Source organism: Sciurus vulgaris (genome assembly GCF_902686455.1).
Source record: "Sciurus vulgaris genome assembly, chromosome: 5".
In the NCBI taxonomy this organism is placed as follows: domain Eukaryota; kingdom Metazoa; phylum Chordata; class Mammalia; order Rodentia; family Sciuridae; genus Sciurus; species Sciurus vulgaris.
The window spans coordinates 90,643,144-90,787,322 of record NC_136465.1 but is presented as its reverse complement, the minus strand read 5'-3'; the positions used below and the strand labels follow the sequence as shown (position 1 = coordinate 90,787,322).

The window sequence follows — 144,179 nt, the reverse complement described above, 5'->3', positions numbered from 1 at the left end:
TTTCGTTTTTTCGATCAATCTTGCCAAAGATTTGTGTGCTTTATTGACCACTTCATAGAAAAATCTTTGGGTTTGGTTAATCTCTCTTTGTTGTCATCTATTTCATTGATTTGGACCTTTATGCATTTTGTTTTCTTCTATTTCCCTGTGTCTTCTCTATTAGTATTTTTAAATACTTGAGTGATTAGCTTAATGTTTTTGATAAAACTATTCTAAAAGGACTTTTAAATGGTGCTGTACATGATTTATGATATGCATTTTTCTTATCTTTTAATTCTAATTATTTTTCAATTATCTTAATATTTTATATTTACTCTAATAGTTTTTACGGTACTGTTGGGTTCTGGTTTTTTAGGGATTTTAAAAGTTATCCTTTTATTATTGACTGACAGACTAACAAAGTGTCAGTAGTACGATCTTCAGTTTTTGAAATTTATTAGAATTGCCTTTAAGAGTACAGTTTTTGTTTATGTTCTTTGCATTCTTTTCAAGAATGTGTATTTCCTGCTTATTGAAGAAATCTATGTAATACTATAGATTTATGACATCTATAAAACCATGTCCATCAATATATTTTTTATTTATATATTCAAATATTCAAATTTTTATACATATAGGTACAAATTTTGAATATAAACATATGATTTTTTAAATATGTATAAACTTACACATTCTATTTTCCAATCAAATTTTTATTGTCTCTTTAATTATTGTTGCTTTCTGAGAAAAATGAATTAAAATTTCCAACTATGATTTTTGAGTCATCTGTCTAACCTCCTAAGTCTGTCAGTTAATATTTTATATATTTTGAATCAATACTGTTAATGATATTTGACATTTATCATCATATCTTTTTATCTGTTTTTATTTTTTGCCATGTACAATGTCTCTTTTCATCCTTTAGTGACTTTGGCCTTGAATTCTATTTATATGACATTAAAATTCTTTCTAGTTGAATTTTACCTAGCAAATATTTTCATTTCTTTAAAATTTCTGTACTTCATAGTCAATATGTAATTGTATTTTTAATATAATCAGATATATTTATGTCATCTCATTTCATAGTTTCCATTCATTTTTTTTATACTTTTCTGTCTTCTATTCAGTACTTCAAAATTTATTTTGCTAAAGAAAATGTCATGAATTTTCTTTGTCTTCTCTGGGGGATACCCCTATCTTGATAAGACCTATATTTGTGATCATTTATCTCCATCAGTTTACTAAGCTTCTAATATTTAATATTTTCCTATAAAAGGAAAAGTTATTTTATCACACTCTGTTTAGTCTGTTTGGGCTACTATAACAAAGTAGCCTGGACTGAGGTTTATAATTCATTATTTGTAGTGCTAGAGGCTGGAAGTGCAAGAACAAGGTACCAGCAGGGTTGGGTTCTTGGTAAGGGCCTCCTCAGGTGGCAGACCGACAACTTCTTATCCTCACAGGGCAAAAAGTGAGTTAGCTTTCTGGCCTCTTCTTTTGAGGTCACTAATCCCATTCCTGAGAGCTCCATCCTTATGACCCACTCACCTCCCAAAGGCTCCACCACCAGCTTCATCAAATCCAAGGTTAGATTTCAACATATAAATTTTGCAGAGACACAAATATTCAGTCCAAGTTGAATGGTTGCTGTACCGTGCCTCCCAGCCTTGGTCATGCTGGAATATCCCAGAATTTAGTTCTGAATTATGATAGACATCTGTCTTTATGGGAAGATCTTTCTTGTCTGAATCATAATAAGCTTTCTTATGCTATTTATAAACCACACCTCACATACATCAAGCGAAGACTCACGGATTTCTTTCTCTTCTTCCAGGAGCACATCTTCCAGGAGAGTTTTCAAATGTGGACTTTATATGTTAAAATTTCTGAGACTGTGTCATGACCCAAAATATCTTTGCTGTGACCTTCCCTTTAAGAGATAGTTTAAGTTGTATGTAGTGGTGTATGTCTGTAATCCCAACTACTTGAGAGACTGAAGCAGGAAGATCACAGTTCAAGACCAGCCTGGGGGAACTTGTGAGACTCTGTCTCAAAACAAAAAACAATGAGGATTGGCAATATAGCACAGTGTTAGAGTGCCCCAGGTTCAATCCCAAGTACAGGGGGGGAAAGGATAATTTAGCTGAACATAAAAGTAAAGTTTGAACAGACTTTCAAATTAGATAGATCTGGATTTAAATTCCCATTCTACTACTTTGTTACCTTGCACAAATTTGTTTAACATTTGTGAGTCTCATTTTCTCATTTGTAATGAAAGAAGGCTAATATCTAATTTGCAGCATTGTCAGGGCAATTGATAATGTATGCAAACTAATTGGAATGTGGCATGTACTTAATAGCTATTAAAGACAAAAACATATATACTCTATAGTTTGGAACTGTTTTCCTTAAGCACATTAGCACATTGACACTATTATTTGACAGCCTTCTGGAATCAAGTATTACCAATAAGTACTTTCATTTCAATCTGATTTTGTTAATTTTGTGGGTTATCTCCTCTCTGTCTCTAGGGGTGCTTTTAATATTTTCCCTTTGAATCTAATGTTCTTAAATTTCATATCACTAGGCATGAAGTTTTCCTTGTTTATTTTATTTGGTTTCCCATATACCTTTCCATGTTAGTATTGTTCATCTTTCTTTAATTCTAAAAAATCCTGGATAGTTACTTGTTAATTGTTTCCTCACCTCTATTAATTTTTTTTCTTTTTGAGACTGCACTATAGATAGATACACAGGCACTTCTTATTTATCCCCTTTATTATTACTTTTTCCTTCATATTTTCCTTTTTTATTATTATTGTAATTTCCCTGCCATCTTCTGGGAGATATTCTTGGGCTGATCATACAGTTTACTAATTAGTTTTTTGTTGTGTAGGACACCTTTCAGGTTAGTGGGGCAGTGTCTTTGATCTCTGATCTCCATATCCAGACACATTTCAGACCTCCTAAAAACGGGGTTCCTTTAACTGATCTATTGTTCCACTATTTTAGCACAGGGCGATGGTACCCACTGGTGCTGGTGGCAGGAGCTCTGGGAATTTCTTCTTTAATTTGTTATATCCAACGTCCTGAGTCCCTGATCTGTTTTACATGTCCAGAGTTAATTCCCAAAAAAGTTTCCCTTTCTCACCTTGCTGAGAAGCTGCGTGTCTGAATTCTTGGTTTCACCCAGGAAACCAACTTTCTCTAATCTACCATTTGGAGTCCCCCTCCTGGTTTGTTTGTTTGTTTGTTTTTGTTTTTTGTTTTTTGTTTTCTTTTTTTGCCTGTAACCTTCATGCTACTTATTACTCATTGAAATTCCCTGATTTCAATTGTTATAGTTTTACACTCAGTGTTTCCACTTGGCTTTTCATTGTAACTGCCCCATGCTTCATGTAACCAATATTCTCTCATCTCTTTGAGGACATTAACTCATATGTATTGTAAATTCCTAATCTGTCTGTTGGGTTAATTCTGATCTACCTATTATAGATAGTCCAGGTAGTTGTCTTTCTTACGCAGGTTGTGCTTCTCACCTCTCTCTCTCTCAGTAAGAGCTTATTTTCCCCTTAAAGAATGGCCATTCCTAGCTGAAATGTGAGCGGCAGAGCTCCATTTATTATTTTGTAGTTTCTATGATTCAGGAACTTAGTAGTGGCTTAGTTGAGTGCTATGGTTCAAGTACTCTGATGAAGTTACAGAAAAGGTGTCATTAGGGACTGCAGTTATCCATAAGCTTGACTAAAATTGGAAGTTCTGCTTCAGAAGACTCATTTGCAGGTCTATTGGTCAGAAGCCTCTTCTCTGCTGGCTCTTGGCATGGGCCTCAGTTCCCCACCGCCCCACTTAGGTTGCTTGAGTGTCCTGACAACATGGCCTCTGCCTTCTCCCAGAACAAATCATTTGAAACAGAGAAAGGAAAAAGTCAGATGCCTCTATGACCTTGTCTCATTGGTTCTGTGTGATGCTTTCCACTATACTCAATTTGATATAAGCAACTCATGAAATCCAGACCACCCACAAGGGAAAAGGAATGAACCTCCCCCTCTTGAAGCAAAGAATGGAGTCCCAAACAACTTGTGAGATTTTTAAAAAATCACCATTGAAATTTTGAATACTACAAATAAATGATAGATCTCCCTTTACCAACTTAAGGCCTAACAAATTAAATGCCACATCAAATTTCGAGATTTTCTTCATTAAATTAATTAAAGTATTTCAAGAACTTAAATGCAATATGTCATGATATAGAAAACAAATGTTATTTGAACAAGTCTCTAGGTCTTTGTGATACTAAGAAATGCTGTCTAATGTTATAAAAAATATTAGAGTTGTTTAGAAAAAAAAGAGAATCAAAAACTTGGAAATAAGGTCAAAAATGCCAGAATTACTTTTCAATATCATATTGTAATATGGTCTAACAGGTCAACTCAAACTTTATTTAAATTTCTAGGGAAATATTTCTGTTTGATGTATTCTTTACCATTCATCACAGCCCTAAACTCTATGAAGATACAAATTAATTTGTGAATTTTTGTCTAAAGAGATGATTTCTCTCCAATAGAAAAAAATAATCCTAGATTTTTATGATTTTATTGCTCTGTAAAACATAACCTGTTTTTCCTCAATTTAGCAAGTTTATTTTATCATGCCTTTCATGAATGTTTTTCCTCTAATTTTTCTTAAACCAGCTTTGCCTTCCAGGTAGGTCTCTCATTCACTAGTTAAATCTTTTTAATAGTTTTTCCGTGTGTTTGTTTGTGTGCTTGTTTAGCACCCAGGGTCTTACAAATGCTAGGTCAGCACCCTACCACTGAGTGATACCCTCGGTCCTTTTCATTTTATTTTAAGACAGGGTCTCTCTAAATTGCTTAAGCTAGCCTTGAACTTGCAATCCTCTTACCTTAGCCTCCCAAGTAACTGGGATTACAGCGGTGTGCCACTGTGCATAGCATGAATTAAATCTTTCCATTTGAAGACCCTCTACTTTATATTTGCATAAGTCATATTTTTAACTTTCTGAAAAGTATACTCTAAGATTTTGTGAGTTTTTTTTTTCCCCCCACTAAGACAGGCTCATCCCTGAATCCTGTTGCACTATATTGTCCAAGATGTTCACGTTTATGAGCTGTTTCCTCCTGGGAACATCTTCTTTTGGGTCTCATCTCTTTTTGCCCTGGAGAGAATAAAACTTTTATTTCATTGGTTCTCTGAATTCACTCTTATGATTTTTTTTTTATTTTTGTTTCTGGTCAAGTCTGTTTTTCTGCCTATATTTGGTTTAATTTTTCTACCCTTCAGCTCAGAGATTAGTAGACAATGACCATTAGGTAGTATAATGATCACCTTGTGTAGGCACAAGACTGATCTACACATGACTGATAAGTTAATCCTTACTGGAATAAGGTATGACCATCTGGTCATTTCTGTCAATATAATAGGGACCTTTCTTTATCATGTAAGAGATGACAGCTAATCTAGATTGTTCAATGTTTTAGTTGGTCATTTTTTATGTTTATGAGTTCAACTCATTTAGGAAATTCTATGCCTTCTGGAAAGGAGAAAGTCTCTGTTTGAGATCTGGACTGGTAGGTTTTTGTGTCTGTTTTCTTCAGACCTGTGTCTATAGGTATAAAATTGAAGCTGCAGGCTTTCTGTGTGTCTCTGTGTCAGTAATTGAAAAAGAAAAATATTTTTCTTTCATTGTGTGAGCATGAAATATTTTTATACCACTGGAGGATATTAATACATTAGGCTATAAAAACTCTTAAATTAAAGAGGCTCTGTTCTGCTTGGTTTATGGAGACCAATAAGGGCCTGCACAAATTTAATATTTCCAAAGTTCTTATAAAAAAAGAAACTAAACTTCAAATGCTCTGAATATGCTACCCTTTAAAAAAAGGTATTGAAAAACAATACCCTTTAAAAAAAGGTATTGAAAAATCTTCAACAGAAATTGCTAACTCAGAAACATTTTTATAAAAGTGAATATCATTGAACAAATAAGAATGTACTTTCATAACTTTGCTTAAAAAGTGTTTTGTATTTTTTCTCTAATTTTCTCAATTTGGAGCATCATGAAAGCATAGTTTTTTAAAGATTTATATTTGCTTCTCACAAAGAAACTAAGAATCTGGATTTCCTAGTCTTTTTATACTGGTTCATGAAAATCATAAAAGCTACTATAGTTTTAATTCATTTTTTAATTGAGAAAATAAAAAATTATATGTTCAACTAGATAAATTATAATTCTAATAAACATTTCATATCAACAGTAATCATGTCCTTGCAGTGCATCAGCTAAGATTGTATTTTTAAAATTGTTTTTTTAATATTTAGATATGAAATTAATTCAAATTGAGTTAAAAATGGATAATTCTTGGGCATTTTTTTTAATTTCTAAGAAATTGTAATTTTAATATACATACTTTTGTGTGAGTCATGGTGTCTTACTATGTTGCTCAGGTTGGTCCAAAACTTGTGGGTTCAAAAGACTCTCCCACCTCAGCAGTGGGACTACTGCAGTCAGCTTTGCACTTCTGTGCTTGTTTTACACAAGCAAGAGAGGCTATGTCTCTAAGTTTTGTTAAATATGATCATTTTTGCTACCTTAAGAGAATATAAACTGGCCTGGGGAAACATGTCCATCATGCCACAGGTTCAGGAAGCAGAGGATCATGGATTTGAGGCTGACCTGGGCAACTTAGTGAGGCTCTTTCTCAAAATAAAAAGAAAAAAAGGACTATAGGTATAGCTCAGTGGTTGAATGCCCCTGGGTTCAATCCTCAGTACCCAAAATAAGAGAAAATATCAAAGGGCATGTGTGACTATAGAGGTTGCTTGTGCTTGTGAGTTTCACAGTCTGATAAAATGCTTGTGAATGATAGTTCACAATTGCCTACCTCCAAATTTTCTCAGATTAATGATGATTTTTATGTTGGTTAATGAAAAGTTGTCAAAGCTGCACTTAAAACAATATGACAGAGAAATTCTTATGTATGCAAGAAAATGGGAGCTGTGTAAGATTTTTTCCAAAGAAAATGAAGAATGGTTAGATTTCAAAGTGTTTTCAGAATTTACAAAGGAATGATGAAAGACAAAACAAATGGATATAGAAAGTTGTAGAAGGTTATAGAAAGTAAACATTATTTGCTGTGGTCTTGAATACCTGAATGAGAAAAGAAAATATAAAATGTAAAAAGAAAATCATTAAGGTATACTTTATTTGATGTGTTAATTCAAAATGTAATGCTTTGATGAAAGACTAAGAATGAGGTTACTCTCTGTTAAAATTAAAAATTGTTCTTTGGAGTAATCTTCCCTTAATAAGAAACAATAAAAGAGTTATTCTTCATATTTTCTGTTGTCTGCCCAGGTAACAGAAATTCTATATCTCAGTAGAATAACTTCTGCTTTGTGCTGAATTGTTGTAAACTAATTACTTTGTAAAGCAAACAGAATTGGAAAATTTGGAAGGTAGACAATAGAAATTATACAATCTGAAGAAGAGAGAGGATAAAAGAGTAGAGAAAATATAAACAAAGCCTTAAAGACTTGTAGAAAAATACCCAAAATAGCTAAATATGTGTAATTGAAGACCCAGACAAAAACTAGGTAGAAGTTAATTTTCTGGTTTTATAGATGTTCAACATCACTTTGTTCTGTATTTCTTGACTATGTGGCAAAGAAGCCTATTCATGGTAATAAACATACCTTGATATTAACAAACAGGAGTAAAATACAATGTAAGCTTTTTATTGACATAATCTTTGTATATATTTATGAGATATGATGTAATGTTTTGATTCATGTATCCATTGGGTAGTGATCTATTCTGTGCAATTAGCACATTCAGCATCTTAAACTTTTTCAGTTCTTTATGATGACTAAATTCCTTGTCTTCTAACTATTTTGAGAGATACAATGCATTATTGTTAATTATATTTATCCCATACTGCCATTGAACAACAGAACATATTCCTTCCACCCTTTTAGTGGTCAAGAATAATATTTGGAAATTATTTATAATTGGAGTAAGAGTAGGAAAATTATTCAAAACTTCAAAATAAATCTAAAAAAGGAGACAATTTGCCTTTTCAGTGTCATATTATGATGTTCTCTAATATATTTGCCAAAAGTTCACTTAATCCCTATAAGAATGTACTTTTTCTTCGCTTACTGTTAACCATTGATCATAACCCAGACTCAGAGGTTACATGTTAACTTGTACATTTTAATTCCACAGAGGCATAAATGATTTCTCTTGGTACATGCTTTATATTTGTACAAATTATATTTTTATTTTTTTAAATATGTAATTTTTGACAGAATGAAATTACTAAAATTCAATTTTCAAAAAGTCAAACAGCCACATATGAATCTTTGATTATAAGTAGAGACTGGTAGAGAATTTTCTCCAGTTATTGTGTGCATGTGTCTTTAGAGGATGACCAATGCTGCTTGAGACAATTTCACATAGTAGCTGATTTCATAAGGCAAACAAAGCCTAGATGTATAGGATTAAATGCTACTTTAGAAATCATTAAAACCATCCAAAAATCAATTCAAAAATTGACCAGAAACAACTGCACTTTGCTCCCAAGAGAAATAACATGCTGAGTAAGCAACTTAAATGCTACTCACTCCTCTCCAGACCAGGCACCCCGCTGGGTCAGCACAGTGACTGCTAAGACTCCAGCAGACAAAGGTAGTGAAAGTCTAAAACAGCAAAACCTACTGAAAGGAAGCCAAAATGCTGGAAATTCCATTTCATTTAGAGAAAAAAAAAAATTCTTTTGAAATATGCACTAGAACACTTTCTTAAAACAGAGAAATGACGTGGATTCCTGTAAGAAAATCGGGTGTTTCACATCATCTGATACTGACTGAAAGACCTAACCTGTCATCAAATAGATTTTGACCTCCAGGGGACAGCAGGGACAATAGCTGTCTTCCCAAGGAGAAGTTAGCTCCTTTGTACTCCTCTCCAGCACTTTACCTGAAGTCACCAGAGTCATTTCTTCTAAGCTCATGAAAATACACTAAGATCCTCATGTACTGCTATCCTTGGGGCTCACATCCTATTATACAATTATGGACTATATTTTCAAGCATCTTTTTGGTATTTCCCAAAAATAACGGAAACAAGGAAAATTCCAGAATATGCCTTGTAATAATGAGAGAAGCATTGCCTATAGAAGATGAGATGCCTATGTAGAAAATCATCTAAAAAATGGAAAAGTAAATACTCTCCTAATCTTTTTTTTTTTTAAGAATTTGCCTATTAATTTTTCCATTTGGAACTGAGAACACCATTCCCAGAAGCTTATGCTGGCAAAGTAAAAAACAGCTATGAAATGGGGAGAGAGGAGGAGTTGAAAGAGGATAACGTTTTAAGTTTTAGATGTTTTTCTCACAGAGTTCATGGATTTGGGGTGGGGGAATTGAAAGATGTGAATAGAAAAATAAAGAATTAATTAAGAGGGCATAGTCTTAGACAATCTGGAAATAAAATCTTACTGTTTTATTTTGTTGTTTTGCTTTGTTTTGTTGTGTTTCTATAATCCTGCTGTTCTGTAGCACTAGCTCCTGTATCTCCAACTCCTAGCACATGGGGCACCTAGAATCTAGTAGGTACTCAATATCTGTTGAAGACATGATAAAATTAGTTGACCAATGAGCTGTTTAAAAGTGCTGTGACATTTACCAATATTTATAAATCAGATTTCAATTAGGGCTAGATACAGAAAAGTGTTTTAGACCAGAGCATCTCAAACTTCAATGTTTATACAAATCACAAACCATCTGAATGTCCTGTCAGAAGATTCTGACTCAAGTCATTTCAGATGGGGTCAAAGGGTCTGCATTTCAAAACAAATTCGTAAGTGATGCTAATGCTGCTGGCTCAGAGACCATGAACCAAGATTCTGGGCAACCCAATGATTTGCAGCAATAGGGGAGGCTCAGGGGAGGCTCATGAGAGGCTCCTGAGTGGCGAATCCACAAGAAGTGTTGGGGCCATTGACTAGCAAGGAAAGAGGAAGCCTTGGACCATGAGGACATGGCATGGAGGAGGAAGGTAGATGCCAACCTGAGAAATATGCATACTGTCCCTTTCTGTTTCTGCTGTAAAATTAAAGACGATCTTCTGTTTAAAGAAAACATTTCAACTATCAGCAAACAGGGCAAAATACGTAAGAAATAGAGGCCATCCCCTCTATTAATGGTATAAAGTCCTATTATGGTCATCCATGGCTTTATCAAGCTGGGCTACAGGGATTGTGAAAGATCAGTCTCCTCCCCTTCTAGCACCTTCACAGGATCCTAATTTTCTGGAAGAGAGACCTTGGCTACAATCCAGGAGGCCCATTCCTCAAGAACTCTGGAATCTGAGGGAAAATATTCTGGCACAGTGGGGCCTCACACAGATTGCGGCAATCAGTCGCCCCCCTCTCTGCTTCCTCCTTTTACTCACTCGTAACTTTAACCCTTCCCCGTTTCCCGTTCTGCTCCAAGTCTAGTAAGTACTGAAGATACAAAAATGACTCATACTGCCTGCTCCCCAGCCCTGATGGGTGGCTCACCCTACTTCTCCATCCCAGGATCAAGGATACGATAAAGGATATGATGCACTCAAATTGTCTCTCTTTTGAAACGATCATTAAGGATCAGAGTGACTGAATGTATTAAAATATGTTACTGCCCCAGAGTCTAGAATCTACCATATTAATTCTTTTTTTAAAAAAATATGCCTCCATTTTATTTATTCATTATATATGGTGCTGAGAATAGAACCCAGTGCCCCACACATGCCAGGCAAGTACTCTACAACTGAGTTACAACCCCAGCCCCTCTTTTCTTTAAAAAAAAAATATATATATATATATATTTTTAGTTCTATATGGAAACAATGTCTTTATTTATTTATTTTTATGTGGTGTTGAGGCTTGAACCCAGTGCCTCCCACATGCGAGGCAAGCGCTCTACCACTAAGCTACAGCCCCAGCATTATCTCCTGAGCTTGAGTTTTATACAATTGCACACATAAAAACGCTTAAAAAGCACAGAGATCAAGGTCTGAAAAGTTATGGTCATTTCCTGTTTCTTGCTCTTAACCAAAGATGTGATGGGTAATTGCTTGGTGCCTCCCCTATAATTACAGTAGCTCAGGTTGGCAGTGACAGTCAGGGGCCATGCCACAAGCCTCACAGTGCCAATCTAGAGGCTGGTAGAAACATGTAAAGTTGGAGGCAGTTGCTGCCGGGGCTCCTTTCTCAGGCAAGCCTAGCCCCAGAGAGCATAATTCACTCAAGGACAAGGCGAAAGGCTCCCACCACCCCAGAGCTGTGCATTTCCACAGTCTAGGAAGGGACCCCTGGGAGAAGAGGACTGAAAGCAAAAATAACCAAACCGGGGACCAAACCTGAACGGATCAGCAAGCTTTCTGTATTAAGTAGCAGAATAGCCCATTTTCAGGAGAGAAAATGGCAACTGATTGCAGGAGGGGTCTGATTTTTTATAGGGCTTGAGTGAGATTTGATTCATAACAAGATTCAAATTATTTGTAAAATGTGTCGGTTGGGTAGTCAGGGGGAACAGTTGTGCAAGTTCAAAGCCTAAATCAGGAAACAGTTGCAAAAATTCAAAACCCATTGTTGTTGGGACAGGGTGAATGAACATCCAGAGTTCAGAGCTCACTGTTTGCCTCCCGCACCCTTCTGTCACACTGTCCTCTTTTCTCCCTGGGGGTTGTTCTTCCCTTTTTTTCTTGGGGGTTGTTATTTTTCATATCCCTCAAGGATCACAGGAGAGGACTGTGGACGGTGGTGTGTTTGAGGACCAAGGAGAGAAAATGAATTCCAGCTCAGTCTCATCCAGAATACTTCTCTGTACGTCTATGTGGACAGCTATACGAGAACAAGGATGATTAAGTGGAGCTTGCCTCAGGAAACTATGGGTGCCATTTGTCAACTGCAAGAGAGCTAGGGAGGTTACCTCCCTGCTCTGGAAAGCAGCACAAATTGTTCTCTCTCATGTAAACTAGCAAGCATTTGTCCCTAATTACCATGCTTTTTAATAAAAACTATGCATAATATCAAATGAGTCAGGATACCTTGTTGGAGTCTTGTTTTATTACAACAACTTATAGACTTTGTAATTAGTACGTCCCTGTTTAAAAAAAAAAAAAAAAAAAAAAACTTTTTTGATTGGGAGGCCATTAGTCTGAGATGGCTCCAGAGCTCTAACTTCCTACATAAGCAAACCGTAACCCAATATAAACAGCAAAACAAAACTTAAGCTTAACCAATCAGAAACTGCCAACTAATCTCTAACTAGGAACTTTCCATTTTAACCAATAAATATATTTTCTTTGCACTGGCTCTGCAAACACCTTATAAATGTTTCCTTTTCTGGAGCACTGAACTATTTGTGGTCTGGTGCTGCCTGATTCATGAATCACTGAATGCTCAAATAAACTCAATAAAATTTTAATGTACCTACATTTATTTTTTAATATCTCCATACCTGAATTTAACAAATCTAGAGGGAAATTTCTATTTCATTATCAACATAAAATGCATAACAAGATGGAAAGGTCACATATAAAATAATTGTCCAAAGATAAAAACTATAAATGACTAGTTGAGTTTTGAGAGAAACAAAAGACTGCAATCATCTTAATGAAATAAGCAAAGTTAAATGCATACTCAATGCCACTGTGCTCAATCTCATTTAGTCCTCACAACAAAACTATAAAATTGGTACAGTTATTTTCCCGACTTCCCCCTAAGCAAAATAAAGCATAAAGGTGAGAAGTAACTTGCCTATGGCCATATACTTACAATGACAGAACTGAGCTTCAAGTCCAAGCTTTGACTACAGAGCCCCCGTTTTTGCCACTAAGATGAAAAGATTCCCTAGCACCCATAACAAACATTTATTTCTCTGTACCTGACAATTGGTTGAGTGTTTTACATACATTATCTAAAGTATTAAAATAAATCCATCATTTTACTCCAGCCAGCCTGAAAAAAATAAAATACAAAATAAGAAACATCAAGAAGTCTAGAAAATATGAGTCCAAAGAGAAAGACTTTCTTAGGGTTTATCAAGCATAGCCCAGGGAAGGCAACACTCTGGTCAAATGGTGTTAGCAGTCCAAATAACTTGGGCTTAGATAGGGATATTTCAGATCAAGGCTATTTAACCAAACTCTCTTGCTCTGATACCATAATTGCCAAACTTTCTTATGCCTTATGCCTTATTTTATCTTATGCCTTATTTTTACCCTTACAAGGAGAGAATTTTTTTTTAAATTGGCTTTCTCTGAATAAATTAATGAATTGGCATCAGTATTTTGTAAGTTGGGATAAATCAAGTTTGCCCATATGACTAAACTGTCAAAGCTGAGTTTGATCTAAAACATGGTGACTACACCAAAGTACTGTCATTCTGAGACTGTTGTTAAGTGTGCTGACCTGCTCACTTTTCAAGATGTCACCCCTACTATGTGTCTAACTAAATAAATATATACAAGCTCATTTTCTTTATGCATTGCTTCTTCAGGTCTATACAATGTTTAAGTGTAGGGGAAACATCTCTTGAGTGCAAGAGAATTGCCATTAATTCAAACATACACAATTCAACAAAAAAGATGGGCCAGACATGTGAAAGTGAAGAAGTTGTCATGCATTAATTACCTGAGGGAGCGCAACTTGGGAAGAATAACTTTGAGCCAAAATGATTCATGTTCCCAAAAGAGGAAGTAGAATAGAAGTTGCACAAAATCAAGATTAAATAAACACCTTTAAGAAAAAGTCAGAGTTCTGTGGTCCCTTCCTAATTTCCAGAAAATGCTTTTACAAATGGTCAGGCAACTGAACATCTGAGATCTAATTGTGTCACGTCTAACAAACTAGCTTGATGTTCCCCTTTTAGAAGAGCAGATGGAGTCGTCTAAAGACTATGAGAAGCCCCTTAAGAATGATGTGACAGTCTGAGGGACAGACTTAAACTAATGTGCTTTTTAAAAAAATAATGAATGCTTTGATAAATTAGCAGAGCTTTTCAACCCATAGAGATTTTCATTATTCTTTAAACAATGCCAAAGTCATTTTCTGATTTTAAAGAAGAAAACAAAGAGCAAGAATTTAGGATGTTAAATAAAAAACAATCAACAAAAATTCAGTAGAAATGGAACATCAAGGGATGTAGTTCAAATCATTTTTCTACTGAAAATGTCATAAAAATACAAGAAACTACAAAGAATAATATTATAAACATATCTGAGTCTACAAGACAGTTTTAACAAATGCTAATATTTTTGTCATATTTTTCTTCTAAAGAGATAAAACCTTACATACACAGCTGATGTTTTCTATTCTCCTCCCCAGTCTAACTCTGCTCCCTTCTCCCCAGAAGAAAGCATTATTATGAGCTTAGTGTGTACTACATCAACAATTCTATATATTTGTAGGACAAAATTACATAGCATTATATATACATAGTATATTTATGAAGTACATGTAATATTAAAATAGGGACTGAAAATGCACCAAACATATATCTGAGATAACCTTTCAAATGCATTCTTAAGATTGTTACTGACCATGAGAAATTTTAGAGGACAAATTTTGGACCAAAAAACAGCTGTCACTTCTTCCTGAAAAATATTTAGGATACAAACAAAATTCAGAAAAAAAAAAAAAAAAAAAAAACTTTTTATAGTGAATTTTGAAAACTGTATGGTAAATTTCAAAAAAGATATTGAGAATGGGAAAGAATTTCTAAGATCTTAATTTCTATGATTTTAAATGCTACCAAGAAGTTCACACTTGATGAATTTAAAATCAGATATAGAAAACAAGTCCAAAATAGATTTCAAAGGCAAACTCGGATACTGCAAAAGGCTATGATGGTTCATTGAATTTCTTTACGTGCATGCCAAGCTACTCTCTGGGAGTAACTCACAGCTTCAGAAGTTAGATTAACTCTTCAAACCCCCAGGGTACTGTTCACTGATTATCTGATGCACGGAGAAATTATTCTCACAACTCCAGCTATTCCTTAGGCTTTGGTTTTATCCCATGTTAACCATATAGTTTTCTGATCATGTAAGAGTTCACGTGACTTTCAAAAGTGCTCCACTCATTCACAGAAGTAATTTGGGCCACCTACAAAGTCCAGCTAACCAAGCAGGATTCACTCTGATGTCACTATGTCCATGTCACTTCCAGACCACAGAGTGGAAAAGGTCAATCTGATATACTTAAACCGATTAAAGATACACTCTATTGACTACAGTCAGTCCAAATGGCCATTATGATTGGCAAGCAAAGCCAATTAAGTAAAGGATGGCTCACTTACAGGTTTTATGCAGTCAGAGCTTTAGTAAGTAATAAATGCTCCAAAAGTCTGCTCTTGGTCAGACTTCCTGTGATCATTAACAATCCCTTGGTAATTTTGTTAAAAAGAGAGGTATCGATCCTGGTATTCCAGCCAAATTCTAACTTACAGAATTATAGTCTACCCTTCCTACATTCCTTTAGATAATAAGTGGTATATTTCATAAAACAACCACCTGAACTTTTAGTTTGCTTTTCCCAACCACAAGCTTTCCTGGGAGGCCAAAATAGACTCCTTCTGGCCCTACCCAATACAAAGACAACAGTTTTGCAGAAGAATCTCCCAGCATATAATCAACAACAAAAATGTACATTTTTTAATCCTTCTCAGCAATAGATGTGCCTTTTGTCATTCCATGGGCAGGATCAACTGGATGGGACTTTGACAGATATTTATTTGCAATGGTTTCATTTCTCCCCAGATCACCCCAAGAGGGAAAGAAGGAAGTGAAGTATAAGGAGCAAAACTGAGTTTCAACTCCTGCTGGGAAGAAGAGAAAATGAATAATTCACCTTACTGTTACTCTCCTTGTAAACCATTAGCCCTGCTGCTTCCGAAATGAAGACCGGAAGACAGACCAGATTATTTTAGCTAATTCGGAAGTATATTCATTTTTTTCTCTAAAAGAAAATATTCTTTGCAGGGTTGCAAACTAACATGGCATCAAGTGGCTGGCCAGGTGAGGTCAACAAGTGCAGTAGCCACAGTCGGCAGTATAGTTGGAATGAGAAATCTTGTACTAAAGGATTTTTCAAGTCATCCTGTTTTATAATTTTGTCAAAAGGGAACTAAATAGATGAGTATTTGTTTGATTTTATTTGCAAAATCCATCTATTCAGGGAGGAAAAAATGAGTTGAGGTTCTGGTTTGACATCACATTAGTTTAATAGGCATCACATACACACTAATAGGTTGACAGAGGTTTAGTTTTTCATCTGCTTGCTTTGGTACAGTGTATGTAGCTCAAGCTCCAACAAACTCTAGGGAGAGATTTGCTTGTTAATAAGGTTCTAGAAACTGTTATCATGGAAAACAATAAAAATGACCACAGCTCAAAAGCATAAATGCCATCTCTATGCATTTAAACTACAGCAAAATTGGCTGCAAAAAATACATCTAGTTAACACATAAGCACATATTGAGGTCTAAAAAATCATCTTTTCTCTTTTTAAGCAATACTGACACTCATTAGCACCTTTGATGTAATTTAATGCAATTTAACTTTTTTATTTATAAAACTGTTTCCAGGTGTGATTATCATTCATCCATCACAAGATATATTTTTAAAAATAAAAAATGACAGCATTCAGTTCCAAAATTTATGCATGCTAGTAGAATACTCTAATTATACAACAAAGTAATTTTGTTAATGTAATTTTTTTGGTATTAAGTTATATCCTCTAAAGAAGTTTGCAAGATTTAAAAAATATTTTAAAAAAAAAACATATTTCAGTGCTTTCCATCAGCACTCTTCACTATTTCCTTGTGGATTTTAACTATGAAGCCTAAGGTGATGTTTGGTAATTCTTTCTCAAGTTCGTTTTACAAATCTGCATAACCAGAAACTCCAAGGATAAGAAAAAATATCCTTTCTGGTTCATTGTTACCAGAAAAAACTGTGGCAGCAGAGTATGAAGGAAGTAGGGTCCTCAAGTTGAGAAACCTGAGGAAAATTAGAGACAGATTTCCTGTACTTGGGAATCCTGGCAAGGAAAGGACAAGTTACCCCCAATACTAAAGAACCTCAGGAAAATATTCCATTTTATATAGGTATACATTAGGTAGAGATACAATCACAATTGTTCAATCATTCCATGTTTTTTGAGCACCAACTAGGTAATGTAGATAGGTGGTGCAGATTGACTGATGAAAAGGATGGGTCTTTGCTCCAGCCTGGTAGGGCAGACAGATACATAAGGGATTTGCCTGTGGTAATTAAGACTGAGCGTGGAAGATGAGCTTCTCCAGGGAATGAATGATGTACTAGGAAAACAACAGTCAAGCCAGCTCCGTAGGAAGATGATCATGTCCAAAAAGCAGAAGTCCTGGTCTCAGAGATCCTCAGCAGCAGTCTGACGGAGACTGAGATTCTATTCACAGCCACCCAGTGGTTTCCAGCTTTAACTGTACCCCACCCCTTGCACTGTGCCCACAGATAATATGATCTATGGGACACTCCCCGCTGTGGGACTTTCTGCCTACTACTTTGTTTATTTTTCCTTTCTTATAATTAAACCTTTTTCTAATCCTATAAGGTAGTAATATTTGCAAATGGATAACACCTGGCTATCCAACATGATGAATTTTCCAAGCTTCTGGGGAAAGAGTTATTCAAGCCAAAAGAAATCTAACACACCCCCAGAAGTAACTTGAGCCCTTCATAATATGAATACATGAGCACAGAGGTTAAATGTATATTCAACACAGACAAATCATGAATATTTTGTCCCTGTGTGTGTGTGTGTGTGTATGTGTAATCAAATGATTCTAAGCTTGTAGGGTGTGCTTTATATCTATATCATATGTTATCCAGATACCAGTTGTATATTATAAGCTGCATATGCAATACCATATGGACAATATAAAATATCACATGTGTTGTCAGAATAATTTTACGTTTAGCACATGATTAAAATTTCCTGTATTATATACCTATCTTTTCTGTGCATACATTGGATTTGTCTAACAAACTGCCTTCATTATCAAATTCAGATAAAAATCAAAGTTAAAGCTTCTTTACTTAAATTTAATAAAAAGCAATATGGAAACGTGAATACAGTTTGTTTTTTCTTCACTAGATTTTTCTGCCACGCAGCATTTAACACTGGTGCAGCTGTCAATACCCATTCATCTGCTATCGGGCAGCTTTTTCCTTTCACTCACTGTGACATTTTTAAAGTGGCAAAAAAAAGCTTAAAACAGCATATTTGTCACTTTTTTCTCTCTGGTGACCTTTTAAGCACTAGAGAAAATTACTCTATATGTACTAAACCCTTTAATCATTATACATACATTTCACAATAGTGCTTTATATAGGGGTACCATTTAATTAAGTTTAAGAAATTTACATTGTACATACTGCTGTTCATTTAATTATTCAAAAATTTAAATATTAAAAAACCTCATAACTCTAGCTATGGCAACCATATAATGCAACTGTGATTCATATTAAAAATCATTTTTATAAGTGAAATTTTAAAAATAAATAATTATACACCCTTAACTTCCAACTTTTAAACTTGAATAAACAGTTACATCAAATATGTCTCTTCAATAAATAAAAAAGATATGTTGATGGTGAGGTATGACAGGGAAGGTTTTGAGAAGAAAGATGTAAGATTGCATCTCACCTCTATTTTGGATTAGCTGTGTGACCTTGAGGTCACTAAGTAGCTCTAATTTACACCTAGTATCTCATCATGTGTAAAATAAGATACTTCACACCGTGACTGCAAGGGTCTTATTAGCAAATATTTGTGCATGTGCTCTGAAATCTATAAAAATGAATAGTAACAGGACTTCTAGTTCAAAAGTATACTCTGTATTTTCTAGAAATGATGAAGAACTTTTAAATTCTTTTAATACACCAAAAAGAAATCAAAATTTTAAAACAAGCTGAAATATCAACATTAGCAACACATTATTTAAAATTACTGTGCTTTCTATATTGGGCATGGTGGCGCACACCTGTAATCCCAGCTGCTCAGGAAGCTGAGGCAGGAGAATCACAAGTCTGAGGTCAACCTGGGCAATTTGGTGAAACACTGTCTTAAAAGAAAAAGGGAAAAAAAGTACTCAGATATGGTTCAGTGGTGGAGCATTTGCCTAGCATGCTTGAGGTCCTGGGTTTGACCCCCAACTCTGCAAAAAATTATTTTTACATGTCCTTTCTAGAAACAGAAACACCGCTGCGCCTGCTATGAAATGGCTTTAAAAATTACCAAGGATAATAGCCCACTTAGTCTCATATTTATTTTCATCACCTTTAATATAATTGTCATATCTTTAAAAACAACCAGGTCTTTTTGATTCTGCCCTCTCTATACTGTGGCCTGGCATGGTGGAAAGAGAATGGGTATCAGGTTAGCAGGACAAAATATGTACTTCAACATTTACAAGTTGGTCACCAAGAATAACTTAGCTTCTCAAAGTGTCAGCTTCCTTGTCTTTACAAAAGAGAACACAATACCTACCCCAGAAGGGTCTTCGTGGGTCATTAATACTGTGTAGTCCTGGTATGTAATGAGGGAAATCCCTCACCACACTTTGCCATGACAGCAACTTGGTGACCTTATAGATTCTGCAGTTCAGCAAGAATCCAGGCAGGACTCAAGAGGCAGGCGTCTTTACCTTTCATGTAATCTTGTTGGAGCCCTCCTCATCTGGCTCTCACATTCTGATGGAGCAGGACCTGGGAGGGGCAACACTGCCCTCAAGGCCAAAAATCATTTTGTCTTTCTCTCCTTGCTCAGTCTTCTCACACTGATTGGGTAGTAAAGAAGAATCGGGGGTGCCTGTTATACTAACATCATATAAAGATGAGTAGTAGGATCATTTGAAACCATTTACATCAGAGAGATTTAGAATAGAAATTTGGACTCGTCACAAAGAATGAATAAAATTCTCCAGACTGACAGGAGTGAGGAGAAAGATTCCTTACAAAGACATTAAATAGTATGTCCAAATACTCAGAGAAATGGAATGCACCAATGGTCTGGTCACTGTACTTGAAGCCCTGTTTGAGAGGGTGGAGACTGTCAGTGTCTTAATGGCACCATCCCAAGATTGGATTTTGTCTTCTATTCAGTTAGGACCTAGTGAAGTTTTCAGCAAGGAAATAACATTCCCAGATTTGTGTTTTGGGAAGATCATTTTAACATTTATGAGTTATGAGGAATGGGCTGGAGAGGGAAAGAACGCACAATGAGAAAGATCTCCGTAACCTTTGGAAGAGTCTAGGCAAGGAGTGTGAGTCTGAACTCAGGGAAGTACTGATGTAAGGTGGGAAGGGCAACTAGGAGGTCGAGCCAGCACATTTTAATGAATGAACGTGAGGAGCAGGAGAAGAGGGAACCTGGGAATTATGCCTTGTTTCATGCCTAGTTTGACTACATGGATAGGGAAAAAGATAAATAAAATATTATTTCAATTTAAAAATGCTCAAAACAATTTACCAGAAGATAAAATGAAACAGTCACATGTTTGCACTTAGTGGCCATAAATATCTGTATTTAAAGAGATACCTTTTGTTTATATTTGACATATTAAAATAAAGAGCAAATAACTATATTCCTAGACACTTAAAATCACCTTGAAGCTGGGGGCCATGTTGTATTCCTGTAATGCCAGAAAGTTGGAAACTGAGGCAGGAGGATCTCAAGTTCACAAGTTCAAGGCCAGCCTAGACAACGTAATCAGAACTTGTCTTAAAACAAAATTTTTAAAAGGCTGATGTAGGTCAGTGGTAGAGCAACACTGGGTTCAATCCCCAGTAACACCGCCACAAAAAAAAAAAAAAAAAAAAAAAAATCACCCTGAATGTGTAACAGCCACTAGTGCTAGGTCATCTTATTGGCAACAATACTCTTCCAAACTGGGGAATAACTCTCAGTAACATTGTATTGTGCTTGATAAAGTTCTCAGCAAAACGTATTATAATTTCTCCTTAGCTTGAATGACAGTTGCATTCTTAGAAAATTCTCCTTATGTTTAAATGGTACAAATTTACTTTGTGTTCATAGGTATAATTGTTAGATCTGGCTCAGAAATGTATAAGCAGCTTTTGTCCACCTACATGTATGACCCATGGGAATATTTAAAGGACACAGACTACAGGACAATTCTTTGTGTGGACAATTCTTTGTCCTGTGTAAGATGTTCGGCATCTCTACCTCTGTGTGCCACTGTAATTCCTGAGTCATTGTGACACCCAAATCATTGAAATGATTAAAAATCTTCCCTGCAAATTTCTAACTGTTCCCAGGAGATGATGTCACTCTGACCCCACTGAGAACTAGCATGTTTGAGGTAGGGATCATTTCAGTTCAGAATTTTTTTAAAAATCAACTTACTTAAAAGGAACTTTTCTCCTCCTGAGAAATTCCCTCCAGTGTGATTCAAATCAGGCAATACATACTGATGGCCCATCAGTAAGGATGAGAAGGAAAAAGAGAACGTCATATCCACTCTCGTTTCTAGGAAAAGTCTCCTCTGTGCCTGAGTGTTTGTGTGACCTTCATCAATTCCTGAACTGTCATAGGCATTTGTCCCTGCCCTGTAAGTTGAGCTGGGGGTGAGGAAGGAAGAATGGTCACGTCTCTAAGGGGCAAATCATACCCACAGGTTTGTTGGATCCAGTGTTGGGCAGTAGCTGGTTCATATCACCTTCTGAGAGCCAATCTAAATTTTTGGGAATTTTGTAAGCCAACTGACAATATGTTGGAAACTTGAAATGGACTATGGCGATAATCTTTAAACCACAGAAATTGGCAAACACTAAAAATCAGACTCTCCCCACATCCTAGAGTCAGTTATTAAACATTTACCAGCACTCCATTGGTTAAAGCTTTCCTCATTCTGAAGTGAAAGGGAGAGGTGGTCAGTAGACAGGATTTTACAAACACCCATCATCCTCATAGGATGTTTTATCTGGCCTTGTAGGTTGCACACAACAAACTTAATGCTTGTCATAATGCCAATGTTGTTGATGGTGGACATGCTGATGCTCTACTTCTGAGGCACCCATGCAACTATTTCATTGGTGGAGTAGTCCCTGTGTTTGACAGTGATATAGACAGCTAAATTGGCTCACCTTAAACAACAGTCCGTTCTAGAAAATTCAAGCACCCCCTTCTGTCAAGGAATGCATTTCATCCTCTAATCACTGTTACTAGATTTTTCTCAGATTCAACTTGGACATAAACACTGATTTGCTCACTCTTCAATCAATCTTCTACCTCTATAAAACCAAGCATGGGGAAAACCCACCATAGCCTCAAAAGCAACCTGAAACAAATCCCTGAGGCTCAGCTTCTGGCCAAAAGGAGTTAAGAGTTTGTCAGTTTCAAGTCACTAGAGACTTCAAAAGTCAGTCAAATCTGCTGACTCAACACATTTTACTTTGAATCAGAAAGATGCCAACTGAAGCTGAATGGTAAGAGAGATTTCCAGGGACTGGTAATGCTAAGGAGAAGGCAGAAAAAGGGAATATATAGTAATAGTAGCAATTCCTATTTCAAACAATCTGACAGCACTCTTTCTAAATATTCTGTCTCCTTTCTCCACTTGTCCTCCAAGTTAGGTATTGTTTTAGCTATTTACAAGTGGAAAAATAAAGATGGATAAATAAATCAGCTAGTTCCAAGACATTTGGAGAAATGAAAACTAAAAACCTGGTCTCCTGATATCTTCCTCTCAACCATTTGTATTCTAGATACACAATTCCCATTTGGTATCATGAAGATAACACAACTAAATCATCCCTCAAACAACATCTATGCTTATGTTTTTGTGCACATGAGCTTATTTTGTTTTTTGAAGTTCGAATAGTCAAATATCCATTCAGTTCAACATAAGTTCAGCATTTAAAAAAATCAATATAATCTACAATAACTCCATATGCTATCACTCTTTATATTCTTTCTTCCCCCTTTTTTAATAGCTTTCTTGAAGTATAATAGGCATATAATTAATACAGCAAATATATAATATCATAAATTTTAATATACCTATTCACCATGAAACCATTACCACATTCAAGACAGTGATCATATCCTCACCTCCAAAATTTCCTCACGCCCTTTGTGACCGCTCTCACTCCCACCCAACCTTCAGGCAACCATGCTTCCTGTCAACATAGATAAGTTCTCATTTTCAAAATTTCATAAAAATGAACTCATGTGCTCATGTACTCTACGTCTGGCCTCTTCCCTCAGCATAAGATTTTGAAATATATCCATGTTGTTGCATCTACCAATAGTATCTTCTATTTTGTGGCTGAATACCAATCCATTATATGAATATGCCACAATTTGTTCATCCATTCATCTATTTTTTCCAGTTCAGGAGTATCATAAATCATGCCTGTATGAACACTCATATAAGTCTTAGATTGGACCTATGATTTATTTTCTCTTGGGTTCATATCTCAAAGTGGAATGTTAAGATCATATGATAAGATGTGCTTAACTTAAGAAACTGCTATACTTTTCCAGACCAGCTGTACTATTTTACATTCCCCACATCATAGTATGAGAATTCCTTTCTTCCACATTCTGGTCAATATTTGATACACTGGTCTTTTCAATTTTAGCCATTCTAATGTACATGTAGTAGTATTTCATTATGATCTTAATTTGTATTGAATGCGTTTAACTTGCATTTTTAAATTTTTAACCAATACATTGAAGTTGTACATTTTTAGGGGGTATAGTACAGTATTGTTATCTAGAGTCACCCTTTTGTGCAACAGAACCCAAGACTTCTTCCTCTTATCTAACGTTAACATAGTACCTGTGAATCAATATTCCCCTTCCTTCCCTTCCCCTAGTCCCTCAGTCTCTGGTAACCACCACTGTGCTCTCAACTTCTAAGAGATCAACTTTGTATATTCCACACATGAGTGAGATTATGTGGCACTTGTCTTTCTTTTCCTGGCTTACTTCACTTAACACTTATTTCACCTCCAGGTCTAGAGGTATAGCTTAGTGCAAAATGAATGCTTAGCATGTGCGAGACTCTGGGTTCAGCACCACAAAAAAAAAAAAAAAAATATATATATATATATATATATATATATTTAGTGACATGCACTTCTATTCTTGTCACAAATGACAGAATTTCATTCTTCTTATGCTTGAAGAGTGTTCCATTATGTACATGTACTACATTTTCTTTTTCCATTCATCAGCTGATAGACACTTAGGTTGATTCCATTTCTTGGCTATTTTGAATAGTGCTGTAATAAACATGGAAATGCAGATGTCTCTTCTACATGCTGATTTCATTTCCTTTGGATATTCACCCAATAGTGGAATTGCTGGTTCATGTTGTATCTTATTTTTAATTTTTTGGAGAATCTCCATCCAGTTTTCTACAATGGTTATACTAATTTACATTCCCACCAACACTGTGCAAGAGTTCCCTTTTCTCCACATCTTCTCCAGCACTCATCTTTTGTCATCTTGATTATAATAATTCTAATTGGAGTGGGACAATATCTTCTTGTGGTTGTAATTTGCATTTTCCTGATGATTGGTGATAATAACATTTTCTCATATATTTTTTGCCCATTTCTATGTATTCTTTTGAGAAATGTCTATTTAGGTCTGTTCTTTTTTTGGGGGGAGGGGGGTTTACTGAGATTGAACTCTGGGGCACTCGATACTGAGCCACATCCCCAGCCCTATTTTGTATTTTATTTATAGACAGGGTCTCACTGAGTTGCTTAGTGCCTCACTTTTTCTGAGGCTGGCTTTGAACTTGTGATTCTCCTGCCTCAGCCTCCCCAGATGCTGGGATTACAGGTATGTGCCACCACACCCAGCTGTTGTTCATTTTTAAATCAGATTATTTGATTTGGTTTGCCACTGAGTTGTTTGAATTCCTTATATAGTCCAGATATTAAACCTAGAATGATAATGTTAAGCATCTGTTCATGTACGTATTTGCCATCCATATATCTTTTTAGTGAAGTTCTATAAGCCTGCTACCTTTTTTCTTGGATTATTTCCATATTATATTTATATTGTGAATCTGTATCCTTTAGTAGATATGTGCTTTGCAAATGTTTCCTCCCTAGCTTGTAGTTTATCTTTTCATTCTTTTAACAGTGTCCTTATAGAAAGGACCAGTTTTAACATTGATGAGGTCTAATTTATCAATAATTTATAGATCATGATTTTGGTGTCATACCTATGAAATAGTCACCTCACCAAGGTCACAATGATTTTTACTTTTTTTCTTCTAGAAGTATTATAGTTTTGGGTTTTACATTTAGATTTGTGATTCAAGTTGAGTCAACTTGGAATTAATTTTTGTATGTGGGTCAAGGCTTAATGTTTGTTTGTTCCTCGTTTTGCATATAAATATTCAATTGTTTCAGCACAATGATGATTCCATTTCTTGGCTATTTTGAATAGTGCTGTAATAAACATGCTGAGTTTGTTCTGCATCTTTGTCAAAATCCCTGTTTACATAAGCCTATTTCTGGACTCTATTCTATTTCATTGATCAATTTATCTATCCTGATGTCTTTACTTGTTTTATTCAGCTTGGGTTGCTCTATCAAAGTGCCATAGACTGGGTACCTTAGACCCAGAAAGTTATTTTCTTACAGTTCTGGAGGCAGACGTCTGAGATTCAGGTACCAGCATGGTCAGTCTCTGGCAAAATCTGTTGTGACCAGCAGACAGCTGCCGTCTCACCCTCTTCACATGGCAAGGAAAGAGAACAAGCACTCCGTCCGATGTCTTTCTTACAAAGGCACTAGTCCATGACAAGGACCCCATAGTCAGACCACATCTCATTTCAGTTAGCTCCCAAAGGCCCCATCTCCAAATACCATCATATTGGGAGTAAGGGCTGCAACATAGGAATTTAGGGCAACACAAATATTCAGTTTATAGTAATCGTACTATTGATAACAGTAGCATTTTATTAAGTCTTAAAATCAGGTAGTAGGGCTGGGGTTGTGGCTCAGTAGTAGTGCACTTGCCTAGCATGTGTGAGGTACAGGTTTGATCCTCAGCACTGCATGTAAATAAATAAAACAAAAGTCCATCAACTATAAAATAATTTTAAAAAATCAGGTAGTATTAGCCTTCCAAATTTTTTTCTTCATTTTCAAAGATATTTTAGCTATTCTGGGTCCTTGGCATTTCCACGTGAATTTTAGAATGAATTTGTCAATTTCTACCAAGAGAAAAAAAAAAGACTGCTAGATTCTTATTGGATTTGTATTATTTCTATAGGTCAATTTGTAAAGAAATGACCATTGAATTGTATTTCTATATATCTGCAACAAACACTCAAAATTTAAAATACTATTTAATAAAATAACATCAAAATATAAAATACTTAAAAATAAGCCTGATAAGATGTAAAAGATCTACATACTCTATGTACTGAAAACTACAAAAAACTGTGGAGAGAATTACAGAAGTCTTAAGTAACTGGAAAGATATGTCTATTCATAGGTCAAAAGACTCAATATGAAATGGTTTTTCTCTCTCTCTCTCTCTCTTTTTTAGCTTTGGGGATTGAACCCAGGGCCACTCTACCACTGAGTTACATCACTACATTCTCAGATCTTTTTATTTTTAATTTGGAGACAAGATCTTGCTAAGTTGCCCACAGTGACCTGGGGAAGTTGTGTTTCTCCTGCCTCAACCTCCCAAGTAGCTGGGATTACAGGCCTATGCCACTGTGCCCAGCTTGATTTCTCCTTCCATTAGAAAATAAAAGCTACTACATTTCAGTTTCTCTTGGGTTTAGGTGAGACCATTTAACTCTGCTCTGCCTAAAATAATCTCAGCAAAAGAAACATGTGTCTTTGGATGGAATCTTTTTCACTTTCCATTTTACTCTCCCTGTGAGCTAGTGAGATGACAGCATCTGGAGTGGCACGTCTTCAAGGGCAGCACCAGTGCTGTTGGGAACTTGTTAGAAATGAACATTGTTGGACCCCATCCCTTATTAGTGAATCAGGAACTCTGGAGTTGGGGCCCAGCACTCTGTGTTTTAAAAAAACCTTCCAGGTGCTGGGTGAGGTGGTGCACGCTTGTAATTCCCGCAGTTTGGGAGGCTGAGGCAGGAGGATCACAAGCTTAAAGCCAGCCTCAGCAACTTGAGTGAGGCCCTAAGCAATAGTGAGACCCTGTCTCAAAATAAAAAATAAAAAGGGCTGGGGATATGGTTCAGTGGTTAAGCACCCCAGGGTTCAATCCCTGGTACCAAAAAAGAAAAAAAAAAAGAAATAAAAAAAGAAAAACCTCCAGTGATTTTGATACTTGCTAACACTTAAAAATAGTTGCCCTGAGGACTCAAATCATTAGTTCCAACCTAGTTGGCTGACTATGCTTGGGAGGAGTCACCCATTGCTCCCAGGACCACCTACCTAACTCCATCCACTACTGTGATGGAGAAATAAACTCTTTGCTTGAGATTTTGTATCCTTTGCTTCTTTGTTTCACCAGCTTAACCTACCACCAGGGTACCTCTACTATACTGACCTCTGGTCAGAGAAGATTCTTTTCACTGAGGTTTCTCAAAAATGCTATCAAGATCATCACTTCATATTAAGTTTTATTTGCTTGCACTGAGGGTACATCATAACAACAGGTAGTACCTTACCTACATAAACTTTGATATTTTAAAAAGTTGGGTAAGTAATAAAGTCATATAATATGCTACATCGAAAGATATAAATTCATAAATTATCATATATGTTTTAGTCAGCTTTTTTGCCACTGTGACTAAAAGACCCAACCAGAAAAACTGTAGAGGAGGAAAAATTTATTTGGGGGCTCACAGTTTCAGAGGCGTCAGTCCATACACAGCAGGCTCCAGTCCTCAGGGCCCAAGGTGAGGCAGGATATCACGGTGGAAGAGTGTGGTGGAGGGAAGCAGCTCACATGATGATCAGGAAGCAGAGAGATCTCCACTTGCCAGATACAACTGTATACCCCAAAGTCACCCCTCCAATTCCAATCTCCTCCAGCCACACCCCACCTGCCTTCAGTTACCATTCAATTAATCCCATCAGATGATTAATTCACTGATTGGGTTAAGGTTTCTCCTCTAAACCTTCTTGCATGAGCTTTTGGGGGACACCTCACATCGAAACCATAACAATATATGTCGGTGTTAAAAAATTATAAAACACATTTTCTGCCATTTTCCCATTTTTCTAGCTTTAAAGAAAAAAAATATGAAATTTACTTTTCCCTCCAAACTATTCACTTTTACAATCTATTTCATCATGTGGGTCCTTCAGTTGTCAATAGATGCAAGAATTACCCTAAGAATTACCCTAAAGATTTGTTCAAAGGAACTGAAAAGGAATGAGCAGCCCTAACTGCTGAAACTAAAAGAAAGAATGTTTTAAATAATATTCACCATTGATTATTCTTCACACAGGAAAAAAGAGAATTATGACCCAGAAAAAAAATTGTAGATTTTATGGTCATGTACCAAGATAGATCTATCTAAGTGGCCTAAAATACATATATGGATGTATTTTACATGTGTGCATGTGTGTAATGACTCTGGGTGGAAATTTTTCAATGGCTCACCACGAAGGACGTCTTAGGGTGTTTAAATGAGCCTGTCAAACTTGACTTGAGCTCTTCCTAGTCACAGGACGACTCAAGTGATTCCAGCTCATTCAATATTCTACTTATTTGTTAAGTACCTACTCTGTGTCAGGCAGCCTCATCATTTCTGAGCAGCTGTAATTGTTAAAAAGTTGTAACTCCTATTAAGATGAACCCTGCCACCCATAAGTAACCTCATCATGGTTCCATTGCAGATACACAGTGTGCTGGGGTTATAGACATGACAGCATTTAGGGAACCTACAGTGTCATGGGCGTGGGGACTGGCATTAATAAGTGCCAGGGTGTGGATGTACAGAACTGTAAGAAACAAAGAGGAAGCCTTCAGCTAACTCTGCTAAGGGATGTCAGAGAGGGTCTCAGAGATAACGTGGTATCAGAGAGTCCTAAAAGAAGAGAAATCAAGAGGAGGAACATTCCAGGCACCAGGGGACACATGGATACAAGCACAGAAGCACTGAAGAGTGTGGCAGAGTTAGAAAACTTTGAGTAGCTTAGTATGTCTAAAATAAAAAGTTGTGAGATTGGGTTCTTTGTGTTTTGGGTGTAAAGTTTTGTAAGTTCTTTATAGATTTTGGAGATTAGCGCTCTATCTGAAGTGCATGTGGAAAAGAGCCAAGGAACTGGACAATTTACAGAAGAAGATATACAGGCAATTAATAAATATATGAAAAAGTTTTCAACATCTCTATTAATTAGAGAAATTCAAATTAAAACAACTCTAAGATTTTATCTTACTCCAATTAGAATGGCTATTATCAAGAACACAAACAATAATAGATGTTCGTGTGGATGTGGGGAAAAGGGCACACTTTTACATTGCTGGTGGAGTTGCAAATTGGTGCTGCAGCCACTCTGGAAAGTAGTGTGGAGAATCCTCAGAAAACTTGGAATGGACCCACCTTTTGACCCACTTATCCCACTCCTAGATTTATATCCAAAGGACTTAAAATTAGTATACTACAATAACGCAGTCACATCAATGTTTATAGCAGATCAATTCACAATAGCTAGATTGTGGAACCAACCTAGATGCCCTTCAATAGATGAATGGATAAAGAAACTGTGGTATATATACACAATGGAATATTAATGAGCCATAAAGAAGAATAATATTATGGTATTTGTAGATAAATGGATGGAATTGGAAAATATCATGCTAAGTGAAATAAGCCAATCCAAAAAAAAACCAAAGGTCGAATGTTTACCCTGATAAGTGGATGATGATATATAATGGGGGTTGAGGGACAGCGGGTGAGAAAAGAATGGAGGAACTTGAGATTACGTAGAGAGAAATGGGGGGTTGTGAGAAAAATGGTGGAAAGAGACATACATGATTACAAAAATGGTATGAATCTACATCGTTCACACCATAGAAATGAAAAGATGTGCCCCATTTATGTATGATGAATCAAAATGCAGTCTGTAAAAATTAAAAAATAATTTTAAAAAAAGTTGTGAGAAAGAAGCAAAACTACTGAACATCGGTAAGAAGCAGATTAAGAAAAGATTTGTACACCACAAGAAGGAGTTCAGACTTAAGTATCTGGGCAGTAGGGAAGCAGCAAAGAACATTACATGAGAGAGTATCATGATTACTTTTCTGATTTGAAAGATTTCTCTGACTGAAGTATAGTCTCCAACTTAAACAGTTGTTTGGCTTAAGATTTTTTTACTTTACAATGATGCAAAAGTGATATGCATTTAGTAGAAGGCTTTGAATTTTGAATTCTGGTTTTCCTAGGCTACCCACAAGCAATATGATTCTCTTGCACAATGCTGGGTTGTGCCAATGAGAGCAGCTCCCAGTTAGCCACACCATCACAGGGGGCAAGTACAATGTACTGTGCTACTGAATTATGATGCTTGGTCAAGAACATGTATTGAATGTATTTCCAACTTACAATGGGTTTATCAGGAAGTAACCCCATCTGAGGTTGAAGAGCATTGGTATAGAGAATGAATCAGAGGAAAAGAGAAAGGAAACCTTAAACATCTGTTAGTTTCTTCCTTATCCTTTCTCCTATCCTCTCTCTGTTTCTTCTTCCCGTAATAGAAAATGTAGCTAAGCTAAGCCAGTAGAAGTGAGGATATTGCCAAGCGTGGTGGTGTATGACTATAATCTCAGAGACTCAGGAGACTGAGGTGGAAGGATTGCAAGTGTGAGACCAGTCTCAGAAACTAACTGAGACTAACTAACTGAAATAAAAAGTGATAAGGTATAGCTCAGTGGTTAAGTAACTCTGGGTTCAATCCCCAGTACCAAAAAAAATTTAAAATGAGGATATAGATGAATTGGCAGATATGGGAGATAAGGAATACAATCGTCACCAGTGTTCATGACAAATTCAGTATGGGCAGTGAGGGCAATATCCAGTATGGGCAGTATGCTGCCATGTGGATGCAAGACCCTATGACAACCCTTCAGACATTTAATAATAATCACTTTCTTTCCCTCACCATTCCAAAAAAAAAAAAAAATACCAACTCTCATCTCTTCAATCCATGCACAATAAAAGACCATTTCTTAGGCCTCTTATTCTCTTATTTTCCAGAGTTATTTAGGTATAGGGGTATCTGATCTAAAATTTCTCAACTCGTCAATTTACTCCAAAATCAGTAAATAGATAAATGCATTCCACTTCAGTATATAGGTATTTACACCAGGCAAGAGATCTCCCTCACTGCTCAGTTGTCAAGAAAATACATTAATGCTTCTAATTCAAGAACAAAAATAAAATCACTCAGAAATAAAGTTTAACATTTCATATTTTTGGCACTTAAAATATTCTTCTATTTGTGCTATCCTAACATGAGCATATGACTTGCAAAGTGAAGTAGCCATAAATCAGGCTACTATAACACCCTCCTTACAGACATTTGTCAGGAAAAATAATTAGTATACTGGCTAAGAGAACACTAATAGAACATGCATTTCATTTGGTCCTTATTCAACAACTGCAAAGAGTTCCAAAGAAATAGACAAAGAAAATTAGAATTATCATGATCCTATCCCCAACCCTAATGATGAAGCACATTTCTTGATGCTGGCAAACCTGGATGCTGGACGTGATCCTTATTTTTTAACCTACTGATCCTTATCCATCAGCAGCAGACTTGTTCTGCTGCAAGGGATGGGTTTCCAAATTGGCCTGAGGGAGGCATGTGGGTTAGAAACAATATTGTCATTGGCCTAATTTTGGCAGGATTGGTGGAAAGTCAGACAACTGTTATGTTTTGGAGTTGTGGGTTAATAGTGCCCTCTGTTTTCCATTTTTGCTCCCAGCAACAGAATTACCAGATGGCCAAGAAGCCACTAGAACAGAAGCGAAGTCCCAATACAATGGAAAAAGACCAACCCAGTAAACGCTCTAACATCTATCTAGTGGCTTAAAATAACACTCTGAATGTTCTAAAGATGTAAGGGGGGGAAGAGAAAAATATATAGCAGAAACTAAGCCTAACTGCTCACATTCAAATACTTGGTCTTTTTAGGGAATAAATTTATCACAGTTTCTAGCACCCTCAAAATATACCCTCTGACCTCCCAAATACCAAAGCTTAGAGCCCCCTGGACCACAAGTCCCTGGAAGACTTCAAAGATTCTCCCCAACTTCCCTGAGGATCTGTCAGCAGACAGGGTGGAGCTTAGGACCAAAATTCGTAAACATTTTTGTAATCTTCTTCTTCTTGTAAGCAGCCTGAGATGATCTGTGAAAATGGCCCACTACTCTCTTGACCCAGAAAACCCCACAAAATCATCCAAATAAAGAGGTTCAAATCTTCATGATCACTTTAAGAATATCCTGAAACTGCATAAGCCATCAAGGGTATGCATATCTGAGAAGCCACCAGGTACCCAAAAGACGTCACTTTAAAGAAGCGATGTTTGCCATTCCTGTGTTAAAATGGTAGAGTAGGAGGTGTGTCCAGTGTCACTGGACACAGGGACAGTGGCCCAAAAAGAGTGCTGAATTTTTGCTGCACATGCTAAAAAATGCAGACAGTAATACTAAGCTTAAGAGTTTAGATGTAGATTCTCTGGACATTGAACATATCCAGGTGAACGAAGCACCCAAGATGTGCCACTGTACTTAGAGCTCATGTTTGGATTAACCCATACATGAGTTCCCCCTGCCATATTTAGATGATCCTCGCTGAAAAGGAACAAATTGTTCCTAAACCAGAAGAGGAGGTTGCACAGAAGAAAAAGATATCCCAGAAGAAACTAAAGAAACAAAAATTTATTGCATGGGCATAAATTCAGTGTAAAATAAATGCAAATAAAAGTAAAAAAAAAATTTACAGATGATTGTGTTGGTGATCATAAATAAGACTAGGGTCTATCTGTGGGAAGAATTTTAAGATGAGGTCCTGGATGTGGAACTAATCAGTTGGGTAGCTTTTGAGTCTACATAGGTCTTCTGTACCCCCTCCAAGTTTCTTATATGCCTCTTGGTGGATAGAGGTTACAGTACAGCTATGGTTTGGATGTAATTTGTTCCCAAGAAGTTCATGTTGGAATATTGGACAATGATGTGGCAATGACAAAGTGATGGAAACTTTAAGAGGTGGGATGTAGTGCAAGGTAATTAAGTCATAGGAACTCCACCATCATGAATGGATAGATGAATGACGTGGAGTATATGAAGTCTCATGTGAGAGAACTTTGTATTATAAAGGATACCCTATGTACTAGGCCCTTCAGCTACAGCTGGTTCCCTTTTAATTTCTTTGCCATGTTGTAAAACAAGTAGAAAATCCCTCACCAGGATGCTTGCCCCATGATGTTTGGATCTTGTAGCCATCAAAATCATGAGTCGAATATATCATTTTTCTTTATTACATATCCAGTCTTGAATATTTGGATATAGCAATACAAAACAGATAGGACAAATACCTAGGTGAGTAGAAGACTCAAAATGAGAATCAGTGTTCTTTGGAATGAAGTCAGGAAACTCCCTACAGGGGAAAAAAGAATCCTCCCTCTGATTATGTGAACATGCAGAACTAGTGGGGTATAATTATAAGCCAGTTGTCTTCACCATTCATCTCAACTCTGGTTCATTCTCTAGAGCAAGTTCTTTCTCTGTTCCTGGTGGAAATTCTGGGTAGGTGAAACTGGTTTTTCCAGGCATTCTCTGATGAATAAAGTCATTTTATCTGAACAAAAGTCTTATGATATAGCTAAAAGTCAAGTCAAATTATAGAGTGTAAAGTTTCCGTTTGCCCACGGGAGACCCATTCTCTCAGTTTGGCTTTGTATTTTCAACCCGTTCTCAGTTTTTCTCTTGCTTCTCCCCTTTCTCCATCTCACTCAATCAGCTCCTCTCCCCAGTACAAGATTTTAAGTGGAACTGGAGGCTGGGGTAGGCAAAGGAGAAGAGGTAAGGGTACAGAGAGAAAGGTCTTGCCTGACCAACACTGATGCAATCTGACACAGGTTCCCTCTAACTAGCTGATGTATAAAGTTGACTCTTGCTCGTGAGATGCCTCAAGAGTTCCTTGAAGGCTGGGGTTGTAGCTCAGTGGTACAGCACTTGCCTAGCACCTGTAAGGCACAGGGTTCAAATCTCAGCACCACATAGAAAATAAATAAATCAAATAAAGGTATTGTGTCCATCTACAACTAAAAAGACTTTTTAAAAAAGTTCCTTCAAGTGCTCCTGCTATCACTGGAGATTTCTCACCTGAAGAACCTGGTGATTTGCTTACCGTTCCTCCCTCACTGCCTTACATCCGCCATATACCTGCAGCCTTCTCTGATGAGATCTCCTCACCCTCTCTGCCCACTGCAGGACCTGAAGCAGTTAAAGACAGCTTTCTCCCTCATATGTGTCCCACATTTTATCCATGTAAAAGACTCCAAGTCATTTCCTTTTCCACCAGCGAAAGAGGAAGCTCTAACCAGAGCTTCTAGCTATTAGGTGCTTCAAGCATGTGTCAATACCAGTTCACTGTGTTCCCAAACAGCAGGGAACCATGTTAGAATTTTCAATTTATCCCTGTAGACCTATTTTCCCCAAACTGAGGTGAAGAGAAAGCCACCTCCAACTCACTTTCATAAGTGATAGGTAAGAGCAGCATATTAAAAACTCTAAAACTTTTTTTTTCTTTACTCTCCAATCAACATCTCTTTATTACATTATAGGTAAATGAGCTGCAAAATCAGTTCATCTACCATCTTCTCAAAATGGTATGTGGTGTATCTATTGTCTTGAGGCTCTTGAAGAAACCAGGGTTTGAAATGACCCGTTTTACAATTCAGTGGCTAAAATCCTGGTCATTTGGACTGCCACATTGAGTGGGTCAATGGAGTCCCATTAGAGGACCTGAACATGCCATGCATTCAGTTGGCTCTTTGACATCTGAAGTCTGGGCAGTCCAGCAGGTCCTATTTGCCAAGGAGCAATTACTTCTGTAGTAATTAGGTCTGAAATCATGTTGCCTGTTTGAATCAAAAGCAGTTATCTGCACAAAATAACATCAGACCAGTGCAGACACTGAAAAGTAAATAAACAACCCATGTTTCTTCAACCAAGAGCAGTACTGAATTTAATAGTAGTAGTTAAAGGTTCTGAGAGTATTAAAGATTACAAGTCAATAGTCCTAAGAATGCCAAAGTGATTTGTTAATGGAAGCCAAAGTTAGGAAACAAACTGAAGTTATTGTCATTGATACTATAATAGAAAAAGAACAATAAGATACTATAATAGAAAAAGAACAGTAACATAGAAGGGGAATAAGAGAAGAAATCTTAAATGGTGAAATGGAAAGAAAAATCATGGAAATTTAGATATAACAAGGATTATAAAATCAACTTATAATATCTTCATTTTAAATAAAAGAGCAGCAACAGTACCCTGCCACTCTATTGAGCATTTACTATGTCTTAAGCACTATATATGTGTTATTTCATGTAATTATCATATATGGCTGTAGTGTGTTACAGTTCTTTGGTCTTCTTTCATTTCCTTCCTGTGTTTATGTAACCTATAGTGCACAGTACTGGGTCCTTCCTCAGTCCACTGATGTTGGGCCTGACCATGTGACCTGCTTGGACCAACAGGATGTTAGCACATGTAACAAACAGAGGTGCTGGTTTTGAGTTCCCCCCACCTTTTGCTTTGTTTTGTTTTGTAACTTCTTAAATCACATAATTTGACTTTTCATCTTTCATTCTTGAGATTGGTGCTGGCCCAAAGAGCACAAGAACTGTATAGAGTAGACCTAAACTCAACCTGAAGCCTAGAGCCAAGGGTAACAAACCAACGAGCCTCCTGAAGCAAGTCTGTCCCAACAGACTTGCAGGCCCATGAGCCAGGAAAACCAGTGCTTGTGGTAAGCCACTAAGTTTTGGACATTTTGGCATACAGCATTATTTTAGCAACAACTGATTAATAGAGAGACCAAGACAAAGAGACAGAATTGCTGCTCATCACTGAATTAAATTCCAAAATATTCCCAGTTTTCCCATACTGTTTGTCTCAAGTATTGAGACTGTTGTCACTGAAGAAAGTTAACAATTTTATTCAAAATGAGTTCTACAAAGAACTATAAATATTCTTAATTACTCTTTGTGGTGTTTGCTTTGTCTGAACTATAAAGACCCAAATTGACAGCTATAACTTTACTCAAAAAATATATTTACTTTAGGATGAACAAGAATAAGCAGATTGCAAAATGGACCATCAACTCACAGGACTAGAAGCATTTAAAAAGCTTGGCCTTAATCGATGTGTGTTTATTGAGTGTTTACACAATATTAGGCTAAGGATCAGTGTGGCAAATGGGGACAAGAGCATGAGGAATGGCTAAAAAAATAAATAAATGAAGTATGAAAGAAAGAACTTTCCATAAGAAACTTTATCCCATCCTAAAAGAAACTAATAGGTTCATATTTATGATTTCAAACACCAAAACATTCAGAATTGCACAAAGTCATAATTTACTTTAAAAATAAATGATAAATTTGCTAACAAACAAAACTATCCAACCCTACTCCAAAATAAAATGTACAGCAAGTATTATTCAGTGGTGCAAAAATTAAGAGATTAACTTTAAAATTAGATACAAAAGAAATTTCTTTTTGTACCAGAGATTGAACCAAGGGGCACTTAACCACAGAGCCACATCCCCGGCCCTTTTAATTTTATTTCTTTTTTAATTTTAAGAAAGCATCTCACTAAGTGACTTAAGGCCTCACTAAGTTGCTGAGGCTAACTTTGAACTTCAAATCCTCCTGCCTCAATCTCCCAAGCAGCTGGGATTATAGGTGTATGCCACCATGCCCGGCTAAAATAAAATTTTTTAAATGCCTCATATCACATTTATGTTCATATTACAGAGGAAATAAGAAGGAAAAAAAGTAGTCAAAAACATGAAGATTGAAAAAGAAAAAATAATTATTATTCATGTGATATATGATTAGTTATATGTAGAGAAAGCTCAAAAGAATATATAGGAAAGTGCTAGAATTATAAAAATACTTTTAACAAGGTAGTTGGATATAAGATTATTAGTCTGGGGATATAGCTCACTGGTAGAGAGCTTGCCTAGCATGCACAAGGCCCTGGATTTGATTTCAGCACAACACACACACACCAAAAAAAAATTTACTAGAATTAAAATAAATATTGTCAAAATGGCCATACTACCAAAAGTACTATACAGATTCAATGCAATTCCAATTAAAATCCCAATGATGTACCTTACAGAAATAGAGCAAGCAATTATGAAATTCATCTGGAAGAATAAGAAACCCAGAATAGCTAAAGCAATCCTCAGTAGAAAGAGCGAAGCAGGGGGTATCGCAATACCAGATCTTCAACTCTATTACAAAGCAACAGTAACAAAAACGGCATGGTATTGGTACCAAAATAGACAGGTAGATCAATGGTACAGAATAGAGGACATGGACACAAACCCAAATAAATACAATTTTCTCATACTAGACAAAGGGGCCAAAAATATGCAATGGAGAAATGATAGCCTCTTCAACAAATGGTGCTGGAAAAACTGGAAATCCATATGCAACAGAATGAAACTAAATCCCTATCTCTTACCCTGCACAAAACTCAACTCTAAATGGATCAAGGACCTCAGAATCAGACCAGAGACCCTGCATCCTATAGAAGAAAAAGTAGGTCCAAACCTTCAACTTGTTGGCTTAGGATCAGACTTCCTTAACAGGACTCCCATAGCACAAGAAATAAAAGCTAGAATCAACCACTGGGATAGATTCAAACTAAAAAGCTTTCTCTCAGCAAAGGAAACTATCAGTAATGTGAAGAGAGAGCCTACAGAGTGGGAGAATATCTTTGCCACTCATACTTCAGATAGAGTGCTAATTTCCAGAATCTATAAAGAACTCAAAAAACTCTACACCAAGAATACAAATAATCCAATCAACAAATGAACTAAGGAAATGAACAGACACTTCACAGAAGAAGATGTACAAGCAATCAACAGATATATGAAAAAATGTTCAACATCTCTAGTAATGAGAAATGCAAATCAAAACTACCCTAAGATTCCATCTCACCCCAATTAGAATGGCGATTATCAAGAACACAAGCAACAATAGGTGTTGGAGAGGATGTGGGGAAAAAGGTACACTCATACATTGCTGGTGGGGTTGCAAATTAGTGCAGCCACTCTGGAAAGCAGTATGGAGATTCCTCAGAAAGTTGGGAATGGACCCACCATTTGACCCAGCTATCCCACTCCTTGGCCTATACCCAAAGGACTTAAAATCAGCATACTACAGAGACACAGCCACATCAATGTTCATAGCTGCTCAATTCACTATAGCCAGATTGTGGAACCAACCTAGATGCCCTTCAGTTGATGAATGGATAAAGAAACTGTGGCATATATATATATATAAAATGGAATATTACTCTGCCATGAAGAATGATAAAATTATGGCATTTGCAGGCAAATGGATGAAATTGGAGAATATCATGCTAAGTGAGATTAGCCAATCTCAAAAAACTAAAGGACGAATCATCTCGCTGATAAGCGGATGAGGACATATAAGGGGAAGTAGGAGGGGTTAGGGTTAGGGTTAGGGTTAGGTTTAGAGTTAGGGATAAGGAGGGTGGTAAGAATGGAGGAAGGAAGGACTGTATAGAGGGAAAAGAGGGGTGGGAGGGATGGGGGGAAGGGAAAAATAACAGAATGAATCAAACAATATTGCCCTATGTAAATTTATGATTTTTAATTAAAATAAATAAATAATAAAAAATTCAATTATATTTTTACTACTTTAGATTATGTAACTTTTTAAAAATACAAGTTTAGGGGCTGGGGTTGTGGTTTAGTGGTAGAATGCTTGCCTAGCACATGTGAGGCACTGGGTTCAATTCTCAGCACCACATTAAAAAATAAAGATATCAATGACCATACTACCAAAAGTGCTATGCAGATTCAATGCAATTCCAATTAAAATCCCAAAGATGTACCTTACAGAAATAGAGCAAGCAATTATGAAATTCATCTGGAAGAATAAGAAACCCAGAATAGCTAAAGCAATCCTTAGCAGGAAGAGTGAAGCAGGATATATCGCAATACCAGAAATTCAACTATACTACAAAGCAATAGTAACAAAAACGGCATGGTATTGGTACCAAAATAGACAGGTAGATCAATGGTACAGAATAGAGGACACAGACACAAACCCAAATAAATACAATTTTCTCATACTAGACAAAGGGGCCAAAATATGCAATGGAGAAATGATAGCCTCTTCAACAAATGGTACTGGAAAAACTGGAAATCCACATGTGGCAGAATGAAACTAAACCCCTATCTCTTACCCTGCACAAAACTCAACTCTAAATGGATCAAGGACCTCAGAATCAGACCAGAGACCCTGCATCCTATAGAAGAAAAAGTAGGCCCAAATCTTCAACATGTCAGCTTAGGATCAGACTTCCTTAACAGGACTCCCATAGCACAAGAAATAAAAGCTAGAATCAACCACTGGGATAGATTCAAATTAAAAAGCTTTCTCTCAGCAAAGAAAACTATCAGCAATGTGAAGAGAGAACCTACAAAGTGGGAGAATATCTTTGCCACTCATACTTCAGAGAGAGCGCTAATTTCCAGAATCTATAAAGAACTCAAAAAACCTTACACCAAGAATACAAATAATCCAATCAACAAATGAGCTAAGGAAATGAACAGACACTTCACAGAAGAAGATGTACAAGCAATCAACGGATATATGAAAAAATGTTCAACATCTCTAGTAATGAGAAATGCAAATCAAAACTACCCTAAGATTCCATCTCACCCCAATTAGAATGGCAATTATCAAGAATACAAGCAACAATAGGTGTTGGAGAGGATGTGGGGAAAAAGGTACACTCATACATTGCTGGTGGGGTTGCAAATTAGTGCAGCCACTCTGGAAAGCAGTATGGAGATTTCTCAGAAAGCTTGGAATGGACCCACCATTTGACCCAGCTATTCCACTTCTTGGCCTATACCCAAAGGACTTAAAATCAGCATAATACAGAGATGAATATTCATAGCTGCTCAATTCACTATAGCCAGATTGTGGAACCAACCTAGATGTCCTGCAATTGATGAATGGATAAAGAAACTGTGATATACATATACACAATGGAATATTATTCAGCCATAAAGAGAATAAAATTATGGCATTTGCAGGCAAATGGATGAAACTGGAGACTATCATGCTAAGTGAGATAAGCCAATCTCAAAAAAACCAAAGGATGAATGATCTCACTGATAAGCAAATGATGACACATAATGGGAGGTGGGAGGGGGGCAAGAATGGAGGAAGGAGGGACTCTATAGAGGGAAAAGAGGGGTGGGAGGGGTGGGGGAAGGAAAAAATAACAGAATGAATCAAACACCATTACCCTATGTAAATGTATGATTACACAAATAGTATGCCTTTACTCCATGTACAAACAGAAAAACAACATGTATCCCATTTGTTTACAATAACAATAAATTTTTAAAAATAAAGATATCATGTCCATCTACAACTAAAATGCAATTAGATAAATAAATAAAAATACCAGTTTAAAAAAAATAAAAATAATGAGAATAAATTTAATACAAGCTTTGCAAAATCTCTGTTGAGAAAAATATAATATCTTATTAGAAGGCATAAAAGGTGACTTAAATAAACAAGACATATCATGTTCATGGATTGTACAAATGCATATTTATCAGAACAATGTCAGTTATCTCCAACTCATTCTATAGTCAAACCCAGTCCAATAAGGGTTGTGTGGGACATTAATAGCTGATTTTTTTTTTAAATCCCACATATATTAGTGAATGGATAAAGACATAGATATGTTACACAGAAATGTAATAAAATATGAATTGGTGTAACAATTTTGAAAACAATATGGCATTACTTTATAAAATGAATTATGCATATGCTTTGTGACCAAGCAAACCCTTTAGTAAGCATACATGCTAGAAAAATTTTCCTTCTTTCTTTCTTTTTTTTGTTTGGTGTGCGTGTGTGTGTGTGTGTGTGTGTGTGTGTGTGTGTAGTACTGGGGATTGAACCCAGGGGTGCTCTACCTCTGAACTACATCCCTAGTCCTTCTTAACTTTTATTTTGACACAGAGTCTTGCTAAGTTGCCAGGGCCAGTCTCAAACTTCAGATCCTCCTGCCTCAGCCTCCAGAGTATCTAGGATTACAGGTGCATGCCGCTCTGCCTGGCTTAGAAAAACTCTTATTTGTGACAAGTGCATATGAATTTCATAGCAGAATTGCTTGAAATAATAAAAATGTTAAAAAAGTGTCAAACCAAAAAACAATCCCAATGTCTGCTATAGTAGAATAGGTAAAATTTTGATTTATTTATATGTCATGCATTATTTTAAAAGAGGATGTGTTCTGAGAACTGTGTATTTAGGCAATTTTGTCATTGTGCAAACTTCCTAGAGTATATTTACATAAACCTAGATGGTAGACCCTACTGCATACCTAGTCTAGATTATATACATGTATACATACACATTCTGTGTGTCATGAGGAACAAAATAACATGAGGTTAAATTAATCACAAGAGAAGATGTAATCAAGAAACACAGTAAACATGAGATGTATGAGGCAGCTGCACACATAACATGACATAATTTTTCTATTTTTTTCTGGGGGAAGGTTACTGGGGATTGAACCCAGGAGCATTTTACTACTGAGCTACATCCCTAGTCATTTTCATGATTTATTTTGAGACAGGACCTCACTAAAGTTGCTGAGGCTGACCTCAAACTTGGGATCCTCCTGCCTCAGCTTCTAGAGTTTCTGAGATTACAAGTATGCACCACCATGCCCAGCATGTTTCTAAATTTGTTATAAGTAAAAGTAAAATAATATTTTAAAGAACATCATTACAAATACAAAAATCATGAACATAGTCATTTATTACCAAGTAATATGTACTGTGTATAATTACATGTGCTACACTTTTACAAACTGGCAGTGCAGTATAGGTTTGTTTACATCAGCCTCACCACAAACATGTAGGTAGTGCATTGTACTAGGACAGTATGATAGCTACAGTGTCAGTAGGCAACAGGAATCCTTCAGCTCTTTATAATCTTATGGGAACACAGTCATATGTGCAGGCTGTCACTGACTGAAAGGTTATGCCACACATGATGGTAACTGAATAAAATATAACTGGAGTGTATAAACTATGACCCCATGTATTTCAAGAAATGTAATGTTGAGCCAACAATAAAGCAAGGCACAGAAAAATAGGTAGTATGAGACAGAACAGTATATGTCATTGCAGGTACAGATAAATCACAACAAATCCCACTGTTGTGTATAATTATAATACACCAATGAAGTATATATAGTGAAAAATTTACTGTAAATGTTCATAAGAGATAAGATCAAATAATATATTATTTAGTGATATATGGAAATGTAAAAATTAAGTAAGATATTATTAACACAGAAATTATGGGGTAAAGGTTCAGGGTACAATCTGGAATGAGCAAACAGGGAGATGTAGGGGTTGTGACACTGATCAATTTTTTATAATTGTTGATCTGTATCTAAATGTTCATTTTACTAATATCTTTAAAACTAGACATGCATACCATTTTATATATGATATAACTTACTCATTAAAACAAAAATTTTAAGGCAAGTACAGAAGGATGTTGAAAAGCCCAATACAGAAGTAAAAATCTAAAGTTTATCAGAATGGAAAGGAATAAGCTAATTCCTTTAGAAACCTTAATTTTTTAGAGCTTCTCAACTTTAAAAGAAATAAGCCAAAGAAAGGTAGCACACTTAAACTATTTAGTAAATTTGCTAAACCCATAAAGTACAAGGTAGAAACTTTAAAACCACATAGGATTTCATGGAGACTTGCTTATTACTCTCTCAAAGACGTACAAATTACAAATTATGTTTTCTGTCCAAGGAAACAGAACAAAGAAGTAGAAATTAGGACCAAAAATCCTTTATTCCTCCCTCCCTTCCTTCGTCTTCTCTTTCGTTTTCTTTCTCTCCTTCCTTCCTTCAATCCTTCCTCTTTATTCACAGAATACTTCAATCCTGTTCTCTGTATTGGTTTTCTATTACTGCATAACAAATTACAAAAAATTCAAAGGCTTAAAACAAAACAATTTATTTTTCCACAGTTTCCATGGGTCAGGGTCCTAGGAACAGACTAATCTGATCCTCTGTCCAGGGTTTCACCAGGCTAACCACAAGGTGTTGGCCAGGGGTCTGATATCAGAGTTCTCATCCAAGCTCTTTCAGGTTTTTGGCAGAATTTGGTTCCTTGTGATTGTGGGACTAAGCTACAGTCTACAAACTGAGTTCTGGCTGAGGGTTGCTCTCAGCTCCTAAAGGCTGCTCTCAGACCTGGCTACAGACTTGGGAGCCCTCTTACAATTTGCAACTTGCTTCTTCAAAGCCAACAGGAGAGTCTCTCTCATGCTTCAGATTTTCTCACGTCATGTAAAGCCTTCAATTAGGTCAAGCCCTCCTTCAATAGTCTCCCTTTTGATAACACAAATTCAACAGACTAGGGACCAGAAGCCACAAATTATTTTAAATGCCTGATGTATAGCGTGACAGGTGGCATCGAGTGGGAGAAAGCTAGAGAAATAAAGGCCATCACATAGGACTCTGTAAGCCACATATGGCATGTGACCTTTATCCTAGCAACAGCTAGAAACCATGGAAGGATTGAAGGTTCTTAAGAACAAGGACAAATGTTAGAATCAAATGTTTGAATCTGCAATTTACAACAATGACTCCAGGGGGCAGTAAGAAAGAGAAAGAAAAATGGGGCAATTTACTCAAGCCTCTACCTGTGGGCTGAAAGGAGAGAGTGTGATATAATGACTCTAGAAACCACCCATCCAATATACTGGCATGTTCTCAGAATATTTTAAATTTGAACAACATTACTGAATATCTATTGTATGTGTAGAAATACAGCTTGGGAACAGAAAACAAGTAGCCTGGTCCTTCTCTTCCAGCCTGCCACAAATATACACCCGTGACTTTTTTAATAATATAATTAAGGAAGAGCAGAAATCAAAATATAGAAGAGAATAAAATACAGCACACCAAAATCCATACCACTTCCTCTGTTGTTTTTGGTGATCATAAAACATCATTCTTAAATTTCTTTGAAATCAAAGGGATGAAAGAAACTTGGTCAGTTACAAAGTCATTATATTCAAGGATAAATTCTTCAAGAGAAGAAAAAACATGCCTGACAGTGAGATTGAGCAAACCTTTTCCCTTGGATCCTCTGTGTTATTTTAAGCAGTCCACTAAGAGCTAGAAGAGGTCAAAACAGAGTGGCCAGCGCATAGTAGGGTTTGCCAAAAAAGGTCTCCTAATGAAGGGAAGGCAGAAGACATGTCTGCAGAGAGGAGGGGCAAATACTAGTCATACATTTCTCTCTGCATATGGTGTTTGATTACTATTCATTCAATTCATCAAAGGGCTTAAAGGGGTTTTTTTGGGATTGGATCATCCCACATGTGTAATAAATTTCTAACTTCATCTCTTGACTGACTTGTAAATCTTGGACCTTTTCAGGGATTAAGTACTTGCTAAATTCATTTATCAAAATTAAAACTAGGTTTTCAGAATGCTGCCCTACAAATCCCGAGAAACTACGAAAGATTAACCTTTTGCAGATTCTTCCAGGCTGAACACCAGTGGGTGACATCAACACCCATGATTAATAGTGGGTATCTAAGGTCTGGGGGAGAGGCTGACAGACGTTTGCCCCACATGAAGGCATAAATCAGCTGCTAATCAACCTAAGAGAACACACACCCTGATACTCTCCATACTAATGAAACATTTCCAAGTAAAATTTAGAGCATCCATAGGAATTCTCTTTTGCCCCAGTACCAGTGGATCAGACCTCCAAATGTAAAACAGAATTCACCAATCCAGCCTTTTTTTTTTTTTTTTTTTTTTTTTTAAATCCTCCTGGAAAGCAGCAGCAGTAGTCACAAAATTAAACCTGAAGTCCAGAGTGAATCAGTCATAGTTGTTCTGTGATGCTGTTCAGGGAAAAGGACTTTAGCTAACATTTTTATGCCAGGGACCCTTGCACTGTTGGAGTTGCACACAGTCTTGATACTTCTAGAGAAGCATCCTGCTCTTCTGTCTCCTTTCTCCCTTGGCTATTTACAGCCTGTGGTGCTATCTTGGGGCTTTAGAGGCATTTCATCCAAATATCCACATTCACACAAAATGTTCCAGCACCTTCCCAGTACAATCCTTGACATTTTCTCTTCCCTCCCTGAGAGACACATGCTGTGAACCTGCTCCTTCTTGCATCTGAAATGGCAGCTGGGCTCGTTAATGGTCCCCTCAGATCCTCTACCTCCACTATTCCTCCAAAACAAACTCTGCCTCAGTTCATAACAGGCCCGATGAAGCCCTAAATAAAGTGCCACTGAGACTTCGCTTCCCACTAAAGGGTACAGGTTGGACCCAGATGGAGACATAAAACAGCAAGTGCCCCATTGAAGTACTCCCAGGTTCCCTTGATTATACTTTATGGAACTGTTCCCTTCAAATTCTCCAAAACAGTAGTGAATGAGCTTTTCTTTTTCCCTTGGGGGGCCACTTTCTGACTGTACAATCATTTAACCGGGGAATCATAAGAATATGGGTCATATCAATTGCGTTCAGTTTTTCAGCCTCTGGTAGAGTTAGCATGACTGAGCCTTTCTGGTTACCAAGAACTGTCAGAGGCAATGTATTTGCATCATTATCAACAATCTTTACTACAAGTCTCTGAGAAATGCTAAGTTACTAATGTACACTTAAACCTGAGGAGACTAAGCGCGGGAATGTAATTTGCCCCAAGCTATTGACCAGAAGTCAGACCCTGGTCAGTCTGGTTCCAGAGCCTGGGCCAAACTCACAGATGGCTGCCTTCTGCTTCACGGGTGAAGCCCTGTGCTGGGTCCTAAAGGCAAGTGGATGACTTGGTTGTGTTAGACAACCTTTCTGCCCACCCTTACCTGGGGCTTCAAGTCCAAGAAAAACACATTAAAGACTATTACAGGGCGGGTTGTAGCTCAGTGGTAGAGCACTCACCTAGCACATATGAGGCTCTGGGTTCAATCCTCAGCACCACATAAAAATAAATAAAATTGTGTCCATCTACAAATAAAAAATATTTTTAAAAAACTATTATAGAGCCAAGAGACGAGTGGTGATTCAACACAGGAGATGGGATAGCTAACTCTGTCGAGAGGGTTGAATGAAGGCTCCCCAGAGGAGTGACATCCAAGCCTGAACATGATGGAGAGTCAAGACAGCCGCACAGGAAATGTACTAAAGCATAGTGTTAGAAGAAGTCATGGAGCAGGAAAAGCTTGACATGACACTGACAGGGGCCAGGAGAGTGGAAGGAGAAAGGGGAGGAGGGTGACAGGAGACAAAAGAGACGAAGAGAAGCCTTAACTGCAATGCTCACAAATCTAGATACTACTTTTTTGGTAAGGGAGTCTATTGCTTTTGAGCAAAACTATTGCACTACTAGGGTTGACTTCAGAGGTTTTTTAGAAATATTAGCCAAGTAGAGGTATGGATAATGGAGTGCAGTGAGGACAGACCCGAGGCAAGAGCGCCTGTTAGCCTGCCAGGGCAACAATGGAAGCATCACATAGGTACAGAGGGCCTGAGCCAGCCAACCAGCGGCAGTGCAAATGGAAAGGAGAGGCCAGACAAGAACATGTGAAAATTTCTCCATGCCGCTTATCACCATGTATGTGCTCATTAATTTGTTTATCTTCAGTCTCCCACTAGATCACAAGTTCTTCGAGGTCGGGGGTTTTGCTGAATCCCTAGTGCCAAGAACATTACCTATAAAACCCCCAGAAACATATTTAGAATGAATGAAGTAAACACAAAGGAATTTAGGATTGATTGGATTTAATAAATTAGAGAATGGGATACTTGAAAGAACTAAAATTTCTAACTTTGAAAAGTGAATGGGGCTGAGGTTATGGCTCAGTGGTAGACTTGAATATGGGAGGCACTGGGTTCAATCCTCAGCACCACATAAAAATAAATAAACAAAATAAAGGTGTTGTGCCTATCTATGACTAAAAAACATTTTTTTTTAAAAAAGTGAATGGATGGTGACAGAGATCAGGAATGTAACACAGAGAAGAGTTGTGAAGTATCTGCAGGTTCTAGACTGACATATGCATAAGGCTGTTCAAAGTTTGGGACTGGAGCACAAGTGTTGAGACTGGTTTCAAAGATTCTGAATTCACCAGTATAGAGTTAAAGATGGCACTACAGTCAGGGAAACCACAAAGCCTAGGAGGGGAGAAGAGAGAAGCCATGAGCAAATCAAATCATACCAGAGAAGAGTGAACAAAAATAAATAAATAAATAAAATAAAAGAAAGGAAAGGAAAGGAAAGAAACAAGGAAGAAACTAAGAAAGCTAAGAGAACCGGGAACAAAGGGTGAAAGGGTGTTCCTGGAAACACCAAAGGAAGAGTCTGGAAAAAGACATCCTGGTGCATTTGGGGATGACAACAAGTCATCAACCACTTACAGGTAAAAGAAAATGAAGACAAAATAAAGTCCATTTGTTTGAACTTGGAAACTAAACTATCACTGGAATCTGTAATTCCAAAGAATACCAGAGCATGAAAGGGGAACTGAATGCAAGTTGTTGAAACTTACAGAGGAATAATAGGACCTACCACCAGCTTGCTAACCCTTTGTGAGGCACCCAGGCACAGGGTCTGGCAGGTAGAGCACCCCTCCCCTTGAGCTGGCCTGTCTGTGCAGGTGTAACCAGCCCAGCATCTGTGATGGCCCTTGCTAGGAATTAAGAAAGGGATTATTTCAGGAAGGGAGACTGGAATGCAAGGACCAGTGGAGAAGTCAACTTAAAATAAAGGAGATGAGATAGTAAATGGATTACAGTGCAAGGAGAGAAAAAAAAACACCCCTTGGAATTTGAAGTATGGTAGACCTTTGAAACAGGGAAAATGAAACTTATGCAGGAAAAATGATGATCTGACTCATACTGATAATTCACTTGAGATTGGAGAAGCCCAACAAGACAGCGGATGGTTAGATTCATCTTAAAATATTTTAATATTTTTAGAAAATGAAGAAACACTTCACTCTCCATTTTGAGAGTTGACAGAAATCAGAAAAATCTACACTGCAGGAAATTATAGAAAAATAACTAGTTCCCTTAACAAATAAATTGCAAATTGAAGAGAAGAGAGAACGAGAAAGCAGAAACATGTAGAATTAACACTATTAAGAAAAGAATCAACCAATCACAGTAAGTGAAATTTACCTGACTTTGGAGAGAAAATTATAAAATAAATTTTAATTGACACTAAAGGACCATTGGAAATTTGAATATTAACTGGATTTTGTAATAATAGGGAACTGTTTATGTTTACAGAGGAACTTGTAACAGAACTGGAACTTGCTTCCAAATAATAGAGCCTAGGAAGTAGAAAGGTGGGTTATATACAGGTAAAATAAGACGGTCATGAACTGATTACTCTGAAGCTGGATTGGTGGTACGAAGGGATTCATTATATCCTATTCTGTTCATTTTCACATAGATTTCAGTTTTTCTATGATAAATTTTGTTTAATGAATGACAAAAGGAAATTTCACTCAGTGAAGAATGGGAAAATTGCATTAGTTCTAATGAACGGTTAAGGAAATGGAGGAAAACATTTTGAAAGGAGGATACATAAATCAGAAAAAGGCAGAAAAATTAAAAAGACTAAAACACAGAGACATAAAGCATAAATACAAACAGAAGCAGCAACTAGAGAGAAAGTAACACAGATTCAAAGACAGACTTGTGAAATTACATTACCACCTTGTGGTCTTTTAGGATATTGCCCCTAAATGCTCACACCATGATGTTTTTTCACACCCGTAGGCATCTGCGGGGGCATGGTGCCCATGCTTGCACCAGCTGTAACCGCATTAAAGGTCATACCTAAGCTTCTATCTGAGGTATTTTATTTATGACATGAACTTTCTTAGCTCTCCTAATATTTTCAGATCCTACCTCTACTTGTTGTCACAGGACTCAGTATTTACTAATTGTTGCCCCAGGATTCCCACTTTATATATTCAGGGTTAATTCTTAAATTGTTATTTCAGGGTTTTATGAACAAATCCTTGTTTTGCTTTGTACAGACCCTTATTGACCTCTTGTCTTCGGTTTTATCATATCTTCTTTTCACCACTTTTTTCTCCAGTCTAATCTTCACTTTTTACTTATTCTTTGAGACGTTCTCTTACCTCCTCCAACTCCACAGATGTTCTTTCTTGCAGTACGTGACTAAGCAGCATGATGTATTCACAGAGTATGGCACCATGAGACAGGATAGGATGGCAGAATGTAGAACCAAAGGCAATCTGTGGCTCATGGTCCCACTATGCAGCCAGATAACCCAGTCTTGAACATTCCATTTCTCATATGTAACAAGTCCAGATACTATTATTAATACCATTATAGTTCTTTCTTTTTCTTTTCGTCTTTTTTTTTTTTTTTTTTTTTTTTTTTTTTTTTTTTTTTTGAGGAGGAGGAGGAGGAGGAAAATTTTAAGAGGAGTGTCTCATGGGTTCAGAAGTCTCAGTCCTTAAATGGTCAACTCCATTGCTCTGGACACACAGTGAGGCAGAATATCATAAGAGGGGCATGCACTCTATTGTCTTTTAAATTCTCCCTCATCTTCATCCACAAACCTGTGTGAGTTCCTGCTGTGTTGATCTCTAGTAGGGCTTATGCAGTAGACTCCTAGCTCACCTCTCTGCTTCCAATTGACCCTCCACACAGAATCCAGTTACTTTTTCAAAATGTGCAACTGTTCATATGATGATCAGCCAACCTCTTCATAACACAATTCCTTACAGCTTTCTAGTCGCATTTACTATTGCTCCCTCAACTTACACCCCCAGCTTCAGCCATACCATGCTACTTGCTATCCCAACAGGATCACTGTGTGTACACACTTCCTTATCTTTGTGCAGTTGATATCCATGTCTGAAAACCCACTTTTATGCCAGCTAACTCCTAATCTTGGTGTGTCTTAATTCAGACTTAACATGTGGCTGCCTCACTCCCCAAATGAGTGTTCCCCTAGTACTTTCACACCATTGCATTCAAGTCCCTATATATTAATAATGTATTCACTAGGTTCTCTCTAATCACCTGTCTGCAGTCCCCTTAAATTCAATCATAAGGTAGGCTGGACTGTGTCATATTTATTTCAACATTCTCAGAGTTTCACTCATTGGGTATGCAATGGATATTAGCTGCCTTCTGCTCTGCAGTTGTCATGGGGATCTGACCTCCAAAAGATAAAGTGCATGGTCAGAGCTTTAATGAAGAAAAGAAGATACCACTTGGGACAAGTATTTTTAATGATAATTCACCAGTATTAGCAAGAATTTTCACTTAACCTTCATGTGAGAATAAAACATTTTTCAAGTCTTCTGAAAGAAAACACATCAAAACGTACCAAAAATATATACCTTATTAGAACCAGAATTCCATTTGTAGGAATTGAAACTGAAAAAAAAATTTAGATATAAGAATGTTTGTCACCATAGTATTAATATGGTTTTAAAAGAAGACTAGGAATCAAAAATATCCAGAATAAAAACTCCAAAGTGAATTCCAATAAAATCTATAATGGAATTCTTGGCAGCCATTAAGAAAGAAATTTAAAATTATTCCGAGAGCTTGGAAAGTAGCTCAGTAGTACTGTGCTTACCTACCAACTGTGAGACCCTGGGTTCCATCCTTGGCACTGGGGGAAAAAAAAAAAACTCAATTGCATGTATAAAACAACTGTGGTCAATTTCACAATAGCGTGTGTGTTAATTCCTATCATAGACTGATGCAATGACTTATGTACATATATAACTAGTACAGAGGTTGAAAGATTGAAAAAATATGTATGTATATACATACAAATATATAGTAAAACTAAAGTACAGTTATAATTTAATCTTTGGCTTCTCTTTAGCTTTTGATTTTCCTCTACTGAACAGGTATTGCCTTTAAATAATAAGGAAAATTAAAGGGTATATTTTTAAAGAAGAGGAAGAAGAAAAGAAAGGAGGCTGAGTCCCTGAGGCAATAGAGAAAGGAGAGCATTTAAAAGAGCACCAGAATCTTAATAACAGAAGGACCCATGGAGTTATACAGAAGGTTAAGCCAACTGGTCACATGTGCCTTAGTGTCAAGTAGTCAGATCAATATGTACTCGAGGTCAGTGTCAGTGAACGGAAATTATTTGGAGAGGAGGGAGGTGGGAGAAAAAGGTGATATCTGTCAATATCGTGGGTCAGACTATTCACATAACCCTTTTTTCCTTTGTTGCCCCATCCCTACCACCATGTCTTACTACAGGGACTCAGAGAATTTTTAAAAACTTTCCTTATTTGTGCAGAATAGAAAGTATATCTGTGAAAGTAGTACAAAAAGAATGTCTATGCCACACGCTTGCCCAGTCTAGCTGCATTATTAGACCTGGGCTCCCATCCCTAACCAGAAGACAGACTGATTTTTTTCCAAGATCTTGGGAATTTATTAAAGTTTAGAGTACCTAGAAATTTCCCACTGACTAATTTCCCCCCCTTCCACCCCGTGAAAACAATACTCAATAAAAATAATCTCTGGTATCATTAGAATGAATATAAAATATTTGTTTTGAAATTTCTTTTTGTTTAGACAAAAAAGAACATTAAACCCATAATGGATCAAAGAGGAAGTTGAGGCTGGGCCCAGAAACTTGGGAGGCTGAAGCAGGAGGATCGGGAGTTCAAAGCCAAGCTCAGCAACTCAGGGAGACCCTGTCTCAAAATAAAATATAAAAAGGGCCTGGGGATTTGGATCAGTGCTTAAGCACCCCTGTGTTCAATCCCCGGTACCAAAAAGAAAGAAAAGAAAGAGGAAGCTGAAGGTGAGCAAACAGAGACAGCAAGAGTACACTAGTGTTTCAAAAACTTCAGAGTAGAAGAGAAGGGTGCAGGTAAGGGGTACGATTTAATGAATATTCGTTTTAAGGAAAGAAGAAACTTTAGCATCTTTATATCTTATGAGAAACTTATTAAAAGGGATATTTGAATACTTTAAGACGAGACACAGAGAGGCACTGGTAATGCATGGAATAAAGAGCATCTTGACTTCACAAGCTCCAGGAAAGTAGATGATGAGAATGATGTGCAGCATTGGTAGAATGCTAATTCTCCAAATTCTAGGATGGGTGGGACTGTGGGGGGAATTCTTTTAGATTATTAAATGAGAGGCAAGATCAATTGTTAGAGGGGTGGATATGGGAGATAGCAGTTTGGGGAGCATCAGATATTTTTGGAAAGGTCACAGTAGATAACGTCTTTTGGGGAAAGGTATAGTCACAGGTGGTGTTCTCTGGGAAGCAGCCACTGGGACCGAGTAGAGGGCACAGCAGTTCATCATGGAATACAACCCGTGAGTAAGCAAGTATCCTCTGAGGACCTCAGCGCTGTTTTCTGCTCTTGACTTGCCAGACATTCAGAAGCAGCAGATCCAACTGAGTGTGTAGGAGTTCATGCTATCGATCCCATCCACAGCCTCCACCACTGCTAATGTGGCCACTTCATTCAAACACTCATCACCAGCCCTGGCATGGCCACTGATAAAGGCTGTGTTGCATCAAATGGCCATCATTTATCTTCCGTGGTAGAAGAGGTAACAGACCTTCAGACTTTGTGTTCCTTCCCATATGTCCAACTATATGCTTCTATCCTAGATCATGTTTGCTGATCTTTAAATCATTTTTCCTTCAATCTCTGGCCAGCTCATCCTTGCCCCTGAGTCCTTATCTAGTGTAACCTCCTTCCCCAAAGTGGACAGCCTAGTATACCAACCCAACTGTCCATGGGAACTGTTTTCCTTCACAACTGTCTTTCAAGACCACTCGGAGTGAAGTGGTAATTCAGCTGCCATTCTTATGCAACTTACATCTTCTTTATAAACCAACGCCCACACATTTTACCAAACCACATAATCTAAGCGGCAAGGCTACTTGTACCACCACAGGCTCAACTTGTTGCAGATGTCTTAACAGCTCCAAGCCCTGCTCAGAGCTGTTGGTCTTCCAAACCATCCACTGCAGTGCCCCAGAAGTATTCCTCAATATGGAATGTTTTGCCTCTGGAACTCAGAGACCTACTAGTAGGCACTGTGAGCACCTTAGTCAATATGCACAATGTAACATTTTGTTTTACTTTATAGATGTGCCAAATTGTTCCTTACCACTGGATTCCCCTAAATATGTAAGTCATAGGTCCACAAATCTTATGGATTAACATGTTTTTTACCAATGTGTCTAGTATGTTGCCTACCTCTTTTTCATCTTGCTTGATCAATAGGATGTCATTGAAATATTGGGTTAGTATGGCATTTTGTGGAATGTCTAGCTGGTTTAGATCTATTTGGACTATGTTATGGCAGAGCATGAGAAACATAACAAAGTCTTGGAATAAAATTACATCTATTGTCCCTTCTGTGTGAAAGAATATAGTTTCTGATCCTTTTTTGGGACTCGGTTAAAAGGAACATTTTTTTTCTGTCAGATCATTTCTTCTTTTATTGGTTCTTTTTAATTATACATGCTAGCAGAATCCATTTTGATATAATTATACAAGCATGGAATATATCTTATTCTTGTTAGGACCCATTCTTGTGGATGTACATGGTGGTGGGATTCACTGTGATGGATTTCATATATCTACATGGGGAAATTACGTCAGATTCTACTCTCCTTTTCCTATCCCTCCTCCCTACCCTTCACTCCCCATTGTCTAATCTACTGAACTTCTATTCTTCCCCTCCCCTCCTTATTGTGGGTTAGCTTCCACAAATCAGATAAAACATTCAACCTTTGGCTTTTGGGGACTAGTGTATTTCACTTAGCATGGTAGTTTCCAGATCCAGTCATTACTGGCAAATGTCATAACATTAATCTTCTTTATGGCTGAGTAATATTCCATTATTCCATTTTTTGTGTGTATATATATTTTGTGTGTATATATATATACATATATATGTATATATATATACATATATATATGTATATATATGTGTATATATATATATATATATATATATATGGTACCAACCTATACACACACACACACACACACACACACATTTTCATCATCAGTTCTGCTAAAGGGTACCTAGGTTGGTTCCATAGCTTAGCTATTGTGAATTGGGCTACTATAGACATTGATGTGAATTTGTCACTGTAGTATACTGATTTTAACTTCTTTGGATATATATTGAGGAGTGGGATAGCTTGGTCATATGATAGTTCCATTCCTAGTTTTTTGAGAAATCTCCATACTGCTTTCCAGTGTGCATGTACCAATTTGCAGTCCCACCAGCAATGTATGAGTGTACCTTTTTCCTCACATCCTTGTCCACATTATTGTTGCTTGTATTCTTGATAATTGCTATTCTGACTGGAGATGAAATATCAGTGTAATTTTAATTTGCATTTTTCTAATTTCTAGAGATGCTGAACATTTCTTCATATATTTGTTGATTATTAATATTTTAGAAGACACAGAGACAAACCCACAAAAAATACAGTTACCTCATATTACACACAGACTCTGAAAATATATATTGGATAAAAGATAATCTCTTCAAAAAAAAAACTGGTGCTGGGAAAACTAGAAATCCAGTTGAAATTTAAGTCCTATTTCTCACCCTACACAAAATTCAACTCAAAGTGGATCAAGGACATAGGTACTAGACCAGAAACCCTGCACCTACTAGAAAAAAACACAGGCCAAACACTCCAACATATCAGCTCAGGAACTGACTTCTTGAAAAAGACTCCTCAAGTGCAAGAAGTAAAATCAATAATAATGAATGGAATGGTATCAAATTGAAAAGGTTCTTCACAGCAAAGGAAACAATCAAGAGTGGAGAGAGAGAGAGCCTATAGAATGGGAGAAAATCTTTGCCACCTGTACCCTAGATAAGGCATTAATTTCCAGGATATATAAAGAACTCAAAAAACACCAAAAAAACAAAAACAAAAAAACACGCTCAAACAACCCAGTCAAATAAAAGGGCAAAGGAACTGAACATACTTCACAGAAGGAACATTTTTGTCCAACAAATTACTGCACAACACATATCTGTGACCATATGAATCTGACCCAATAGATATACCACACTGGTATGGCAGCTATTATTGATACAATTACTCAGGAAAATTTGTGGTAGTACACTTTTTCTTCAAGACCTACTTTCTACAGGGGTTAAACTGACTGTATTCTTCAGGTCTTTAACAATGGAGCAAACCAGACATAGTTGTGTGTGCCTGTAGTCTCATCGACTCAGCAGACTGAGGCAGGAGGATGGTTTGGGCCCAGAAGTTCAAGACAAGCCTGGGCAACATAGCAAGACCCTAGCTTTTAAAACAACAAAAAGAGGGTAGAATGCATTTCCACCATCCTCCTCAGGATGCAATACTGTCATTTTTTATTGACTTGGGAGAAGGCAGATACAGGTTTCCCCATGGACTTTTCCACTATGATTACTTCTACCTCTTTGGCCAAGGACCCAATGTGGAAATGACTTCAATCTCCAAGTATGTTAATCCTAATTATTCATTTGGGGACTAGAAAAATGACCACTAGAAAATTTTGTGAACTCAATGGATACAATAAGCCAGATCTTTGGGACATCATCTGAAGTCTAACCCCCAAACATCCGTAGTCTATCGGGGGAGCCAAAATGATGCTTTCGTCTGCAGTCATCAATGCCAACATGGAACCCATGTCTAACAGATTACAAATGTCCAGGTATTCCTCTTCCTTCATTATGCAGCTTCAATAGCTGTAAGTCTCTTTGGAAAAGGACAGTATTATCATTACTGTTTTACTTACTATAGGGTTGCACTGACCTTTCCTCTGAGGACCTGACCAAGTCCTTTGCAAAAGGATTCCAGGCTTGATATTTGAAACATTTGGAAATTTCTCAGTTGCAACTTTTTATTGGCAAGACTTCCCTCAGTCTTCTGTTCATCCATTCTTGCTTTTATTTACATATATCAGTATATGTATACTCATCTCCTTTGCTGTGTTCTAGTAACCATCTCCACCAAGACCCAGTCCCCAGTTGTGTAGCTTATAGTAATTTTTCTTTCTTGTGCAGCCCTGTCTGTATAAATAATTTAACTTAAAATGTATTACAGAATTCACGGCCCATGTGTAATATAGTGGTATATCAATGACAATTTAGAATAGTAAGTGGAGGCAATTACATGTTTCCTGTCCAAAGAGTGCACATGAAGATTCTTTGTATGTTCATGAACCAACTCTGTATGTAGCTCCAGAGATAGTCTTTCAATGTTCTTTATTCTCAAATATATTGTTATTTCTCAACTTGTATCTCCCGTCATATGGAAAAGGAGGTAACACTGTTATGAACCATAATGCCATGGCTCTTAAAAATCTGCTTGCATTGAAATGATAAAGATCTTCTTGCCTTTGGCTGCAGTTGTCTCATACCATATAATGCTTACTAAATAATTATGATCCTGCATAATCATTTGTGGTTTCCATGAATATGAACTTCCAGTGACTTTCTCAATGTTGTTCCTGTGCCTTGTTTATGATAACCACAAATGCAGGTCTTAGCCAGAATATACGGAAAAAATGTGAATAATTATTTGATTTGGGGTCATTTAAATTTATGATTTTTTTTAATGTAGAATAAAATACCTTCCAACCATGTCTTCTCAGACTTTGAGGACATAATTCACTACCTTCTTAGAATGTGTGGATCTCTTTTAACATTGACTGTGCTGCTGCCTTCTACACACTCCACACACTACCAACAGCAGACAAAGTAGTGAGGCACCCATGGGTGGGGGCCATGCATGGATTAAGCATAGCAGTCTTATTTGTACACAGAATATATGTCCCTCATTTGGCTTAAGTGTGACCCACATCAGTCATGGGCAAGAGAAGATGTCAATCAGAAGGGGCCATGGCATCATAGAGCAATAGCCTTAAAAGCCCTCTAAGAAATACAGGGCTGGTGCTATAGCTCTGTAGTAGAGTGCTTGCCTAGCATGCATGAGGCACTGGGTTCAATCCCCAGCACCACATAAACTAAATAAACGAAATGAGTATTAAAAAAAAAAAAGTACAATCACCCTTGTAGAACTAACTGCCTAAACCTAAAGAGGGATGGAGTACCCACTCTGGATGCCAGCAACAGGCAGGCAGACACAGACACACAGAGTAAAGGATGACTAAAATCATGCTACTGCCTTTGGTGTATAGTACCAAGGTAGTACCATGTCCAAAACATATTTAGATGACAATGCATGGGACTACATGGGGTTTAAGCCCAGGATCCTTAGGCCAGTTGGTCAGTAAGCCACTGGTAGCCCAAATCCCTGACTTACTCTGTGTCCAACATGATCGTCATTTCAAAACCAATATTTCAGAACCATTCAGTCAGTCCAGTCTTGAGGAATCCATTGATTTACTGGAGCTGAGTACCACCTTATGAAAGCCATAGATAGACCCTATACCCTACTTTGCATTAAGTGACATCATATTAACAGCTTGAAATTAGCCACAATAAAAGCACTTATACCATGGTTTGGCAAATGTTATAGGGATTTTTTTGTGGGAGCACACCACTGACTTGACCCAACAAGATAAATACTGTGCTAACCAGGAGTGATCCACTCATCTGGCTAGTCTCCTGGTCTCGGACCTGGTCACGGAGTTCCAAGCAGGACAACCCCATAAACACGAGTCCTTGAGTTTGTTGGAGTATCTGGTTGGTTCTATATGCAGGATAGAAGGCCAGAGAATTCTCAAAGGGGAAAAATAGAAACTGGAGCACATGAGGGTCTTGGCCTGGTCTTGAGAACTGACCTGGATGGCAGGCCTATTTCCTACTGATTTCAACATCAGAGGAAGAATTTAAATTACTTAGAAGATACTCAGAAGCAGGGAGACCATGGCAGGGGCTCTGCTTGCTCACATCTAATGATAATGATGAGTTTCATAATTTTCAACTGGTCAAGTTCCCAAGATTATTACTATAACTTACTGGTTGTTTTGACCAGTAACCATGAACTGGTTCCTGGCAATTAAGCACCACCATCTGGCTTCTAAACCTCAGAGCACTATCATTCCCATTGGTATAAATAAATGAGATTATTTCTATGATAAAATCTACCACCAGCCATGGCTTACACAGAAGTCATCACTGAACTTCTTGGCTGATGGCATTTCAGTTTATTCCCAATGGCCTTAGTGAATGATGTGTCCTTTAAACCACCCTGTGAAACTTAATTTTATGATGAGTCTTCTGGTGTCATGTATTATACCTGATCCTAGCATCCACTTCCAGACCCTACGATACTTTTTTCTAATGTCTGTCATAGTAATTTGAGCATTTCCACCTCACATAGGTCATACTTTTTGCCTGTTTCTAGGAACCCCAGTGATAGCAAGTTTACATCATCTCCTGGAGCCATTACTAGAATGTTAAAATGCATATCCTAAGAGATTTCTCTAGTGTCAACAAACTCATTTTAAGTTATCAAATAGACTCACTCTATTACTCAGTTTTCCATTGTTTGTAAATTAATCTTCAGTGTTCATTTTCCATCTTCAGGGTATAAATGCAATTTAGTAATAATATTCCAATTCAATTATCTTCACATTTATCATTACCTCTGTTTCTTCTGTTTAAAATTCAGAACTTCAAACTCCTGATTAATCTTACTGGACCAATGGATTTCAATTCCCAGAACCATTCCAGTTTACTAGCAGGGAAGTACAGTGTATATATTATCATTTAGAGTGCCACCTAGTGCCAGTGTCTGTACCACCGAACAGGCTGGGGTGGTGAGTGAATCACCTCCAAACTCCTATCTTAATAGTCTGATTTCTTGGAACACTTCTGTCACCAACTGCTGCAGATTGGGTTTCAGTGAAACAGATCCCAAGAATTTAGAATGTAAAATATCTCTTGAGGAATAACACCTATGAAAGGAAAGGGGGCCAGAGGCTTGCTCAGGGAGATATTCCAGACTATGAGGCAGACCCAAGAAGTCTCTACAAGACCAGTGGGGAGCTCCGAGGCAAAGACTGCCAATGGCAGGAGCCCCATATTGGGTAGAAATGACCAGGTTACCGTACCATTGACTATGGGTCACCCGGGAAAAAGTGTGACGTCAGGTTGAATGATAAGGCAGATCCAGAAAGAGCCAATAGCTGGAACCTATGAGATAACAATACTTCTCATGAAGCAAGATGGGTTTTTTTGTTTTGTTTTAGTTTTGTTTCTGTTTTACAGACTGCATTTTGATTCACTGTCGTTTTTTGTCTTTGGCTTTCATTTCTCTTTCCATTTTTTAAATTGGTGCATTATATGAATAGGAGTTATGATTACACTTTCATACATGCACATAATAAAACAAGAAAATTTGACTAATATCACTCCCCAACACCTTCCTTCCTCTCCTCCCCACTCCCAGCCTTTCCTCTACTGATCTCCCTTTGATTTCCAAGAGATCCAGTCCACCTTTCTTTTCCTTTTTCTGCTCCAGCTTCCATATATGGGAGAAAACATACAACCCTTACCCTTCTGAGTTTGACTTATTTCACTTAACATAATTTATGGTCTCTAGTTTCATCCATTTTCCTGCAAACGAAATAATTTCATTTTTCTTTATGGCTGAATAAAATTCCATTGTGTATATATACCACATTTTCTTTATCCATTCATCCACTGATGAACACCTATGCTGATTCCATAATTTGGTTATCGTAAATTGTACTGCTACATAAATATTCATGTATCACTGTAGTATGATGACTAGTTCTTTAAGATAAATACCAAGGAGTGGTATACCTGGGTTATATGGTGGTTTCCATGTCTACTCTTTTGAGAAACCTCCAAATTGACTTCCATAGTCATTGTACAAATTTATGATACCACCAACAGTGTAAAAGTGTTCCTTTCCTCCACATCCTCTCCAGCATTTATTATTATTTGTATTCTTGATGATTGGTGTGAGGTAAAACCAGTGTAATTTTGGTTTGCATTTCCCTAATTGCTAGTGATGTTGAATATTTTTTCATGTATTTGTTGGCCATTTGTATTTCTTCTTATGAGACATATCTAATTCATTTGCCCATTTATTAATTTGGTTATTTGTTTTGTTGTAAAATTTTTTCAGTTCTTTATATAGTGTAGATAGTAATTCTTTGTCAGAAGAGTAGCTAGCAAAGATTTTCTCCCATTCTATAGGTTCTCTCTTCACATTCCTAATTGTTTCCTTCGATGAAACAAATACTTAACTGGAGGGGAATATGAGCAGCACATTTCCAAATCCTCCATAGATATTGACAGATATACAGAAATTGATAAATTCAAGTACTTACCTTGTTAGGATAAATAAATAAAAGCAAGTTTTATAAATTATAAGCATCCATCATAAGAAAAATGCAATGTGTAACTTTTAACTCATTGTAAATTTCACATATATAATAGAAAGTAGGGAATAAAAAGAGAACAATATAAAATACTAGGACAGAACTGTTTTAATATAATTACAAAAAAGTAAATTATAGATGAAAAGACAGAGACTCAAGACTGAATTTTTTTTTTTAATTACATGCAATAATGTTATTTTCAAGAGCTACCCGCTTAGAGCAAAAGACACAGAAAGGTTGAAGATAAACAAGGGAAAAAGATATACCAGGCAAATATGAGCCAAAATAAAGCAAGGATATCTATAGTAGCAGCTTTAATATCTGATATATATATATAGTTTTTTATATATATATATAAAATACATATATTCCTTATGAAATTCCAATGTTATTTAATAAGAACATTACATACATGGATAAAAGGAACATCAGAATAACCCAGAGAGTAATTCAGCAGTATTTTGTCAAAATAAATATATGTATACCCTGACTTAGTAATTTTCCTCCTTGATATATCCCAGCAAAATTATTACACAGGACCAGTAGTAGATATATAATGAGACTAGTGGCTATTGTATTATTGTCTATAGTGACAGAGTGTTGAAAGCAACCTAAGTGTCCACCACTGGGAGAAAGGTGAAATGTGTTGGGTGCATACTACATATATTATGCAGCTGACAGTACCGAAGAGATGTACATTCACATAACTACACAAGTTAATCTTTAAAATGTGATTGGAGGAAAAAGTGAGAATAAGAACGAATCAAATCATATAAGTTATGTACATTAAAAGACAAGTCACGGGTGGGAGGGGGACAAGAATGGAGGAAGGAGGGACTGTATAGAAGTACAGGAGGGGTGGGGGGGGAAATAATAACAATGAAGCAAAAACTATTACCCTAGGTAAATGTATGATTACACAAATGGTATGCCTCTACTTCATGTACAGAAAAACAAGATGTATCCCATTTGTTTACAATAAAAATTAAAAAATAAATAATTGATTATAGGAATTAAAAAAAAAAAGACAAGTCACCACAAAACAATACACATATGGTAAAACTATAGCAGTGAAATGGTTGCTTATGAGGATTAGGGGAATAAAAGTTGAAGATACAGATAAAAGGGGAATGAATTAATGAGTAAACTAACTAGAAGTGATCTGCAAGGGCCAGCAATAATCATGCTGCTTTAAGGTTTTAACATAAGGCTTTAACTCAGTCCTCTGCTCAAGTGCAAAGTGGGAATGATCAGAACCCCTTCCAGTGAAAAACTTGAAGTGTGGAGCAGTTAGTTCATAGGTTCCAGTTGTTGGCTCCTTCAAGCTCTGCTTTATCATTCAAATTCACATCACACTTTTTTTCCAGGCAGCCACTAGACAATGGTACAGTGATCTAGGCTTCTAGATATATCTGGGCCTAAGAACTGGCTGGATGGTGCTGGGAGAAAAATGGAGGTGATTAAGTTAAGCATGCTGGCAGCAGGGCCTGAGGCGGCACTCTTTGAGTCTAGGCTAGATAATAATAGGCCAGAAGGTGATACTTAGGAAGGGAAGGAAGAGGTCCAAGTCCTAGGTCTGAATGAAGTAAAAGGTGAGGGAAGAAAATGAAAAATAGTTGGATGAACAAAAAAGTTATGCAAAATACTGAAATAATAAAGTCTGTACATTTCAGAGATATGTGTTCAAGTATTAATCAGGACTATGACTACGCAGATGGGATGTTGATATGAAATGAAAACACTAAAAAACGAAGAGGCCAGGGAACTTGGAGCCCGAGTTGCTGAAGAAGGCCTTCTATAGGACAGCTGAGCTGCATGTGATAGCAGCAGTGGTGATAAGAGAGAAGTGGTTGGGTCTGTGTTGAACCAAATCAGAAGTGAGCAGAGTAGAAAGACAGTAGGAAGGACAAGTTGAGGGTGTCATAGCCATGTGTCATGCCTTCACACACAGCAAGTGTTTGTTGACAGAGAAAGAGCAGGGAAGGCAAGCCTTCAGACCTGGACAAACAGATAATGAAAGAACATAGTCTCTGCTTGGAGGGCTATGAGTTTTGCTTAGGAAAACACTGTCCACAGTTTAGTAAGAAAGAAAGGTAGACCACTTTTTAAATATTTACATGCCCCCATCTCTTACACACCACCCCCAACATATACCTTTCCCTCATGTACTTACAGGAGAAAAGTCAAAAGAACAGAAACTCTACCATCTGCATTTTGCATGGGTTTTCATGACAAAATACCAGACTGGGTGGTTTCAACAACAGGAAGGCTAGAAGTCCATGATCAAAGTGCTAGCCAATTTGGCGAAAGTTCTTTTCTTGGACTACAAATAATTACTCTTTTTTTTTTTAATTTTTACAGAATGCATTTTTATTCATTGTACACAAATGAGGTACAACTTTTCTTTTCTATGGTTTCTTGTTGTGTGTTCACACAGCCGGTCCTCAACGTGTGGGGAGTGGGTAGGGGTTCTCTGATGCCTCTGCTTAGAAAGACATTAATCTTATTAACTCAGGGCCCTATGACCCTACCTAACCTTAATTACCTCCTCAGAAATCCCTTCTCCAAATATAACCACACTGGAGGTTAGGACTTTAGAATATGAGTTCAGGAGGGTATAAACATTGTTCATATTGTCATCCAAATGCTAAGAGTGAAAATAGCACCTTTTCAGGAAGAGCCTATATAATATTTCAGAGAGTAAAACTGAAAGCCTTAGACCTCCACACACAAGGTATCTCCAAGACAGTGTTCAGACAGTGGAGTCACTAGGACAGTCAGCTCATGTACATTCTGGTGAAGTGAAAATTTTAAGTAGGGAGCACAACAAAGGGAAAGAAATAGTATGCCAAAGTGTTAGGAAAATATCAAAAGACCTTGATTTTTATGTTAAATATTTTCAAAAGTACTTTTGGTTACTGTATCTTAGCATTTTAGAACTAGAAGAGACACAGAGGTAATCTTAATCTGATCATTTTCCAAATGACACAGGCCCACAAAACCCATGGTCATCATCAGGAGTTCTTGCTCCTGAAAAGGACCTTTCCATCATCCACCACCTTACCTCTACTTTCTGACTATCTCCAAAGAGCTACTCTGGATTGACAAGGAAAGAGAAGAACAGAAACTAAACTCCATTCAACTTTCATAAAGACTGATGCAATAAGCAGCCCTCCTTACTTGTTATTTTTATTGCAAAAGGTAAATGAACTGATGTTGTCAAGATAGTACCAGGTCACATAAGACAAAGGAAAAGAATTCTGCTCCTTCTAACCAAGGAGGAAACTAATTATCAAATGTGGTCAAGTAGTTACATTTCCTTTCTCGTCAATCATGTTTTTCTGGTTTAGAATTTTTCAAAGTTGGAACTCAAAAATCTTTTTTAGCTGGATTGTTTTAGATTCCTGTTATTGATGTCACCAAGACAGCCTTTTACAAAGCACCTACACAGTCTTCTGCTTTCATGAAAAGGGAAGAAGCACAGTAACATTTTAAATTCTTTCCACAAAACTCAGAAAAGAGAGAAGTTTGAATTCTTTTAAAATGTAGTAAGATTAAAACTGCAATTCTCCAATAAGAAATTACTAACAAAAAGTTCAAATAATATTTCAACTATTATGATTGATAAAATGGTTAAAAAAATCAACTAGAGAAATTTTAGCAGAACCTGGGATGTCTGATTCATGATCATGTGTAGAATTAAAATAATACAGAAAAATACCTGATATGTCAAAATGAGTTTTAGGCTGATTTTGTGAGATTCTGGTTGTGTGAAGGGGTCAGAGGAGATAATCCAATGCAACTGCCAAATATTTAGGAAGAAAAAAAAAAAGATTTTTGCCTGCATAACAAATTATTAACAATATACTTTTTTTAAAATAAATTTCTGGTGTAAGTCAATAATGCTTGGCTTGGGTTTTATTGACCTTTATATAATAGTATAAGAAAAACAATTACAGATTTTGGCTACAACTCATTCAGAGAGAAAAAATATCATTTGCTGCTATTTCAATGGCATGGGCTTCAAAAGCTGTTAGGTTACTAGATTCTAAGAATACTGAATTCTGATCACCTCTGAAAAATCAATGGCAGTTAACAGAATATTTATATACTTCTTTCAATTGGAGTACAAATAAATTAAAACTAAACTGTACAAAAAAGTAAAAGTATATGGCTTACTTACAAATTAGTGAAGCACATGTTCTCCAATGAAGCAGCTTTGTAGTTACCAAATCAACTCAAAGTTGATTTTTCTGGACAAACATTTCCAGAGTTTTTACCTCTGTCCAAGATCAAATTCTGTCTTCCTATTTTATTTATTTTTTTGCTTGATTGGAAATATTTCTCAAGTGTTCAGTATTTTTATTCATTCAAGAAACATATATCAAAGTTCACTGTGTTCCTAACATAGGTAAAGTTCTGAGACTATAAAAATAATGTGCACATCCACAAGGAAAGCATTTAGTCTATGCACAGAGACACTCTCATAAATTATTAGAATATGATGAGTTAAGTGTATATTGACAAGAGGTATCCCTCAAGCATTAGTGGTGGTGGAGGGGTAGTACAGAAGGAACAACTGATCAAGAAGAAAGATGGCTTTCTGGAGGTGATATTTCCTAAGAAGCCTGGGCAGAGTCCTTAGAAGTTTTAACAGTAGGAATTGGTCTGGTCAAGGGAATGAGAAGAAAAGCATGAAAGGAAGCACAGATATTTGAATAAGATGGATGTGTGCCAGAACTGTTAACAGATAGCGCTGTTATCTCAAAGCAGAAGACATGAGATTGAAGGGAAGATTGAAACCAAACATTGGAAATCTTATTTTAAAGACCTTAGTTCCATATTCCTGGTCATATGAAGACTTCAGAGTTTTAAATTCAGATTTTTAAAGTTAGATCACTGTAGAGGCCTGTGGAAGATAAATTTGAGGAGACAAAAACTAACATCAAGAAGGGTAACAAAGGGTTGGGTGCAGCTCAGTGGTAAACTGCTTGTCTCACATGCACAAAGCACTAGGTTTGATCCCAAGTTCCAAAAAATAATAACAATAATAAAGAGAATTTTGAAAGAAACCACATGTATCTTGGAAATTAACCAGAAGCAATCAACTTTGGGACTATGCCAGTAAAATTATTAGACTTGAAGGATAAAGGGGAAAAAATTCAAGATTTACAAGCAGAAAATAATAATCAAAATCAATAATGATAAGAAAATTAAGACAGCATTAGGATTTTCAAATAAACAACATTTTGGGAAAGTAACTCACAAGCCAAGAATGTTATAACAAGTCAAGTTTTAGGCATCCAAGTTAGAGAAATTAATTGATTGTATAAGTACTCAAGAATACAATATTTAAGTGTACATTCTAAGGAATCTATTAGAGCAAGGGTCCAAAAATATTTTCTGTGAAATGCCCGATAGTAAATGTTTTAGATTTTGCAGGTAATTTGTGATCTCTGTGCATGATCTTTGATTTTTTTAAAACAATCTTTATAAATGTAACATCACTCTTAGCTAAAGTGCTAGATTTGGTCAGCAGGACACAGTTTGCCAACTGCTATACTAAAAGATGTGCTTTTTATTCAACCAAGAGAGAACAAAAAAACTTTTTTTTAGAAGACTCATACAATTAATACATTTAATATATTTAAATGTGACGCTAAGTCTAAAACAAGGGTATAGGCATGGGTGAAAGAATATTACACAAATATTGTATATTCTGACATGAAGAGAATATAAATAAAGATAGAGAAAAGGAAAAGTAGAATAACATAACAAGCTGGAAACAAAGAACAGATTAAAACCAAAAGGCAAGATACGAAAAGCTAAGAGAAAAGGTTCCTAAAAAGATATATACAAAAGAAACCACTAGAACAAAAATACAAACTTTATTGAATACAAAGAATAACAAAATAACAAAGACATGAGAGAAAAAAAATAATAAACATAATACTCTGTAATTTAACAGATTAATATGGCTGGAAGTGAATCCAAATTTATCAGTCACATAAAAAATAAAAATGGATTTATTATTAAAATGAAAAAAATTAAAATCGTTTCATAGGGCAAAATCCACCTACTGGTTCTACATAAGAGCCACATCTTAGAACAGTCACTCAAAAAAGCTAAAGGAGTGAAACAAAGATAAACCAAGTAATCCAAAATAATAAAAACACTGGGTTAGGATCTGACATCAAAGCAGACTTTGGACCAAAAAGCATTAAATGAAATGAATGCTAAACATCACAATATACAATGAAAGCATAACTCATGCACCAAATATCACAAAAACAATTTAAATGAAGCAGAAAATATAAGGGTTAGAAGAGAATTGATAGAGCCACACATTAGTAATTAACGTATTATGAGTTCCAAACAGGTTATGAAGGAAGAAACAGTATAAAATATTTAAATAATTTGATTCATAAAGTAATCTTGAGGGTAGGCCAAAAGTCAGAAGCATGTAGGGCAGTTCAAACTCAGAAAATCTACAGTCTGACTTGAAAAGCCAGAGGACAGACAAGGCAATCGTAACAGTTAAGTTGAAAAATGCATGCCTAGATGCCAGCTAAAACAAAATTAATACTTTCCAGATCATAATAGAATCAAGAGTACAACATATCAATCACAATGTGTAGAATACAAATCAAAACTATCAGACACACAAAGAAACAGGACAATGTGAACCACTCTCAAAAAAAACCAAATCAAAGGAGATGACTCCTTGGATGACTGAGTTATTGAAATTAATGAATAAGGAGTTTAAAGAAGCTATTATAATTAAGTTCAGATTTGGTTTCTAAATACTACTCAAAAAAAAAAAAAAAAAAAATCAGGGATCCTTGAAAAATATTTAGAGTTGGGGCAAAGAAGGTAAAGGAAGCCAACTTGAAGGATCTCCCAATTGCAAATTAGAAAACAACTTGGGCAACAGAATCATGGTAATGGATTATAATCCATATAAATATCTGAATTCTGAATATTTGAGTAAATAAAAGTAAGGTTAAAAAAGGCACAGCTCCTTAGAGCAGAATTCTAATTTATAAATGTAGAAGGAAAGATGGAAATAGAAAAATCAACTTTAGGCAAACACAATAATTACTGTAGACAAATTCATCAATAGATGGTAAAAAATTATGGTAAAAGACTTGCATAATTTGAAAGTATCCCCCATCCCAAGATGTTTACTACTTAAAAGGGGAAAATCTGGTGAACACCATTTCAATCAAGTGAGTAAGGGTAAGTCATTATAGGTTTAGTATCCCTAATCTGAAAATCCAAAACCCCAAATGCTACAAAATCCAAATGCTACAAAATCCAAAGCTTTTTAAGTACTAACATGACACCATTAGTATAAAATTCCATGCCATGAAACTTTTTTATGTACAAATTTAAAATACTGCAAAAACTAACTTCATGGTATGTGTATAAGACCTATCCCATCCCATTCCCAAAATATTTCATTACATACATGCAAATATTCCAAAACTGAAAAAAATCTGAAATTCAAAACACTTCTATTCTCAAGCATTTTCAGAGAAGGAATATTCCACCTATAGTAATTTACATATTAACGTCTTTCACACATTCCTATGATACACTTGAGTCATATCAAGTCTATGGCATTCTTAACACACACATATATAATTTCAGTAAGGATAAAGGGACAAATATGGAAAGCAAGGAAAAACTCTACATTTGAATTAGATGTATCATTCCAAGATCAAACACAGAAAATAAAAGTATCAAAATGGACTCAATTTCTGAAATAGTATGTATTTATATATAAATGTTCATGTCCATCTTTTCTTACTTTGTCAGCAAAAAAGACCCAAAGATCAATGACATCCCAAAAACAAGGAGCATACCAAGTTCTAAAGAACCAGACTCCTTGGAGAAATGGTTGACACCAGGGATAAGACAAAGAAGGTACAAGATGAGTCTCAAATATCTTGTTTTGCCAAAAAGAAAGAAGTGCTCAGAAAGTGTTGTGAGCCTAACAGTAGGACACAGGATCCTATTTGACAGGACTCTCCCAAGTCTAATCTCAGACAATTTTAAAATCAGTACAATAACAGATTATAACTTAACAGAAATCTATCAGTCTACACTTGAAATACAGTATCATGGATGATAGCTAACTTGAAAGATACATATATACAAGAGGTCAATTCCTTAGAGTAAAATGATGATAACTGCGAAACACAAAACAGAAATTTTTTTTGCAACTATCGTAATTAAGATTATTTTGAGATGTTTGACAAGGGGCAAAGTACTTACATAATCTAGAAGTACCTTCCCCAGAGATTGCCCATTAGTTGCAAGAAGGAAAACAGCTATACAGCAAAGACAGAGAAAACAATACTTTAAACCAGGCAATTGAAATCAAGATCAACAACCAGCTCCTCACCTCAGATGTGAAATCCTAACAACCCTACCATCACTTTTGAAGTATGTTCGTTGGGACCATATATCCTTAAGCTTCATTAGAAAATAACAGATAAATCAAAATTAGAAAACATCCTATAGAAAATCTATACACATACTAATTATTGACTATTTTTGTTATAGAGAACTGATCCATCTGAAGGCAGAGAGAGCATATCTTACAAATCTTTGTGTCTCTACCATATCAGTATCTGATTATTTCAACAACTTAGTGAATACTACTAAAGACACAAAAATAATGGGGTGGTTAAAGTAACAAATTTTGAAACTAAGTGAACTTAATTTTTTTAAGTTATATTCCATACTCTCATTTCAACCAAATTCCAAAAAGTAAACTTTTTAACAGTATTATTGTAAAATCAGAATATGATAAATATCATCACTCCAAATTTAGATTTAAATTCTGAGAAGTCTTACATATGCAGATATTTTACAAAAAGAAAAATCTCAAAAATGAGTTGAATTAAAAAATTTATAAATACACTGTAGTTAGAACCCAACTTTATTGTTACAACCAATTTTTATTTACAGAATATAAATCTCTTCAAAAAGATACATTCCTTCATTTAATCAATGGTAAAATGCCTTATGAATACAGAAATAAAGGCTAAACATCACTTATATAAAACAGAAAAACAAACTGCTTCTTTAAAAGTTCTTGAACATATAGCAAAAATGTATTTTTACTTAAGCAGCTACATGAATGAGGCGGTTTTTAATTTTCTTCACTGGGAATACCATTTTTTCCACAGAAGAAATTTTACTTAACAGTAGTAAAAATGTAAAAATTAAATTTTAAACATGAATTATGCAACAAAAAAAAACCCAGGAAGTATCTCCATTAGCAAACAGATTAACAAATTCTCAGACACTCAGATACTTTCTGAGGCTTATCAAAACACCTACATCAAAAGTTGCATTCATTTGAGAGGTATCAATACATTTTCAGTGCTGAGACTATTTGTAGCACTTACAGTATATACAAAGCAGCATTATACTACTATAGTTCACATTTGATAAACACAAATTTAAGCTTTATGCAACAATTTCCCAATTCAACAAACAGCTAATGCAATGACAATTACTCATTCCATTTTTTTTCTTACACATGGGATAGCCACATCATCTTCCTTAGAATAATAGTATGTTTTAAAATTCAAATACTTTCTATCATGGAAACTTGACCTAACTGTACAAAGGTTCCTAAATACAGTAGAGTCAAAAGTTTCTTCTTTGTAGATTCCATTAATTTATAGTTATTTCAGTACAGTTAAATACAGAAAACTACATCAGATTATTGGACAACAAAAATTTTAGTATGTCACTACCAATATTTAAGTAGGAGCATACCACAACTAAAACCATGGTAAGTAAACACTCTCATCTCCTCCACTGCTTTTTTAGGAGGCCTTTTCCAGGTCACAGGAGCTAGTTTACATGGATACCACTGGGTTTCTATCTATCTCTGAAAGTTTCTTATTAAGAGTTTTGAAACTTAACTAATGGAAAGCGCCTACAATTCCAATCAGCTAAGGTTTTTTTCCTTACTCTTCACTAGCTAGGCGAAATATAATACGTATAATGTTTTCAAATTTTATAAACATCCTGTGTTTCCTTAAGAGGATTAATGGCATCCAAAATATCATTAATGGATAAAGATATTAACTAAAAAGAGATTAAGAATATTTTAGAAAGCAATGTTTTCATAACTAGAAAAGTTATAGGATTCATAATGAATACAGATATAATATCTTAACCCTGCTGGTTTATAATGTCAGTAGTACAGTAAGTGCATGACATATAGGAAACAAAATTTCAGGAGAGAAACCTAAAAAAGTTTTGGATGATGCCTGAAACACAAAAGAATTCTATAGTGCTTATAAGCACCATCATTTTTTCCCACCCAAATAGTTCTGATTTTCTTTCCAGATCAAATTTTTAATCTGGAAATAAATTTTCAGTCTAAAAAGCTAATTGTTTAAAAAAAAACTAATTCATTAGATAATACATCTTATTGATTTCAGGTATTCAAAAGCAGTACGAATCAAGTGTTTTCTTTTACAGCAACACTTTTACAGACTTAAGTTACAAAGTTGGGGAAAAATTCATTTAAAATAATTGATACACTTTTCTGTTTAAGACATCAAACCCAAGAGTTAACACTGTAATCACACAAGTGGTATGTAATAGGAAAAAAAGGTAGTTCAATATAACATATAACTAGTTTTTTATTTTTAAGAAGTGAAAATAAGAGTGCCTTAATATGTAACTAAATTTCCTAGCAAAAGGACATTCTGTTATCTAATGGACCAAAAAAAAGGGCAAAGCTACATTACCACATACTTTAATTCATTTTTCTCTGTGCATAATAATTACTAGCATTTGCCTTTTGTGTAAAGTAGTACAAGTTGATGCCAATAACAAAACTCTCCTAGCATAAAGCATTAAACAATGCTTTTGTCTACCAACTGAATGACTCATTAATATTAAAAGCTGACATTTTTATTACTTTGGAATGCAACAATTAAAAACAATTAACAATTTAAAACAGAAAACCAAATTGACAATATTTTCATTTATATTATGAAGTAATGAACTAAAAAATGGTACAGAAGTCCTCTATATAATGTAAAAAAGAAATATCTGAATAATTTTAAAAGTGGAGATTTTAAACTTTTAATTGAGAGTGTTTGGGGGAACTTTTTAAGTCTGGAAGCTTTAGTTAACATACTTAAGAAGTCAAAGTATATATTTTTAGCAAAACAATGGATATAGGTGTCATTAAAGGATTACCTATATCTTATCTTTTACAATTCTACAATGAACAACTTTAGAGAAGTCACCTGAGAAATGATTAAGTTTAAGAGCAGTTATTTGCCCTCTCTTTATTTATGGGATTTAGAGTCACATTAAACTTCAAAGGGGTTTTTTTGCAGAAAATATTAACAAAAATATTTCCACAAACAGGAAAAGGTAATACTTCGGTATGTAATCATTAAGCTGTATTTTCAATTTCCTTTAGTTTAGTAGAATAGTGACTCAAAGAATGAAACTCTAATAATGTAACAGTATATAAATCCACTGCTTCCAGGAAGCTAACCTTACAAAAATTGATGGCCAACTAAAAAATGGAGAAAAGTCTTATTAGGCACTGAGAGGCTAAATAAATAATTACTGACATTAACCAAAGCTGATAAAACCCTACTTCCAGTTCCTGTTACCTTACTGTTCAGCCATAACTATTGGCTATGTTCAGTCTAAAAGCAATGAACTAGATTCATTTCCTGACAGAAAAATGTCTACAAAAGGGAAGAGAATGCAAAACAATACACAATCTCATATGCAAGATACAATTCACACTTATTTACAAATTTTTATTTACACTGCTTTATACACATTCCAGGCAGACCTAGTTGATGAGTTTTGTGCTCATATTGATCTCATATGATCATGTCAACAGTATGATTTGCTACCACATCTCTTTGATTTCCAGAAAATGTTGGTAGCATGGGGTCAGGAAAGGAAAAAAAAAATCAAATATCATTGGTTAGGTATGATCATACAAGTATATAAGGGGGGGGGAAGGAGGGGGTGGAATTTTGCTTGTTAAAAGCATTGAGGCCACTATGGTCTATTGAGTAACATTGAACATATATGAAAGCCACTTCTAACAACCATTTTCATATATACAAAATGAGCTTACCACCAGTTGAGTGATTAGGTAAGGCATTCAAGTTCCTTAGCTTAACAAAAAAAGGCAACTGATATTTCAGCAAGCCACAAGACAAATTTTAGAGGGATGATTTTAGAGTGCTGTTGAGATTTACTCTTCTTTAGAATCCCTTAAATGGTCAATATAAAGAGAAGCAATTTTGAACCCTATTGTTAGTCTGCACCATGATCCCCAAAACCTGTACAGGAAGAAGGAGCATCACGACACCCCAAATTTAGACAGAATGAGGGCATCAGTTTAAGTATCTTAACTTGTTCCCAAGACCCAATGCATACTTCTTCCAGGACTAAAGTGACAGCCTTTATTCCTGGCTACATTCAACCCTATACGGATCTCTCTGAAACCCTTAGTATCACAGCTAGCAGCTAAGCACAGTCTACCAACAAAGGCTCAGTGAATCTCTATTCAATAAACAGTTTGAAGTAAGATTATGAAGTAAGGTAGAAAAGTGATCTTATCTCCTCCCATAGTAGTACAAGATATACTCTCTTGGACTTTAAAAGGCAGAAAGCAAAAAATCAAGAGTAGCATTACATATTCTTCATCATTCTATGCCAATGTTCCAACAACAGATGAAAATTCCACCCAAAAACAATTTTTTGAGTTCATTTTAACATTATAAAAAGCTATTAATTATTTAATTGGTTCCATTCATTTAATCAACTAAGTAAATTTTTATTGATCTTACAATAATATGGTTTATAAAAACAAAAGTGAACATTGGGGAGGTAGAAACCAAATTTTGCTCTAACACTGTTACAGATACAAACATATTTTAAGATTCTATTTATGTAACTAGAATGTACCATTTTAAATGGCCTTTAAGTGTTTCTACTTACTTTATTATCTTGAGATAATCCAAGTATTTTAAAGCACTTGTCTGAGAATAAGTCATTTGGAATAATATATCAGACTCCCCAGAAGATTTCTCAGAGGATAAATTTGTAGTTGCATACTTTAAATATGCAGATCCAGTAAGCCAACTTTGTACATGAGCACTTACGTGATGAAAGTGCAAAGCCTGACAGACTAATTTTCTAAATAAAGTTAACCATGACTGCTCAACTCCACAGAGCAGTCTTCAAAACTTGAAGCCTTCCTATCTACCCCCAAAGATCTAACTTTCTTCCATATAACTGCCTCCCTCTCACCCCAAAACAAATACGTACTTAAACAAAAACAAGACACATCGAAACAACAGAAGCCCTCTTATCACAAGTCTTTCTGCTTAATTCACATTTTGTTGTTTGTCAGATTTTAAGTATACAAGATCAGTGTCCTCCATATTCCTTATTTAACTCATTTACTGCCTCAACATATTACTCTGAAATTACAGGTATCAAGTAATTTATCTGCTATCACTCTAAAGACAGGACCAAAGTAAAACATGAAACCAAAAAAGGAATGAATCTGAACAGATTTTTAAAAAAGAATCAATCTAAATGATATTTTCTTGTTTACAAGAATAACAACTTTGTGTATTTGTTTCAAAAACTAACAATACAAGCTATTATGTAATAAATGAAAACAGAGTATCTCAATTAAGTAAAACAAAATTTGGAGTTAGAAACAATTTGATATCATGAAATTTTAAAAACTGAAACTAGTAACTTCAATGTCCACATTTAACATTTGAAAACATTACTAACTACAGATTTTGGTAACATCAAGTCATTATTCTTATTCCAGAGTTATATGGTAAATATACTTCCAGACCACATAAAGAGACAAGAATTTAATTCTAAGTTGTAGTTCCCCCAAGGGAAATGTTTTCCAATATTCAATTCAAAACAAACCACCAACAGAATCGTAAATGCGTTTTTCCCTTCTAAGCAGATATTTTTATATGAACACCCTAACATTATCTATACCAATCAATGACTGATATTTCGAGAGTAAGTAATTCATTTTACTTCAAGTGAATCAAGATAAAAAGGTTACAATGAACAACCAGAAAGTTTCTAAAATTAATCTTATTAACATAAAACTTAAATTTCTCTGGAACATTTTCATTGCATACACTCAACAAACAGATGAATCAGATGAAAGAAGTCACAGATCATGTTAAATTTATAATAAATAATTCACATATAACAGATTAAATTATCACAGAAAGGCTTAAACTGACATCTTCATACCTTTTGCAGATTTAACAAATTTCTAATCCACCACATACTGATAGCAGTAGGTATGTATACTTTGTGACACTGCTCAGTCTATTTAAAAAACAGATTGGTTGGTTGAGGCATAATTTGTAAAGCAAGATAACCAAATTAAGTAACAGAATTTTAACAAATATTGGCTTTTTGGAATTTCTTAAGAAAACAATTCACAAGCATTGCTCAGCTACTTGAGAATAATTAAATCTCTTCTTTACTCAGGCACTTTTAATGCAGTAACCTCAGGTTTCATTTTAAAGTACTGGTTAAAACGAACAATTGCATACCTAGTGAGAAAAGAGAATAATAACAATATCAGTCAAAGTTAAAAAAACTTAATATCATCCCTTCTTTAATTTCCACTCACTCTTCTAAGTTGTTTTTTTTTTATAAGTTTTAAGATTTTCAAAGAACATATTTTTAGTTTACTGCACCACCTACTGGACACTTCTAATACAAAGAGCACTTAACAGCTTCTACCAGATTTCTTTACAAACCAAATTATTAAATGCATGCAGCCCTTGTAATGACTGAAAATAACTATAATGATGTTCCCTATGAGTCCTAAATGTTAATTCAAACAAAAGTAGAGACAAATGCAATAAATATAAGAAAATTGAACTTACCCAAGAAAATCAAACTCAATAGTAGAATATTTGGCTTGAATCAAAGCCCACAATCCCCAAAAGAAATGAGAAGCCTTAAAAGGGGAAAAGAAAAATAAAGAATTACATTAATGGATTTCTTCATAAAACTAATATAAAAATGTTAATTCTACTCTCTTGATCAATTACATGCACGGTCTTTCCTTCCTTCCTCTCCCTCCTTCCCTCTCCCCTGCTAGGAATTAAATCCTGAATCTCCTGTGAGCTAAACCCTTCTCCAGCCCCAATACTTAGTTTCTTACTGTTATTTTTTATGCAAATTATCTTAAAAACACAGAAAATACTGGACAGTATAGTTATTGGATAGATACAAATCTCTTACTCATCTATAATCAAAGAGGTTACAGTAAATTACAATCACTTAAAAAATAAAGTCCAATTCCTGTAACTTGCTTTGTATCAGCACAGTCAGATGATGGCTAATGTTTTTAATGGCTATAACTGCTAACAGGCTTTCTTATAACATATATTATTAGAGGTCTTTCCTTCTTGACATAAAGACATGAAAATACAAACCTCAGAAATAACAAATATACTTAAAATGTGAACAATGTTCTAGGAGCAACAAACATCTAAAAATAACTTTAATAACTTTAATTCTGTATAACCAACCATAACAAAAAGTAACAAACTTTACGGCAGCAAAAAATTATCTCAAGACTTAAAGAGAAATTACCGTGTAAATAGTAACTATAAAATAACTGTGTGTACTGTGCAATCTATTTGCAATTAGACCTAATAATATTTTTTAAATTCTCGTAAGATTTTACTTCCCCAAAAGTAATAATCTATTCCAACTAGAAATACTCTATCTGTAATAAAAAAAAAAAAAAAAAATCTTAAAGATAAAGGTTTTTATTTCAGTTAAATTCACTATAGCAAAAGCAATAACGGGCCTCTAGGAAAATATTACTTAATAGCTGTGAACCTTGTTACTTGTTTTTTTTGTTTTTGTTTTTGTTTTTTTTACGGTGCTGGGGATTGAACCCAGGGCCTTGTGCTTGTGAGGCAAGCACTCTACCAACTGAGCTATATCCCCAGGCCCAACCTTGTTACTTTTAAAAACCTGATTTTGTATGTGAAGCAGCAGCGTACCAGAAAGAATTCTTAATTTATATTATACGATGCACAGGTTCAAGTCCTGGTTCTATTACTAACTCACTTCATAACCTTTAATAAGTCACAAATTTTTAGTGTCAGAACTATCATTTGTAAGATTTATTATCAGTCATTCAGTATTCCATACAGGATTATTTTAAAGATAAATGGAAATCATATATGTTTTAAAAAGTTTTTCAAGTTGAAGAGCTCTATTTACTTAGGCTTCCTCAAAAAACTAACAGGATAGATAACTTCCTACCAAATACAGGTACAAAAAGAATAAACAATGTACAAACTGTAAACAGCTAAAGTCACACAAACATGAAGCATAAGTTTTTGAAAAGCTAGGCTTTGGAGTGTAGCCTTGAGTAATCTAATTAACCATTCTTTGCCTTTGTTTCCTCACCTGTAAAAAAACAGGTATAATAGTGTCTGTAGCTGGCATGTAAAGAACATTCAAGAGAGTGTTAGCTATTGTTATTAAACAAAATCAGAATGATAAAAATGATGAAGATTTTAAAAAATGGACTTCAAGGTTTTACCTAAGGAAGTATCTTGAGAAATGAATAATCAGATGATATTCTTTTAAGTATCTCAATCAGTGGTTCTCAACCCCAGTGTCCCATAGGGGTTGACACAAATAACAAAATATAAAAACTTATGTACAACAAATGACACATATGAAATGTAAATTGAGCAACTAGTGCATGAACCCATGGGAGGCTTCTGAGATCCAGAACTATTTCCTTAATAATAATATGTTACTTGTCTTTTTCACTATGTTAATATTTGCACTGATAGTTCAAAATCAACAGTGGGGGAGGGCAAGGAGAATCAATGATGGGTAAAGTTGCTGGAATCATAATATGAGTCAAGACAGTAGCAGGAAAATGTACTATTATAGGTCTTTTTCTTTGCCACCATACACTAAAGGATGTCCAATATGAAGCCACTGAAACTAGTAAGTTCATCAAATCTCTTCCTCAGGGTAAATGTTGTTCTAATATTTTATGGGGTGAAATAAGAAATATACAAGCAGGGTTACCTATATATCACAGTATAATGGTTGTCTAAGGAAAAGCACTTATGTAGTTGAGCTATGAGTTGAATTTGCACATTTTTAATAAAACACTATTTTTACTTAGGGAAAAAATGACTGATATAAGAACTAGAATTCTTGGATTTGAGCATCTGGCAGGTATTTTCTTAAGTATAAAAAAGAATTTGTCTTTTGAAAGAAAATAACTGATAGCATTTGTTGCCAATGAAAAAAACTTCAGTTTTCACCTTAAAATTAGAACTTGAGAAAAGACACATTTGATTCTGTAAACCTAACAGCTTCTCAATACAGTACTATCAGCTTCCCTGATAATAGTTATATTTATCAATGAATATGATTTTTTGATATAAGATTCATCAATATGTGATAGTCCTACATAATCTAATGAACCAACATTTTCTAAGTAACTAATAATGTTAAAATTATAAAATCACATACTGGTAAAAAATTGTACAAATAAACCAATAAATTTTAAGGTCACAGAGTTTTAAAAAAAATTGATATGCTCAGTTTACACACTGCTATTAATCTTACAAGAAATTGTTGAGTTCTGATATAATATCAATGAAAAATATGTACAATTATCTGAAAAGGTAAAACACTCTTTTCCAACAACGTAAGTGTATGAAACTATTTTCTTCATGCACTACAACTGAAACAATATATCACAACATAGAATGCAGAAATATATGACAATCTAGCTATCATCTATCACTCGAAAAAGAAATTTACAAAAATGTAAAATAATGCTACTCTTCACGCTAAAAAAGTTTATTTTTGCTTTGGAAAAGTTATTTTTATAAGTGATATTTATCTTAATGAGTTTACCTTTAAATATGTTGAATAAATATGTTGAATAAATATTTTGAATTTTTGTTTTAATATCTAATATGATAAATATTGATAATTTGCTTACATAAACAAAAGCTCATGGAGGTATTCAAAATTTCTTTAAAGGGTAAAAAAGGTTTAAGACCAGAACACTTGAGAACCACTAGTCTAAATCACACTGGAGTATTTTTAAGCAATACAAAATTATCTGCAGATGGTATCTAATCTCTTCTAAGTTTGTTCTATAGTGAAAAAGACTAAGAAATTAAGAGGTCATTCTAAGCTTAAAAATAACATCAACCTAGCACTTCTCACCATTTCAAGAATATTTGGTCACTGTTATTTCTCAACCACTTTTTATTTTTTATTCATACAGTGATATAAATTAATGATTCTACACTAAAGAAGTATGATACATAAAACCTCGCAAAAATCTCATGTTGGTATGCAGCATTTTTTATAGAGTGAAAAATGGAAAATTTATATATAACATTAAACTCTAAATGAATACAAAGAAAAGGCAGGAAACAGCCCATTCATTATGTGCATTCCCAAAACAGAGAAGTTATGTCCAAATAAAACCAACAGCCTGTGATTTACTTATACTATGTCTCTCACATGTGGAAGCTATGTAAATTTAAGGGCTTTTAAAGGGCTTTATTTATTATTATCATTATTTTGGAAGGTACTGGGGATTGAACCTAGGGGTGCTTTACCACCAAGCAACATCTCCAGCCCTTTTTATTTTTTATTTTGAGACAGGTGTCTTGGTAAAATGCCCACGAAGGCTTTAACTTGTGATCCTCCTGCCTTAGTCTTCAGATTCACTGGGATTACAGGCCTGTGCCATCACACTGGGTAAAGGACATTTTAATTTCTAAACTACTTACCCTTGCTGGAAAGAAACATTCAAAGGTCTTTATATGGTAAACTAATAATATAAATCATTTTCTGAAAAAGTCCTAAGTAACTTTTATTTTACTTAGAATGTGTTTAAAATTTCTTCAAAGCTTAAAAAAATGCATATTCTAATAGGTTTTATAATGCAGATACCTACACTTGTTTGCTGCTATCTCAATACTTATTGACTATAGTGAATAATCAGTAACAAGTAAAATCTTAAAATCTTCAGAAGTCTTCATCATGTCTTTAACAATAAATATCTACTAGCAATTTACTTAAAAATATGTAAGTCAGTGCAGTGATCCATGCCTATAATCCCAGTGACTTGGGAAGTTGAGGCAAGAGGATAGCAAATTGAAGGTTAGCCTGGACAATTCAGCAACTTTGTCTCAAAATAAAATATAAACTTCAAAAGGGCTGGAGATGTAGCTTAGTGATAAAGTGCCCCTGGGTTCAAATTACAGTAATGAAAATATAAAAATAACATAAAAATGTATACTCAAATCTTATTTAAATTTTATTTTCCCCTTATCAAAGTGGCTTTATATTATTAATCATTTTATACATATTCTGTATTCTTAATGACAAGCAATGAAGGAGAGAGGACTCCCTAAAGGAGGAAACAGTATATAAGATGACTAGCATCTATCTCAACACCAGACCTTAAATTATACTTCAGAGTTACAGTAACAAAAACTGCATGGTATTGGCACCAAAACAGACATGAAGAACAATGGAACAGAAGACACAGACACATACCCTTATTAATACAATTATCTCAACTAGACAAAGGTGCCATAAACATACACTGGAGAAAATACAACCTCAACAAATGGTGCTGGGAAAACTGGAAATCCATATGTAGCAGAATGAAATTTAACCCCTACCTCTCATCCTGCACAAAATTCAACTCAAAGCGGATCAAGGACCTAGGCATTAGACCAGAGACCCTGCACCTGGTAGAAGAAAAATGTAGGCCCAACACTCCATCATGTCGGCTTAGAAACCGACTTCTTCAACAAGGCTCCTTGAGCGCAAGAAGTAAAATCAAGAGAGAGAGAGAGAGAGAGAGAGAGAGAACAAGAGAGAGAAATGGAGATAAATAAATGGGATAGTATCAAACTAAAAAGCTTCTTCACAACAAAGGAAACAATCAAGAATGTAAAGAGAGAGCCCATAGAAGGGTTTAGAAATCTTTGCCATCTGCACCTCAGATAGGGCATTAATTTCCAGGATACATAAAGAACTCAAAAAACTTACCACCCCAAAAACAAATAACCCAATCAATAAATGGATAGAAGAACTAAACAGGCACGTCACAAAAGAAGAAATATGAATGGCCAAAAAATAGATGAAAAAAATGTTCAACATCTCTAGCAATTAGAGAAATGCAAATTTTAACTACACTGATATTTCACCTCCAGTCAGAACAGCAACTACCAAGAATATAAGTAACAATAAATGCTGATGAGGATGTGGGGGAAAGGATACATTTATACATTGCTAGTAGAACTGTAAATTGGTACCACTACTCTGGAAAGCAGTATGGAGATTCCTCAAAAAACTAGGAAAGGAACCACCATATGACCCAGCTATCCCACTCCTCGGTATAAATCCAAAGGAGTTAAAATCAGCATACTACAGTGACAAAGTCGCATTAATGTTCATAGCAACTCAATTCACAATAGCCAAACTAAGGAATCAACAACCTAGATACCCTTCAACAGATGACTGAATAAAGAAAATGTGGTATATATACACAATGTAATATTACTCAGCCATAAAGAAAAATGACTTTATGACATTTGCCAGTAAGTGGATGGATATGGAGACTACCATGCTAAGTGAAATAAATTAATCCCAAAAAACAAAGGTTAAATGTTCTCTCTGATATGTGGATGCTAACACACAACAAGGGGTAGGTGGGGAATAGATGTTCAGAGGATTAGATAAAGGGAAATGAAGGGAAGAGATGAGGGGACAGGAATAAGAAAGACAATGGAATGAATCTGATATAACTTTCCTATGTACATATATGAATGCCCCAGAGTGAATCTCCACATGATGTACATCCACAGGACTGGGTTCCTAATGAAAATAAGAGATAGTCCATATTTGTATAAATATGTCAAAATTTACTGTCACATATAACTAAAAAGAATTAAAGGAAAAGAAAAAGAACTGCTTATGAATAAAGGTCAAGAAGATAATACACTGGATTAAATCATAAAAACATTCTGGTTCTTCCAATCTACTTTTACTGTGATAACACTGAGATGTGAGGATTAAATATATTGTTGAAAACCTCATTTCCCTTAAATCTTCCTCTGATTATATGCTTTTTTTTATAACAAAGAAAAAGAATCAATAAAAGAAACTGCTTTACACATCAATCCTAACCTTAACTAGAATCCTTTTCCTGAACAAATAATTACTAAGTACTTATTACTTAATATTTCCAAGCACTGGTCTATGGGCTGTAGACACAGTAGTGAAGGAAACAAAACAATTTAGGGTAATAGTAACTGTATACAGTCAAGTTTTTTCATTATGTTCAACAAAAATTCACAAAACTGAAAATAAAGATATTAAGAATCTTTCATTTATTGCTTACATTTAATAAACTTACCAATGCAAACTGATTGACTTGAATGAAGAGTATTTCTACCTCCTTTTCAGTAACTTCAGTCCCAAATCCTTTATATTCCTTGTATGCTTCAAGGTAAGAACGCAGCCACTGGCCCTGTAGTTCTCTATCTGGATAGAGACTATAGTCTACATCACTTACACCTTAAGGGAAAAAAAATACACTGTAGATTTTAAAAACTGACACCCTTCCACATACCTTAATAATCATTACCATCAACTTTTTTTTTTTTTTCCCATAAAATAAAGTGTTTCCATTTCTGGTTATAATACTAGACATTAGGTAAATAACATTTGTTAAAATAATAAACCAAACTATTCTTCTGTATGCTAGTTTAAGCTCTGAGACACAATACCGATGATCACCATAACAATTCTCATTGCTTCAGTTTTTCCACAAAGTATGTAACTTGAACCACTGGCCTGCGTCAGAAGTCCAAAATCTACATTTCAATAAACAAAGGATCCCCAGGATATCCTTAAGGGCACTAATATTTGAAGCACTACCTCAAACTGTGGCTCTAAAACTTTTTGACCATGACTTGTGGAAAGAAAGAATATTTTTTTACAGAGACCTCAGATCTTCCAACTCTGATATTTTTTCCATTCCTTGTTTTTAAGAAAAGGTTAATATCCCACAAATTCAATTTGATGATCTGCAGTTTGAAAAATACTCATCTAGAAGACATAGTTCCTACTATTTTGTCCTGTATTCAAAGTTTTTCATGAATTTATATAAACCTTTCTAGTCTTAAAACTTTCTTTTGTCCTTCAGGAATTTTATATCCCACAAAAACAAGCAACTTAAGTCAAAGTTTTCTTCCTCTTTCCTGAAGTGCCTTCCTTCTCTTCTATTTATACGTCCAACTTCTACCTATCTTTCAAGCTTTAACTCAATTATTTTCTTACAAAACTTATCACTGTAATTTTCTCTTTCGTATCCACAGTGTGACTATCTGTATTACTAACAAGGTGATATCTCATTATATGCAGTTGATTTCCCCTCTTACAGATATGTGAAAATATGTGCAGCACATAGGTGGAGCTATGGGCACATATATGATAAGCATGATGGAGAGAAATAACCGAAAATGTGTAAAAGAACTTTTTCCCAACTATATTTCCCAGTTTGGAAACCAACAATATAAACACAAGAATGCATAAAGTACACAAATACAAATTCAGTAATCAAATATTCTACTAGATGTATAACATCTAGGGAAATTTCCTAATTCTTTACATTTAGGACATTTCATGCTTCTAAATGCAGTCACAAAATGAAAATTAATTTCACTTACATTTTTTTTTAAATAAGCTTTTATACTTGAATGTGATTGCAAATTTAGTATTCAGGAGTACAAATGAACAATTCTTCAATAGCCATAACCAAGTTACAAAAAGAAAATTCTTGAGCTTTTCAGTTAAAAACATTCAAAAGCCCAAGTTTACGATACAAACAACAATGGCTCTGTGTGTGTGTGTGTGTGTGTGTGTGTGTGTGTGTGTGTGTGTGTGTACGTTGTGTCTGCTGCTGGGGTTCAAAACCAGAGCCTCCCACATGCTAGGTAAGCCCTCAGCCACTGAGCTATATACCCTCAGCTCTAGCAAGACTTTCAAATGATAAAAAATACTAGGTTCCAGCCAGGCTAGGTAGCACATGCCTGTAATCCCAGCAGCTCAGGAGGCTAGGAAGCTCAGGAGGCTAAGGCAGGAGGATCAAGAGTTCAAAGCCAGAGTTAGCAAAAGCGAGGGGCTAAGCAATTCAGTGGGATCCTGTCTCTAAATAAAATACAAAACAGGGCTGGGGATGTGGCTCAGTAGCCAAGCTTCCCTGAGTTCAATCCATGGTACATTAAAAAAAAAAAAAAAAAATACTAGGTTCAAATCTTAGTTCTCAATATTCTACTTTGACCTTGGTGAGTTATATACCCTAAATGTAAACTGGGAATACTACCTTACAGAAGGAATGTTGGGGGGAAAAAATGAAATGAGATTTATGAAGCATCTTGCACCATATAATATCACAACAGATACCACAATTATTATTCCTCCTATACACTGATGGCTATTAAAGAAGAAAATCTGGTAATTTCTTTCCTCCAGTAATCAACAAAAACAAAGAAAAAGAGTCACCAAAAGGGAGAAAATTATTGCTCCTATTTCCAGATGATCTACATTTAAAGAAGTGAAACTATCATTTCAAAGTTAAATATGTTACTCTGTTAGTTAAACCCTGGGTTTTTACCTGCGAATTCATTGAAATGATTTCCAATATCATATGCCAGGTAGTTGTATCCAGAATATTCATAATCAATGAACTGTACATCACCTATGTGAGACACAAAAACAAAGACATTAAGAAATCACATACAAGACCAGAAAATCCCTATGCTATTTGTAATTAAATAGCTTCCAATATTTTGTCTCATACGTGCTTGGTTACATGCACTTCTGAGACAATACAGGGTAAGGCTGTGAATTTTATGGCAATGAGCTTTACAAAATTCAAATTACATCTCTTTATCAACAGCTTCTTGTGAACACTAATGTCCACTCTATTAAAGAAAAATGAAAATAGTCATTCTCTAACAAAAGCAAGATATGTTTTCACCACATGGGGGCATCACTAACTTAAAAATTCAAGTTTAATTAGAAATAACTTTATCTTTGGAAATTATTAATAATCTATGCCATTTTAACAAAAGTTTACTCTATATTTTAACAGTAAACTGGCAAGCTTATCGCTATACGAAAATCAAATATAAACTTTTAAAAGATGAATTTATAAATTTTTACAGAAGTTTTATAATATATAACACTTGATTAACATCACTTATTTAATGAAGTTGGTTGCTATCATACTCTTACATTTATATCATGCTACATAACTAAGGTTTTCATACCTGAGCAGCATTAAAGAGTAGCATTGCTCTTTGTAAAAGAGCAAAGATACAGTTTTTGGTTTTTACGAATTTAAGGAATCTGTAAGCTAAATTAAGATTCCTATTCTAAATTTTGTTAGACCTATATTATATATTGTTTCATAGTTCTCCAAAGATAATCTTGTTCTCCCTGTACAAGTGAAATACCCCTACTTCGGAGTTTTTAATTTTTGAGTACTTATTATGGAGGGTTTGGTCAATAAAATACAGGTTCTGTGTAGATAAAAGAAGAAAAAAAAGAGAGGTTTTTAAAAAGTAATGTCACTGTCTACACTAGACAGGTGTTTTTAAAAAATTAACATGAGTTAACTGTCTATACCAGGGAACACAAACTTGAAAGCTTAGAGGGGCATGGAGTTACAATGGACACATGAACAGAGATGGTTGTAAGAACAATTTCTAAGCTGCTTATATTCATAAAATGTGTAACAACTGCATAGTTACCCTATCTTTTAAACTTCAAGCTGCAGTAATAAAATAGATTCCTGGTCTATATGCACTGGTATTTCCCAAATAAAAGGAGTTTTTGAACTCTTTTGATATAGATTTGTATGTCTAACTTGTGGGAAGTATGTTTATCATATTCAAACAGAAAAACAGAATTATATGACAAAAAAAATTCATGGCAAATGTAGGATTTCACATAAAAACAAAAGTTTTTTAAAAATATAACTGTATTGAACATAATTTTAAATTTGTATAAATAACAGGTCTGGGAATGTCACTCAGTAATAGAGTGCTTACCTAAGGTATGCAAGACCCTGGGTTCAATTTCCAGCACTACCAAAAAACAGCCAATTCTACAGTAAAAGTAAGAATGATCAAAGTATCTTCCAGTTATCAAAACTGAATGAATATTATTATAATAAATGTAGGATTATAAAATGTTGGTGAGAATAAATCATCACTGCACTTTAACTGCAAGTATTATATTACTGAATTCCCCAAACATTATTCCACAAAAAGTTTTAGTGTTAACTAAATCGCTTCAACTGAAATGCAGGACAAATCAAAATATGTTCAAAAAAATTTTTTCTAGGACTCATGAGTAAGAAGGTGAAGACCACTACCATGATAAAATACTTGCATCAATGTAAATAAATAGAACCATAAAAAATTCTCATTTCTAAAAATAACAGAAAAAAGATGAATAGAAATAAGCAAAAACAAAATGTTTCAGCTGGTTTTATTAAGTGTAATAGACAAGTGAATTTTTTCCTTTTTTAATCTTTAAATTCTTTATAATAAACATTACTTTTTGAAGGAAAAGTGTTATTTTTAAAAAGAATAAGATGAATTTTCTAAACAAAAGTGTCAATAAATAGAGCGTAAACACAATGATTCAAGAGATAACCAACCATAAACCTTCACAGAAACGACACAAGATTTACCAAGTTGCACAATTGAGCCAACAGTTTTCATATGTAATTTTTTAAATTGCAGCTGTTGATTGCTTTAGCTCTTTAAACGCTAATTCTTGTAGAGCTCATATCAACTGTTAGATGCCAATAAAAATTACACAGCCCAGTCCTGCCACTTACTTTTGCCACATAAATAAAAGCTTCAATTTCAATTTTCAAAATTATATTTAGAATTTGGTGAATATTATTAAAATGGCAGGTAACAACATGCCTGCTTGTAAAGTAAATACAATTTAATTAAAACATAGATCATTTTAACAAAAGTTAAAATCTGTTTCAGTATGAAAATTTTAGCAATGACTTTTTGTAGTAGCATTAATTCATTAAAACTAGCCTTTATTTTTAAATGCTATGTTGAGTTTATAAATAATGAAATTTAAAAAATAAGAAAATGAAGCTAACAAGATACAGATGAGGCTGTTACCAGGCTCCGTGCATGTGAACAAGTGATGCGATAAACCTCCAGTCAGTGCGTTTAAGAAGCACGGGGGTGCGCCGCCACATGGCAGCAACAATGGCATACCTAATCTGTAGCAGATGAAGAAAATTTGGCAAACTCACATTTTACAAGACACAAAGCTTAAAAGGAAAGAAATTAAAAAAAAATCTGCATTAACTATTCTTTTTCAAGTTATTACAAACAAAGTGGAACTCAACCTTAAATTTAATCTTCTGCAACAAAGTAAAATGAGAGGCCTACTGCCTTATTTAGGGTGCCAGAAAAATCAAATTACAGAATTGGAAAATGCTGTCCTAATAATAAAAAAATTTGGGTTTTTTTCCCTCTTATGACTTTTGATTTGTACAATTTCCTATTACATAAAGGTACATTCATATGACTATTTATAATTAACTAACTCATATGGCAATTTTAATTCCTAAGACATGAATTTTTAACTGAAGCTCCAAGGGTAAAAAGTCAATGAGAATAAATACTCCCTAAAATTTCGTACAAAGTCATATGTGGATGTGCATTTCCTAAGTGGGGGAGTCTCAATTTTCCAGATTCTCAAGGGATCTTGACCTCTAAAAAGTAAAGAACCACTAGTTTAAGGGCTGGCACTATTTTTATGTAGCTTTATACATTTAGCACAATGTCAAACACATAATGGATAAAGCATGTTATTTACAGATAAAATGGTAATTTCAATTTTCAAAAGCTACATTTTGTCTTTTATTACTATATTTCTTATACATCTTCACCACAGTAATAAATTCCACAGTAATAAATTCCACATGGGTTAAACTGTTCAAATCTCAGTATATTAAAAAGTCTTTTAATTTTATAAGTACTTTAAAAAGAATAATTCCCTAAGGCTACGTAACTGTCACATGACACATTTGTCTGGATTGCTCTCATCTTACTCTTAAGAATTTAAGTGAATAAAAATGAAAACTAAAATTGTAAATATAGAAAACTGAAAATTGTTTCAACTGCTACTTGTTCTGCTTTCTTAGGCAGGAGGGAAGAGAACAGTAACCTGTCAGACCAATGTTAACAAAACGTTTTCTCTCTCACACAGAAAGACATGAAGTATTCTGATCTGGAAAATTTTCTTTCATCCCTCAGTCCGGTGTGCAATAAGTATTCTGTGTACACCTTTGTCACAGCACTCATCATTCTAAATGTTAAGCATCTCTTCAGTGATCTGACTCCTCCACTACATGGTACATGGACTCCTGGAGGGGTGGACGATAAAGTCCCTTTCACTTTTCACCAAGTGATCCACAGAATAATTCCCAGCACACAGGAAGTATTCAAATGCTAGTAGAATAAATGGATGCTTTGCACAGAATGCTGATATATAAAAACACATGTTTAAGGTGGGGCAAGCAAAACAAGCACAAAAATAGGGGGGGAAAGTGCAGTATTTCTGGTATTCTTTCCCAAATATATTATTGAAGACAGTGCCTTAATGCATGAGTTTTAAAAACAAAACCACCAAAAAAAAAAAAAAAAAAAAAAAAAGTTTTTAAAATCACTTTACATTTCTTATTATCTGACTTAGGGATATTATACTTTCTGTTAACTAGTAGTCCAAAATAAAAATTAACACAAGTTTAAAACTATCCTTCATTAGTGTGTAGGGAACATTATCAAAAGATAGAAATAATAGGTGTCTGAGTCACCGGGGTATACACATTTATCAAAATTCATTGAACAGTATGCTCAAGATTTTCCTTTTCTTAAGAAATCAGGGTCTTTCCACATTGCCCAGGCTGGCATAAATCTCCTGGACTCAAGTCATCCTCTTGCCTCAGCCTTCCAAGTGGCTGGAACTACTGGCATGCACCATCATGCCAAGCTTGGTAAGATTAAGTTTTGTATATTACACTATCAGGGAATATTGAGCTTTAGTTAATGTTATGCATGCATGCTAACTTGCTTAGGAATGAAGATCACTGATGTCTACAACACTCTGAAATATTTATTTAAAAAAATAAAGCTGTGCATAGTGGCATATGCCTGTCATTCCAGCAACTCCAAAAGCTGAGATAGGAGGAACATAAATTCAAAGACAGTCTGGACAACTTAGTGAGACTCTATCTCAAAAGAAAAAATAAAAAGAGCTGGGGATATAGCTCAGTGGTACATCACCCCTGGGTTCAAGCTTCAGTAATGCATAATTAATTAATTAAGTAAAATTAAAAAACAAGATGGACTTATGGATGATTTGATGAAATGATATGATAAAGTACAAACTTGTCAACAATTCTAGAATATAGGTGGCAGGTACATGGGTGATCACTGTACAATGCTTTTAACTTTTCTTGCATTTGAAATTTTCCACAAATGTTTAAGAAAAGAATTAGATATGTACATTCATTTCTTGGAAATATATATATATGCATTTGTCTTTGTAGACATTTGTATCAAATATTGTATGTATTTTATTCTAATGAGTATGGATGGTTACATATGTGTATGAATAAATTTGTTTTATACACAAATATATTCATATGATTATGTACATATTTCAACTTGTTCCTTCAATTAATATATTTATATTTTTCTATGTAAATATTTTCTTTGTAAATATTTCTCTAACAAGGCTATCTTTGCTGAGGGGGGCCAAACAAGTTCTCAGGTTAGTGTGATCCTAAGAAACATCTGCAAACCTTGTACAGGGGTTGATCTGTGTTTACCTAAACTTTAAAATAAAACAAAAGGAAAATTTCCTTATAAATCAATAAAACAAAAATAATAGGTGATATTTACAGTCAATAAAATGACTAAGAATGGTAATAACCATTTGCTATTATGTAAAACTCTAAACAAAATCCTGATTTACTCCATAATTCCAATAAAAAGCTTTCCTTCTTTTCCACCGACTTTTATTTCCTTAAAGAGCAACAAATCAACTTCTAGATTGCTGACAGAGAAAATAGTGATTGCTATTACTGAAACTTACAGTTAAACATAAGATCATTATATGAGCTTTTATGAATAAATGGGGAAAGGGAGAAATACAAAATAGCCATTGAAAGTCATCAAACAAAAGTCTGAGAGCATCAAGGCATGAGAAAGCAATCTCAAAATCTTCAGTAATTATGTCTGACAAATCAAAAATTAAAAGATTCACTGAAGTTAAAATATTCAATTTGAAAATGAGAGTTAATAAATAATCAATAAGGCAACATTCCAATTTGTTCACTTAGCATAAAGTCTATTACAGCAATAATTGAGTAATTTAAAGGTGACTGTCTTATTTTACTGCACTGGGACAAGAACCACTGCTTTTGGTTTTCTTATTTATTTCACATTCTATCATATCATTAAGTACTCTTTTCCTATCCTTTGGGGCAAGGAATGGGACCACTGTTTAACAACTACCTAATTCCTGGCACTGACTTTTCAAAAATCTTGACAGCTATCATCAATTTAGAAATGAAGCTCACTCTTCTTCACTTTTTCATAACCGGACACATTTTGTAAAATGCATCCTGTATAGATAATATACCAGTTGGCAAACTATATATGTTCAGACTAAATCCAGTCCACTCCCTGTTGTTGGGAGTAAAGGTTTATTAGAACACAGCCACAGTGTATATGTAAATACAGTGTCTATGGCTATGTTCATGCTATAACATAGAATTGAACACATTTAATGGAGACCATAGTATAACCACAAAGCCTAAAAGATGTACCAACTCCTTAGGGGAAAAAATCGCAACTAAAACAGCTGCTAAGCACTTGGTCTGTGCTATATACTTTATATGCATGAAATCTCAAATTTCATCAGTAACCATCTTAAGTTCACATTATCTCTAAATTAAAAACAAAGTAAACTCAAGTTCTACACTATCAATAGTACAAGAACTGCCTGGAATCCTGCTAAACATGAAGATTTTTAAGTCTATCTTTAGAAGTTCTTGTTCAGTTGGCTTGGATGCGGCCTAAAAATAAGCATTTTTGCCAAATACCCCTGGAGATTCTGAAGCAAATACTCAAAAGTCAAATCTAAAACAATTGGTCTATATATAATTTACTTCAAGTGACTGAAATATGCTTTTGCCAAAATTTCTAGCTTGTATACATCTTCTTATGGAGATTTTCTAGTTAAAACATACAAAATCTGAACTATTATGTTTTAAAATGGAACACAGAGGCAGGCGTGGCTACCCATGCTTGTGTAGCAATGACTGGGGAGGCTGAGGCAGGAGAATCACAAGTTCCAGGCTATCCTCAGCAACTTAGGGAGACTCTATCTCAGAATAAAAAAGGGCTGAGGGCATGGGTCAGTGGTAGAACACACATGGGTTCAATTCACAGGACTGTAAAACAATAAAAATAAAATACAGATAAAGATATGGGGAGAAAGATAGACTTTCAGATGGTCCTGTATAAAGTTTTGAAGTTTGCCTAAAACTTGCATTTCTGAGAGAAATTTCCTCACACATTATATGGAGATAAATACTGAACCTGATGCTGTCTAAGGCCAATTCCGTGGCTTTCATCTTTTATGGGTTTTTTTTTTTTTTTTTGGGGGGGGGGGTCGGTGATGCAGGGGCTCAAACTCAGGGCCTTAGCCATCTAGGCAAGTGCTCTACCACTGAGCTTCACCCCAAACTCTCATTCATTACTTTTATCTATTTGCATCTCACAAGGTGGGCATTAAAATATTAAGGCCCTCAGCTCAAATCACACGAATAAAGTAAGGAGAACAACAAATCAAATATATTTGTGAATCTAATAAACAGTTTAATTAAGAATTCTATGTTGAAGTTATCTCAATCAATCTCAAAAGATTCAACTTGGCTCCTTAGGTAACCAATTAAAAAGCTAAGTAACTTTGCAGTCCACATCTATAGTTTTAATAAACCTTTCTGAGATTTTTGCCATAAGTAAAGTACCAATGCAATGCTACAGTCGCATATGTGAATTAAACTTACTTAATTGTACTAAATTTTTCATTAAATTTAATTTACAGAATGAGGCATGATATCTTCTATTTATAACTAGACTCAAATAAATCATATGGTTATATTTCCTCAAAATCATCAGCTCCTAATTTGAAACCTATTATCAAAAACTTGGATAAGATTCTTACCAAACTTTCTTGATATTTTACCTGAACATTCTAATCATATTTTCTTTCTCAAAATCCATGTCCCATTGTCCTATACATGAGACAGCTATAAAAACTTAAATTGAGCATTTTTGTAAGTGTCCTGTAAGATTTTGTAGAGGTTTTATAATGTCCTATATATAGAATGATGGGACAAAATAGATTATGCTTATGTATCAACTAATTACATACAAACTGATTATTTTTCAAATGGATGCCACAAGGTCCAAATTAGCTACCAGACATTATAAAACTGACTGGTAATGGGGGGGATAAATACCACCTTTCCATAACTAACACACAACCAACCACAAAAAAGAAACAAATGGTACAACATGGACTTCTGAAAAAGGGTGAGTTCTAAAAATATGTATCAAAATAGTTACATTTGTGTAGCTGTAAAGTTTGTTCTTCTGTGAAGTAGAAAAAAATCAAGACACAAAATTATAATTCTGGTAACTCTTGGTTTAAAACTACAACAAAAAGACAACCTTGACCTCCAAAAACCAAATTGAAGCATGAAGATTTTATGTGAAAATACAGGAACTTTCCATGTAACTGACCAATAGTTTAGATATAGGCAACTGTTAAAATGAAAATTAAAATACCTAAGGTAAAGTAATCTGATTTTTTTGGTCCCTTATATTTTGGTTTTATAAACAAGTTTGTTCTATGAAATGAATATGCAAAAGAAACTCATAAAAACAAAAATATGAAAGGTGAAAATTATATTCCAAAGTAAATAACAGATTCTCTTTGATTAACTTGCAGTTAAAAATAAAGCTGAGTGTCCACTTCAAATGTAAGATGAAGTCCCTCACTTGAAATTGTTATATAAAATGTGTTATTAGGTCTTGAACTGAACTTAAAAGCTAATACATTGCTTTAATGCATAACTAATGCTCTTTTCTCACAAATGGCATTGAGATTTGGTTACTAATATATAATACAATACATATACTATGACAATTATATAGTATAAGTGGATAATAATTCATTGAAGGACACTGTCAAGTACCCAATGTTTTAGGATGCACCGAAGTTTAAAATAAAAAATGACACCACATAAAAATTTCAAGATGCTTCAAGATAAAGATATAGGCTCATTATATTTTTAAAAGATATAATCTCTAATCCATGCTAAAATATCAAATATAATATAAACATGTTCTTGAAAATATGTGTTTAAGTCTACCACCTTTGACAGTGTTCCTTTGGTTGGTTTTCGCACTGAAGCTACCTATGAATGTTAATAACCCTTATATTACAATATTCTAAACTTACAGAGGGTCATAGTAATAATCCAACATGATTATGACCATGTTAATGAGAACTCTTTGATTTTAGTATATTCGCAACAGCAAACTTTTGATTAAAAATATGGTCTTCATCTATAATAAATATCTTCAAAACCCAGTTTCTTATGAAAAGCAATAGCTTCATAGTTTCAACATAGTTGTAATTAATATTAATTCTTTAAACAAAATTGTATTTTTAAATTTCCATTTAGTACTTTCTCTTATTCAGCAACCAAACCTCAATCCACTTTACCCAATGATATAATATAATCAAGTGTTCTTAGATATGAAAACAGAGAATTCAAACACAGCAAGGTATGAACACTCACAAAAAACATTCCACCAAAAAGTATCAATTTCTACCTCAAAAAATATTAAAAGCTATTACCCAAAGCTTCTTGATTATTACTTTAGCAGCTATAAATTTGAGAAAATACTAATAACATTTTCTCCATCTCTAGCTCTCTCCTTAGCATCAAAATGTCTAACAAATCAGCACAAGAAACAGGTAGTAGAAAACCTACAGACACACTTGTTTCTAATACTGTTGTCTTTAACAATACAGTGGGAAATTTTGTGTAAATATGAAAACAAGGTTGTACAATGTCAATTTGTTGATTTTCTGAAACCCGCATTACAAGCTGGTATAATTTAAATCATGAAAACTCAAACACGTTTGAGAATTATAGGTGAAAACAGTATTTCATCATTTTACACTTAAAACTCCAACAGGAACCACAAACTGTTTCTAACCAGTCAATTTTTTTAAACATTTTATACAAATATATAGAGTATATTCCTAATTTATCAGTTACCATGACTTTATAACCTAAAAGAAATTCTTTAAAGGCTTTGTGAATGTTATTAATCCTTACATTTGAATTGCATTTATTTTTATTAATGCAATGATTAAAGAACCAATAAGAACATAGAAGTAATCAACTTTACTTACTGCTAATGTCAAATACCTACCTTGTTTCTCATTGTAGATTATATTCTTACACAATAGGTCATTGTGGCAAAGCACAACAGGAGAGCCCAGGTTGGAAAGAATTTCCTTCATCCAAGTCATCTCTTCCTTAAGAATCTGAGAGCTTGGGATATCACTTAGGAACCTTTCAGTTTTAAAAGAAGAGTTATATCTTGTTTATCTTAATGACATTTTTTTCAAGTTTTAGGATTAACATCTACTTTAAGTAAGTTATTTCCATTTAATTAGACATGCTCCTGAATTAATAGATCATTGTATTCCAAAAGCTGAAATACAGAAGACCTTTATAATGAACTAAATATGAATAAAGAGAAATAAAGTCAACAGTTAAAAGGTAGAGCAGAGTCAGGCAAGGTGGCACACACCTATAATCCCAGCTACTCAGGAGGCTGAAGCAGGAGGATCACAAGTTCCAGGCCAGCCTCAGCAACTTAATAAGACCCAGTCTCAAAATAAAAAATAAATAAAAAGGTATGGGATGTGGTTCTGAGCACCCCTGGGTCCAATCCCTAGTACCACAAAACAAAAGTTGGGCAGAAAAGTAAGATTTATCACTAAAAAATTGGGGGAAAGAGAAATAGCTAATAGTTAACATTTACTAAATATTATTCTAAATGTCTTGCATTTATCTCCATTTTTATGGATAAAAACTATAACAAAGAATTTAATAAAAAGTTTTAAGCATATTTAAAGTTATAAAAACTATTTAAAAATTTAAAATACCTACTTTAAGTTATGATGGGTGAATGCAATATAAATCAGGTAAATTTCCAGAAATATCAATAGATTATTGTCTACAATTAATAAATCAGGAAATAAAAGTACATTCATATTATCTAGTTATGTGAACAACAAACTCACTAGAAACTGCCTCAAAACAGTGAAGTGCAAGGCTGCATGATGAGAGAAACTAGAATCTGTGGCTTTTCATTCTATACTCTTTGATACTATTAGGCTAGCTACATTTGTATTAACTTGATAAAAATAAGATTACAAAAATGGGCTATTAATTTCTCAACAGCATCACCACGCTTACAAAATTGTTGTTGATTTACTCTTTTCCTTCTTAATGTGTCATGTTCTCTTGATTCTCTAAAATCTCTCAATTATTCCTTACTTTTCCATTTTACAATATGATTTTTTTACATTACTGAACTGTATTTTCCCCATTACTGCATTCTTCTTTACAAACAACTTCTAAAATTAATCCTTATAAGTTCTTTTCAAAATGGTATGACTGTTCAAGAATTTTTTTGCTTTAAAAAAGTACAGAGTTGGATGGAAATAACAGGGTTCAAAGGATTATAAGATTATAAGCAAGCTAATTATAATCATGGACAAACAAAAGGGAATTTTAATTATTTATGCTCTAGCTGGGTATTTTCTATCAAAGCATGGTGCTTTCTCCCTTTTATTTACCATGGTACACTACTTGCTTTTCCAAAATCTCACTAACCAGACAGATTTAAAGTTACCTTGGAGGGCTGGGGTTGTAACTCAGTGTAGAGCCCTTGCCTCTAACATGAGAGGCACTGGGTTCAATTCTCAGCACCACATAAAAGTAAATGAATAAATAAAGATATTGTGTCCATCTACAACTAAAAATAATTTAAAAAAACAAAAATTAAAAAATAAAGTGTACCTTGGAGAGTCTAGGAAATATAAACTCAAAACCAATCTGAAGGGCTAGGGATTTAGTGCAGTCACAGCGCTCACCTAGCATGCATGGGTTCCACCCTATCCTAAGCACCACATGCAAAATATAAGACCTAAATAATCACTTTGAATAATAATAATAGTTTTATTTGGCACTTATGTAGCCAAGTATTGTCTTAATTAAGCACTACATCTGTATTAACTCAATCCTCACAAAAACCCTACATGGTTAAATAAACTACTCTTATTTCCATTTTATAGAAGCAAAATGAGTTAAGAAAATTCACCCAAGGTTATACAGCAGAAATGCCTACTGGCAGAACTAGGATATGATTTCAAATTGGATCCAAGTCTTATGCTCTTAACCTACATAATACTATACTGTCTCTTGACTCTGCATTAACTTAAAAAACTAAGAAACCCTTGGTTCATCATCACCATTTACCTCTCTCTTTCCCACCCTACCAAGGGATGTACCATTAAGCTACTTACATCTCAACCCCATCTCATTTTTTTAAATTTAGAGCTAGGGTCTCACCAAGTTGCCCCTACTGGCCTGGAATTTGTGATCTTTCTGTCTCAGCCTCCCAAGTAGCTGGAACTATAGGCATACACCACCATGTCTGGTTACCTCATTATTTTTAAATGGCTTCCCCCAAAACCTTTCAATAAAATGGCTATTTCAAAAGGGAATTCTCTATTTTTATTGCTGTAACTTCCAGAATATCAACATACTAGACATACTTCCAGAATTTGCCTATTCTAGAGCTTGGGGGATACGATATCCCCATATTCCAACTTTGACAAACCACTTACAAACATGTACAGTTCTGTCCCTCAATATCTGCAGGGGATTGGTTCCAGGATACCAAAATTCACAGATGCTCAAGTCCCTTACCTAGGCACATCCTCTTCTATGCTTTAAATCATCCCTAGATTACTAATAATACTTAACATAAGGTAAATGATATGTAGTTATTATTCTATATAATGATAAAAATATGTACATCTTAGTATAGAGGTAATTTTTTTCAAATATTTTGATGTACAGTTGGTTGAATCTGTGGGTACAGAGCCTATGGAAACACAGGGTCAACCACACAAAGCAGATCAAATTAAACTTTGAAATAATCAAACTCAAGGACAATTTTTCCCTAATGAATTATAAAAATTAAAAGAAACAAGGAAAAAAATCTATAGGTCCTATCTGCCTACACTGTTCTCAAAAAACAAAGACTTCCTAAATACAAAGATACAGCCTTCACATGTTTAAGATATAAAGAACAAGATAAAAATTTCCAATATTTATTAGTAATAGCAACACTACATAAATATATGTTCATATTATTTAAATTCTAAATACAGATATATAAATTTTTTAATGTAGAAATTAAAGAAATATTGTAGTCAGTTTGAACCTGGGAAGTCAGTCTTACAAAAATTGTTAGACTCCAATAAATGAATTTAATCTTCATTATCTGGCATTTAAGTAATCACAGTACACTAAGACAACCCAAACTTTTGCACGTTCCAATTATTAACTATACTGTTCTAAAGCAGATTTGTCTTTTTTCAAATCAACTTTAAACAAAAAAGAATTTTTTTTAAAAAGTCTCTATGGAAAATTCATAGTATTCAAAAATGTAAGTATTCATAGGATCTTTATAATTATTTCCAAATATGTGTTCAATATTTGTCTCTTGCCCCTCTGTATACCCTTCCCCTTTGGTGGGTGGGATCTTCAGGGGGACAGAGAGGTAGTTATTTTTGTAGTATCATCTGAAAATCAAAGAATAAGGCTTTAACTGCAATGCAGAGAAACAAAATCAAATATTCATACATAGAAACACTGTATTATTATTACGGTCCCTATTATACTGCAAATCAATGAAAACAATTTCAAATGTAAAACTAGTTTTACCTTTTATTAATGTCTTCATCTGCAAATCCTGTGGGAATGAGAGAGAAATATTTTCCCATCTTGAGCCACAGATTAGATTTGGGGATCCAGCCATTGTGTGCATGGATAGCATGGATTTTAGCAAGCTGGCGTGCTATCAGCCTATTCAAAACAAAGCAGCATAAAAAGAAAAAATTAAGCATCATAAAGTTTATGAAATTGACAGGTTTTTCCACTTAACTAACCTTTAGTCAGACTTCTCAAATGTCTCCTATGCATTTCCATATAAAATCCAGTTTAGCAGACAGATCCTGCTAAGTCAGATAACCTCAATATCTGCTGCTGATCAGGTTTCATATCTTCCATCATCAGCTAGGTGATGCCTGATTACCCTGGACTACCTTCAGTGAGAATTGTGTAAGGCTGGTTTAGCCAGAATGCCCCTTACTCCTGATGTAACCTCTTAGCAATTTTTGATCCACTAACCTCACCTATCCTGCTCATTGGCTATGAATTCCCACTAGCCAATCCTATATTTGGAATTGAGCCCAATATCTTTTCCCAAACTACTGCAAAATCCCACTGCTGTGGTCCCTATACCTACCATGATGGTCCTAAGTAAAGTCAGCTTTATCATGCTGACTAAGTATCACTGAATAATTTTGTTAAGTTACAGTGTCACAACTCAGAGAGTATCAGATTCATCATTTGACCTCTCAAGCAGGACCCTAAATGAATAGCTTTAAAGCATTTGTCTTCACTTCTGACCAACTGATGGTCAATCCACTGGTGAGTCAGACTCCTAAATTTCACTGCTCTAGACAAATATCCATTGAAGCTGGAAAGAACAGATCTTGATTCTTAAAATTTTCAATATGCATTATGAAACTGGGCTAGAATCTCAGGTTTCTTTTAAAAATAAACCTGAGCTGGAAGTTTCTTCTTCCTGAGTCTCCTTCCAGATTGGGGAATATTCCATGACTTCCTAGGCTATAAGTCCTTCCTGGTTGTGAGGCCTCTCTGTTCTCTCTATGGGATCATGCTTCTCCCATAGGAACTTCTCTGTCATCTGATACCCCTCTTCTTGAACCCTTGCTAAATGCTCCATCAACTCTGTCCACCTCCTTCTTATTTGCAAGGTATTGCTGAGGAACTTTATATTACCTGCAGAATTTCTCGTTTTACTAGTCTATGGTACAGCCAGGGCATCAACCCAACATATTTAAAAGCTTCCCAGGTGACTTTAATATACGAACATTTGAAAGCACTCAACTACAGCATATAGGGAATCTACCATTAGAGTAATCATTCACTAACCTATGATTAAATAACACAATTTTATAAGATTTTTATTCTATCACGAACACTGTTGTTCTAATCTACCTAGATTCTAGTAACAAGAATCCTGACTTTCCTTAGACGTTCCCATCTCCCTTATTTTTTAAGTTCATATGGTTTACACAAAGCTGACCTGAATACTAATTGTACCCCATTTGAACCAGTAAACTTAGGAGTAAACATATAACCAAGACTTGCCCAGAACATTTCATCCCACAGGCCACAGTGACAATCCAAAGTAAGTCAAAGAGACGTGATCCCGCTTTCATTAATGCTATTAACTACAAGAATATAGAAAAAAGAAATCTAGTTTTATGTCAGAGGTGTATAGAAAGCTACACACAAATGAACTTACAGTCTAACGTACCAGGCAACTTCATGAAAAAGGCAGGTAGTGATAAAACCAAAAGAAAGGAAAGTACAACTACATACATGCATATACATACACACCCACACACAAACACACATTTTAAGCTGTAAAAACTGGCTTGAAAATTTGAAAAGGAGGGAAACAGGAGACATAAAGAAAGAAACAATCTGCATTACATAAAACTCAAGGGGCAAACTCTGCCAGTAGAATCTAATGTCACAAAAATGCTTAGTGAACATGTGAGAAAGATGATTCAGGAGATGGGTCACAGATCAGAAATGGTATTCCAACAAATTTTATTTGCTGTGATTTTTAAAAACAAATGAGTAACATTGCTATTTTTTATGCTTTTACCCTAAGGGATATAGGAAACCCTGATTTGCAAACTATAAAACATGATTTTAGAAGGCATCCACTTGCTCAGCTAGAGTGACGAGAGTAACAATTCTATGGTAAATACTTCAAAAAGGAATAAAATAGTATGGCAACAACTTCAAATGTATTTACACCATAATGGAATCTGTTAAGTATGAATAGCCATTAAAATAAAATATCAACTAATTTTCAGTGCCTTGACTTTTCTAGCAGAAAGCTGACCAACTGGGGCTGAATCAGAATTTGAATTGATAATCTGATACAAAAGTAAAGCCCTTTCCAATCATAGACTATAACTATAACACTGCACAAAATTAGCTGGAGTTACTTTGAGTCTGCCCCTGTATTTGCAATCTGAACTTAAGCAAATAATTCATCTTCTCTGAATCTTTTATTCCTTATAAGGAAAACAAGAGTTGGCTAATTACATGGTTTTCAAGTTCTCCTTCAGATTTAACATCATATGTTCCTGAAAACCAGGAAAAAATAACTACATAAAAATCTAATTTAAACTTTTATATTCACCAATGACATGAACTTCACATTCAGATTCATATACAATATATCTTGTAAGTTAGCTTCCCATTTCACATCAATTTCCTCAGTTACAGTAATGTAAAGATTACATGCCTATAAACTATGGAGTAACAGAGGCAAAATTTTTCAAATAAGTGATTTGTATAAAAAATTTCTCAGCTGGGCATGATAGAGCATGCCTGTAATCCCAGCAGCCCAGGAGGCTGAGAAAGAAGGATTGCAAGTTCAAAGCCAGCATCAGAAAAAGCAAGCTGCTAAGCAATGCAGTGAGACCCTGTATTGACATAAAATACAAAACAGGGCCGGGAATGTGGCTCAGTGGTTGAGTGCCCCTGAGTTCAATCCCTGGTACCAAAAAAAAAAAACTCTAATAAATTATTCCTCCAAGCAAATTACTAAAATTATAAATGGAATTCTGAAATTTAGTGTTATATAAAACCTTAAAAACATTTTCTGAATAAGGTAATACATGCCTAATCTAACAGAAAAAAACTAAAAATTTATGATCCTCATAACATAGCATAATTGACTTTTGCAAAAATAAACATTGAATTTAAGAACTAATATTCAATATCATCTATAAATATATTTGCCCTATTTATAAATGCATTGAAAGAATAAAATTAATTACATAACAGGCAAAGTTAATATTAAACAGTATTTATGAAGTAGATAAAAATAAAATTACCATGTTATTTTTATATACTAGGCAATATTTTACTATATAATTCAGAATAAATTAGCAGCAATGATATAATAATAATAGTAATAGTTTCTATTTTTATTAAATATTATTACTATTGAATATTACTATTCAATAGTAATAATCATATTACTATTATTACATCACTATTACTGTACTAATCTCTATTAATAATAGATTGCTGTTATTATTATTATTCTATACAATGACTAAGTTATACTTCAAGAAGCAAAGAAAATGTCTTATTATTCTACTTATTCTAACATTCAGCATTTACGAGACACTTAACATAATATCTGAATCAGATATTATGGCAGTCTATCCTGGCAATAGACTCACAGTGCACTGAGAAATTTACCAAAAGACCAAGGGATTCTTCCACTATCAGATTTATAATCAGGTTGATTAAAACGTATTTTTCATTTTCTATTATCTCTGGTAATACGATTTCCTTTCATTTGTATAGGAAAACTAGCATTGTCCTATACAAAATGATCATTCATTTGAAATACTGCCTATTTCTTGTGTAAGAAAGCCACATCTAGATCCAGTCTCTTCTCAAAGTCTAGAATTCAAGTCAATTTCTACAGTTTCAGAACTACTAGTCTTTTTATCTTTTATGTAGCAAAATTAACAGTGTTTCAGTGCTTTTAGGCTGCTATAACAAAAACATAAGACTGAATGATTTTTTAAAATGACAGAAATTTCTTTCCCATGGTTCTGGAAGTTGGGAAGTACAAGATCAAGGTAGCAGTAAATTCCACGCCTGGTAAGGGTTTTTGCCACTTTATTGTTGCACCTTTACATGGTCAAGGGAGTGAACAAGCTTCCTCAGGCTTCTTTTTATAAAGGCACTAATGCCGTTCAGGAGAATTTCTCTTCCATGACTAATTACTTCCAAAAACACCTGCCCTGGAGGATCACGACTTTAAAGCCAGCCTCAGCTGCTAAGCAACTTAGCAAGTCCCTGTCTCTAAAATAAAATATTTTTTTAAAAAGAGCTCAGTGGCTAAACACCTCCTGGGTTCAATCCCTAGTACCTCTTAATACTACAGATTTGGGAATTAGGTTTAAACAAAAACATTTTTGAGAACATTCAGACCATAACAGAAAGGAAGGCAATTTATTTATAATAAGTCTCCATATGTAAATAACAAATATAGGGCCTGCCAACATAGCTCACTGGTTAGAGCACCTGTCTAGCATGTGTGTGGCCCTCAGTTCAATCCCCAGAACAACAAAAAAGATTATAAATTTTTAAACCACACAACTGAGTTCAATTAAACCATATCGCCTACATATTTAAAACTAGACTTTGGTAAGAGATTTTAAAAATTAGTTATGTCCTAATTCTAAGCACCACACTCATTAAAATTTCTGATAAACTGAGCTTAAAAAAAAACATGCAATTTGTTAGGAAAGCCTCTATCACAAAAATTAATAGTTTTTACTAATAAACAAAATTCAGCGAAGTTGCAGGATATAAAATCAACATGCAAAAATTAGGTGCTTTTTTACCCTAACAATGATTGAAAAGAAACTTCATTTAAAATAACATCATAAAGAATAAAAAGAAGGCTTGTACACCAAAAACAACAAAATGTTGCTTTAAAAAAATTAAATACATAAATAAATGAAGACATTCTATGTTTATGGATTGCAAAACAATATTGCTAAGACATCACAACCTAACCCAAGGAGACCTACAGATTCAGTGCAATCTCTATCAAATCTCTATCAAATCCCAAAGATGAGCTTTGCAGAAACATAAAAAAATTTATCCTAAAATTCATGTGAAATCTCAAGGGTCCCAGAATGGCTAAGATCACATTGAAAAAAAAGCATAAAGTTGGAAGTAGTACAATTTGTACTTTCAAAAATGTATTACAAAGCTATAGTAATCAAAACATATGCTACTGACACAACTACAGACATGTAGACAAATGAACTAGAATAAAGAACTCAGATATAAACTCATACATATCCAGTCAAATGATACTCAACAAAGGTACCAGGACCATTCAATGGGGAAAGGACAATAAATGGTGCTAGGGAAAAACAAATATCTACATGCAAAAAACTGAAATTGGATTCATTCCTTATACCACATATAGAAATTAACTCAAATACATCTTATCTAAATATAAGAGCTAAAACTATAAAAACTCTTTAAAACATGAGAGAAAAAACATGACAGTGAACATTTGACAATGATGTCTTCTGTATGACATCAAAAGCACAGGATACACAATTGAAACTGGTAAGTTGGGTTACATCAAAATTAAAACCTGTGCAAAGGATAAAATCAGCAGAGTGAACATGCAACTCACAGAATAAGAGAAAATATTTGCAAATGACATATAGCTAATCCCTGACTTTCAATGGTTCAACAATACAATTTTTCAGCTTTCACACAGTGTGAAAGTGCACATTCAGCATAAACCATACTTCAAATTTTGATCTATTCCCAAGATAGCAATATGCTGTAGGACACATGCAATGCTGGGCAGCAGCCGCACAGAACAGATTCCAGTTGGCCACACAATCACTAAAGATAAACAATATTCCACCATGTGCTGTGTTGCTAAGCTATAATGTTCAGTAGGGTAGGTGGATTAAATGCATTTACAACTAGCAATATTTTTTCAGCTTAATAATGAATTTGTCAGAAATAATTAACTTCTTATAAGTCTAGAAGAATCTGTATTTCACAAGAGATAATTAATTCAGAATATATTATGAACTCCTACAACTCAAAAAGAAACAATCCAATTGGAACTGGATGGTAATAGGCATTTCTCCAAAAAATAAACATAAGGCCAATAAGTATATGAATATATATTCAACAACACTAACTATTAGGGAAATACAAATCCAAAGAACAACATGATGCCACTTCACACTCATCAGGATGACTGTGATCAACAAAACACAAAAACGAGAGAAAACAGAAAACTATTGGCAAGAATGTGAGAAAATGGAACCCTTGTGCACAATTAATGAGAACATAAAATGGTGCAGCTACCATGAAAACAGTAAGACACCGCCTCAAAAACTTAAATAGAATGACTATATGATCTAGCAATTCTAATTCCAAGTATATATTTTTAAAAAAACTAAAAGTAGGACCTCAAAAATACAGTTGCACACCTCTGTTCACAGAAGCATTATTCATATTAGTCAAAAAAGTGGAAATAATCCAAGTGTCTATTCATGTGTGAACAAATAAACAAAATGTAACATAAATATAATGAAATATTTTCAAGCCCTAAAAGGGAAGGAAAAGTTGGGCTCGAGATATAAATCAGTGGTAGAGTTTATGCTTAGCATGCATAAGGCCCTGGGTTTGATCCCCAGCATAAAAATAAATGAAAATTTTTAAAAAAGAGGAAATTCTGACATGCTACCACATAAACCTTGAGGACATCATGCTAAGTGAAATAAGACAGCCACAAAAATACAAATACTGTATGATTCCACTTACATGAGGTACCTATAGTAGTCAAATTCATAGAGATATGGAGTAGATGATGGTTGTCAGGGTCTAGAGGAAAGGGGGAATAGGGAGTTGTTATTTAATGAATATAGAAATTCAGATTTGCAAAATGAAGATTCCTAGAAATCAGCTGCACAATAATGTGAATGTAATACAACTAAGTTGTATACTTTAAAAATGGTGAAGATGATAAATTCAATGTTATGTGTATTTACCACAATTTACATTTTTTAAATAAAATAAAATGCTCATAAAAAGGAAACAGTTCTTCAAAAAAATCTGACTAGGGCACTTTATTTTCTATTAGTAAATTTTATAGACAGCTAGGCACAGAGGCACACACCTGTAATCCCGCCTATGGAAGAGGTTAAGGCGGAGGATCCCAAGTTCAAGGCCAGGCTGGGCAACTTAGCGAGACCCTGTTTCAAAATAAAAATTTTAAAAGGGCTGGGATATATCTGAGTGGTAGAGGAACTCTGGGTTCAAGTCCCAATATTAGGAACATAAAAGTATGTACAATAAGAAAGAAAAACATGGGACTCGGGGGTTGTGGTTCAATGGTAGAGCACTTGCCTAACACCGGTGAGGCACTGGGTTCAATTCTTCTCACCACATAAACAAATAAATAAAGGTATTGAGTCTGTGTACAACTAAAAAAAAAAAAAAAATTAACAAAAAAAAAAAAATGGTAAGTTCTTTTTAAAACAATAAAGATTTATATGTCTTAATTAAAATGTTTATCTTTAATGTTCCTCCCCTCACCTCAATTACTAGGGATTGAACACAGGACTTCACATATGATAGGCAAACACTCAGGCGCAGAGCTATACCCCCCAGTCTTTAAATTTTCCTACTTTTTATAATATTTTACCTAACACAAAATATTAGAAGAATCAAATCTAACAAAGTATAAAAAGAATTATACATCATGACCAAGAAGAATCACCCCAGATATGCAAGATTGGTTCAACATTTGGAAATGAACTGATGTAATCCATCCTATCAAAAAAAAAAAAAAAAAAAATCGGGGCTGGGGTTGTGGCTCAGTGGTAGAGCACTTGCCTAGCATGTGTGAAGCACTGAGTTCGATTCTCAGCACCATGTACAAATAAATAAAATAAAGGTCCATTGACAACTACAAAAATAAAAAATAAAATAAAAATCACATGAACCTATTGACAAATGCAGAAAAAAAATTTTTTACACAAAAATCCATTACCCATTTATCAAAAATTCTTCAGTAAATAGAAATGAAAAATCTTCAAGTTCATAAAGATTACCTATTAAAAAAAAACTAATGGTAGAATGATAAAGAATATCTACACCCTACTACTTAGTAATGAGAAATGAAACTTTCCTACTAAGATAAGGAATAATGCAAACACATTCTCACCACTCCTTCTTAACACTGTACTAGACAGTCCTAGCCAATGTAATAAAACAAGATGCATATAATACTGAATGTGAAGAAATAAAATTGTTTTACTTTGCAAATAACATGATTATCTATGAAGAAAATTTTTGACTAAAAAACTTCTGAAGTAAGGAATCACAGCAAGGATAGATGTTCATGCACGAAAGTCAATCACTTTTCAGGTTAAGGACGTGGCTCACTGGTACAGTGCTTGTCTAGCAAGCAGCAAGCACAGAGACAAGAGTTTGATCCCCATCATCCAAAAGAAAAAAAAAAGTTAATCACTTTCTATATGACAGTAATAAGTGGAACATGATAAAATGCAATTATCTTTTACAGTTGCACCAAAAATGAAAAACTTGGGTATAAATCAAATAAAATACACACAAGATCTTTGTGAGTACTATGAAACTATAATGAAAGAAATCAAATAATTAAGTGGAGAGTCCAAGACTCAGTATTGCCAAGATGTCAGTTCAGCCCAACTTGATCTACAGAGGCAAAGCAACCCAAACAAAAAAGGCAGCAAGTTATTTTGTACATTACCAACAAAATGATTCTAAAGTTTATATGAAAAGAGAAAAGACCCAGAATAGCCAACACAATGTTGAAGGACAAAAACAAAGTTGGAAGACTGATACTACCTGACTTCAAGACTTATTAAACAAGATACTGTGGAATTTGCAAAATGATAAGCAGATAAGAGGCAAAACAGCCCAGAAACAGACCCACACAAATACAGTCAACTGATCTTGACAGAGGAAAAGATAAAAAAAGATAGTCTTTCAGCAAGTGGTGCTAAACTGGATATTCAGAAGCAGAAAATGAATTAAAATACATCTAACACCCTTTACAAAAAATATCTGAAAAAAGGATCATAAAGATCTAAATATAAAATTAAAAGCTAAAAAACTCTTAAGGAGAAAAACACAGAAGAAAACTCAAGGAACTTCATATTTGTTGATAACATTTTAGATACATCAAAGACAAAATCCACAAAGAAAGAATCGATAAACTGGACTCATTAAAATTAAATCTTTCTGTTTTGTGAATAAAAAGACAAGAGAATAAAAAAACAAATAGGGAAAAATATTTGTTTGACCTTTTTTTTTTGGAGGGGGGCATGTTGTTTTGCAGTGCTAGAGATGGAACCCATGCTAGATGAGCACTCTTCATGAATTCAGCTATAGAAGAAAATATTAGTAAAACACATTCAATAAAGGATTATTATCCAAAATATAAAATAATTCTTAAAACTCAACAATAAAGAACTTTTCATAATCCTTTTAAATAAGTTCAAGTAGAAAAAATAATTTATATAGTATTCCTTTCCTAAATGAATGGTTCCAGGAACCCCTGAACCTCCACAGATTACAAAATCTCTCCATGTTCAATAAGTTGCTCATAGAGAAAATGATGCCATTACTTGTACATACAATCATACAGAATCACATACACCATATACAATCCTTCCTTATACTTTAAATTCTCTCTAAATTACTTATAGTACCTAATACAATGTGAATAGCATATAAAGAGTTGTTAGGCTTTTTGTTTAGGGGATAATGGCAAATTTACATGCAACCCACAATGTGACAGTATCTTTAGCATGCTTTCTTTTTTTTAACTTTTTTTTTATTAATTTTTTTTTATTTTTAGACTGCATTTTGATTCATTCTACACAAATGGGGTACAACTTTTCATTTCTATGGTTGTACACAATGTAGATTCACACCATTCATGTAATCATACATATACACAGGGTAATACTGTCTGTTTCATTCTACTATCTTTCAGTCCCCGACCCCATTTTCCTCTACACCATCCAAATTCCTTCATTCTTCTCTTCCCCCTCCCCTCCATGACCTCCTCTTGTTATGTATCATCATCCACTTATCAGAGGAAACATTCCATTCGGCCTTTGGTTTTTTGGGGAATGGCCTATTTCACTTAGCATTTTCCAACTTCATCCATTTACCAGCAAATGTCATAATTCTATTCTTCTTTGTGGCTGAGTATAATTCCATTGTGTATATATACCACAGTTTCTTTATTCATTCATCAATTGAAGGGTTCCACAACCTAGGTATTGTGAATTGAACTGCTGTGAACACTGATGTGGCTGTATCACAGCAGCAAGCTGATTTTAAGTCCTTTGGGTATAAACCAAGGAGTGGGATAGCTGGGTCAAATGGTGGGTCCATTCCAAGTTTTCTGAGGAGTCTCCATACTGCTTCCCAGATGGGCTGCACCAATTTGCAACTCCACCAGCAATGTAAAAGTGTGTCTTTCTCCCCACATCCACATCAACACTTTTTATTGCTTGTGTTATTGATAACAGCCATTCTAACTGGAGTGAGATGAAATCTTAGGATGGTTTCAATTTGCATTTCTCTAATTACTAGGGATGATGAGCACTTTTTCATATAGTTGTTGATCACCTGTATATCTTCTTCTGTGAAGTGTCTGCCCATTTCCTTAGCCCATTTATTGATTGGGTTCTTTGTATTTTTGGTGTAAAGTTTTTTAAGTTCTTTATAAACTGGAGATTAGTGCTCTCTCTGAAGTGTGTGTGGAAAAGATTTTCTCCCACTCTGTAGGCTTTCTTTTCACATTATTGTTTCCTTTGCTGAGAAAAAGCTTTTTAGTTTGAATCTATCCCATTTATTGATTCTTGCTTTTATTTCTTGCACTATGGGGGTCTTGTTAATAAGGAAGTCTGATCCTAACCCAACATGACAGAGATTCAGACCTACTTTTTCTATTTGGTGAAGGATCTCAGGTCTAATTCCTAGCTCCTGGATCCATTTTGAGTTGAGTTTTGTACAGGGTGACAGATAGGGGTTTAGTTTCATTTTGCTGCATATGGATTTCCAGTTTTCCCAGCACCATTTGTTGAAGAGGCTATCTTTTCTCCATTATATGTTTTTGGCACCTTTGTCTAGCATGAGAAAATTGCATTCATGTGGGTTTGTCTCTGTGTCCTCTACTCTGTACCACTGAACTACCTATTTTGGTGCCAATACCATGCCGTTTTTGTTACTATTGCTCTGTAGTAGAGATTAAGGTCTGGTATTATGATACTTCCTGTATCACTCTTCCTGCCCAGGATTGCTTTGGCTATTCTGGGTCTTTTGTTCTTCCAAATGAATTTCTTGATTGCTTTCTCTATTTCTGAGAAATTTCATTGGGATTTTAATTGAAATTGCATTAAATCTGTATAGCACCTTTGGAAGTATGGCCATTTTGATAATATTAATTCTGCCTATCCAAGAACATGGGAGATCTTTCCATCTTCTAAGGTTTTCAATTTCTTTAATGTTCTGTAGTTTTCACTGAAGAGATCTTTCACCTCTTTGATTAGATTCTCAAGGTTTTTTTTTTTTTTTTTTTTTTTTTTGAGGCTATTGTGAATGGAGTTGTTTTCCTCATTTCCCTTTCAGATGATTCATTGCTTATGAAAAAAACGCTTCAGATTTATGCATCTTGATTTTATATCCTGCTATTTTGAATTCATTTATTAGGTCTAGAAGTTTTCTGGTGGAGTTTTTTGGATCCTCTAAACATTGAATCATGTCATCAGCAAATAGCGACAGCTTGAGTTCTTCTTTTCCTAGTCATATCCCTTTAATTTCTTTGGTCTAATTGCTCTGGCTAGTATTTCAAGGATGATGTTGAATAGAAGTGGTGAAAAAGGACATCCCTGTCTTGTTCCAGTTTTTAAAGGGAAAGTTTTCAGTTTTTCTCCATTAAGAATGATGATGGCTGTGGGCTTAGCATAAATAGCTTTTACAATGTTAAGGTATGTTCCTACTATCCCTATTTTTTCTAGTGTTTTGAGCATGAAGTGGTGTTGTATTTTGTCTAACACTTTGCATCAGTTGAAATAACCATATGTGTTTTAACGTTAAGTCTATTGATGTGATGAATTACATTTATTGATTTACAGATGTCGAACCAACCTCACATTCCTGGGATGAACCCCACTTGATCATGGTGCACTATCTTCTTAATATGTTTTTGTATGTGATTTGCCAGTATTTTGTTAAGGATTTTTGCGTCATTATTCATCAGAGATATCGGTCTAAACTTTTCTTTCCTTGATGTGTCTATGTCTGGTTTTGGTATCAGAGTGATACTAGTTTCACAGAATGAGTTTGGAAGGGTTCCCTCCTTTTCTATTTCCTGGAATACTTTAAGGAGCATTGGAATGAGTTCTTCTTTAAAGATCTTGTAGAACTTGGCTGAGAATCCGTCTGGTCCTGGGCTTCTCTTGGTTGGTAGGCGTTTGATGGCTTCTTCCATTTCTTTGCTTGATACTGATCTGTTTAAATTGTGTATGTCTTCCTGGTTCAGTTTGGGAGGATCATGTCTCTAGAAATCTGTTGATATCTTCAATATTTTCTATTTTGTCGGAGTATAGATTTTCAAAGTAGCTTCTCATTATGTTGTGTATTTCAGTGGTGCTTGTCGTGATAGTTTCTTTTTCATCACGAATTTTAGTAATTTGAGTTTTCTCTCTCCTCTTTGTTAGTGTGGCTAAGGGTTTATCTATTTTGTTTACTTTTTCAAAGAAACAAGTTTTTGTTTTGTCAATTTTTTGAATTGTTTCTTTTGTCTTGATTTCATTGATTTCAGCTCTGATTTTAATTATTTCCTGTCTTCTACTTTTGGTGTTGTCCTGTTCTTCTTTTTCTAGGGCTTTGAGATGTAAAATTAGGTCATTTATTTGTTGACTTTTTATTCTTTTCTTGAATGCACTCCATGCAATGAATTTTCCTCTTAGTATTGCTTTCATAGTGTCCCAGAGATTTTGATATGCTGTATCGTCATTCACATTTATCTCTAAGAATTTTTGTATCTCCTCCCTGATGTTTTCTGTTATCCATGCTTCATTCAATAGCATATTATTTAGTTTCCAAGTGGTTAGAGTAATTTGTTTTTTATTTTGTCAATGATTTCTAATTTTATTCCATTATGATCTGACAGAACACAGAGTAGTAGCTCTATTTTTTTGCATTGTGGCTGTGCTGCTGAGAAGAAAGTGTATTCACTCGATGCATGGAATATTCTATACATGTCTGTTAAGTCTGTGTTATTGAGTTCTATGGTTTCTTTGTTTAGTTTTTGTATGGAACCCTTATCCAGTGGTGACAGTGGTGTGTTAAAGTCACCCAGGATTATTTGTATTGTGGTCTATTTGATTTCTGGAATTGAGGATTTGTTTGATGTATATGGATGCGCCGTTGGGAAGGATCCAAGATAGCAGAGTAGAGGGAGGTTGCGTTCCTTGTCACTCAGTAACTCGGGTTTCAAGCAGATGATATCTGTTTCTCAGTGAGGCAGTCTTTGCTGCTTATTAATTCCCTGCTGTTTACCCCGTTTGTCCACTGAGATCACCTGCAGTCTGCCAGCATATCGACTACTTTTTGAGTGCAGATTGCTCCCTGACTGGCGCCTACCATCTATCAATTGTCCGTTTGCCTGCCTCGTGCTTGCCCATCGCCTGCCTTTCACCTACCCATCACTCACTGCTGGAGGTTCACCTGCCGATTGTCCACCAATAGCCTACACAGACCACAGACCGCCAGTGGATTGGCAGCTGCCTGCTGTTGCCTAGAAGTCCACTGTCACAGTGCCTGCAGGTTTGGTTACACATGGCTGCCACCATTTTGAGACAACTGCCAGGACCTGCAGGACCCTCAGTCGGACTGACCAAGCTCTGTCTCCAGGACCCCTGGCCAACACGCCCACACCCTGAGCTGCAGCTCCCCATTTGCCAACAGATTTGGAAGCTAGAGTGGCCATCTTGGATTATCCTGGAAGCAGTAGCTCCCATCTTTAGGTGGGGCAAATCCCATCCTGAGACACCAGCTGGGAGACTGGAAGCTCATTACCAGGTACCTCTCATGCTTCAGGCTACTGAAAACTGGGAGATTTGAATACTATGACTGTTATAGTGTAGGTTTTTTTTTTTTTTTTCTTTTTTTTTTTTTCCTCTTTGAAAAAGTTTAAGTTTTTTTCTAAACTCAAAATGGATTAAGGACCTCGGAATCAGACCAGAGACCCTGCAGATTATAGAAGAAAAAGTAGGTCCAAATCTTCACCTTGTTGGTCTAGGACCAGACTTCCTTAACAGGACTCCCATAGCACAAGAAATAAAAGCTAGAATCAACCACTGGGATAGATTCAAACTAAAAAGCTTTCTCTCAGCAAAGGAAACTATCAGCAATGCAAAGAAAAAGCCTACAGAGTGGGAGAATATCTTTGCCAATCATACTTCAGATAGAGCACTAATCTCCAGAATCTATAAAGAACTCAAAAAACTCTACTCCAAGAATTCAAATAGTCCAGTCAACAAATGGGCTAAGGAAATGAATAGACACTTCACAGAAGAAGATCTACAAGCAATCAACAAACATATGGAAAAATGTTCAACATCTCTAGTAATAAGAGAAATGCAAATCAAAACCACCCTAAGATTCCATCTCACCCCAATTAGAATGGTGATTATCAAGAATACGAGCAACAACAGGTGTTGGCGAGGATGTGGGGAGAAAGGTACACTCATACACTGCTGGTGGGGCTGCAAATTAGTGCAGCCACTCTGGAAAGCAGTGTGGAGATTCCTTAGAAAACTTGGAATGGAACCACCATTTGACCCAGCTATCCCACTCCTTGGCCTATACCCAAAGGACTTAAAATCTGCATACTACAGAGATACAGCCACATCAATGTTCATAGCTGCTCAATTCACAATAGCCAGACTGTGGAACCAACCTAGATGCCCTTCAATTGATGAGTGGATAAAGAAACTGTGGTATATATATACAATGGAATATTACTCAGCCATAAAGAATGATAAAATTATGACATTTGCAGGCAAATGGATGAAATTGGAGAATATCATGCTAAGTGAGATAGGCCGATCTCAAAAAGCCAAAGGACGAATGATATCGCTGATAAGTGGAGGATGACACATAATGGGGGGGAGGGAAGGGTTAGAGTTAGGGTTAGGGAGGGGGGCAAGTATGGAGGAAGGAACTACTGTATAGAGGGTAAAGAGGGGTGGGAGGGGTGGGGGGAAGGGAAAAAATAACAGAATGAATCAAACAACATTGCTCTATGTAAATTTATGATTACACAAATTGTATGCCTTTACACCCATGTACAAACAGAGAAACAACATGTATCCCATTTATTTACAATAAAAAAAAAAATTGTCTAACTTTAAAAAAAAAAAAAAGAAAAAGTTTAAGTTTTTATTTCTTTACTTTTCTTGCTCTATTTTCCTTTTGTTTACCTGTTTCCTCAGAGTCTCTTTCTCCCTTTTCTCTTGCTAACCAACTTCTTTTGATTACTTTCACTGTTTCTACAATCTAGAACTTCTATATACTCTTTTCGTATCCCATTAACAGTTACGTCCTATACCCTGCTCCATCCTCTTTGTCCTCCATTAGAAACTGCAGACCTTATTGCAAATCTATTTGTTATACTGTAGATAATAACTGAACTCATTCTCTCTGTTTATTATGACAATATTGTTAACGTCTTCATAGGGGCTACGTGGTTTAGGGCTACATATTGTCTGTACTGGGCAATGCTAATATTTATCTCCCCCTTAAAGAAGAGGTTTTGGAAACCTATAGGGTCACTATAAGCCTATGGGGGGAACTGCAATACCCAAGATCTGCACTGCTAGAGGAGAAGATACATGAACAACATGAAAAAACAAGGGAAGAAAATGATCCAAACAAACCTAGATTCTACATTAATAGAATCCAGTGATAGCATGGTAGAAGAAATGTCAGAAAAGGAGTTCAGAATACATAAAATTAAAATGATTCATGAAGCAGAAGAGATAAGAGAGCAAATGCAGGCAATGAACAATCACTGCAATAAGCAGCTGAAAGAGCAACTGCAGGAAGCAAAAGATCATTTCAACAAAGAGAGAGAGAGTTTCAAAAAAACAAACAAAAAAAAACAGAAATCCTTGAAATGAAGGAAACAATAAACCAAATTAAAAACTCAATGGAAAGCATCACCAACAGACTAGATCACTTGGAAGTCAGAACCTCAGACAATGAAGACAAAATATATAATCTTGAAAATAAAGTTAACCAAACAGAGAAGAAATCTGAATGAAACCTCCAAGAACTACAGGACAACATGAAATTTAAAATTTAAGAATTATCAGGAGAGGCTCAGAAATACAAACCAAAGGAATGAACAACCTATTCAATGAAAAAATATCAGAAAATTTCCCTAGCCTGAAAAATGAAATAGAAAATCAAATACAAGAGGCTTACCGAACACCAAATGCATAAAATTACAACAGATCCTTTAGAATGCTTTCTAATAAATCTGTAACAATTAATTTCAAACTACATTTCTTCCCTTACATCTACCACTGGGTGCTTTTAATTAAACTTCAGTAAAGATTCCCAACAAGAGGCAATTTTTTGAGAAACACTGAAAAGTAATTTGAGAAAATTCCTAAATGCCTTTCAATTTTAAAAAAAAATTCTGAAAATCTCAGCAATACTTGATTGCTACAGGAAAGTTCAAAAGAAACAGATCATGATAAATCTCCATAAGTGAAATTACTAGTTAAGTATTGCCTTAGTACAACTAATGGCTAAGTTGGTCTAACTAGTTATCTTTACCAATAACATTCTCACGCCTCCTCCATGCTCTGCCCTGTTCTTTAAAATCCAGTTCAAATGATCTCAGTAAACCATTTCCTAATTTCCCACATATACCACAGTAAATTACTTTACACCTTTTTTGAAATCCTTTTCCTATGTTCTTTGTATACTACATAGATTATTCATTCCCATTACTGTCTGTCACATATGGTAAATTACTCAACCAGTGGGGGGTAATTTCTTTTTCCTGCCCCAGACTAGGTCAAACATATTCCAATGCCTTTTATATTACCCAAGCAGACAATCCTGTTCATAATCATAACATAAGTATATAACTATGCTTGATGAGCCAAAGAGTACTGTGGACATTCATCTAAAGCTCAATCAATATTTACTGAAGCTGTGATGATTTGTCCAGTTCGTTGGCTACACATTAGACTGACCTAACAATCAAGTTTCCTAAAAATTCACGACTATATTCAAAAACTAAAGCTCATAACAAGAGATCAAAATGGGATATAACTAACTCCAAATTGGTAATAACCTATTAATAAATCAATTTTCCTTTTATCATAAACATACAAAACTCATTTTTTAAAGGAAAAAAAAAGCTAAATAATCACATCCCAAATCTGCATCTCTAACCTCTTCTTGGGGACCCCGTAACCATGGTCTGTTCACTAATATATTTTTTAATACTATTTTTAGTTGTAGATTGACACCTTTATTTTACTTATGAATTTTTATGTGGTGTTGAGGATCAAACCTGGTGTCTCATGCATGCTAGGCAAGTGCTCTATCACTGAGCCACAACCCCAGTCCCCACTTACCTATTTGTTATTTTAGAAGTTCATCATAAGCCTAGCATGCACAAGGTTCTTATTTCTATCCTCAGCCAAAAAAAAAAAAAAAAAATTTAAAGTTTATCATAATACATACTCATTTTTTGTTTTGTTTATTGGAGACTGGGTCTCACAATGTTGCCCAGGAAGACCTCCTATGTATAATTCCCTCTTCCTCAGTCTCCCAAAGCATGTAGGACTACAGATACACACCACACACCTGGCACCTGTAGTGTTCTTGACTAAAAAAACTAGTGTCAACCCTCTGTATTCACAAGTCTACATCCATGGATTTAACCCATCACAAATCAAACATATTCAGAAATTATTCCAAAAAGTTTCCAAAACAAAAATTTTAATTTACTATGCATCAAGCACTATAATGAATCCACACAAATGAAATATATAGAATTATCTTGCTGTTGCATTCCAAAATTCCACAGGTCCCCTCAATCTCATCTCCAGCACTCAGAGCAATATTTGTCTAATATCTTGTTCACATACTATATAGCAAGGCATATGATGATTACATCTGCACTAAACATGCAGACTTTATTTAAAAATCATTATTCCATGATTTTGTAAATAAACCATAACAATTATTTATAAAGTAACTACATTGTATTAAGTATTGTAAGTAATTTAGAGATCATTTAAAGTATATGGGAAAATATGCATAGGTTACAGCCAAATACTACATAATTGTATATAAAGGACTAACTTGAGCATTCAGATTTTGGTATTGGGGTGGAGTGGGGGTTCCTGGCACCAGTCATCCAAGGATACCAAGAGACAGCTATATAGTTATTCTATTTTTTCTACTTGAGGTTAAAAAGATTATGCAAAGATTTCTGGTTAAGAAAAAACAAACTACAATAGGCTTAATAATTACTATTATATAAAATGGTAAGAAATCAATGGAAAAGTCTGCAAGCATTTCTTAGTCTATTCACTTTAAATCTACAAATTTTCTTATTTTTTAACAAGTGGTATAATGAAGCCTAATTATTTGTTTGCTTTTCTTTTCTCAATAATTCAAGATTCAGTTACTCATCATTGGTATTCTTTAAGAATGTACTTTTACTAGCCATATGATCAAAGACAAACTACTTAAAATATTTCCACCTTAATTTACTCATCTACTTAAATGTGATTATATTACCTATCTCCTACAGTTGTTTTGCATTAAGTTTATTAATATATGTAAAGTGATTATTAACAGGTACAGCTCATGTTGTGTTACAGCAGTATTACTCATCATCATATTTCAAGTCATTTCTCTAATCTTTAAGGAATAAATTCTGATGATTAACAGAATTATAATATAGAACAAGCTCTTCAAATAAGTTAAAATAAAAAAGAAAAGACAAAACAGAAATCTAATATTCCCATGACACAGGCACAAAGTAAATTTTGTGCTGTCTTTCTCCTATTAAAAGGCAAAATAAATTTCTCAGGGACAGCAAATAGTAGTAAAATTGCTTAGTTTGTATTATGGTTTGGATACCCCCCTCACAAAGTCACATGCTGAGGCTTGGCCCCAGCTGATGGAGCTGTTGGAGGTGGTAAAAACTTTAGGAGGTGGGGCCTAGAAGAAGGAAACTAGGTCACTGGAGAGATGCCTGAAGGGGATTTTTGGGTCCCTGGTCCCCTTTCTTTCTCTCTCTGCTTCTGAATCATCAGGAGATGACAGAAAAATAAAAGCCTGCACATTTAGTTTGCTTCTCTTTGCTCCATCACATGCTCCCTGCCACGGTGTTCTGCCCACAAGCCAAAAGACAAAGAGGCCAACTGACCATGTACTGAAATCTCTGCAACTATAAGCCAAAACAAATCTTTGATACTCCTGATTTTTTTCAGATATTTTGGCACAGCAATGGAAACCTGGCTAATACAGTTGGGAATGATTCCGAAGTCTAATCCTGGCTAAAGAGGAAACGGTTCCAATACTAGTTAGTATTGTTTGTCTTAAACAAGGGAGAGGGAGTTAGTAGCAATAAATATTTGCTTTGCCACATGCATATGCTGCTTTCATCACTTCAAAGAACTTTATGTGTCAAAGTAAATAGTACCAAAAAGCAAAAAAAAAAAGGGGGGGGGGGCTATGAACGAATGATTTAGTTATTTTTTCAGAAATAGGGTCTTGAGGGTTGGGTGTGTGGTTCAGTGGCAGAGCACTTACCTGGCATGTGTAAGGCCCAGGATTTAATCCCTAGCACTGAGGGCCGGGGGAGAGAGAAACAAGTCTTGCTATGTTGTCCAGGCAAACTCCTCCCAGACTCAAGCAATCCTTCTACCTCAGTCTCCTGAGTAGCTAGAATTACAGTGCGTGCCACTGTACCTGGCTATGTTTCAATTTTAAATTTTAAAAATACGTTTTCAACATAGTATGGTAGCATATACCTGTAATCCTAGCTACTTAGGAGGCTGAGGAAGGAGGATTGAAAGTTCAAGGTCAGTCTGGGAAACTTAGCAAGACCATGTTTCAAAATTTTGAAAAGTAGAAAGGGCTAGGGATGTAGCTCAAAGGTAGAATGTCTCTGAATGAAATCCCCAGTACTGAAAATAAATAACTAGTAGGTTTCTAAAAGCATAATAAAGCTAAAGAACAAGGCCTAGCCATGATAATTTGCCTAAGTAAATATTAATAATTTTCTAAGTTACTATCTAAACTATTAGAAAATCTGCAGAAGTTTGGAAAAATGTGAAAAGACATGGGGGGAAATAATATTACAAATAATATTAACACCTAATATTTAACATACACCAAACACTATTTTAAACTTTTTACAGAGACAGGTGGACTATCCCTAATCAGAATTCCCAAAATCCAAAACACCACTCCAAATTTGAAACTCTGAAGACCAACATGATGCCACAAATAGAAAGCTTCACCATGATCTTATGTGATAGGATCGGTCAGTCAAATCAAGGACATGTAAAAATACTGCACAAAATTACCTACAGGCTATGTGGATAAGCTATATATGAATATAATGAATTTCATATTATTTCATATTTAGACTTAAGTTCCATCCCCAAGGTATCATTATATATCTGCAAATGTTTCAAAATCTGGAGAAATACTTCTGGTTCCAAGTTTTCTGGATAAGGGACAACAAACCTATATTCCTGTAAACAAATTTAATCCTTACAATTTTTTAGACGAGGAAAAGGCTCAAAAAGCTTAAATACTGTCTAAGCCCAAATTCATTCAGCTCATAAAGTTGAGGCAATCACTCTATAATGTACTCTTAATGAAAGAGGTATGCAGTCTAATGTTGAATTTCAACAATGCATCTCATTCCACAACTTTCCACTATCATCAATGAAAGAGAAAAAAATACATTCCACATATCCAGTTTCCACCATGAGACTGAGTAAAAGGAGTAAAAATCTAAATCTGATCTCACTGACAGATGGTATCCACCGTTGCTAGTTTAACTTTCTGTCACAGGGTTTGTCAAATACTGCTGCACCACAGCCTCCACAGCTTAGATTTCAGCAATGCTGTCCCTATACAACCATTTCATCTTGGCCTACTGCTTGCTGGGGGTCCACGGACTGGTGGGTGTCATACAGGCACTGGTCAAGGTTCATGTAGTTGTCCCGGCATCTCACGTCTAGTAGCTGTCATTTTTTCTCTAAGCCTCTTGGTCTCCGCATGGTACTGGCAGACCACTTTGATGAGTTCCATATTGCTCAAGTTGAGTGCTATCTCCGTTTGACTCGGTTTCCATCTCCTCCTCTAAGTCTTCTCTTGTACATGTCTGGATCCTATTGCTGTCATGTGGACGCTGCCCATACCTTCTATAATATGAATAACCTCACTGGGGTCCTGGAAGGTCATGTAATAGTCAAAGGACTATTATATACCCTCCTTATAAGAGTGGGGGAAGAAGCAAAGGAGGGAGGGAGTACCAAGAGGAACTGAAATACTATCCTATGGCTTTCCTGTAGGAGTTCTGGTGGCTTTACATCCAAGACACTGCTAGATAATAATGTTGCCAGTATCTTGCATATACTAAAAGAGAATACCAAGACTCAGTAGCTTTTGATGTTGATGCCTTTGCTGCCATCTCTGATAGTAAAAATCCAAATGGTAACTGAAACTTGTGGGCATGCAGCTTCTGGGCTGTGGGCAATCAGGGGCTTATTTTTCAGTGGAAATGGGAATAAGGAGAAGGGGTATGGACAATGACCCTGGAAACGTATTTGTCTCTCTACTTTAGATGCAAGGAAGCTCATGTGGCTCTTATCTAGCAACCTTATACAATATGTATTAGTGTTTCTGAATCTAATCCCAGCTTTTCCTTTGGCACAATGTATTCTTATACTTTTAATACTGTTACACAGGTATTTCTCAACCATAGTGAACAAGACTAAGGACTTATAAATAATAAACTTATGCAAGCCTCAAGACCCAAAAAATTTGACATAAAAGAGCAGTCAGTCAGGCATGGGGATGTGGATCTATAGACCTACCATTCCAGAGGCTAAGGTAAGAAGAGTCCTTGAGTGCAGGAATTCGAGACCAGCCTATGCAACATAGCTAGACTCCATCTCAAAAACAAAAACAAATAAATAAACAAAAACAAGTAAACACAGCCTGGTGTGGTGGCATACACCTGTAATCGCAGCAACTCAGGAAGCTAAGGGAAGAGAATCTCGAGTACAAAGCCAGCCTGGACAGCTTAGTGAGACCCCATCTCAAAATAAAAGGAAAAAAAAGAGCAAACACAAATTTATTAATCAGGATCCTTCAATACATCTTGAAGAGAATATACCTGCTGGCTAATACCTAGGGTTTGAATAGATTTCTATGACAAATTATTTTATTAGCTGATAGGGATTTCCCAATAAACAAATGATACTGAACCATTCAATTTTTAATCAGTGTGTTAACTCAGCACTTCTTAAAACATGCCCTAGAGACCCAACATCTTTCAGGATGTTCATAATATTAAAGCTACTTTCTTTCATAAGACATTATTTACCATTTTCACTCTCATTCTCTCAAAGGGTACAGTATAGTTTGAGAAACTATCTAACATAAGATGATGTCATCATATTGATGACTAACAGGGTGTCCATTAGATAGTCTTGTGTTCTAAAATTTTGTTCTAACTTTGAATATGGTAAACACTGATAATTATAAATGAGACATTAAAACAAGAGCTCTGGTTCTAAAGCAGTCAGGGCAGCCTACCCAAAAGAATAGCATCTCCTATCTGGAGAGCTGCCCCTCATCAAAGATGTGGGCCATTGCATGCTGGGCTGCCTATTTTCAAATCATTCCATCATTCCAAGGAAGGTAAAGGGGGTAACTTCAGGTTCTCAGATGCTATGCAGGGTCCCTAACCAGCAATCCACCTGCAGGAACCACTGCCTGACCCAGAGTGTCCCACATGGGAAGGGCTGCCACATGCCTGTACAGTTTGCCCTTGGTGTCCCTGTGAGCCCAACAACTGTGGGAATTCTAGGTACTGAGCTGCCTAGAGCAGAGTCTAGGAAAGCACATTTAGGAACTAAGTGGCTTTTTGTGGCCTCTGCTACTGTAATTGGGGTTCAGCCTCCTCCTGTCATATAGTGCTGCACATCAACCCTGGTGGCTCCAGGTAGAGCAGTCACTAAAGGATCTCCACTGCTCCATCTCTAGCCCTCAGCACCTCCCATTCTTGCCTCTACCCTCAGACCTTACTGGCTTGGCTTGTCTTCTTCATCTTTACTCTCCCAGTCCTTCTCAAAGGGCTGCCCACTTCAAATGTGCAGCACTGGCCTGCCCTTGCCCTTCATCTGTTCTCCTCCCCATCCCCCTGCAAGTCCTTGGTCACTGCTTCTGTGATGAGTCCTCTGCCCGACCCACTGCCTCTATTGATGAGTCTGGCCCAGTCATGCAGCCAACTCTGCCTGTTCACCTTACAAACACACCAGACCTACTCAATCTAATGACAGTGTGCATTAGGTGTCAAAAGGAACAAGCATTTTCACACTTCAAAATTCAACAGTATAGTCCTGGATGCTGTTAAAATGCAAGATGTCCCTTCAGGTGAACCTGCCACAGAATGATAGTACTTCCTGCTTGAGGAAAAGTAGGTCACTTGAGTCTCTCTCATCCTGTCTCCCTCCTTCCCCTGCCTCCCACTCCAAATAAAGACAAGAAATAGAAATACGTAAAAAAAAAAAAAAAAAAAAAAAACTCTTGGATTGCTCAATAACTTTTCAGAGTTATAAACAAGAGAACTCTGAACAGAGTTTTGTTCAGAACAAAATGAGAACTACGATCCTGCTGTTTTTCAAATCAAACCCATTTTCTAGAGTTTAAGAGCATCATATGATTTTAGAAAAATCATCGAATAGATGACATTTTCTTTATAACAAATCTAAGATTGAATAGGATATTGAGCAACCTAATAGCAGAAAAGGGTCAACAATTAATAGGAGTTTATTAATAACTATGAAAATATGAGCAATTAAGTAATAATTAACAAAAAATAAATGTGCAACACTTCAATTCAAACACTACTTTAAAAAATTAAGGGAAAGCCTTGACCCTATATCAATTAATCAAAGACCTCTTGTCTACAGAGTCAAAAATGAGAATGGTAAATATGAAGGAATTTATTTTTAAGAAAAGACATACAAAAATAGCTCTAAAGAAAGTTTCTAAGTAAACCAAATAGTAACTCGAAGAAAGTCAGTTTTAAAAAATATTTTCCTATGTGCATTTAACATTCCTTTTCAAAGGAAAAATTTAGAAAAAGATACATACCTGAAAATGGCTGGGTTGCAGACATGCTTTGGATCCAATGCTTCTCCCTGTATAAATTCATAGCATAGTCCATTATTGAAGGTACAGTAGAGTTGTGGTGCACAGCCATGAGCCTGCAACACTCGAAAACTCTTCACTTCTTCATCTCGATCAACCAACAACTCAGTCTTATTGCCATAAATTCTCACGAGGACTACATCTTCCATGGTATTACCCACATAACAGCCAATAAGTTTATTTGTGATTCCATCTGTGAAGAGCTGTCAGAAAAAGAAAAACATGGGGAGAAAAAAATTACATGTTTTATAAAATGGAACAGAAGATAACCTGAATATAATGAGTAAGTAAAAACAAAACATTAGGGGTTGGAGGCATAGCTCAGTGGTACAGCAGGTACTCAGCAAGCATAAGATGCTGGGTTCTATATCCAGCACCCGGGGAAAAAAATAAAAAGAAAACACCTACTTCTTAATATAAAAGAATCTTTGGGGCTGGCAATGTAGAATTTTTGAGACCCTGTCTCAAAAAAAAAAAAAAAAATCCAATACAATGGTACACACCTAGAGTCCCAGCTATTCAGGAGGCTGAAGCAGGAGGATTACTTGAGCCCAAGGGTTCAAGAATAGCCTGGGTAACATAGCAAGACCCCACTTCAATCAATCAATCAATCTGTATTGAAAAGCATTTTGCACTTATTACAATGCCATATCAATTCACACATGCTATTCTGTAATTTCTTCATGCATCAAATAGAAAAATATTTCCATTATTATTATGAAGACTGTGAACTATTTAACATCTTGAAATGCTTATCATGAATGACAGTCCAGGTTCTCAAATTTCAGAAATTATCATGTTTTCTCCATCTTCACAGCTAATAGTAGGTACTTAATAATTAAATAATAGAATTCAGTTATCAACATTAATATCTTCATCTAGCTTACAAAAATTACAAGTTTGTCAGGGGATGAACTGCAGATCCAGAGTATCTGAGTGTGAATCCCAGCTTTGCTACAAACTGAGTAACCTTAGACAAACACTTAAGCTCTATGTACTGCAATCTCCTCACAGTTAAATCTGTATGTTAGACTCTATTTAATAGCACTATTTTAAAGATTAATGACTGGGCTGGGGATGTAACTCAGTGGTAGAGCACTTGCCTAGCACATGTGAGGCACTGGGTTTGATCCTCAGTACCACATAAAAATAAATAAGTAAAAGGTATTGTGCCCATCTACACAACATTAATTTAAAAAAAAAAAGATTAATGAGTTAATATACATGAAAGTACTTAGAACACTGCTTGGCACAAAGAAAGCTCTTATATGTACTTAACTATATACTGAGATTTTTAACACAAGATTGTAAAATAATTCATGATGAAATCATAAAGCGGTGATAATTTGACAAAATCTATATTACAACAATATTTGAAAACAACTATTTCCAATATATTTCTCTAAAGATAGCTTAAATCAACATAGTTAAAAAATATTAAATATCATTGCTTCTGGGCAAATTCTCTTCACACCTAAAAAAGTAAAAAGTCCACAATTTAGTTATTCTCAAAATCAACATTATTCTTTCAAAATAGCCCTATCCTATATTTACTTGGTTTTGTAAAACTAATTATATTTTTAAACTTTGATCTCTAAAATTCATACTACTAGTTAGTGAATTTTGCTCCTAAATCACTTCAAATCCTTAGTTTGAATATCTTTTTGAGATGGAGGGGTCTCACTATGACTAGTCTGAAACTACTGGGTTCAAATAATCCTCCAACCTCAGCCTTTGAGTAGGTGGGACTACAGGTACACTTCACTGTGCCTAGCCTTAGTTTAAACATTAACAGCACTTAAATATTAGGTAAATTAATAATGGATCCTAAATTTCCTGTTTTATCCTATCAAATATTTTTTTAAAAACACATATATTTGTTAAAAACAATTTAAATTTAACTTTTTACAGACTCCAACAACTTAAGAATTCCTTTAAATCTGTCAATTGTTTAATATTAATAAAGGTATCACTTACTCTGAAAACTGGTGATTAAAATGAATTAAGAATTTGTCCTTGGCAGGCCTGGTGCCTGTAATCCCAGCCAGCAGGCTGTTACAGGAGGATCCCAAGTCTGAGGCCAGTCTCAAAAACTTACTGAGACATTGTATCAAAAAAGTTTTTTAACATTGAAAAGGGTTAGGATGTAGCTCAGTGGAAGAGTGCTTGCCCTAGTCCTGGGTTCAATCTCCAGTACTCTCCCAAATTTTTAAAAATAAAGACCTATCGTGCATCTTCTATGAACTGTACTTCATAATATCCATATAGCCCTAATTTATAATAATTCTCTAACAAAGAATATCAACTGACAAATGTGGAAGAAATAAAAGAACCAGAAAATTCAATATTTTACAATGGAAATATTGTGTTTCCAATGAAACAACTGTTCAGGCAACAATCTTTAATTGCCATTAGGCAAAAGATTGATGGGGAATTTTATGATACGAAACAGTTACCTCCTAAACTCACTAAGCAAACATGTCATACCACTTCACATGATACAATATGAAATACACTGTACTACCCATGACCTGGAATTGAATCAAGTTTCTAGATCTTTGGGGGATTTTTGGAAAATATAGGGGTTTAAAAAACAGCACAAAGAACCACAATAAGAAACATACAAATTCGGAATGTAGATCTGGCTATGCAAATGAATCATCAATAGTTAATGGCATAGCTGGAATATGACTTTAAGGAAGCTTAAGAAACATTAATAACCAATGAAATGTATAGATCTAGTTTGTTTCCCGATTCAAATAAGTGTTAAAATATTTTTGAGGTTACTGGAGAGATTTCATTATGGACTGCCTACTAAAGGATGCCTAGAAATTAATGCTAACTTTGTGAAAATAGCATTGTGATTATGTGGGGGGGAAAAAATCTGAGTTTTGTTTGCTTGTTTTCTTCTTCTTTTTTTTTTTTTTTTTTTTTTGGTGATACTTGATATGAAACTCTGGGCCTTACACATGTTAAGCAGGCACCCTACTATTGAGTTGTAACCCCAGCCCTCTGTTTTTATTTTTACAAATGAATACTGAAATACAGGAAGGCAATTACCTGGGGTCTGAGATTTGCTGTAAAATAATTCAAATGAGTTAAAAAAAACAAATGAACCAAATGTGGATTCTGAATAATGGGTATATGAACATTCAATTCATTCTCTCTGAGCATGTTACAAAATTTTATTTTTAATTTGTATGATATAACTAACTAAAGCAGTGGGAAATTCCTTAAAGTTTCTATTAGAGAATTACCTAATATAACAAGTTCATAAGCATAAGTACAGATTGCTAAACAAATAAAACAAAACATGAAGATAAGTTAAAAAGAGAAAAAAGTTAAAAGATCCAAGTGGAAGGAGACCGAAAAATAGATTTAGACACTAATTTCTTTCTCCTTCCCTTGCCAGCCAAGTTTCTTGAGATTTTATAGTCAATTTTTCTGCTTTTGAAGCTACCATTTGCATTTTTTTTTTTTTGGTATGTGGCACATGGTTTTAAAAAGTTAACTAGTACTCAAAGTTTGATAGTAATCAACAGTAGAAATATCTCAAACTATTTTCAATTTTCATAGTTTTTAACACCTATTTTTAGATATCATTCTTTTTTTGCAGTGCTGGGGATCGAACCCAGGGCCTTGTGCATGCAAGGCAAGCACTCTACCAACTAAGCTATCTCCCCAGCCCTTAGATATCATTCTTAAATTGCTTTTTTACAACCAAGACTACACATTATCTAAGGGGTTCTTATAAGTCAGCTTTCTTGTACCAACTCCACACACATATACCTATCCTCATTTACCCACAGATAAAAGGTATATTATTCTCATTTACCCATAGGTATGGGTATATTCAACTTTTTGCTTTAATCATCTTCAATTACACTACTACATATACAATCATCCAACCCCAAAATGAGGTGTACTGTAAATTTCATTTCCTAGATGGTTTATTTCCTCTTTAATAATTGCCTCATCTTATTAGCTTTCTTTTTCATATCCTGTTTTGTAATCCCTATATCAGTGATTTTTGAGCTGGTATGTAAAACCCTGAAAGAATAGAATAGGAATACAAATGGGCAAAGCTTTGATATCTCCCCAGCATACACAAAAGCATGTATACATGCACCACACTACCACCACTTCTGTTTTCATCTATTTTACATACTGGACTTTGGCAAGTGATTTTATTTGAAGGAACAAATAAAAAGGTTGAGGACTCAGGATTTAGTCCAGTGGTAGAGAGCCTGCCTAGCATACCCAAGGCCACTTGTACAAGGCCCTATGTTCAAGCCCCAGCATGGGGTTGGGGGAAGAAATGAGAGCTTTGGCTAAGAGAAAAGTTCAAGACAGACGGATAATCTGCAAAGGAAATAAAAAGAATATGATGGTCAGACATTTTCAGATCTAAGAAAGAAGCTTGATAAGACTCTAGCCCAAAAAAACATGAAGAAAACTACACAGATATACCATAATAAAATTTCTAAATATCAGAAATAAATTATCTAATGATACCAATTTTTTTTTTTTGGTAACAAATTACAATGTGAATTCCTCTGAGACTTGGAAAACATCAAAAGAAGGAAAATAGAAGGTAACAAACAGAAACATAAAACAGATGGGATAAACAGAAAAAAGTAGAGAAAGAAAAATTAATTATATAATTAAATGCAAAAGAACTCAATACCTCAAGTAAAAGATTAAGTATGGAAAAGTATGGGATGAACTAGTAAATACTACTTCACAAAAGACATGCAAAATAAAAACTGACAGAACTATCGTACATCAGATAGAACAGATCTTAACAAAATATTAGACCTAAAAAGGGACATATCAACACAGCTTCAAAACATATCTAGCAAAAACCAACAGAACTAAACAAACCCCATAATAATTGTTGGAAACTTGAGCATACTGCTTAAGACCTGATTTTCAAAAAGAAACAAAACAAAACCAACCATAACCCCATATCCAACAACACAATGTACATTCTTTTCAAGGCTGCAAAAAATGTTACCAATATGGACTGCAGGCTTGAATATAAAATAAGCCTCGATTAATACCAAAACTTTAAAAATCAGTATTTTCTCAAATAGTGGGTACGAGCTAGACAACAACAGTGAATATGGCTAGACAGCAACAACACACATACAAAATTAAAATGGTTAAGATGATAAATTTTGGTTTTATACACCTTTTTAAGAATTTTTTAAACTTTTAAAATCACAAATTCATTGGAAATTATTTGAATGCACATCTAAGTAAACTGTGAGACAAGAGAAAATCACAATGGGAATTAGAAAACATTCTTAATTGAATGATAACACATATTATCAGGCAAGTGGCATCTGTTGTACATTATCAAGAGCAGAAGTCTGAGCATGTCAGCTCACTCTATCTTGGTATCTGAGTCACCAAGGAAAAACACAATGAGCAGTAAAGCACTGCAAGGAACAATGCTTTACTCACAAAGAGAAGAGACAGAGCAAGACCAGCTTCAGTAGTGGCTGTCAGTACCCCATAGCTATTAGATTCCTCATAGAATCAGATGCAGACAACTAGCCTATACAACCTCCTCTAATGCTTCAGCAAAAGGACCTCATCATCTCCCACAGAGGGCAGACACAGTAGTGAGGTTGGCCAGGTGACATGTGACATACATCTTAAGCAGAACAAAGGAGTACACACTGAGTCTGAAACAGGGAAAGACACTGCCACATAATGTGACAAGTTCAGCACAAGCTGTGAGGACACTATCTCTTAGTAAGGAAGTATATCAGGAGCACAGTACGTTCTTTTTTATTGTTGGGGGTGGGGAGAGACTGAGAACTGAACCCAGCAGCACTCTACCACTGAGCAACATTCTCAATCCTTTTTATTTTTTACCTTTGAGACAGGGTCTTGTTAAGTTGTTGGTCTTGAACTTGTGATCCTCCTGCCTGAGCCTCCCAAGTCACTGGTATTATAAGTGCACCATCTCACTCAGCTCATGGTCCAGTCTTCCGTTGTAAGAGACTATAAAGCCTGCACAAGAGACTGCCTTTCTCGAACATATCAAAACTTGTGGGTACTTATAAATAAGTAACTATGTCAGAAATTTTAAAGGTAAAAATTAGGTGCTGGGGGTAGCTCAGTGGTACAGTACATGTCTAGTATGAGTATGGCCCTGGATTCAGTCCCTAGTACCCACCCCCCCAACACACACACAAAGGCAAAAAATTAGTAATCTAGGCTTCCAGCTAAAAAAACCTAGAAAATAAAAGCTCACTAACCAAAAAAAGGTTAGGGCTAGGCACAGTGGCTTATGCCTATAATCCCAGCTACTTGGGAGGCTGAGGCAGGAAGATAGAAAGTGAACAATTTAGCAAGACTCTTGTCTCAAAAAAAATAAATAAATAAAAAGGACAGGTATGTAGTTCAGTGGCAAAACACCCATGGGTTCAATTCCCATTACTATTAATTAATTAATAGGAAGGAAATGAGAGCAAAATTATCCAATAGGAAAAACTATTATCTGAAAAGGCTGATAAATTGTAAAAAAGGTCAATAAAGTTGAAAACTTCTTAGCAAAATTTATCAAAACAAAAAAATTAGCAATAAAGAAGTAGACTTCATTATAGATCCTACACATATATTATCATAAACAATTCTTATAAAAAAAGAAGAAAAAGCACCTCCCAAATTGATATCAAAACTTGTCAAGGATATTACAAGAAAAATTACAGATTTAGTTCATGGACACAGTTGTAAAAATGCTAAAATACTAACAATTGATACTGTGGTTTAGCCAAAGGAGACTATATCACAACCAAATGGGGTTTATTCGAAGAATGCAAAGGTTATTAACATTCAAATTTTTAAATTGATATAATTTACCTCAATAAGAGAAAATCAGATACTCTTTCAACATTTAATCTAGGGGCTATTGGGAAGATATTTTGTAGAACAGTTAGAACTACAATTAGGTGACGTTAGATGTAGGAGATTATTCTCAGTAATGTGGATGGCCTCATCCAATCAGTTGAAAGGCAATAAAAACAAAACAGGCTTCCCTGAAGAAATTCTGCTTAAAAACTCCTACCTGAGGATTCCCACTTCGCTGGCCTGCCCTACTAATATCATACGTGCCAAATGCCAAAACTGCACAAGCCAATTTTACATATATACATATATGTATACATACATATATTTTACATATATATATATATACACACACATAAATATATGATTTTGTTTCTCTGGAGAACCCTAATGGACACAATTTGTAATCTTTAAATTCGACTGAGACTTTATACTATGGATATACTTAGAATATTGATCCAAATTTTATGTATAAAAGTAGTTAGCTGGAATACTGTTTTAATAGCCAAAAAAATAAAACAGCTTCAATGACGTTAAAAAAAATAATGGGGCTGATTAGTATCTATAAAGACCAGAGACGATATCTTTTTTTTTTTTTTTTTTTTTTGCAGGGATTTGCAAATACTAGGCAAAAACTCCACCACTGACCTACATCCTCAGCCCAAAAATGTTTTATATTTAAAAGCAAGATACAGGATAACTCAGTTACATATACAAAAAAATGCTGTTATATTTACTGATATTTATGAACAGATATATGCCCAACAAAATCTGTAATTTACTAATTTATTTTAGAAAGACAAATGAAATTGTTTATGAAATTACGTTGAGGTGTATGATTTAGAGTTGATTTAGAATTTTCACTTTTCATTTATGCCTTGTATTTTAAATATTAAGGGCATGTGTTTTTTTTTTTAACAAAAAATAACAGATTTAGATAAAATACAGGCATGTCTACTTCTTTGCACACTAAAATTTAAAAAACCAAAGTCTTTTTTTTTCCATGTGACGGTAGGGAATGAGTCCGAGAACTCAGGCATGTTAGGCAAGTATTCTACTACTGAGTTACAGTCCCAGACCCCCAACGTCATTTTAAGAATTAGGTCAAATGATGTTTAACATGATGGAATACATTTGCAGCTAGCAAGTTAGTCAATACCATACAAACATGGGGAAATGTTTATGAAAGGCCAGTGAAAAAAAGAAATACATAGTTGTACATATGACTTCAAGTATGCAAAATGTTTCAGAAAAAATCAGAACATAATATTTGAGAACAGAATAGAGAACAGAAATATGGACAACAGGAAGTTTTTTCCTTCTATTCAAATTTTAATACTGTGATGTATCTTTTAATACTGTGATCATAAAACAAAGTGATTGTGTTGTTTGCATAGTCTCATAAAAGAACCTTCACACATTTTGGCATATTATTTTCTCAGAGAATTCATTTATGAAAAATGACTAATCCAAAACGTTCTATCTTGTTTAAAGAAAGAAAACCACTTTTGTGGTTACCACTAGAGGGAGGAAGAGACTAAGACCAAGGAGGGAAATGAAGATGCCATGGAAATACCAGAAACATGTTCTTTCCCAAGGATGGAGTAACATAGGTACAATTACATTTCATAAATATTTCTCAATGTTTGTTTTACCTCAAAATTTTCATTGATAGTCAATCTGGTATATCAAAACAAAATCAAGAAAAACAACCAGCTTGAGGTTGTAGCTCAGTAGTAGTTTGTCTAGCATGTGCAAGGCCCTGGGTTCAATCTCCATTACTAAAAAAAGAAAAATACAATCTATGATTCCTTAAGTCTTCTATTACTTCCCATATCTTTGCTACTCACAAAACACACACACACACAATCCCTCCCTTAAATCTTCCCTCTTTCCTCACCTGCAAGAAGTCTCACACATTTATTTTCTGAAATGTCAAATCTGCCATTATTTCCATCTAAGGCTACTATCCTAATTTGGGTCCTAATACCTCTTATCTGGACTGACACAAGTATCCCAAGGTTTTCTGTTTGTTTTTTGTTTTGTTTTGTTTGTTTGTTTTTTGAGAAGGGATCTGCCTACGATGCTTAGGCTAGTCTTCTACTCCTGGGCTCACGGGATTCTCCTGCCTGCTGCTCAGACTCCCAAGTAGCTGGAGCTATAGGCACTCAACACCACACACCAGCTAAACCATTTTTTAAAGCAATGCAACAGGAAGAAATATAGTTAACATGTGATGTAATATACAGAGATAATTTTATATAAAACTGAAACAAGTTTCACAAAACAATACTTAATATCTGCAAGGCTTTCTGATATATCCTATCTTATTCTAAGTGATCTTTTCAAACTGTAGTGGTCTCAATTCATTATATTAACCTGGCATCCTATTAGTGTATGGTAACCATCAGTTTCAAAATCCACGTTCTTATGTTCATTTTTGGGGGGAGGGGGATATTGGGGATTGAACCCAGGGGTGCTTAACCACTGAGTGACATCCACAGACCTTTTTATTTTTGAGGCAGGGTCTCATTAAGTTGTTAGAGCCTTGCTAAGTTGCTGAGGCTACCTCTGAACTTGTGATCCTCCTGTCTCAGTCTCCCAAGCTGCTGGGATTACAGGTATGGGCTGCCATGCCTGGCCTCAAAACCCATGTTCTAATTAAACACTTATTGCCCAATTCCAAGAAGTATATTTCCAAAATCCCTGATTGGATTTCTCCTCTCAGTTGAGGTTTCAGCCTTAGTGGGGAGCTGGGGTATAGCCCATCCATGATTATAGGTGACAAGAAGAGGCCAACAAGGTCAAAAAAACTAGCCAAACTAGCTACAGGTGAAGTTTTTGGGGACTATAATATCTGAGCCTTCAAAAACAGCACTAAAGCTTTAGTGTCAAGAAAGAGAATACAAAAAAAAAAAAAAAACTAAAAGCACACCAATGCTGTTCTGTCAAGCTGAGGTTCTCAAATGTTGGGCAGAGTAATTTTAAGTTCTGGTGATAAATATTATGCTAGGATTAAACAGAGGGAAACAATTCCGGCTGCAAAATAGTAAAAATTTCCTTCAACCAGTGCTTCTCTACATTGTAACCTATCAGTTCTCTTAAAAAAAATACACAGTATCAAGGAACCTGCTTAAAAACTTTCAATCATTTCCCATTATGTTCTTAATAAAATACCAACTCCTTAATGAGGCATAAAACCTTAATATCTAACCATACTCCTGCTTTCCAGAAATAATTCTCACACCTTTTTTTTTTTTTTTTTCCTTTTGCTCACACTCTAATCTGCTCAAACCACTCATCTACTTATTGTCTAGCTTCATTGCTTTTGTGAAATGGCCTCCCATACTATCTAATTTAATCTTTCCTTCAAAGCTTAGTTCAGGGCTGGGGCAAAACTCATGGTAGAGTCCTTGCCTAGAATGTGCAAGGGCTTAGACTGGATACCCACTGACACAAAAAAATTTAAATAAAAATGTAAGCTTAGTTCAGGGACCCCCACCCCCGCAACCTTTTTGAAGCTTTCTGTACAAATCTCCATGCCTACTTTGTGCTATAATTTACAATGGAACCCTGCTGAAAATCATCATTATGCCTTTTATCATATTTCTGATAAAATATGTATCAGAATTACAGAATCCTAGGAGTTAAAAATTCTTTCAGTTCAATTTTCCCATTTACAAATAGAGAAGGTGGTACAGAGGAGAAGGGATGGAGAAATGTAATACCAAAGTATACAATGCATAATTTTAGGTATTTCATTTAATTCCCATGACTATTCTTCAAGGCAGACAGCAATCCCCTTTTTATAAAGAGATTTGAAAACTTGCCAAAGGTTACAAATGACTGGAACCAATAGTCAAAAAACATTCTTTTCTACCACATCATATTAAAGACCCAAAGAGAAAACAGTTGGCTTAGTCCAAGTCACCCAAGTGTTAATGCCAGAAAATGTATTAGTACTTTAGTTTTTTGACTCTATAGTTACATCTTAATAAAATACATAAGTGATTAAAGAAAATCAACTAAATCAATTAAACATATAGGAGCCTGTCAAACATTACACATTTTTTATAGGAGTTTATCAAACACTCTTAGCCATATAAATATAGTATTTGTACCACCCAGCCTAATACTTTACTATCCTGAGACGCCAAAAGCAGGGAATAGGAAACAGAAAACTGGAATTAACCACTGATATTAAAGGTTACATTGAAAATAAACTATGAAAAAGGAAAAGAAAAGTGGAAGGGGAGTGGTCTCTTGAAAAATTGAAGGGCAATCACTAGAGGAAAGGGACCAAGGGGAGAGGGGAAATACTGGTGAATGATATTGGCCAAATTATATTGTGTTATTGTGTGCCTGTATGAATATGTAACAACAAATCCCACCATTATGCACCACTATAATGTACCAATAAAAGAATTTAAAAAAAAATAAACTGTCACCTCTTATATGTAGCTATAGGACTCAAGATTTCTAAAACATGATAACCTCCTTACACATTTATCAGTTTAATTTACCTAAGAAGTTACAAAAATTTCTACTACTCAAAGTAAGGAACAAACTCATCATTTTAGAAACAGAAAATAAATAATTAAATTACAGTACTAGGCTAGGGATATAGCTCAGTGTAGAGTACCTGACAAGCATGTAGGAGGACCTGAATTGTTAGATTCCCCAGCACAGTAAAAAAAGTAAATGAATAAATAAGTTAGAACACTAAAAGAGATACAACTTGATAGAGCAACTATATAGATCTGGTAATTTATTCTTCTCTTAAGGAACAATGTAATATTAAGTATCAATATTAAAAGGGACGGGGGCTGGGGATATAGCTCAGTTGATAGAGTGCTTGCCTTGCAAGCACAAGGCCCTGGGTTCAATCCCCAGCACCACCAAAAATAATAAAAAATAAAAGGAACTGACTGGAGATGTAGCTTAGAGATAGAGGGCTTGCTTAGTATGTGCAAGGCCCTAGGTTCAATTCCCAGTACCACATAAAATAAAATAACATGGGTTATGAATTTGTAATAGAATAATTAGGTAGATACCTCCAAAATATTTTTAAAAAGAAAGGATGAATGAACTCTGGTGAGTAACTATACAACCTAACGCAAAGATTAGTTTTCAAGATAATGTAAGTACACTAAAAAATAAGATTTAGAAAACGTGTAGTTCAGAGAGAAAGCACTAGTCCAACATATGTGAGATCCTGGGTTTGAACCCCAACACGGGAGAGGGGGACACAGAAGCAAAACCTTGTAGTATAACCAAAAGAACAGTACACTTTATAAAAATGTTCTTATATAAACTTTGCATGTGAAAAACTCTGAATACTCATATTAAAAGGACTTATATTATACTTCCTCATTTGTCTTCTCCTTCCCCATCAAACTGGGAATTTCAAAGAACAGACATTTTTAATTTAGGCATCTAATATATAGTAGGCATTCAGTAGCAATAGTTTTCTTGACAGTATTTATTTCCTCCTCACAACTACCCTCAGGGGTTAGAAATATTATTGAGTCCATTTTATAGTAACAGACATTGAGGTTTAGGAAAGTTAAATGAAGTACTGAACCCAGATTCAAATCAGCACTATGTTCAAACCCCTTGCTCTTTACTACTATTAAAATTTTGCTGTTGAAAAATTAAATGGATAAAAGGTACCATAATAAGCAATCTCACTGAGATCCTAAGCAGAATAAACATTAGTTTTAAAATGTTACATAATACTGGTCTTACTAATATAGCAAACCTTTGCCATTATGTCCTATAAGTACCAAGATTACAGAAAAATCTATAGAGACGACTCAATGAAAGGGCTGGGGATGTGGCTCAGCAGTAAAGCACTTGCCTGGCATGTATGAGGAGGACCTGAGTTCAATCACCAGTACCACCAAAAAAATAAATAAGTAACAAGTCAATGAGAAAACTAACTGGTCAAAAAATAGAAAGATCCTAAAACAACATATAGTAAGGAGTCTCTGAAACACTAATTCATCAGCATTTTTACAAGGAAAGATAATTTTAAGAGTCTCCTAAAAATGATTCTCTTGGTGTTGGGTGTGGTGGTTTACTCCTATAGTCCCAGGGACTCTAGAGGCTGAGACAGGATTGCGAATTGAAGGCCAGCCAGGGCAACTTAGCAAGACCTTGTCTCAAAATTTTTAAAAATTTTTAAAAAGGGTTGGGGATGTAGCTCAATAGTAGAACATCCCTGGGTTCAATTCCCAGTACCAAAAAAAAAAAAAAAAAAAAAAAAAAGGATTATTCTGTTGGACCTAAGACACTTGATTCTTCCTTTATACAATGACTACCCAAAGAAAGATGTAGAAAAGTCAAAAATCCAAACTCAAGTAAGTGAAGGAAAGAGTTGTTACATAACAAAAGGAATCACTATCTTAAAGTAAAGTTGAAATAATCCCTTTTCTAAAATAGTGGCACATATGGGAAAAGAAATGTAAATTTATGCTCAAGGAAAATTAAAGCAAAATCTTTTTATAAGCCAAAGGCTGATTTTTTTCCCTTAAGAAATTAATTTTATACAGAAATGGCTTCCTTGCCTTAATCATAATATATAAATATAACCTTTTCTTGGTCAAAGAGCAGTAATTCATAAGATGGGTTCCTACCCCAGATCTGCCTATTACAAATCACAAGTTCAGTTTCATTAAGTAAAATACACATTAAAAGTATTTATCTACATCTACCTCACAGGGTAGTTGAGAAAATGCATGTTAAAGTGTTTTATAAACAAAATATTATTAAATATAAAGCACTATGGCTGGTGCTATTGTCTTATTCTATTCACAGATACTACAACCCCAAAAAAGTCAAAATCCACTTTTTATACTTTACTTTTAATCTTGTAAGGACAGAAATTCTATACAAAATGAGATATATTATTCCATGTACTCATGAGTTTTGAGCAAAGATTAGGCCTTCTATCATTCTGACTGCATTCAAAACTTCTTTTGCTTCTTTCTAGATTTCCTGATAGTTATCAGGATTGTTCTGGATAGTTCAGCCTTCAGGAATAGATACAAGCTAAGTATTACTACAGAAAGCTTCTAAAGTAGTTTAAAACATTTTAAATGCACACACACCAAAATTTTTTTTAAAAAATGTTTTTAATCATTTTAGAAAAAAAATGGGCTAAGGCTGGAAGTATAGCTCACTAGAAAGCACTTGCCTAGCATGCACAAGGTCCTGGCTTTGATCCCCAGCACAGGAAGAAAAAAGAAAACAAAAAAACACAGGCTATATCACTGATATCCAACTGTCCTAAAATTATAATAATCTGTTGACTATGTAATACATGCTTCCTCTTCTAAAATATGAAGTATGATTTTTGAGCTTACAGTTCAAGGAAAATAAAATCTCGAAAGAAAATATTCCCATTGAGATTGACTAGAGAAATTCTGAAGCATCATTAAAGTCAGAGTTGCAATGACCTAGAATGTGAGAAAGCAGATCGACTGAGTTAAGATGTGAACAGTCATCAATTCATCTTATTGATGTCCCAGCTTCTGAACCAAAAGCTTTGCTTGCAAATGGAAATGTATTTCTAACTAATAATCATCCTTAGAGCAAAATAAGTGATAATGTTTATCATCACTTTTAAATAATTATATTAGAAGATCATATTATGAACACAAAGATCTAAGCTAAAAGTTGCCACAGAGAAACCAAGATTCAACCGTAATTACTTTCCAACAATCAAAAACAGTTTCACATTACTACTACCTTTTCTCTTTTTGTTTACTTATACCCTAGCTTTACTTCACTGAGTCTCACCTAAAAAAAAGAGATAATACCTACCTATCAGTCTGGCACATAGCACTTCACCATAGCTATTATTAATATTCTATAGACAAATACACCAAAGGAAATCACAATCTTCAAATCTTTACATTTTAAAGTCACTGTTTAAAAAGGAACATGATTTGCCAGTACTGGAGTTTATAAGAAATAGCACTGCCTTTAATCAATAAAGATATTTAATTTATAATTGACTGCCAGAAAATATATCATTTTAAAAAAGTTTAAAATCTTCTAAAATAAACTAAAAATAAGTTAACAAATAACTATCAAATATAAGAGCTGTGGATATAACTCTGTGATAGAGCACTTGCCTAGAATGCTCTCTGCCTAGCATTCATACCATCCCAGGTTCAATCACCAGCACAAAATATTTAAAAAAGAAAAAAATAAGTTTCAATTTGGAAGGCATTTCTTTAAAAGAAATTCATGAATTCTTTATTTATACACAAAAATAATCTTGGATCCACTATTCATATATACTTGGACAACAAATACTCCCTTAAAATTTCGCAATTCTTTGTCTAACTTCTTTTCTCCTAAAACATATGGTTCCTTTTAATCTGCTCAAAACTCTTCTAGGCAATAAGAACTGAAACTAACACAAAAGCCCAAGCCTTAGGAACCGTTCTTGAAACTAGTCACTGATCATATTTTATTTATCTTTGTATAGGTGGCTGGCTCCTTTGGCAGAGAATTATATCGCTAAACATTTTGTAATAAATTCAACAATTTATTGCACGCAGTCGTCAAAATGAAAGCAGATGATTTGGCTAATTCAAATAAATGTTCTTACATTATTGCTCATATCTAAAACAAACTCCAAATATCCCAGCCTTTAAAATAGCTGGTTTGGTTTTTAATTTGCATGGAAAAAGGACAAAAGGAGCTCATTTTCAGGTATAATTTCCTAAAACTAAAACTGTAAATATTAAAACCAAATCATTCAAAATAAATGTTACACGTAGGAAATCATAACTCCCACATTATTAGAAAACTCCTAGATTCTTAGGGAATTCTTTCGGGGTTTTTTTTGTTTGTTTGTTTGTTTGTTTGTTTTTTGTCTATGAACACAGTGGTTCAAGAAAAGGAAATATTCCCAAACCACTCCTCATTTTATCAGATATTAGGCAACATTAAAAAATATCAATTTAGAAATATCAAGTCAAGCAAAATAACGTGCACAGTGCTGCTAAAAACCGGACCTAGAATGCATGGCTATTACTTTGGAATTGAGAATCTCACAAATCTGAAGACTGGGGAAGATAAAATGTAGGATAAAGCATCAAAGGGAGAAAATCGCGGGGGAAGGGAAGGGAAGGAAAAGATCAGAGAGGATTAATTACTGCATTATTTATGGAAGGAGGATGCTTAAAGCAGCAGACTAGGACCCAATGTAAGAGGAGTGGAAAAGGTTCATTTTGCAGTGAGAATGGTCTGGGGAGTGGGAGGAGGGGCAAACTATGAACAGGAATCTTCCCGGTGTGGAATGGGTGCGTCACTTACGTAGCGGCTTCTAGAAAGAGAAAAATTGCCTTCAGGGCATCTTAATAAGCAACTGTGAAGGAAAGGGGAGTGACCTTCCTAGGTGTGATGGAAGAAATACAGGGTCACTCCCCAAAAGCCTGGGAAAGAGATGTTCTGTGGGTCCTACGGATTGTGCGAGTACCTCCTGGGCCGCGTCAGGGATGTGAGAGACCAGGGCTGTGGTGTGGGCGTTACCTGCAGGGTCACCTCCTGAGGGTCCCAGTGTGGACGCAGGTGTTGCAGGAGGCTCAAGGCCCCCTCCCGGCAGCGCTGTTCTTCCTGGTCATGAACAGTGACGTTCAGCTTGGGCACCTCCGGGGAGCCGGGTGGGACGTGGATGTAATTGGCCATGGCCCAGGCGACGGCGGAGACTACCACAACGACGACGGCGACGGCGACCACGAGAACGGCGGGCGCCGACAGGCTGGTGGTTCCTTCCGTCCCGGGGCGCCCTCGCGGGAGGGCTGGGGGCGCTCGAACGGACGGGCGGGCGGTAGGAGAAGGGCTGGAGGCGACACTATCGCCAACCGGGGTCTGGAAAGCTGCTGAACTGAGCCCGGCCCGCTCACGGGAAAAATTCCTCTGCGCTCCACCGCGGTCGACCGCGGAGGCTGCCGGGACTGGCCTGACGCTGGCGTCACGCCCGGGGCGGAGCCTCGGCTGCGTCAGGAGCCGACTGGGTTTCTAACCTCCCGGCACAATGGGATGGCAGCTCCGCCCCAGGGTCTTAGGCCGCAGAGCTGGCAGGAGGCCCCCAGAGCGCTGTTAGTCTGGAAAACGCGGGGCTCCTCCCCCGGTTTGAGCCCGAGCCCTGCCAAACCCTGCACGGCTTTAAAGCTTTAGCTCCCCAGATCAGGAGGGTCATGGGGCTCTAAACTTGAGTTAGGGCTGAGGGTTTGAGAGGGGTTAGTGGGGGGTAGGGGAAAGCAAGGGACACGTCCTGAAATAACCCCAGGATAAGTCTCTGAATTTGGCCTGAGTCTAGGCAGACTGGATTAATTTGGTCGTCTTGATCCTGGAACTGCTTTGTACTTGGGATCACATAGTTGGGTTAGCAACTAAATTCCCATTGGCAGTGTATGGAGATCACAATATTACAGACAAATTTAGTTAAGATATTTGGGTAGAACAACTACAACACTTAAAGAGTTATTTATAGTGTCAGATGTTTTACCATACCGAGAGTTATACAAAGTTTGGAAGAATAGGTTATTGTCCGGGATGAAGATAAAAGGGAAGGAAAGAAAAATAGTTTTGAGACTCAGCAATTGTATAACTGTCATAGCATCCCTGAGAGGGTCCTGAAAGCTCACAGAATGCTACCTTGAAAGCTTTAGTGTCAATGTCTTACAATAACTCTATCTCCAAGTAAGGGATGCAGGAAACTGGATAACCTACAAGTAATTTATTGGGACTTCTTAATTTTTTATGATGGAATAAAGTGGACTAGGATTTGACCTCAGATTTTGACCTTAGTTCATGGTGAATATATTTGTTAGTAGTAAATTAAAACCCCAAATGGATTCAATAGCATTCAAAATATTTGCCTTATTGGCATAAATTTATATTCTGATTGTCCAAAAAGAACCTACTTACCTTTGTAATTCACAAAACAAATAATTCAAGGATAACATTAAACTTCCTAAGCTAAAAAGAGGCAGGATATGGAGTTATACAACAATGGCAGGGAAGTTGGTTCAACATTTTCCAGACTTAGGCAGGTTTTGTTGTTGTTGTTGTTGTTGTTGTTGTTGTTGTTGTTTAATCACATAACCATGTGTAGAAGGCCTTGGGATGAATCCCCAGCGCAAAAAGAAAAAAAAAAAAAAAAAAAAAAAAAATCACGCACTCCAAGAAACACTAGATTATGCATTCCTTCCAATTTGGAGGGAAATAACATACTAATAATTCCAAATTTTGAACTATTAGGTGTCTAAGAATAAAACTAACAAAAATGTATAAGACCTTTACAGATGGAATTATATCAATGGGAAAATAAACCATATTCATAAACAAAATAATTATTATAAAGATCTCAATTCTCCCTGAGCTTATCAATGCATACAGTGCAAACAGTTAAAATTTCAACAAGATTTTTCACAGAACTTGTTAAAATTCATACCAAAATTTAAGGTCAAAGATATGCTTCTGCAGTTTTTTGCAGAGAGCACATAATTTTGGAGATGAAGTTGGGAAGACCTATCTTACCAGCACTTCTTATATAATTGGTTTAGGAATGGGTAAATACACAAATACAGGCAAAGATCCCCAGGGGGAAAAACATACTATAAGAATTTTTATATGAAAAGAAAAATGTTAAAAATTTAAAAGATGGAGTTGGGCATGGTGGGACACACCTGAAAATCGCAGCTACCTGTGAGGCTGAGGCAGGAAGATCACAGGTTCTAGGCCAGCCTGAACAACTTATCAAAACCCTGTCTTAAAACAAAATAAAAGCAGAGGTAGAGAGGCTGGGAATGAGCTCAGTGGTAGACTGACCCAGGGTTCAATCCCTATTACAATAAATAAATAAATAAATAAATAAAAGACGAGTTACTAAAAAATTAAGTACTAGAACAACAGTATGGGAAAAATATAAGAAACCAATTATAAAGTTTACCTGCAAAGACAAAAGATCCCATAATAGCCAAAGACTATTGAAAAAAAGTGGACAGACCGCCTACAACTTCAAGATTTACTACATAGCTATAGTAATCAAGACAAGACAATATGGTTCTGTCAAAAGAGTGTAAGTAACTAAACCCATAGAACAGAATAGAGTCCAGAAATAGATCCAGTTAGTAGTGATATCTCATTGGATCAGATCTCTGTAATCACAAGTTAAGGAAGGATTCCTAAACAAAACTTATACAGCACATATCATAAAAGAAAAGGTTTTATAAATTTAAAAACATTAAAAAGTTTAGAACCAAAGAAACTACAAAATTAAATGTTATAAAAAGGTGATAATTTCAGTGTTTATGATCTAAGAAGTATTTGTATTCCGAATACTACTAATCAATAAGAAAGTCAAACCACCAATAGAAAAATGGGCAAGAATATCAGTACTCAGAAGAGGAACCCCAAATAGCCAATAATCTTTTGAAGATGTATCTCCCTAACTATTAATCAAGGCAATATAAATGAGGGGCTGGAAATGTAGCTCACTTGCCTAAAATAACAATGAGATACCATTTTGTACCCATTGGATTGGAAAAAATTTTGACGTCTGACAATGCCAAATGTATATATATATTTTTATTTAAAAGAACAATGAAGTCAGGCATTGTGGTACACACCTATGTCATCAGCTACTTGGAAGATTGAGGGAGGAGAATCACCAATTCAAGTGGACAACTTAGTGAGACCCTGTCTCAAAATAAAAAATAAAAAGGGCTGAGGTTGTAGCTGTGTGATAAAGTGCTCATGGTTTCAATCCCTGGTATCAGAAAAACAACCTTTGAAGAATAATTTTGCAATGTTTAATACCAGTGATAGGCATCCTTTTTCACCTAGCAATTTCAACTCCACATAAATACTAAAATCCCACATGTATACCTGAAAAAGTGTGTACAAGAATGTTCACTGCAGTATTAAAGAGTTTAAAAACTGGCAACAACAATCTGTCCTGCAGTATGGAAATGATTGGATGATGGGTAAATCTGTAGATAGATTCTTCAGCAAAATAAAGATGGCATATAGGCTACTTATGCATACATTTAGGAGATACCATGGACCACATAAATCAGAATCAAGTAGTAGTTCTGGGGACCCACTAGCACTTTTTGTTAGTTTGCAAACTGTTCACTTCTCTGTTTTTATTTCTACTGTGCTTCTAAGTTTTGTTTCTTCATGATTTCTGCCTACTAGTGTCTCTCCGTGTGTCTTTTCATTGAAATCTTACTCAAAAGTCTTTCCTAGTGGTCCTTCTCATTACTTCCCTTCTTACAACAACCTGTTTTATATTTTACATATCACTTATCACAATATAAGTTGTCTTGAAATCAATGTGTTTACCTTTTTTAGCGTCCAGCTTTTGTACTAGAATGAGGCCCCAGGAGAGCAGAGCTACAGCTTATCTGTTGTCACATTTCCACTGCCTAGAATATTGCCTAGGATATAAAAGATACCCAATAAATAAATGTATAAGCTAACCTAATTAGTTGCTGAAACTGCCAGTCTCTCAAAAGAGTATCCCTCAACCAGAGGTTGTATTAACTGATCACCATAGAGTATTCTGTAGTGAACCCTTGTCCGACCAGCCTGTTAGTTTAACAGGCTGCCACTGGCCAGCCCGTTAGTTATATTTGGGTTTAGAACAAATCTTAGCTACAGGGTGTCAGTAAAATTGTCTAATAGCTTGTAACATGTGTCTAGAAGATATAAGATGGTTATAAAGATATAACATTATAATGAAGTATTCAATACATTTTTTGTCTTCCTTCATTTAGCGTGATATTGGAATCCTCCATTATCTAGAATGGCTTGCCTCTTTTGTCTCCTTCTTGAAATCCTACTCACTTCTCAACACTTAACTCTTCAGCAATCTTCATAGAACTTACATGGATTTTCCTAGTGCAAACTTACTTCTCCCTTTTAGTTATTTATTGTTTTTCTTTTTGTGGTGCTAGGGATTGAACCCCCGGGCTCTGCCCATGATGGGCCAGCACTCCACCACTGAGCACATTCCCAACCCTTCTTCTCCCTTTAATACAACTGTTAAAATACCTAAAACTTTCTGCTTGTGACACCTAGATTGTGCATTTAAGTCACAATAATTATGCCACATAGAAGAGACCAGAAAAACATTCTATAACTTGTTGCTTGTTATATAATGAACATTTTGTATGAGAGAATGAAAAGAGCACTGAATATAAATCTGGGGGCTCTGGTCATAATGGTTTTAATTTTAATTGTGTTAGATTTAATTACCAGAATAACCATATAAAGAATTTGCAGAAGAAAATAGTCTATGAAATAAAATTATGTAGGCATGTCTAACATCTAGATTGAAAACATGTTTAAAATGAAATCAATCCTGTGTACCTAACAGAAAATCAGTTAGTGTCATTGTACAGTAAACTGAAAATTCAAGAATACAAAACATCTATAATCCTAGACATTCAAGAACAAGAAGATTCTTTCCACTACCATCCCCCCCAAAAAAAAGAAAGAAAAAGGAAGAATTCCTAAGTATTTAGTTTTCAGAGACATTATATCAAAATGAGGCTGTACCTGTTCATTATTTTATAACTTTAAGATAGCCTAAAGGAACTGGTTGTCTATAAAACTGCTGCAACAACCTCATT

General features: G+C 35.2%; 1 protein-coding gene, 1 long non-coding RNA gene and 1 pseudogene across 3 annotated transcripts; 2 read left to right on the top strand and 1 right to left on the bottom strand.

The window, feature by feature from the left end:
* The first annotated feature begins 31,886 nt into the window (after positions 1-31,886).
* LOC306662657 (large ribosomal subunit protein uL22-like) lies at positions 31,887-34,813 on the top strand (annotated as a pseudogene). The gene has a single exon. The product of its transcript is annotated as a large ribosomal subunit protein uL22-like (transcript).
* Positions 34,814-49,822: 15,009 nt separating this feature from the next.
* On the top strand, positions 49,823-51,049 carry LOC306662137. The gene is made up of 2 exons (XR_013764079.1): positions 49,823-50,002; positions 50,271-51,049. It is a non-coding gene; the product is annotated as an uncharacterized lncRNA (long non-coding RNA).
* An 18,662-nt stretch (positions 51,050-69,711) lies between these two features.
* On the bottom strand, positions 69,712-139,488 carry ETNK1 (ethanolamine kinase 1). Its single transcript, XM_079142381.1, has 8 exons — positions 139,066-139,488; positions 122,599-122,858; positions 98,125-98,265; positions 94,529-94,671; positions 84,571-84,654; positions 82,309-82,469; positions 75,746-75,819; positions 69,712-75,406 (listed from the first exon to the last, which is right to left on the bottom strand). Exons 1-8 carry the CDS (start codon positions 139,219-139,221, stop codon positions 75,334-75,336), a joined length of 1,092 nt encoding a protein of 363 aa, XP_078998507.1. The 5' UTR covers positions 139,222-139,488; the 3' UTR covers positions 69,712-75,333.
* Between the last annotated feature and the right edge of the window lie 4,691 nt (positions 139,489-144,179).

Coding starts and splice junctions, on each gene's coding strand:
- ETNK1 (XM_079142381.1), bottom strand. CDS start 139,221: ATGGCCAATTACATCCACGTCCCACCCGGCTCCCCGGAGGTGCCCAAG. Junction 94,672..98,124: donor GATGAAGACATTAATAAAAG/GTAAAACTAGTT, acceptor TAAAACTGAAAG/GTTCCTAAGTGATATCCCAA. Junction 75,407..75,745: donor ATTGAGTTTGATTTTCTTGG/GTAAGTTCAATT, acceptor TTTTCTCACTAG/GTATGCAATTGTTCGTTTTA.